Source organism: Bos mutus, chromosome 20 (assembly GCF_027580195.1).
Source record: "Bos mutus isolate GX-2022 chromosome 20, NWIPB_WYAK_1.1, whole genome shotgun sequence".
Taxonomy (NCBI): Eukaryota; Metazoa; Chordata; class Mammalia; order Artiodactyla; family Bovidae; genus Bos; species Bos mutus.
The window spans coordinates 49,352,213-49,496,391 of record NC_091636.1 but is presented as its reverse complement, the minus strand read 5'-3'; positions in this window follow the sequence as shown (position 1 = coordinate 49,496,391).

Genomic DNA, 144,179 nt, shown 5'->3' with positions numbered 1-144,179 from the left:
CAAGAGCAAAAATAAACAAATGGGACCTAATTAAACATAAAAGCTTTTCACAGCAAAGGAAACCATCAACAAAATGAAAAGACAACCTACTGAATGGGAGAAGATATTTTCAAATGACAAGACTAATATAGAGTTAATATCCAAAATATATAAATAGCTTATACAACTCAATATAAAAAAAAAAAAACTCAATTAAAAATAGGAAGAAGAACTGAGTAGACATTTTTCCCAAGAGGAAATGCAGATGGCTGACAAGCACATGAAAAGATGCTCAACGTCACTAATGATCAGGGAAACGCAACTCAGAATCACAAGGAGATATCACCTCACACCTGTTGAAATAGCTATTATCAAAAAGAATATAAACAATGTTAATTGACTTTCAACAGTTATTAGTAGTAATTACCAAAATTCATTTGCAAAGTAAAAAGAAAATATTGAGTCCTGTATTTATCAGTGTTTGCTCTATTATGCTATACTTTTCTTTAGTTTTAAAACATTTAATATTAAAAAGAAGATCAGAATTTGTTATGCCATGCCACTGATTTTGATGGGACATCTTTACATTTAGGATACCTCAGTGAAATTAAATACAATTCTGTTGTAACAGCAGAAAATCACAGACTATCTGTAGGCTTTTTTCCTAGTAAAATTCAAAACCAAATAGGAAGGAAGCAGCATCTAAAATCTTCTTAGAAAAAAATGTAGTTAAATGCATGTGATCATAGCACACTTTCTTAACACAAAGACCATTCTTAAACATGAAAGATTTAAAAACTAAAACACCTATGAATCCTTTATACACAATGCTTTTTTAAGATTTTCACCCTAGAACCATGACCATGTTCACTGTTTCTGAGGTTTCTTTTTGAAAAATATACCCGATTTATTTTATGAAAGGCCTATTTATGTCATGTACTTTATTAAGCACCCTTTACAAATTTTACTCAATTATCTTAATACATATAGCAGGTATTATAATTGCCCACATCTTATACCAGGATCGTATTTGGAGGCTATAGTGAAGAAGTTATCAGGATCACTACCTGGATAATCTCATGGACAGAGGAGCCTGATGGGCTACAGTCTATGGGGTTGCTCAGAGTAGGACATGACTAAGCTCTCACGCATGTACACATCAGGATCACAAAGCTTGTAAGAGGTGGAACCAAGACTTGAACTTAGGAATGGTGTTTTTAAATGCTATGTTCTCTACTACCATGCTGTCTCTCTCATGGATTAAGATAATAGCTTTATATTGTTAGAAAATAACAAATCTTAATTAAGCTAAAGCAATAGAGTATCTACTTAATTTTCCTTTAAAACAACTATGTTTAAAAAAATCAACTGCCTGGTTGTCTAGGGACAAAAATCTACCTTTGTTCAAGAACCTCTTACAGTAGTTAATCAGATTTTCAATGATAAAATCTATTTTTGCTTCAATTCAACACAGCCTTTCTACAGTTTAATCTGTTAACTCTAACTCCCTCTCCAGTGACAGATATCGGGAAACTGGTGTCATCTTTATAAAAATACTTCACAGAAGTGAAAAATATAATCTGAAATTTCATCAGCTCAAGAGAAAGAATGAAGGAAGCCATAGTCGTAACTGGAAATTATTAAGCTGATTTAAGCTCAATATAAGGGGGCTTCTCTGGTGGCTCAGAGGTTAAAGTGTCTGCCCCCAATGTGGGAAACCCAGGTTCAGTCCCTGGGTCAGGAAGATCCCCTGGAGAAGGAAATGGTAACCCACTCCAGTATTCTTGCCTGGAGAATCCCATGGACGGAGAAGCCTGGTAGGCTACAGTCCACAGGGTCGCAAAGAGTCGGACACGACTGAACGACTTCACTTCATTTCAAGCTCAATATAATAGCTCACTGACCTTTCAAACACTTTTATCAAGTGACTATGAAGACAATTTTTTTAATTTAATTTTATTTTAACTTTACAATATTGTATTGGTTTTGCCAAATATCAAAATGAATCCGCCACAGGTATACACGTGTTCCCCATCCTGAACCCTCCTCCCTCCTCCCTCCCCGTACCATCCCTCTGGGTCGTCCCAGTGCTTCGTCCCAAGCATCCAGTATCGTGCATCGAACCTGGACTTGCGACTCGTTTCATACATGATATTATACATGTTTCAGTGCCATTCTCCCAAATCATCCCACCTTCTCCCTCTCCCACAGAGTCCAAAAGACTGTTCTATACATCAGTGAAGACAATTAAAAAAAAAAATCAATTTATTCCTAGTATATGATAGCCATCCCCATACCACAGAGTTTTAGGGAATATATCTGAGTTATATTTGGACAGATATTTATAGCAATAAAGTATCACCCATGAAACAAGTTATTTTCAAGAATAGTAAAAACTACTGGAGACCATCTTGCTCCAGTGATTAGGACATCCAAATGCCACTTTTCACCAAAATAAATCATGACTAGAGGAGACAAAGTTTTAAGGAAAAAAGCCACAAAGAGGTTAAAATTAAGAAATATGGAAGAATGGTTGCCAACGTTTGTGTGACTGTAGCTGGGTTCTTCTGAGGTGGATTATTTCCTAAGATGATGTGAAAAAATACCATAGGAGAATATGATATAAGAAGAATCTTGTGCTGGACTGAGTATAAAGAAAGTGATTATTAAAGAACAGTAGGCATCTTGTATCCTTTTATATCTGTAATAAGCATGCAGCACATAAGTACACAGTGCAAAGAGCCTCTTTATTTTGTTTTAAAATACTGTGCTTATTTTTTTTTCCCCCCACAGAGGTAGTGGGAGGATCTCTGAACAAAGGCAAAGATCATGACCTTGCAAGGAAGCAGGAGATTAAAATTGCCCGCAGTCTGTCATAATGAAGTAAGCTCTGTAGAAAAATAAAAATCAACACTTATTTGAACACTAGACTTAAAAAGCACAAGGTCAACCTCACAGGCGATAATCAGGCTTGATGTACAGTTTTCCAAGTGTACTCTGCTCTACTTCTTTCACCCATTTGAATGAAAAAGCCTTTTCCTTCTGCTTTTAGTGACCTCCCCTGACCCACATTCTGTGAATCCAAATTTTACTCATCCCTTACAACATGGCCTAAGGCTCATTATTCTACTTAAAACAATTTTCTTAGAAATAATTGCACATTTATTTTTCATGTGAATTTTAGGATCTCAATATCATACTGTAGTGCAATAGAAATTAGCCTAATATATAAATATTCCATTAGATGAAGGATATAGCCAGAAGTCCTGAATATAACCTTTCCTGGCTATTAGTAACTTCACACACCATTATTTTATACTTCCTTTTCTCAAGAAGGTTGCCATACCCAAATTAATGTAGTATTTCCCAGGCTTTGCAGATGACTGGTGTGTCTGTGTCTGTGTGCAGATGAGCTACCTATGCTAACCTGGTATTTATGTTTAGGGGGAAAGAGTAAGCATAATATGATGGCAGAAAACAACCACCACAGATAAGATTATTTACCTTCACTTTCAAAGGGAGGTTTAAAACAGAAAATCTTACTTGAAGAGAACAAAATTTTCTCACTAATTGTATTACGTGCTTTGTGCTCAGTCCTGTCCTACTTTTGTGGCCCCACAGACTGTAGCCTGCCAGGCTCCTGTGTCCATGGAATTTTCCAGGCAAAAATATCAATGTGGGTTGATAAGCTCTACTCCAGAAGAATTTCCCGACTCAGGGATCAAACCCATGTCTCTCATGTCTCCTGCGCTGGTGGGCAGACTCTTTACCACTAGTGCCACCTGCTGCTGCTGCTGCTAAGTCGCTTCAGTCGTGTCCAACTCTGTGCGACCCCATAGACGGCAGCCCATCAGGCTCCACCGTCCCTGGGATTCTAGGAAGCCTTAATTGTAACAAGATCTAAAAATGTAAGAAATTCTCTGCATGTTATGTCACTGAACATTACGGGAGGACAACAGAGCATGTGGTTACATAAATTTAAAGAAACTAGTACATGCTGTGCAGAAGGCATCCTTAGAGTAAAATTTTCTAATGGGAGTTCAACACCAACAAATTAATGTTTCTAAATGCATATAGGCTTCAAAGTTTTCAGGAAGCATCATTTTTCAATTTCAGATTAACAGAAAATATGTGAATTGTACTTGGTGAAAGTAAATGTCTTTTCACAGAAAAATAACAGTTTCAAATCACAGACTTACAGGATAAATGGATACAATTCTGAAAGGCTTTTACAAAAAAGAATAAAAAGAATGATGCCCAATGCAAGTTTTGTATAAATATATACTGAGAAAGCATAGTGATGCGGTACATGTGCCTGGTGTGTGTATATTCTCTGTTTTGTTATTTGTCATATATACGTATATACTCATATAGTATATGACTGTATATATACATGTATAGGCATAAATGTGTATATATTATGGATATTGTATATACTATTATATAAAATGTGTGTATACATATGTGTGTGTATGTGTAATGTGTCTATACACTCTCTGTGTATATACAGATTAAGAGACAGAGAACAAATGATAAATGGACCAAAATCCAAAGTAAATCTGTGTATGATATAGTATGCATGTAACTTGCCTATCCAGTATTCTTGCCTGGAGAATCCCAATGGACAGAGGAGCTTGGCAGGCTACAGTCCATGAGGTTGCAAAGGGTCATACACGATTGAGCAACTAAGCACAGCACATGCAACTTGCCTATAGGTATGCATGCTCAGTCACTTCAGTGGTGTATGACTCTTTGTGACACCATGGACTGTAGCCTTCCAGGCTCCTTTGTCTGTAAGATTCTTCTGGCAGGTATATTGGGGTGGGTTGCCATGCCCTCCTCCAGGGAATCTTCCCGACCCAGGGAATGAACCTGTGATTACTGCACTGCAGGTGGGTTCTTTAGCAGACTATAGGTATAGAAAATAAGCAATAATAATGATGCTCAAAATAGCAATAGTAAAGGGCTAAAACAGGAATAATCATAGAAGCACTGAAGATTAAGAAGGAAGAAGTAAAAGGCTTACATGAGGAATTGACATGTAAGCTCAAGCTTGCAATATAGGATAGTCAATAGTAAAGAAAATAATTAGAGAAACCTAAAAAATCCTTAAGGTGAGAGGAAGGTAATCTTTGGAGACTAGAATGGTTAGAAGAATTGGAGTTGAGGGTGGAGATTGACAAGGAAGGAAAAATGGTCAGCAGTTGGGTCTTGTTGGTCCATTTAATCTACTTCAAGGAATCTGATTTTATTTGCTGGGGCTAACCAGACTTTTAACATAGAATTTTCTTGGAAACTCTATTAGTTAAATAATTTGAGGTAATTAAAAATAGATATGTCTGGATCAACAAGAACACTTAAAAGATTGCTGCTGTAATTTAAGATAGGAATATATCATACTTCCCTGGTAGCTCAGCTGCTGAAGAATCCTCCTGCAATGCAGGAGACCTCAGGTAGATCCCTGTGTTGGGAAGATCCCCTGGAGAAGGGAAAGGCAACCCAATCCAGTATTCTGGACTGGAGAATTCCATGTACTATATAGTCTGAGGGGTCACAAAAAGCTTAACACAACTGGGTGATTTTCACGTTCATTTCATATCACACTTTGAACTAGTATACTATTATACTGACACCTGGAATGATGATAACAGGATGGATTCAAAAATAGAATTACTCAGCCATTAAAAAGAATACATTTGAATCAGTTCTAATGAGGTGGATGAAACTGGAGCCTATTATACAGAGTTAAGTAAGCCATAAAGAAAAACACCAATACAGTATGCTGCTGCTGCTAAGTCACTTCAGTCGTGTCCGACTCTGTGTGACCCCATAGACAGCAGCCTACTAGGCTCCCCCGTCCCTGGGATTCTCCAGGCAAGAGCACTGGAGTGAGTTGCCATTTCCTTCTCCAATGCATGAAAGTGAAAAGTGAAAGGGAAGTCGTTCAGTCGTGTCCGACCCTTAGTGACCCCATGGACTGCAGCCTACCAGGCTCCTCCATCCATGGGATTTTCCAGGCAAGAGTACTGGAGTGGGGTGCCATTGCCTTCTCCAATACAGTATACTAACGCATATATATGGAATTTAGAAAGATGGTAACAATAATCCCGTATACGAGACAGCAAAAGAGACTGATGTATAGAACAGTCTTTTGGACTCTGTGGGAGAGGGAGAGGGTGGGATTATTTGGGGGAATGGCATTGAAACATGTATAATATCATATATGAAACGAGTCACCAGTCCAGGTTCGATGCACGATACTGGATGCTTGGGGCTGGTGCACTGGGACGACCCAGAGGGATGGTATGGGGAGGGAGGAGGGAGGAGGGTTCAGGATGGGGAACACGTGTATACCTGTGGTGGATTCATGTAGATATTTGGCAAAACCAATACAATATTGTAAAGTTTAAAAATAAAATAAAATAAATAAATAGAAGTTGAGCCAACTGACATTCAGCATAGAATTCACGAGAAGGAGGATAAGTCAGAGATATGGCAATTGTGTTAGCATTCCACACACTCTGTAAGCTACAATGGATTAGAAACAAAGACCCATATAAGGGCTATTTTTGAGTGGCAGCACACACATGTACCTAAACATCATTCTGGAAAACTCTATCTAAAAATGAAAAAAATCTATGAAATAACACTAACTATCATTTTAATGATATCTTTCCAACAACTAACTTCCAGAGGCAATAGTGCACCATTTGATCCCTAAAAAATATTCCAGCTTGGAAATCTGTACATGAAACAGCCCACTCTGATCTCATCTTCCTTCTTTGCCAACTTTCTCACTCAGTTATTTCCACCACCTCTATTCCCATACTTTACAATTCAAGATCTGGAACCTTCTATATTTTCTATACTTATTTGTACCTTATTGTCTTATCTTGATAGCATCACGTCAGTTTAAATACCGATCTCCCACTTATTCTATGGAGCACGTTCATTAACTTCTCAGCACATTGATTTTCACATTTTCAAATGGTGATCACAATCATACCTCTTTATGAGGGTCATCATAAGGAATAAATAAGTTGAGTCAGTGAGTATTCATGAGTACATGAGTATAGAAAGGAGATCCAACAAGTCCATCCTAAAGAAGATCAGTTTTGAATATTCATTGGAAGGATTGATACTAAAGATGAAACTCCAATATTTTGGCCACCTGATGTGAAGAACTGACATATCTGAAAAAAACCCTGATGATGGGAAAGATCTAAGGCCAGAGGAGAAAGGGATGACAGAGGATGAGATGGTTGGATGGCATCACTGACTCAATGGACAGGAGTTTGAGTAAACTTCTGGAGTTGCTGATGGCAGGGAGGCCTGGTGTGCTGCAGTCCATGGGATCTCAAAGAGTCGGACATGACTGAGTGACTGAACTGAACTGAAATGATGAGTCCTATGCAACTGAAAGCCCTGTTTACAAACCATCTGTGATTTAAAACACTCCTGGTTTGACACTCTGGAAAAGTATGAATTTAACTGAATTATAACTAATCCATATTCTTCAGTACGTTACAAGTTCTTTGTTGAAGTTTTAATAAATGTTTATCTCTGTCCTCATTGGGCCTTGTCTTTTTCTGGCCACACACGCAGTTGATAACTGTTTATTGAATGAATATATTGTCGATTTATAGCTAAGCCCATCCTCCATGGGCTAATTTTTATCCAGCTGACTTGTTCCAAGTCATTGCTGCATATATTATAATATCTAAGCCTTTTAAGAATGCCTGGCATCCCAGTGTGTCTCAGGATTAAACTTAATGATGTCAAGAGAACTTCCGCAGCGGCTTATGTATGTGTCAGTCTCCTTCATTAGACTGTAAATCCCAATATTGAAGAAACTGTATTTTATTCACTTCTGTATGCTTCAGTGCACCTTAGTAGAGTACCTTGAATTTAATAAGCCTTCAATACATATTGAGTTGCACTGAGTTATTTGCTCCTTCAAAATCCAGCTCAGATATCACATCTTAGGCAAGCCTTCCCTGAGTTTTCCATGCAGAACTGATTATTCACTGTGTTATAGTAAGGATTGACTGTGACGGAGAAGCGGTCTTTTGAATATGAAAAGTTTCTACCTACACACAGAAATGAACATATGACCACACTGATGAAACTATAGTTTCCTTTCCATGGAAAGTTGATACACTGATTACTAGAGAACAAGCATTTGACCCAAGTCAGGGGTCTTAGAGACCTTCACAAGAAGATAGGAAAAAAAAAAAAAAAATCAGTCAAGACATTCAAAGAGAGAAAGCCTCATGTCCCTAATTCTTCTACTTCTTACAATCATGTTTTTATTTATGTACACTGTCCAGGACAAATTAAATTTTTTCAAATTAAGCTTTTGAAACTTACAACCAGCAGAGTATAGACCAATATGACTTTCTTATTAATAACTTAAGTATTGTCTTTCTTTTCCTTTCTTTTCATCCTCTCTTTCATTTTTCTTCCTTTCTCATCCTCTTCCTACCTAGTGTGTTTCTTCTTTCTTAAAATGTTAACAAAATACAATTAATCTCTATTTATTATACCTCAAAATCATTTCCTAAATTGACCTACTTATGTCTATGTTCACTGGTCCCTGAATTATACAGCTAGATAGATATACAGATAGGCAAATAACAGATACTATTTTTATGTATTACCCTTTTCCAAAATCTTTTATTAGCTTTTTATTTTGTTCAGAATGAAATCAGAGCCTTTTATTGTGACTTATCTAGCTCCACACAATACAAGATGAGATTCCTGCCTAACTTTACAACCTCATCTACTTCCCCTACCCTTTGTTTAAAAAGTGATTCAGTCACCTGTCTTTCCTTGTTCCTTAATCACAGGGCCCTCACCTCTGCTGTGGATCTTAGCACTATCTTTACTGTTTGATACGCTTTCATGGCTCATGTATGCTCTTATTTATCTTAAATCTCACTTTCTCAGTGATCCCCTCCTTGAATTTCCAACATAAAGGTTTTTTTTCATCTCTCCTGATAGCATCACATGTTTTCATTTTCATTACAGTTCTCATTATCACCTGTTATTTGTTTATTATCTGTCTCTTTTATACTTCATGGGGCAGAAAACTGGTCACTTCTATAAACAAAGCATAATAAAGGGTTCATGACATGTTCTCAATGAATATATATAGACTGGAGTTTTCAAAGTGGGATAAAGCAAAGCCAAAACTGTAAAATTTGTATAAAAATGTACATCTTGTAATTACCATGTTGAAACTGTAATACATTTTTTTTAATTTTCAAAAAAAAATTGTTTTCTGTATAGCTATGATTCCTTTATATTTGCCTACATTTCTAGACTTGTCCCTCAGTTCAGTTCAGTCGCTCAGTCATGTCCGACTCTTTGTGACCCCATGAATCGCAGCACACCAGGCCTCCCTGTCCATCACCAACTCCCGGAGTTGACTCAGACTCACGTCCATCGAGTCAGTGATGCCATCCAGCCATCTCATCCTCTGTCGTCCCCTTCTCCTCCTGCCCCCAGTCCCTCCCAGCATCAGAGTCTTTTCCAATGGTCAACTCTTCACATGAGATGGCCAAAGTACTGGAGTTTCAGCATCCAGTACTTTGCATCATTAGCATCATTCCTTCCAAAGAAATCCCAGGGCTGATCTCCTTCAGTGTGGACTGGTTGGATCTCCTTGCAGTCCAAGGGACTCTCAAGAGTCTTCTCCAACACCACAGTTCAAAAGCATCAATTCTTCGGCGCTCAGCTTTCTTCACAGTCCAACTCTCACATCCATACATGACCACTGGAAAAACCATAGCCTTGACTAGACGGACCTTTGTTGGCAAAGTAATGTCTCTGCCTTTCAATATGCTATCTAGGTTGGTCATAACTTTTCTTCCAAGGAGTAAGCGTCTTTTAATTTCATGGCTGCAGTCACCATCTGCAGTGATTTTGGAGCCCAAAAAATAAAGTCTGGCACTGTTTCCACTGTTTCCCCATCTATTTCCCATGAAGTGATGGGACCAGATGCCATGATCTTCGTTTTCTGAATGTTGAGCTTTAAGCCAACTTTTTCACTCTCCTCTTTCACTTTCATCAAGAGGCTTTTGAGTTCCTTTTCACTTTCTGCCATAAGGGTGGTGTCATCTGCATATCTGAGGTTATTGATATTTCTCCCAGCAATCTTGGTTCCAGCTTGTGCTTCTTCCAGCCCAGCGTTTCTCATGATTTACTCTGCATAGAAGTTAAATAAGCAGGGTGACACTATACAGCCTTGATGTACTCCTTTTCCTATTTGAAACCAGTCTGTTGTTCCATGTCCAGTTCTAACTGTTGCTTCCTGACCTGCATATAGGTTTCTCAAGAGGCAGGTCAGGTGGTCTGGTATTCCTATCTCTTTCAGAATTTTCCACAGTTTATTGTGATCCACACAGTCAAAGGCTTTGGCATAATCAATAAAGCAGAAATAGATGTTTTTCTGGAACTCTCATAAAGCTAATATATTCCTTAAATTTCAAATTTATTCCTATCGCTGTATTCATTATATATGAGTTAATATAACATCTGAAGATACTATATGGGTGTAATGATTTTCCATGTAGTGTGGTGAGGGTGAAAGTGAAGTGTTAGTTACTCAGTTGTGTCTGACTATTCGACACCATGGACTGTAGCCTCTGTCCATGGAAATCTCCAGGCAAGGATACTGGAGCCAGTAGCCATTCCCTCCTTCAAGGGATCTTCTTTACTGTCTGAGCCACCCGGTAAGCCCATTCTGAGGGTGTCTCTGTAATAAATTAACATCTTTGAAAACTTGTTTAAAAAGTGATCAAGACCACAGACTTGAGATTCAGAGACTTAATCAAGCCCACACAGTCTAGAAGTGGAATAGACCTAGGATTAAGTTCTGATTAAGTCCTGATGAATATTTCTATTTCCTTTTTTTCTTGGCCACAATACATCAAAGGCATGTACTCTGCAATTACTCAGAGTGGTCCTGTAGGATTACTCCATGCAACTGGGTACAGAAAGTACTCCTCATGGCTGCATTCCCTTCCTTATACCACCTACCAGCTCACCTGCCAGTGTATACGGACCCTTCCAAATAAACAATGTCTTAGCTTCTCCTTTTCTTTCTATGGAGAAGATCCTAAGTGAAGCTATGGAAATAACTCAGCACAAAAAGCTCTTACAACAATTCACCATCTCCTCTCCACCTAAAACAGACATCCTGTCACATCCACAGAAGTGACTACTATTAATTCTAAGACTTTGGGCAAATCATCTGATTGCACTGAACTGTTACCTAACCTGTAAATCAAAGCTATTAATGTTTAAAACTTCAGTGGTTTAAATATTTTGAAGAAAAATAAGTGCATAAAAACTATGAAAAGTCACTTAAATCTCTATTATGTGTTTCATAAAATTATTACAAAATGGGAAGAAATCTAAGTGCAAAAGCAAGTGACAGTATGTTCACTAGAAAGGTGAGAATGTATTTTGTATTTGTACATTAAAGGTGCATTTGATCATCAGCACCTGTTGCTGATTTTCTCTCTTTGCCTCACTCATTTTAGTTGTGACACCAAATGCTGCATAATATCGACAAGGCTACCAGTGCATCAAAGAAAGCAACGCATTCAGAATTGTCCAAGAAAAGGCTGGAAACCAGAATAGAAAGATCTCTCCACAAACATGTGTGTTTTCACCCTGAATTTTAGAAAATCACCTCATTTAGCAAATGCTTATTAAGCATCTACAACATTTGAAAGTGTATGCTAAGCCTTGAGGAGAAAAAAAATCAACACATGGAGATAACTTCTGGGTAATCTAATGGTTACTTGTTTATATTATTTACAACTTAACTTATAACTAATTCCATTGTTCGTCATTTCCTTGTTGATGTCACATTATTTTGAGCATGATTCTTGCTATAAACGAACTCTTTGATCTGAAAACATAATTTTATATTTTCAACTGTCTATGGATATATATATATATATATAAAGAGAGATGGAGATTATAAATAATAAAAAAACAAAAATTAAACACTGAATATGACTTGAACGATCTCATCTTTTCTTTATGACTGATTAATAATCTAATCACTAGAATTGCTTTTGCTTCTGCCTATAAATTTATTCATAAATTTAATATGCATGAAGAGTTGCTGATTTTATCAGTTAAAAGATCACAACTAACTAAAATAATCTCATAATAACAACAGTATACAAACAATTAGCTTGAAAATTTCTGGATTTTTTCCCTCCCTCTTAAAAATGAATGCTTATATTCATTGTTTTGGGATGAAATGTCCTATAGATATCAATTAGGTCTAATTGGTCTATTGTATCACTTAAAGTTTGTGTTTCCTTGTTAATTTTCTGTTTAGTTGATCTATCCATAGGTGTGAGTGGGGTATTAAAGTCTCCCACTATTATTGTGTTATTGTTAATTTCTCCTTTCATACTTGTTAGCATTTGTCTTACGTAGTGTGGTGCTCCCATGTTGGGTGCATATATATTTATAATTGTTATATCTTCTTCTTGGATTGATCCTTTGATCATTATGTAGTGACCTTCTTTGTCTTTTTTCACAGCCTTTGTTTTAAAGTCTATTTTATCTGATATGAGTATTGCTACTCCTGCTTTCTTTTGGTCTCTATTTGCATGGAAAATCTTTTTCCAGCCCTTCACTTTCAGTCTGTATGTGTCCCCTGTTTTGAGGTGGGTCTCCTGTAGACAACATATGTAAGGGTCTTGTTTTTGTATCCATTCAGCCAGTCTTTGTCTTTTGGTTGGGGCATTCAACCCATTTACGTTTAAGGTAATTACTGATAAGTATGATCCCATTGCCATTTACTTTATTGTTTTGGGTTTGAATTTATACACCATTTTTGTGTTTCCTGTCTAGAGAATATCCTTTAGTATTTGTTGGAGAGCTGGTTTGGTGGTGCAGAATTCTCTCAGCTTTTGCTTGTCTGAGAAGCTTTTGATTTCTCCTTCATACTTGAATGAAATCCTTGCTGGGTACAATAATCTGGGCTGTAGGCTATTTTCTTTCATCATTTTAAGTATGTCTTGCCATTCCCTCCTGGCTTGAAGAGTTTCTATTGAAAGATCAGCTGTTATCCTTATGGGAATTCCCTTGTGTGTTATTTGTTGTTTTTCCTTTGCTGCTTTTAATATTTGTTCTTTGTGTTTGATCTTTGTTAATTTGATTAATATGTGTCTTGGGGTGTTTCGCCTTGGGTTTATCCTGTTTGGGACTCTCTGGGTTTCTTGGACTTGGGTGATTATTTCCTTCCCCAGTTTAGGGAAGTTTTTCTCCACCAAGTCACCTGTGTCTCCTCCCTAACCCCTCTCTACTCTACCCACCTCTGTGAATTTCTGTGTGTTCCAGATGGTGGAGAACACTTAGGGAACTGATTACTGGCTGGATCGGTCTCCCTCCTTTTCATTCCCCCCTTTTATCCTTCTGGCCACCTCTGTCTCCTTCCTCCTTCTTCTCTTCTCTGTATAACTCCATGAACATCTCTGAGTGGTCCAGTTGTGGAGTGCACATAAGGAAGTGACTACTGCTACTACCCCACTCTCTCCACTATTGATTCCACCTCATCTCATTTGGGTCACCTCTAACTCCCTCCTCCCTCTTCTCTTCTCCATGTAACACTGTGAACCCCTCTGAGTGACCCTCACAGTAGAGAAACGTTTCATCTTTAACGTAGATGTTTTATCAATGGTGCTGTATAGAAGGAGAAGTTTTGGAACTACTGTAAAAATAAGACCGATAACTGGAAGCAGGAGGCTTAAGTCCAAACCCTGACTCCAGGGAACTCCTGACTCCAAGTAACATTAATTGACAGGAGCTCATCAAACGCCTCCATACCGACACTGAAACCAAGCACCACACAAGGGCCAACGAGTTCCACGACAAAACATACCAAGCAAATTCTCCAGCAACAAAGGAACACAGCCCTGAGCTTCAAAATACAAGCTGCCCAAAGTCACCCCAATACCATAGACATCTCATAACTCATTACTGGACATTTCATTGCACTTCAGAGAGAAGAAATACAGCTCCACCCATCAGAATACCGGCACAAGCTTCCCTAACCAGGAAACCTTGACAAGCCACCTGTACAAACCCACACACAGTGAGGAAAAGCCACAATAAAGAGAACTCCACAAACTGCCAGAATACAGAAAGGACACCCAAAACTCAGCAATTTAAACAAGATGAAGAGACAGAGGAATACCCAGCAGATAAATGAACAGGATAAATGCCCACCAAACCAAACAAAAGAGGAAGAGATAGGGAATCTACCTGATAAAGAATTCCGAATAATGATAGTGAAATTGATCCAAAATCTTGAAATTAAAATGGAATCACAGGTAAATAGCTTGGAGACAAGGATTGAGAAGATGCAAGAAAGGTTTAACAAGGACCTAGAAGAAATAAAAAAGAGTCAATATATAATGAATAATGCAATAAACGAAATTAAAAACACTCTGGAGGCAACAAATAGTAGAATAACAGAGGCAGAAGATAGGATTAGTGAATTAGAAGATAGAATGGTAGAAATAAATGAATTAGAGAGGATAAAAGAAAAACAAATTAAAAGAAATGAGGACAATCTCAGAGACCTCCAGGACAATATTAAACGCTACAACATTCGAATCATAGGGGTTCCAGAAGAAGAAGACAAAAAGAAAGACCATGAGAAAATACTTGAGGAGATAATAGTGGAAAACTTCCCTAAACTGGGGAAGGAAATAATCACCCAAGTCCAAGAAACCCAGAGAGTCCCAAACAGAATGCTTATATTCATAATTACAGAACATAAATAATTTATTAGGATAAAACTTTCACTGGAAATGACAGTTTTGTATAGTTTGACTTCATATATCCTTTCAAACATCTTTTTCTAATTAAAAAAATTGTATGTGATATAATTAAATGACCAGAATGCCAAGGATTAGACAGTTAAATGTAACATGTAAAAATAAGAATACAAGAACTAGGTATGACTGTGTTTTTAGAAAATGACAGTTATTTATCATTTACTTGGAATTATCAGAAGTCTTTGCAAAATATAGAAACAAAATTGGGGCTACATGCAAATTAGAATTGGAATTAAGTGGACTGAATATACATAACAAACATTCTCTATTAAAATGAAAACACTACAAGATATTTAGCCCAAAGAGTGGTAAATATATTATCATTGTTCCTTAAATTAAAAAGCTAAATGATTGGAAAGATATGCATTACATAATTATATCTACAGAAAGTAATTATGATAGGACCATGTGAATTGTCATGCTGAAAGGTCAACAGAAGGTAAATATTGGCAAATTCATATGCTTTCCATTAAATACCAGTAAATGTTTGGTGAAGGGTAAATTGATGAATAATTGACTAATGGGAGCTATCCAGGAATATCCAGATTGAAAAATCCACTAGATACAGCAGAAAGTTTTATTTTAAAGGAACTGTGGAGCAATACATTGTTTTAAGTGATATACAGAACTAATAGCCAAATATTAGGGAGATACTAAAGTATAGAACCTGAATTATTTGACAATTTTCTTTTGTATGTCATTGAATGAAAATTTCCCATGAAATCAGGACAGAGTTTTAAACAGAGCTTAAGCAGCAGCATTAATGAAAAAACCAAAAACATTTCAAAGGCTTATCATGATTATTTTCTTTGCTCACTTCCATAAATACAAAACAACGTCCATCTTTAGCTCCAATACCTTCAACACACAACTTCTAAAATCATCCTGTGCATCAGTCAAGGTGACAGAAAGAGAAGGAGTATGAAATTGTGCTAAGCCAAGGAGTCACACACATCTAACTCTTACTCCACTGGGTACAACTCAACACATGAACATACTGAATTTTGAGGGAACCTAGGAAACACAGTTTAATGTATGTATAGGTAGAAAATAAAAATGCTTTTAGTAACTAGTAATCACTAATACTGTATTTCCTACTAGTTAGTAATAATCACACACAATTTGCACTAGATTCTCAGCTGTCTATTGTTAGGACTCTAGGCTTAACAGATTGTTAAGCTTTTCTCTAGGCTTTTCTTTGTGTGTGTGTGTGTGTGTGTGGTTTGCAGGGGGCAGGAGATACTTAATAATAATTTACATACAGTAAAATTCACCATTTTTATTGCTCATTTCTATGAGTTGTGATGCACATATACATTCATATATCTACCAATGGTAGATTCAGTTCAATTCAGTCCCTCAGTCGTGTCCGACTCCTTGTGACCCCATGAATCCCAGCATGCCAGGCCTCCCTGTCCATCACCAACTCCTGGAGTTCACTCAGACTCACGTCCATCAAGTCAGTGATGCCATCCAGCCATCACATCCTCTGTTGTTCCCTTCTCCTCCTGCCCCCAATCCCTCCCAGCATCAAAGTCTTTTCCAATGAGTCAATTCTTCGCATGAGGTGGCCAAAGTACTGGAGTTTCAGCTTTAGCATCATTCCTTCCAAAGAAATCCCAGGGCTGATCTCTTTCAGAATGGACTGGTTGGATCTCCTTGCAGTCCAAGGGACTCTCAAGAGTCTTCTCCAACATTACAGTTCAAAAGCATTAATTCTTCGGTGCTCAGCCTTCTTCACCAACATTAGATATATACATAAACCTGAATCACCTCAAAATACTTCCCTGTGCTCCTCTGCAGGGAATTTTCTATCCCTGACTCCTATCAACAACTGATCTGTTTTTTGTTTGTTTGTTTTTTGTCTCTACAGTTTCACTTTTGCAAGCAATTCATAGAAATAAAATCATGTGATACACAGTATTTTGTGTTTATCTTTTTATTTAATATTGATTTATTTATGCATCTGAGGGTGATACTTATATATCTCAATAGTTCACTCTGTGTATTAATATTTAATTGCATGAATCACAGTCTCATTTCCCATGTACCAGTTGAAGGGATTGGGAATCAGAAATAAAGGTATTTTAAAAACCCACACATAGTTCTTGCTTGAACTTGGGTAACCAGTAAGATTCCCAGTTAATATGGTAAGTAAAGTACATGTTCAACTCCACAAGCAACTGCCAAAAGGTTTTCCAACATAATTAATGGCCTTTGCAGGTAATTATTTCAATTAAAAAAAACTAAGTATATATTATTTCTATTTAAAGTAAGCTATTCTTAAATCAACTTGGTAAAATATACAAATGATACAATTCTCTCAAAAATCATCATTTAAAGTTTTTATTATGTTTTCTGATCTTGGAATTTAACTTTCTTTTAAAACATATGAGTTCATTTGTCTTTGATTTCAAAAGTAGTCAATACACATATAAGAAGAAAAAAAAAATATAGTCTAGGCTGCTTGAAAATTTTTTGACAGTTCAATTCCAATTAAGTGCATATAAAATGAGGGTCACAAAGGTAAACCAACATTCATTAAAAAAAATCAGTTACAGGACACATGTTACCATGTCAACGGAGACATTTAACAAACATTTTAGAAGCAAAAAAGGCATTCACAGTAGCACATTATCCCAGCGGGCAAATTCACTAGGGTTGTTAATGGTGTCTCACTAATTGAGGAATAAAGAGCTTCTGTCACATTTATAGCTTATTCTTATGAGTTATAATAAGAGGAAAAAAATCAAACATGTGTATGGAAATGATGGAGAGTGGAGATAAAAGTCCTTTGCATAGTTTTAGGACCCTTTTTCTCTTCCTTTCACTCTTCCTTCCTTCCTTTCAACTAAGTTATGAAAACTGGTAAAATTTCATGACAAATTACCTATCTCTGCTTTAGCCACTTGTCCCTTTGGCTTTTCCTTACAGCTGCCAATCATAACCTTGCCTCAAGGACTTTGTAACAAAAATCCTTTTAGTCTGATTTCTTCCCCAGACAACAACTTGACCTGCATTCTCACTTAAGTCCAGGGCCTTGCTCAAATGTTATCTTGTCAATACAGGTCTTCCAATTATACCAACAGATACAGCAGAACGTCCTTAAAAAATTCAGTCATCTATTTATATCATATTTTACTTCTCAGCACTTGCCCCAGCAAGCATGACTGAATGAGTTTAATTTATTAAGTGTCTTATGCACTTGGCTTTCACATATCATTGAAAATTTTTAGAATTTGCAAATTCATTAACTTGCAATGCAATGAACTACCATTCAAGTTCATGAGTTAAACATTTCCCTATTGTTTATTCTCTTTAAAATCATTTTTGAATCAAAAGATAAATTAAGAATATAATTTGATATACATAATTCCTTGTTGTCATTGTTCAGTTGCTCAGCCATGTCCGACTCTTTGCAACCCCATGAACTGCAGCATGGTAGGCTTCCCTGTACTTCACCATCTACTGGAACTTGCTCAAACTCATGGCCATTGAGTTGCTAATGCCATCCAAGCATCTCACCCTCTGTCATCCCCTTCTCCTCCTGCCTTCAGTCTTTCCCAGCATCAGGATCTTTTTAAAAGAGTCAGTTCTTCTCATCAGGTGGACAAAGATTTTGGAGCTTCGGCATCTGTCCTTCTAATTAATATTCAGGGTTTATTTCCTTTAGGATTGACTGGTATGATCTCCTTGAAGTTCAATGGACTCTCAAGAGTCTTCTCCAACACCACAATTCAAAATCATCAATTATTTGGCACTCAGCCTTCTTTATGGCCCAACTCTCACACCAATACCTGACTACTGGAAAAACCATAGCTTTGGCTATATGGGCCTTTGTTGGAAAAATAATATATCTGCTTTTTATTATGCTGTCTAAGTCTGTCATAGCTTTTCTTCCATGGAGCAAGCATATTTAATTTCATGCCTGCAGTCGCCATCTGCAGTGATTTTGGAGCGCAAGAAAATAAAATCTGTCACTGTTTCCATTGATTCCCCATCTATTTTCCATTAAGTGATGGGATGGGATGTCAGGATGTCATGATCTTAGTTTTTTGAATGTTGAGTTTTAAGCCAACTTTTTCACTCTCTTCTTTCACCTTCATGGAGAGGCTCTTCCTGCTGCTGCTGCTGCTAAGTCACTTCAGTTGTGTCCGACTCTGTCCGACCCCATAGACGGCTGCCCACCACGCTCCCCCATCCCTGGGATTCTTCAGGCAAGAACACTGGAGTGGGTTGCCATTTCCTTCTCCAATGCATGAAAGTGAAAAGTGAAAGTGAAGTCGCTCAGTTGTGTCCAACTCTTATTGACCCCATGGACTGCAGCCCACCAGGCTCCTCTGTCCATGGGATTTTCCAGGCAAAAGTACTGGAGTAGGTTGCCATTGCCTTCTCTAGAGGCTCTTCCTAACCATACACAAAGTAAATTTACACAAAATTATGACTACTCCATAGTTAAAATGTAACTGCATTTTCTGATAGAATATTCTCTTTGCCCAAGGAAGTTAGTGAATGAAAGACTTACATTAATATGTTAATTAAATATATATTTTACTGAGTGTCCATACCATCTACAGGGTACCAGTAGTTACAGCCGAACACAATATTGAACAATATGGTCAAAGTGTAGCCATGCAATTACACAAACAATTATAATACATTTTGAAAGTTGCTAAGGAAATGTTTAAATTGTTATGAAGGAAGATGAAAAAAATGTGACTTAACTTATTAGTCACTGATTACTCACTGAGATCTGATGAGTGAAGGAATGTGAATATCTGCAGGAGGTAGGAAGTACAAGGCCTTGTGTACCAAAATAGAAGTGGTCTCTTTTCCCAAGTGCCACTCAGTTGATCAGGTTGCTTTAAACACAGGATGTCTGTGTGCAGGTATGGAAGCTGTAATCAGGATAGAAAAGCGGGGACTATTGAATGTTATATTGTGTTGAGGGTAATGGAGGTTGAAGTAAGTAATAATATTAGAAATATACCTTTTGGGAAAAAAAATCTACCTTTGTAAGAAAAAATTTTAAGACTAATTTATCAGAGAGGAAGAAACCATTACATGAAATATCAAATTCCACAGATATTTTATTTTTTAACTTGTTCCAAAAATGCAGAAATGAAAAGAATGATATATTTTAAAAATATCATGTGCTCATCAACTACTTGCAAAAGTTATTAGCTTTTTTTTTTCCAAAAAATGATGCAGATGAATTTATTTACAAAACAGAAATAGATTTCCAATATAGAAAAAAAAACTTGGGGAGAGGAGGATAAATTCGGAGTTTGGGATCAACAGATACACACTACCACATATAAAACAGATAAATGACAAGGACCTACTATATAGCACAGGGAACAATATTCAGTGTCTTGTAATAACCCAGAGTCTCAGGTTGGAGCTGAGACTTCAAGTTTCTCTCCTGCTCTGTTGGTTCTCTATTTTCAGAGTCTAAGGATTTCTTGTTACTACCAGGCTGACGACAATCTGACGGTTCTTTGTTAAGCGCATCATCTGGCATAGGTGTTGACCAATTCTGATTCAGAAATAAAATTCTGTCTTTGGCTCCATCATCTGTTTGCTGTTTGGCTTCTTGGGTATTCATTTTCATGATGTATTGTTGCCTTATCTGTTTAGCCAATCTTGTTCCATTTACACCTATTCTGACAGCACTGATTCCCACAAAGGGAAAAAATAAGAAGCAAATCGCAGAAAGATATCATTTGTCTCATGTATCTTTTAGTATACATATACAACCTAATTTTGGGAAACTGATAGTGTCATTGGAATTAAAACATGTATAGGGATCATATCTTTTTGACTTTTCATACTGTTCATGGGCTACTTAAGGCAAGAATACTGAAGTGGTTTGCCATTCCCTTCTCCGATGGGCCACATTTTGTCAGAACTCTCCACTATGACCCATCTGTTTTGGGTGGCCCTACATGGCATGGCTCATAGCTTCATTGAGTTAGACAAGGCTGTGGTCCATGTGATTAGTTTGATTAGTTTTCTGTGATTGTGGTTTTCATTCTGTCTGCCCTCTAATGGATAAGAGGCTTATGCAACCTTCCTGAGGGAAGAGACTGACTTTGGGGGAAGATTTTGACTTTGGGAAAGATTGAAGGCAGGAGGAGAAGGGGACAACAGAGGATGAGATGATTGGATGGCATCATCAACTTGACAGACATGAGTGTGAGCAAGCTCCAGGAGTTAATGATGAACAGGGAAGCCTGTCGTGCTGCAGTCCATGGAGCCGCCACAGATTCGGACACAACTGAGTGACTGAATTGAACTGAACTGAGAGGAATCATGTTGTTTTCATGGATAAACATTTACATGACTCACCCATTCTTTTTCTATAGAAGTGTAGTCTCCCTACACTTTTAATTGCAATTAAAAATTCCATTTAAGGCCCAAAAATGAACATGACACACATTTTCACCCTGTTCAATGATTTATCTGATTTTTCCTAATTTAAACCTGAAAGGAAATATTTAAAATCCATTGATTTGGGGGATACAACTTTTGGAATATGAAACATATTGTCTGATTTTGCAAAATCTATGTCCTTTATAATATGTAAAAAGTACTTTTTCCCCCCAGGTAAAGTATATCCAGGTATCAGATCAGATCAGATCAGATCAGTCGCTCAGTCGTGCCCGATTCTTTGCAACACCATGAATTGCAGCACACCAGCTGTCCATCAACAACTGTCCTCCCTGTCCTCCCTGTCCATCACCAACTCCCAGAGTTCACTTAGACTCACGTCCATCGAGTCAGTGATGCCATCCAGCCATCTAATCCTCTGTGGTTTCCTTCTCCTCCTGCCCCCAACACTTAAGCAAATTGATCTGATCATTATGGATTACATTATATTTTTCAAAATAAAGAAATTTGTTAATGAGTGTGCTCACAATTTCAAGTTGTTACATTACATATCTTAATTCTGTGGAGATGAAACAGCATAATTACAGGTGCCAGAAAAATAGTTGTAAAATTACTGAGTGAAAATTTAAAAATATGAACCAACAGAAAGTGATGAAAACGTTAAAATAGTTCTACCCATCAAATTCTAAATATTCAGGCAAATTATTAATTATTGTAAGATTCAAAGAGTACAACTGCTTTCTAATTATTCATATAAGTTGAGAACGATGGGAACAGTCATAGGTGGCCAGACACTCCATTTATCTAGAACTGCAAGAAGTCTTCTAAAATATATGATCTTTCAGAAATAAATGAATTGGACAGGCCCAAAAAAATTAGTTTCATAAAACAATTGTGTTCCTAATTTTCTTCTAAGAACAAAAAGAACAAAAGCCTTTGTTCCTTTTAAATTTTATTATTTAAAGTCAACTATACCATGTATGTTATCCCTTATGCTCCTCTTCCTTCAATTGTGTATTTACTGAATATAATATACAATAAAATACTTCCTATCATTTACTGCCCTCCTCTGCCAATGAGCTCTGACTCACAGCTGCTGATACTCAGTTGGGTCCCACTCTTTGCGACCTCATGGACTGTAGCCCACTGGGCTCCTCTGTCAGGATTCTCTAGGCAAGAATACTGGAGTGGGTTGCCATTCCCTTCTCCAGGGGATCTTCCCAACCTAGGGATCGAACCCAGGTCTCTGTGCTATAGGCAGATTTTTACTATCTGAGCCACCACAGATCAGTTTTATTAATTTGACTCCTAGCCAAATTTAATTACCATTTTAATATTTTTATCACCATATGATTTGTATTGTCATTATAAAAATTTGCCTAATATATTTTCAGAAACATTCAGCCTCAATGTTTGTAGTTGCCTAATAACTTTAACTGCAAGGAGATCCAACCAGTCCATTCTGAAGATCAGCCCTGGGATTTCTTTGGAAGGAATGATGCTAAAGGTGAAATTCAAGTACTTTGGCCACCTCATGCAAAGAGCCAACTCACTGGAAAAGACTCTGATGCTGGGAGGGATTGGGGGCACGAGGAGAAGGGGACAACAGAGGATGGCTGTTGGCATCATTGACTCGATGGATGTGAGTCTGAGTGAACTCCAGGATTTGGTGATGGACAGGGAGGTCTGGTGTGCTGCAATTCATGGAATTGCAAAGAGTCAGACACGACTGAGCGACTGAACTGAACTGAACTGAATAACTTTAATACCTATAAAAAATATTCTGACAACTGTGAACACTTGTATGGGAGACTTTACTCATGACTGCTGCAATAGGCAATGAGATTACTGCTATATTAGAGAGAAAGAGATTAATTTGAGAGGTTAAATGCTCTAATTTACTTTGGTGTTTTATTTAAAAGACTGCAGCCATAAAATTAAAAGACTCTTGCTCCTTGGAAGGAAAGCTTTGACAAACCTACACAGCATATTAAAAAGCAAAGACATCACTTTGCTGACAAACGACTGTTAGTCAAAGCTATGGTTTTTTCAGTAGTCATGTACAGATGTGAGAGTTGGACCATAAAGATGGCTGAGCACCAAAGAATTGATGTTTTCAAATTGTGGTACTAGAGAAGATCCTTGAGAGTCCCTTGGACTGCAAGATCAAACCAGTCAATCTTAAAGGAGATCAACCTGGAACAATCTTTGGAAGGATTGATGATGGAGATGAAGCTCCACTACTTTGGCCACCTGATGTGAAGAACTGACTCATTGGAAAAGACCCTGATGCAGGGAAAGACTGAAGGCAAAAGGAAAACCAGGTAGCAGAGGATGAGATGGTTAGATAGTATCACTGACATGAGTTTGACAAACTGCGGATCGTGAAGGACTGGGAAGCCTGGTGTGCTAGAGTCCATGGGGTCGCAAAGAGTTGGACATGACTTAGCAACCGAACAATAAGGGACATAAGAAGTCACTGTCTATTTACTACTTTTTTTTCCTGATCATAAGTGATAATTTTCTGAGTTTCTGTCATGTCCAGTATTTTTTGGTTGAAAACTAGACATTGTAAATTACCTGTCAATGACATTGTGACAATTTTTCCCCCTAGGGACTGCTAGATTATTACAATGTGCAGAAGATGATGTTTCTCTTCAGCTAATTTAAACTCTCTTTAGATTTCTCTTTGTGAGGATTTCTCCCACAGCTTTTCAAACTACCAGTAAATTTGGACAGACTTCAAGATATATGGACTGTCTTTCTGCAGTTCTTTTGTTTCTGGGTCCTCCCTATATTTCTCCCCTATATATATATATATCAAGAATCAAAAATACAGCTATATGATATAAGCCAGAAGGCTTCCAACTGCTGAGTTGTGTATGGATTTCTATCTACTTTTTCACCAGATTCCTAGTGGCTTCCCATAACATGCAATACTTAATAATCATCCAGGGATAAGAATCAATAAGAATAGAGTTTATGTTTAGATTTTAAATCTCAAACTATCTGGCTCTCTCAATTCTAAGAGGTTTCTTTTAAATTTCCAGTGACTCAGCTGCTCTAAACTGTATTATTCATCCCTTGAGCTTATAAAACTACGTTTTTTCTATCTGTGGGGAGTCCTGGGAAGATTCTAAACATAACTCACAGTTCTTACCTGATACACTTCAACCTTTTCATGGTAAATTATTTTAAAGTTTTGCCCTCCACTTACTAATTTTCCAAACCTTCCAAATGGGAATACCAGACCACCTGATCTGCCTCTTGAGAAATCTGTATGCAGGTCAGGAAGCAACAGTTAGAACTGGACATGGAACAACAGACTGGTTCCAAATAGGAAAAGGAGTTCATCAAGGCTGTATACTGTCACCCTGTTTATTTAACTTATATGCAGAGTACATGATGAGAAACACTGGACTGGAAGAAACACAAGCTGGAATCAAGGTTGCTGGGAGAAATATCAATAACCTCAGATATGCAGATGACACCACCCTTATGGAAGAAAGTGAAGAGGAACTAAAAAGCCTCTTGATGAAAGTGAAAGAGGGGAGTGAAAAAGTTGGCTTAAAGCTCAACATTCAGAAAACGAAGATCATGGCATCCGGTCCCATCACTTCATGGGAAATAGATGGGGAAACAGTGGAAACAGTGTCAGACTTTATTTTTCTGGGCTCCAAAATCACTACAGATGGTGACTGCAGCCATGAAATTAAAAGACACTTACTCCTTGGAAGGAAAGTTATGACCAACCTAGAAAGCATATTCAAAAGCAGAGACATTACCTTGCCAACAAAGGTCAGTCTAGTCAAGGCTATGGCTTTTCCTGTGGTCATGTATGGATGTGAGAGTTGGACTGTGAAGAAGGCTGAGTGCCGAAGAATTGATGCTTTTGAACTGTGGTGTTGGAGAAGACTCTTGAGAGTCCCTTGGACTGCAAGGAGATCCAGCCAGTCCATTCTGAAGGAGATCAGCCCTGGGGTTTCTTTGGAAGGAATGATGCTAAAGCTGAAACTCCAGTACTTTGACCACCTCATGCGAAGAGTTGACTCATTGGAAAAGACTCTGATGCTGGGAGGGATTGGGGGCAAGAGGAAAAGGGGACGACAGAGGATGAGATGGCTGGATGGCATCACTGACTCGATGGACATGAGTCTGAGTGAACTCCGGGAGTTGGTGATAGACGGGGAGGCCTGGCGTGCTGTGATTCATGGGGTTGCAAAGAGTCAGACACGACTGAGCGACTGATCTGATATATATATATATATATATATATATATATATGTTTTTTTTTTTTTGGGGGTAAATTTTAAGTGTCTTCTGCAGGCTCCCCCAATGGTTCAGCAGGTAAGGAATCCACCTGCAATGCAGGAGACGTGAGTTTCATTTCTTAGCCTCTTTACACCCTATAACCAAAGAATCTCTACCAACATTTACAAATATGCTTGATGGGGTTGATGACTTGATATTAAAATGAGATCCTGTCTTTTAAGACTAACAAGATTATCATTACACCACTGCCAGGCAGATTTTGCAACTAATTTTTCAGAGGTTTAACTTGCTTTACAAAAGGCAACATTCAATGAAAAGGTTACAGAGTTCATACATCCCCAGGAACTTAATCTGCTGAGTATCCCCACAGGCATTCATTCAGTCAATTACTCTCAGTCAAGAGTCACAATGAGTGGACTTCCCACTAGCACCCAGATGCCATGATTATATTTATCTTCTTCACATCTAACCACACAGAATACTTTTTACTTTTCTACTGTTAATTCAAAACTTTTCAAGCTGTGGCATACTAAATGCTTTGGAGAATGGAGAGATGTTAATTGTCCTAAAGCTATTAATATATTTCATGAACTTCTAGTGTTTATTCAAATTAATGTGGTTACATGAGTCACTTTGTCTACTTATCAGCACATAATATCACATATTTCAAAAATAATAATTTTCCTACATTCAAGCAACTAAACATCAATTTAGAAAGTGAAATAAAGATAAAACAATGTCTTTATATTCCAGGACAGAAATTTTACATTAATAAAGGAGATATGATAGTTTATGTAACCGATAAGTAACAACTTTAGTCAGTTCTGACTGAAGTCATTTGGGTAGATTAATGGCATTTTTGGTATTTGTAGTCACACATCTTAACGAAAAGTGGAGAAAGCTCCATTTAAAAATAAGGAAATAGATATCTATTTTGTTACTATCCCAAATGGACATAAACTTTTTTCCAATTACTGTATTTGAAACTCAAAAAGAGATGGAATAAAGCAGTTGGCTGATGTCCTTGGGGCTTAAGGTCTTTATTTAAAATGAAAATCAATAAACTACTGCTCATCTCCTTTCAATTTTAATCCCTTTCATTTTTATTCCTTTAGTTCATAAAACAGCATGGAACTTCAAACCCACATTGTGGTAAATATTAAAAGAGAATGTTTTTAAAAAGCTGTTTGCTTTCAAAATTTTATACATATGATTTCTGCTTTATATAAAGTTCACTGAGTTTCATATCATTAAGTCTAGAATAACAACACCTACAATAATTATTTTTACTTAACTAATAACCCATAATTTTGAACAAACAGTAATACATTAGAAAGTAGTCACTTTATGACTATGTATATACACTGTATGTGGAATTTAAACAAGATAAGTTTTGCTGTTACAATCAGATCCGGTAAAGTAAATTGTCTAGCATCAGCACCAGACAGATGATTTCCACCCATTTCTATATTTCAAAATTTAGTAAATTTAAAGTTAAATTTTAATCCAGAACCTTATATACAAGAGATCCTGAGGAATATATTTTGCAATTCTATGAGAGCCAGTATTCCATATTTTACATGGATCAAATTATACATGTAATTTTCTGCAACTGGGAAACTGGAACTCTCATTACTTATTGGTCTTTTAGATCATTAACAGAAATATCCAATCTCCTGTGTGGAAAAGAGAATTTGTTTTTTATTTTTCAAAGGTACATCATTCCCATTTTTATCATGGCACATTGCCACTCTTATTCTCAGAGGCTTAAGATATTCCAGGAGACATAAGTCTTTTTGGCTTAGTAGAGGAGCTTTTCCTCACTCAACTGTGCAAGATTTAAGTCAGAAGATAATGGTCAACTTTGATGCTCTTTCAAATTTTGTTTTCCACTGCCACACGTTCCTTATTTGCATTTTTTGTGTAGCATCATGACTTCAACTCGTGAAACATGACTTTATTCTATGCAAACCAGATGACCATGAAAAATGAGGAAAAAGAGCAAATAACAATGAGATGATGACTCTAAACTTGGTGTGTATGGAGTCATCATCTCATTGTTATTTGCTCTCTTTCCTCATTTTTCATGGTCATCTAGAACGATTTGAGGACACAGACACCTCTAATATTCATCAAATGTGGAACAAATGTTTTATTTTCTATCATGTTTCATTGTTTAAGGATGATCTGAATGAAGAAAGAGCTATGTAAAATATCTGCTTTGCCACCATGAACTCAGGTATCTTCAAAATTTTTCTTTATGAAACAGCCACTCTGCAAAACTAGTGAATCTGTAACACAGAAGTGGACTATAAATTGGAAGTAATCCATATGCACTTGCAAAATCAGTTGGGTTGTCTTAGTGCTAATCAGAGCTATAACAAAAGAAGGGTACGTTATTTTGAAAAACTTTAACAGTAGAATTTTTAATCAGATAGTATTTAATTATATTTTTGATATATGTCTAAACTGTCAGTTGTGCTTTAATATTTAACATGAACATTTAAATGTGTTTAATTGTTAGAGCTGAGATTTATTTTTTAAATATGCATGTACACACAATATATGATAATATATATATAATTGCCATAAGCTTTAAATTTTTATTACATTTTGTGATATGGTGAACGGGAATTTACAAAAAATAACATTATTTTATAATGAAATAGGAATTTAATACTCTACTGAACAAAATAGGTACAATTAGGCATTTAAATTTCTTAATACCATTATACTGCATGTGAACTTTAGCATCAGCAGTTTCATATTTAAAATTTCATTTTGAGTTGTCCTCACTAGAGATATTAATATCTATTAAATGAATATGTATGAGTTTTATTTTTTTCAGGCTTACAATGGGATAATATTGGGAGCAACTTCCATAAAATCTCTGCATAAGATCTCATTTCCTGGTTCATAAACTAATAAATACATTTCCCCACAATTTCTCTCACAATTTGCTAACAATTCTTTACATTGATTAAAAAAAAATCAAACCAAAGAGTTAAATGGCATTTGAGTTAACTGATGAAGTCATAATATTTTTTTTTTTACTTTTGGACTGTATTCCCCCTTTGTGGCAAAGATTACTTCTCTTAGGATGATTAGGCTCTTGGAACTATTTAGAGTTAAGTAGTAATTATGTAAAAGGACACATTATACATATGTAATTTCCAAAAGAAAATCTGAGAAGTATATCTTAGCTTTTTCATGATATTTTTGAAATATTTGATTCACTAATTCTAATGTCATTTAATTTGAATAATTCTAAATTGTATTACATATGCTCTAATTACTTCATTGAAAATTATTATATTTTTAACTATGCAGGTGCTATCAGTTCAGTTCAGTCACTCAGTCATGTCCGACTCTTTGCAACCCCATGAATCACAGCACGCCAGGCCTCCCTGTCCATCACCAACTCCCGGAGTTTACTCAGACTCAAGTCCATCGAGTCAGTGATGCCATCCAGCCATCTCATCCTCTGGCGTCCCCTTCTCCTCCTGCCTCCAGTCCCTCCCAGCATCAGAGTCTTTTCCAATGAGTCAACTCTTCGCATGAGGTGGCCAAAGTTCTGGAGTTTCAGCTTCAGCATCATTCCCTCCAAAGAAATCCCAGGGCTGATCTCCATAGAGCTCAAAAATGTTCATATTAATATATATCATATACACTAATATAGAAAAGAGGAAGATAATATAAATATCCTTGAGCCAATGAAACCACTCACAGTGTTTAAATCAGCATTCTTTTTCTAAGTAGTCTTTAAGGATTTCATCTGATAATAGAATTTGGAATTGAATTTGAAATCTGGAGTTTGTTATTTTGCAAGTAGTCCATTTACCCCTTCCTAAAACTTTAATCATAGGGTTTAACTCTTAAAGAATTTTGGATTACAAGTATCAAACTCATCTGCAAATCATTTCATTGCTTTATTGTTCCCCTTCATTTAATTAGATTCTCTTGAGTTTAATTAGGTTTAAAGCATAGTGATTATAGAAAGACTATACTGTTTAATGCACAGATTCTCCCAAGTGGTCCTTACAAATTCCCCAACTTTATTTAGTGGATATTCATTCACTTTGCTAATTACTGAAAGAAAATCACTCAAATCATATTCCTTACTGATGGTTGGTTAGTAATATCATCCTATTATAGAAAATAGAGCATTATTGAGCTAAGAAGTTTGTAAAGCTTACAACAGAATTATTCAATGTTTTTATGGAAATGCAGTAATACCCTCCTCACCTTGTACTTATAGACTTGTCCAAGTATAAAATCATTTTCTTTTTAATATACTTTCAGAAAAACAAATTAAATGAATGAAGTAAATATAAATAGCCTAGAAAATTATAATTACTTTATGAAAAATCTACATTTACAGACTGTATATTTTCATATTTCAAATATACAAGAAAAAGTTTAATCTCATGTCTCAATTTTTTTCTTTTATTTTTTCAATTTTTTTCAAATGGAAGTATACTGGAGAAGAGCAATTGGTATGCATATGTTCATTACATACAACTTATAAATTTTGATTTTTGCACAGGCTATTTTTAACCATTCCTCATACATCTAGTTAACTGCTTTGCTTCTTTGGGCTTCTCTTTTCATAAAATCCTGCAATTATATGTCTTAGTATTAAGAAGATTACCTAACTCTTCTGGGACGCATAATTATATCTAAAAAAATAAAGACCCTGATGGTAAATACAATACTATTTAATAAATCATGGAAATTTTATTCACTAATTTATTCTTTGATGACATAATAATAATGTAATATTACTGTAATAATAATAATGTAATAATGATGACATAATGGTAAAGCAATTTTTTCCCCTTCATACAGCTTCTAGCCGCATAAGACACAAAAAATTCTACAAACTAATTCTACGAGCTATGTATAGATAAGAAACAATTTATGGATAAGTGCTATGGAGGAAAATAATGATTACCAATACACAGTAGGCACAGGATGGTCAGGGGAGGACTCTCTGCACAAGTGTCATAGGGACAGAATTTAGGGTAAGCTTTGGAGAAATAAGATGAGCTGTTTGAACAAGTCAGTTCAGTTCAGTCACTCAATTGTGTCTGACCCTTTGCAACTCCATGGATGCAGCATGCCAATTTCCCTGTCCGTCACCAACTATGAAGCTTGCTCACTCATGTCCATCAAGCCAGTGATGCCATCCAACCACCTCATCCTCTGTTGTCCCCTTCTCCTGCTGCCTTCAATCTTTCCCAGCATCAGGGTCATTTCCAATGAGTCAGTTCTTCGCATCAGTTGGCAAAAGTATTGGAGCTTCAGCTTCAGCATCAGTCCTTCCAATGAATATTGAGGACTGATTTCCTTTAGGATTGACTAGTTTGATTACCTTGTATTCAAGGGACTCTCAAGAGTCTTCTCCAACACCACAGTTCAAAAGCATCAATGCTTCGGTGCTAAGCTTTCTTTATAGTTCAACTCTCACATCCATACATGAGTATTGGAAAAACCATTAGTCAGTCAGTCAGTTCAGCCGCTCAGTCATGTCCGACTCTTTGCAACCCCATGAATCACAGCACACCAGGCCTCTCTGTCCATCACTAACTCCCGGAGTTCACTCAGACTCACGTCCATTGAGTCAGTGATGCCATTCAGCCATCTCATCCTCTGTCATCCCCTTCTCCTCCTGACCCCAATCCCTTCCAGCATCAGAGTTTTTTACAATGAAAAACCGTAGCTTTGACTAAATGGACCTTTGCTGGCAAAGGAATACCTCTGCTGTTTAATATGCTATCTAGATTGGTCATAAGCTTTTCTTCCAAGAAGCAAGCGTCTTTTAATTTCATGGCTGCAGTCACTATCTGCAGTGATTTTTGAGGCCCCCCAAAATAAAGTCTGTGACTATTTCTACTCTTTATCCATTTATTTGCCATGAAGTGATGGGACTGAATGCCATGATCTTAGTTTTCTGAATGTTGAGCTTTAAGTCAACTTTTTCACTCTCCTCTTTCACTTTCATCAAGTGGCTTTTTAATTCCTCTTCATTTCTGCCATAAGGGTGGTGTCATCTGCATATCTGAGGTGATTGATATTTCTCCCAGCAATCTTGATTCCAGCTTGTGCTTCTTCCAGCCCAGCGTTTCTCATGATGTACTTTGCATATAAGTTAAATAAACAGGGTGACAATATACAGCCTTGATGTACTCCTTTCTCTATTTGGAACCAGTCTGTTGTTCCATGTCCAGTAACTGTTCCTTTCTGACCTGCATTTCTCAGATTTCTCAGAAGGCAGGTCAGGTGGTTTGGTATTCCCATCTCTTTAAGAATTTTCCACAGTTTGTTGTGATCCATACAATCAAAGGCTGTAGCATAGTTGATAAAACAGATCAGATCAGATCAGTCACTCAGTCGTGTCCAACTCTTTGCGACCCCATGAACTGCAGCACGCCAGGCCTCCCTGTCCATCACCAACTCCCAGAGTTCACTCAGACTCACACCCATTAAGTCAGTGATGCCATCCAGCCATCTCATCCTCTGTGCTCCCCTTGTCCTTCTGCCCCAATCCCTCCCAGCATCAGAGTCTTTTCCAATGAGTCAACTCTTTGCATGAGGTGGCCAAAGTACTGGAGTTTCAGCTTTAGCATCATTCCTTCCAAAGAAATCCCAAGGCTGATCTCCTTCAGAATGGATTGGTTGGATCTCCTTGCAGTACAAGGGACACTCAAGAGTCTTCTCCAACACCACAGTTCAAAAGCATCAATTCTTCGGCGCTCAGCCTTCTTCACAGTCCAACTCTCACATCCATACATGACTACAGGAAAAACCATAGCCTTGACTAGACGAACCTTTGTTGGCAAAGTAATGTCTCTGCTTTGAACATGCTATCTAGGTTGGTCATAATTTTCCTTCCAAGGAGTACACGTCTTTTAATTTCATGGCTGCAGTCACCATCTGCATTGATTTTGGAGCCCAGAAAAATAAAGTCTGACACTGTTTCCACTGTTTCCCCATCTATTTCCCATGAAGTGATGGGACCAGATGCCATGAACTTCGTTTTCTAAATGTTGAGCTTTAAGCCAAATTTTTCACTCTCCTCTTTCACTTTCATCAAGAGGTTTTCAGTTCCTCTTCACTTTCTGACATAAGGGTGGTGTCATCTGCATATCTGAGGTTATTGATATTTCTCCCAGCAATCTTGATTCCATCTTGTGCTTCTTCCAGTCCAGTGTTTCTCATGATGTTCTCTGCATATAAGTTAAATAAACAGGGTGACAATATACAGCCTTGACGAACTCCTTTTCCTATTTGAAACCAGTCTGTTGTTCCATGTCCAGTTCTAACTGTTGCTTCCTGACCTGCATACAGATTTCTCAAGAGGCAGATCAGGTGGTCTGGTATTCCCATCTCTTTTAGAAGTTTCCACAGTTTATTGTGATCCACACATTCAAAGGCTTTGGCATAGTCAATAAAGTGGAAATAGATGTTTTTCTAAACTCTCTTGCTTTTTCCATGCTCCAGCAGATGTTGGCAATTTGATATCTGGTTCCTCTGCCTTTTCCAAAACCAGCTTGAACATCTGGAAGTTCACAGTTCACATATTGCTGAAGCCTGGCTTGGAGAATTTTGAGCATCACTTTACTAGCGTGTGAGATGAGTGCAATTGTGCGGTAGTTTGAGCATTCTTTGGCATTGCCTTTCTTTGGGATTGGAATGAAAACTGACCTTTTCCAGTCCTGTGGCCACTGATGAGTTTTCCAAATTTGCTGGCATATTGAGTGCAGCACTTTCACAGCATCATCTTTCAGGATTTGAAATAGCTCAACTGGAATTCCATCACCTCCACTAGCTTTGTTCTTATTGATGCTTTCTAAGCCCCACTTGACTTCACATTCCAGGATGTCTGGCTTTAGGTCAGTGATCACATCATCGTGATTATCTCGGTCATGAAGATCTTTTTTGTACAGTTCTTCTGTGTATTCTTGCCATCTCTTTTTAATATCTTCTGCTTCTATTAGGTCCTTACCATTTCTGTCCTTTATTGAGCCCATCTTTGCATGAAATGTTCCTTTGGTATCTCTGATTTTCTTGAAGAGATCCCTAGTCTTTCCCATTCTGTTGTTTTTCTCTATTTCTTTGCATTGATCACTGAAGAAGGCTTTCTTATCTCTTCTTGCTATTCTTTGGAACTATGCATTCAGATGTTTATATCTTTCCTTTTCTCCTTTTCTTTTCGTTTCTCTTCTTTTCACAGCTATTTGTAAGGCCTCCCCAGAGAGCCGTTTTGCTTTTTTGCATTTCTTTTCTGTGGGAATGGTCTTGATCCCTGTCTCCTGTACAATGTCACGAACCTCATTCTATAGTTCATCAGGCACTCTATCTATCAGATCTAGGCCCTTAAATCTATTTCTCACTTCCACTGTATAATCATTTGATTGAGGTCATACCTGAATGGTCTAGTGGTTTTCCCTACTTTCTTCAATTTAAGTCTGAATTTGGCAATAAGGAGTTCATGGTCTGAGCCACAGCCCAAGGAGCCATGCCTTCACGGGCACAGGAGGGCCTAGAGGAGCTATCCCACATTGAAGGTCAGGAAGGGTGGCGGTTAGGAGATACCCCTCATCCAAGGTAAGGAACAATAGCTGTGCTTTGCTGGAGCAGCCGTGAAGAGATACCCCACGCCCCAGGTAAGAGAAACCCAAATAAGATGGTAGGTTAGCAAGAGGGCATAAGAAGGCAAACACACTGAAACCATACTCACAGAAAACTAGTCAATCTAATCACACTAGGACCCAGCCTTGTCTAACTCAATGAAACTAAGCCTTGCCCATGGGGCAACCCAAGACAGGTGGGTTATGGTGGAGAGATCTGACAGAATGTGGTTCACTGGAGAAGGGAATGGCAAACCACTTCAGTATTCTTGCCTTGAGAACCCCATGAACAGTATGAAAAGGCAAGATGATAGGATATTGAAAGAGAAACTCCCCAGGTCAGTAGGTGCCCAATATGCTACTGGAGTTCAGTGGAGAAATAATTCCAGAAAGAATGAAGGGATGGAGCCAAAGCAAAAACGATACCCAGCTGTGGATGTGACTGGTGATAGAAGCAAGGTCCGATGCTGTAAAGAGCAATATTACATAGGAACCTGGAATGTCAGGTCCATGAATCAAGGCAAATTGGAAATGGTCAAACAAGAGATGGCAAGAGTGAATGTCGACATTCTAGGAATCAGCAAACTGAAATGGACTAGAATGGGTGAATTTAACTCAGATGACCATTATATCTACTACTGTGGGCAGGAATCCCTCAGAAGAAATGGAGTGGCCATCATGGTCAACAAAAGAGTCTGAAATGCAGTACTTGGATGCAATCTCAAAAACAACAGAATGATCTCTGTTCCTTTCCAAGGCAAACCATTCAATATCACAGTAATCCAAGTCTATGCCCCAACCAGTAATGCTGAAGAAGCTGAAGTTGAACGGTTCTATGAAGACCTACAAGACCTTTTAGAACTAACACCCAAAAAATATGTCCTTTTCATTATAGGGGACTGGAATGCAAAAGTAGGAAGTCAAGAAACACCTGGAATAACAGGCAAATTTGGCCTTGGAGTACAGAATGAAGTAGGGCAAAGACTAATAGAGTTTTGCCAAGAAAATAAAACAGAAATAGATGTTTTTCTGGAACTCTCTTGTTTTTTCCATGATCCAGCGAATGTTGGTAATTTGATCTCTAGTTCCTCTGACTTTTCTAAATCCAGCTGGAATATTTGGAAGATCAAGATTCACATACTGTTGAAGCCTGGCTTGGAGAATTTTGAGCATTACTTTACTAGCGTGTGAGATGAGTACAATTGTGCTGTAGTTTGAGCATTCTTTGGCATTGCCTTTCTTTGGGATTGGAATGAAAACTGACCTTTTCCAGTCCTGTGGCCTCTGCCGAGTTTTCCAAATTTGCTGACATATTGAGTGCAGCACTTTCACAGCATCATCTTTTAGGATTTGAAATAGCTCAACTGGAATTCCATCAGCTCAACTAGCTTTGTTCATAGTGATGGTTGCTAATGGCCACTTGACTTCATATTCTAGGCTGTCTGGACATAGTTGAGTGATCAAACCATCACGATTATCTGGGTCATGAAGATCCTTTTTATATAGTTTTGTGTATTCTCACCACATCTTCTAAATATCTTCTGCTTCTGTTAGGTCCATACTGTTTTTTGTTTTATTGTGTTCATCTTTGCATGAAATGTTCCCTTGTTGTTTCTAATTTTCTTGAAGAGATCTCTAATCTTTTCCATTCTATTGTTTTCCTCTATTTCTTTACATTGATCCCTGAACAAAACTTTCTTATCTCTCCTTGCTATTCTTGAACTCTGTTTTCAAATGGGTGTATCTTTCCTTTTTTCCTTTGCCTTTAGCTTCTCTTCTTTTCATATCTATTTGAAAGGCCTCCTCCGACAACCATTTTGCCTTCTGGCATTTCTTTTTCTTGGGAGGGTTTGGATCTCTGCTTCCTATACAGTGTCATGAAACTCTGTCCATAGTTCTTTAGGCATTCTGTCTATTAGATCTAATCCTCTGAATCTGTTTGTCACTTCAACTGAATAATCATAAGGGATTTGATTTAGGTCACACCCTAATGGTCTAGCGGTTTTCCTTACTTTCTTCAATTTAAGTCTGAATTTTGCAATAAGAAGTTCATGATAAACAAAGGGATATCAAATGCAGAGGTCCTAAAGCACAAGTGGTGTAACCAGTGAGAAACAGTAAGGATTATAAGATTGTAGAGAGAAAGAAGGGGAGAGATGATTGAGGTATACTCAAGGACACAGTAGTTTGGGCTGTAGGGGCTAGGGAAGGAAGGATACTGCAAAGTCTACTGATGATGAGAAAGATTTTGAGCTTTACTATTAATTCAATGAATAGTATTTGAAAATGCTGGTCAGAATGACTGTGATCTGATTTATGTGAAAAGTGTTACTTTGCTTTCTGACAGTAAAGATATCTGAGTGCCTATAATAGTCTGGGGACTGTTCAGGGGTCTAGGAATGCAATCCAGCCAAGGTTGTGATGACATTCATGGTTTCAATCTGAGCAGTGCAGTCTTTGACAAACACTCCACCTGGTACAGAGCTATAAAGGGTTGGAATGTTGGCCACAAATGCCTTGAATTTCCATTCCATTCACACTCAGTCACCTCTCAGGGCTTCCCTTTAACCAAATTTAATTATGAGCCAGAAAGCAGAGGTTTTAGAAGAATGAAACCCATGGGAATAAGCTTTGAAGGGCATCAGATGGAGCAGAGAAGATGGATTGTGGATCTGGAGATGTAAGTAGAGATAATCTGGTACAATGACTGCTAACTATATGCTTCATGAGAATAGAACGATGATATCATTATAAAGCATTATATTCTCAGCTCCAAAGACTATGTATTAAGATAAATAGGTTATGCCAGAAAACTCAAAAATCTGTGTTTGACACTGTACTCTTCCTGTCCTTCTACCAAAACCCCTATTCTTTGAGAAGCAGTGACAGACTTTTCCTGGGCTCCAGAATCACTGCAGATGGTGGCTGCAGCCATGAAATTAAAAGATGCTGCTCCTTGGAAGGAAAGCTATGATAAACCTAGACAGCATGTTAAAAAGCAGAGACATTACTTTGCTGACAAAGGTTCATCTAGTCAAAACTATATTTTTTTCCAGTAGTCATATACGGAAGTTAGACTTGGACCATAAAGAAGGTGGAGTGAAAGAACTGATGCTTTAGAACTGTGGTGTTGGAGAAGACTGTTGAGAGTCCTTTGAACTCCAAGGACATCAATCTAGTCAATCCTAAAGGAAATCAGTCCTGAATATTCATTGGATGGACTGATGCTGAAGCTGAAACTTCAATACTTTGGCCTCCTCATGTGAAGTGCTGACTCACTGGAAAAGACCCTGATGCTGGGAAAGTCTGATGGTAGGAGGTGAATGGCATGACAGAGGATGAGATACTTAGATGGCATCATTGACCTAATGGACATGAGTTTGAGCAAGCTCCAGGAGATGGTGAAGGACAGGGAAGTCTGGCATACTATAGTTCATGGGGTTGCAAAGAGTCAAACACAACTGAGCAACTAAACAATGACAAATAAATATCACTTCTATTTAAAGCTTATCTCACTTTTGTCTCCTTTTTTTCTTCTCCACATCACCCAAGACCTTTTTATGTGGAAAGAGAGTAGATTTTTGTTCCATTTTTAAATATACCTCACACCTCCATTTTATTATGTACCCCTTGGCATGCTACAGGATATTTCTTGAAAGGAAATTTAGTTTGAAGTCTATTTCTGAACCCTTTAAGAAATGAAAAATCTCAATTTTAATATTTGAATTTTCTGTATCTAACACAGTTAACTGAGTAGGGTAGCAGAAACTCAATAAATATCCAGTCAATTATGTGTATATTATTGAAATGAACATATGAAACAGTGAATCTACATAAAATGGTATTTAAAAATCTCAGGACCTTATATATCCATATCCTACTTCTGATTCAGTTTATAACATTCTTTGCTATTTCTTTTAGACATTTTAGCAATCTAGCAAATTCTCAAGAGAATTCAACTTGATTCTTCACCTGAAGGACATTTTTAAATTAAAGTTTTCCTGCTTATTTGATGTTCTTGTCTCTTTGCCCTGGTCCATCCCATGTGACTATAAGGCTGCTTTTAGGGAATGTGGTATGATTGATTGTATTTATTATACATAGCAAGTATCCTCCCACATACATATGCCACTACCTGAGGAAAAGCCAAGTGACTAAAATAGGCTCAAATTTGTTACTCTAAAAAAATCACCATATATAATGGATAAAATTGGAAGTGAAATTATCTATGAAGACAAGGCAAGAAAGATCTTTGACAAGTAATAAATACTAATAAATAAAATAAAAGAAGCATTTAAATTGTAAAATCATTTTGTTCATATTCTAGAATAATGCCACCAAGAGAATTACATGTCACAAATGTTATTAGTATTATCTATTCTCAGATACCAATAAAATCAATTTAGAGAAAACAATCTTTATAATCAACAAAGTCAAATATTTAGTAAGCCACTGGAATTTTCAGTATCCAAATATTTGGGTATGTCAATACTTGAGGTTTTTTACAGCTCAAAGTATTTAGGATGGAAACAAAATAAGGGGCTACAACTAAAAGTAATTGTAACAATTATATAAAGTTTAACATGTAAGAGTCCTGCTAAAATAAAACACCTTTATTATGCATTGTTGAAAAATCTTATTTTCAAGTTTTATACTATAGTCATTGAAAACCTTAGAATGATGATTTCACTGGAAAACTTTAAATAGAATGTCTATAGTATAAACTAAGTAGTCATATCATATCATTGGACCCCAAGACAGATTTGGTTTTGACCAGACACAGTCACAAACCAACTCTGAAACTTGAGTTTTATTTTCTTCACTCACTCCTAAGGGAAGCAAATTAAAAAGGAAAAGCTCATAGTTCCTACCTAGCAGAGTTAGTATTTAGATTAAACATAATATATTTGATTTCTACTGATATGACGGCTGACTAATATTAAGCACAGAAGAAATGTATTTCAAGATAACTAATTTCTTCAGAAGTTGAATTATATTTTGTTAGATTAATATTTTCTCTATTACTTTTAGACATCTTTATAAGTCTGATATTTACATTATTTTTGTTTCCCCTTTCCATTTTCAAATATAAGCCAAACAGTATTAACTTTGTTCATTTGAGTGAACAATCTAGGTTTACATTTAAATAAACAAGGAAGAACTAATCTGACTCCATATTGGATCTGTTTATTTTACTTTAATCTTTGCATTTTGTTGGTTTCGTTACAAGTTAAGAACGTTGCCTATAGCCTGAAATATAAAGGATAGCACATTCTCAAAGCTCTGACATGGCTCTGAAAGCAAAACACTTTTCCATTCATACAGAGATAAAAAGTTGTAGAATGGTTGCATTGGTAATCTGGAATCAAATATTTTCTTGGTGACTGTGGTTAAACAGCAAAATGTCCAGTTAAATAAAGGGGTGGACAGTGATTTTGAAGATAATATGTTTATTTTGTGGAGCATTAATCCAAAGACTGAAAAAGAAATGTCTACAAAAGTATGTGTGTTGGAAAGATTGATGCAAAAAACTTGATTATCTCTAGATTATAGAAATGTGGCCCTGAGCTGCTTAAAAAAAAATCTGCCTGCAATGCAGGGGATCCTGGTTCAATTCCTGTGTCGGGAAGATCCCCTGGAGAAGGGATAGGCTACCCAGTCCAGTATTCTTGGGCTTCCCTGGTGATTCAGATGGTAAAGAATCTGCCTGCAATATGGGAGACCTTGGTTCAAACCCTGGGTTGGGAGGATCCCCCGAAAAAGGGAAAGGCTATCCACTTCAGTATTCTTGCCTAGAGAAGAGCCTGGCAGGCTACAGTCTATGGGGTCCAAAGAGTCAGACACAAATGAACGGCTTTCACTTTCACTTTTTTTCACTATATACATATATAACAAGTGCAAACGGGATACATATGCTCTCATCCAAACTAAATCAGGAATAACTGCAATATCTTCAACCACTTTTTCTAACAGGGAGAAAGGAGAACACACCTCAGTTCAGTCACTCAGTCGTGTCTGACTCTTTGCAACCTCCATCACCACCTCCCAACTTACTCAAACTCATGTCCATTGAGTCGGTGATGCCATCCAACCATCTCATCCTCTGTCATCCCCTTCTTCTCCTGCCTTCAATATTTCCCAGCACCAGCGTCTTTTCCAATGTGTCAGTTCTACGCATCAGGTGGCCCAATTACTGGAGCTTCAGCTTCAGCATCAGTCCTATCAATGAATATTCAGGACTGATTTCCTTTAGGATGGATTGGTTGAATCTCTTGCAGTCCAGGGGCTCTCAAGAGTCTTCTCCAATACCACTGTTCAAAAGCAAAATTCTTCGGTGCTCAGCTTTCTTGGTAGTCCAACTCTCACATTCATACATGACTATTGAAAAAACCATAGCTGTACCTAGACAGACCTTTGTTGGCAAAGTAATGTCTCTGTTTTTTAATATGCTGTCTAGGTTGGTCGTATATTTTCTTCTAAGACGCAAGCATCTTTTAATTTCATGGTTGTAGTCACCATCTGCAGTGATTTTGGAGCCAAAAGTGGTAACATGGGAGATCTGACAAATTTCAAGGCAGCAGGTGATATAAATTGCAATTATATGTGTACAGGCCACCAGGAAGCTGATTAGAGTAATCTTCATGCCATGCCTACACTCAAAAACTAACTGCATGTGTGTAGTAAATACAGCAATAGTACATAAATCGAATATCTACATATTAAGTATTGCTGTTATTATCAAAGGTCCACATAGTCAAAGCTATGTTTTTTCCAGTAGTCATGTAGACGACTACTACATGTAGAATTGGACAATTAAGAAGGCTGAGGGCTGAAGAATTGATGCTTTTGAACTGTGGTGCTGGAGGAGACTCTTTAGAGTCCACTGGACTGCAAGGAGATCAAACTAGTTAATCCTAAAGGATATCAGTCCTGAAAATTCATTGGTAGGACTGATGCTGAAGCTGAAGCTCCAGTACTCTGGCTACCTGACACAAAGATCTGACTCACTGGAAAAGACTCTGATGATGGGAAAGGTTGTAGGGCAAGAGAAGAAGGGGACAACAGAGGATGAGATGGTTGGATGGCATCACCAACTCAATGGACATGAGTTTGAGCAAGCTCTGGGAGATGGCGACGGACAAGGAAGCCTGGTTTATTGCAGTCTATCGGGTCACAAAGAGTGGGACACAAGTGAGCAACTACACAACAATGACATTATTATATACATCACACATCTTTACAATTGTTATGTTTCATAATAATACCAACCTCATTTGTAAGGCTTCAGTATATAATTAACTTTCCCATATTACCTAACACTTGGATGATGAATCATCTTAACCCTAGGAGATTACATAGAACCTATGCCTCAAAGACATACTTCATCACTCCAAGTGAACATAATATTGTTCATACAGAAGGAGAAAATCAATTCTCTTCACTACCTGGGAAAAGCCTGTAAATAATCACCTATATATAGCTTGAGTTCATGAGTCAAAAGGAAAGAGATGAAGTCCTGAGATTTTGTTAAGTTCCCTCATCTTAAAGTTCAAGAATCTAACTAGACTCTACCTTTCTTTAAAAACTCAGAGCATGTATAAATCATTGGAAACTTAAGTATTTACATTTGAACCCTAGTCAGTGGAGTTATAAAAGTGAAAATTATAACACCAGTTTTGGGGTTTTGCTGAATGTAAGTAAACTGTATTTTTAAACTTTATGTATAGAATCATTAGATAAACTAAAATTTTAGCAGGGTTATATAGTACGAATACAAATACTCATGATTTCTCATTCTTGGAAAATATAAATAGGAAAAATTGAGAACTACTGTTTCAGGTAAAGGATCTTGCCCTGTAACTCTGTCTTTAATGATCACGAACTACCATTATAGTAAACAATACATGTGTGTATTTTGACAAGGTTTTTGTACTAGTATGTTGCAGCATGTATAACTGAATCTCTCTTTCATTTTTTAAAAAAATTAATTCAGCATTTTCTTATATGCAGTCATTCCTTCATAAAGTTCATATGCTGCTGGTGCTGCTAAGTCGCTTCAGTTGTGTACGACTCTGTGTGACCCCATAGACGGCAGCCCACCAGGCTCCCCCATCCCTGGGGTTCTCCAGGCAAGAACACTGGAGTGGGTTGCCATTTCCTTCTCCAATGCATGAAAGTGAAAAGTGAAAATGAAGCCGCTCAGTCGTGTCTGACTCTTGGTGACCCCATGGACTGCAGCCTACCAGGTTCCTCTGTCCATGGGATTTTCCAGGCAAGAGTACTGGAGTGGGGTGCCATTGCCTTCTCCGAAAGTTCATATATTCTAATCATAAAATTAATAGATTTAAGTTAAATGGCACAAATGACCAGCAGTGGAAGGCATTAAAACTGTACCTTGATTATGTTTTGTTCTTCTACTTTTTCCCACATGAAAAGAGGCTATTTCTCCACCACTTCACTCTTCATTACTGCCAACTGACTTATTGTATCTAGTAAAAAATGAGCAGAATTGATACGTATCCCTTCCTGGATGAAAGTGTAATAGGCAGTGGCTCTGCTGGCACATTGCTTCCCATCTCATGGAAGCATTGCAGAGATTAAAATATCTTTATTCTGCTTACTTGAGTGACTTTGGTAATCAAAGACATTTCTTCCCATTAACTCCTCCTGCACCAACATTAAGTAGATGTTTAGTATGCTAGAGAACTAAATTTTATTGGTTAACTTAATAGAATTTCAGAGTGATTTGTTAGCACAGTATATCATAATTCATCTTGTCTAAAACAGACATTGGCACCTAGAAGTCAGGTGTTCCCATAACAACAACAATTGGCTAAGAAACTCTTGAAGTCTTGAAGAATGGTGACTGATATAATGCACTGGCTTTATATTTGGTAAAACTGTCACTAGCAATAACTAGGAAAGCAAGTAATGTACTTAATTAACTTGGTAGACCTACAGAATGAGACTAGAAAGGAAATTATTAGTTGGTGTTTGTTTCTGTGCTTGGCAAGATATTACTAGCAAGAGATATGTGCTCAAAATAATTGGGTCATTTGAAACTAGGAAGAATAAGACTAGCAAGGAGGCACACAATTCAGGAGTTATGGACAAGAAAAGGAAAATAATTCTTGCAAAATTCAGTAAAATATAAAACTGAATAATTTTTGGAGAATCATATTCATAAGCAATGATTAAATTAAGAGTATGATTTCCACACACATTAAAATTCCTGTATTAATAATGGTGACACATTCAATTCTTTTATTTGAAAAACATGGTGCATAGAAAAAAGTGATTTTTCCATGGAAGTCTGAAAGACCCAAGTTACCTAAAATTAAGTCACAAGATATAAAGACATAGTACCTAAAAAGACTTAAAATACCTAGAAAATAATTTCAACAAACATCTGTGAGCATGGGCATAGACTCTGAGGACAAATTGGAATCAAATAAGTTGTTGATAAAGTTTCTTAACAAATTCACAGTGACTTTCACAGAAAAATATTAACAGCAAACAATTAATAAATAAATAAAACCAACCAGCCAAACAGATGAAAATCATATGTGAATGTATAATTATTAAAACATCCATGGACACCAAGCACCTAGAAACAGAAAATAGGCTTGATAAATCTGCTCAGAAAATAAGCAGTTCCTATTCTCTCATGCTCATTTCAGATAAGTTTAAGCTGGATAGAAAATAAAGAATTTCTCAGAGGGTAGTGTCAAGAGTATGGAGGGAAAAGACTAGAAAGCCTCCTCCAGATAACAGAATTAAACTTGAAGAGGAACTACCGGTTACAGGTATTTAATACTAAACAATACCTACCCACTAGGATTTCTAGTTTATACAAACCAATGATTGTGATGTGTCCTGGTCCTTTTCTTTTTTGTTTAAATTTTTTTTTTTAATTGTATTTGGAAGCAGGTGGTGCAGATACTTGTCTTTTTTGTTCATGGGTATCCAAATCAAAAAGAGCAACATCAACTCCACATCACAAACAAGAAACTTTATTAAAAAATGGAAAGAAGACTTGAATAAACATTTTTCATCAGAAACAATACAGAGGCCACAGAAAAGATGCTCAATCTCACTAATCACCATCATCATGTGTGCTCAGTCACTCAGTCGTGTCTGAGTCGTTGTGACCCCATGGTCTGAAGCCTGTCAGGCTCCTCTGTGGGATTTCCTAGGCAAGAATATTGGAATGGGTTGCCATTTCCTATTCCAGGGGATCTTCCAGGCCCAGGGATCAAACCTGCGTCCCCATCATTAACAGGCGGATTCTTTACCACTGCACCACATAGAAAGCTCTCATCAATCATCAAGGACATACAAATAATGACCACAATGAGGTATCATCTTACATCTGTGAGAATGGATATTATCTAAAAGACAACAAATAACAGGTGTTGACTAGGATGTAGTGAAAAGGAAATCCTCATGCACTGTTGTTGAGAATGTGAATTGGTGCAGCAACTACGAAAAACAAAATGGAGATTCCTCAAAAAATTAAAAATAGAACTACTACGCAATCCAACAATTCCAAGTCTGTTTATTTATCCAGACAAAAGCAAAACACTAATTATAAAAGATATTTGCACTCCTATGTTCACTGCAGTGTTATTTACAATAGACAAGGTATGGAAGCAAACTAAGCACCGATCAATAGATAAATGGACAGAAAAGATGTGGTATACATACACAAACACACACACACACACACACAGATACTACTCATCCATAAAGAAGAATGAAATCTTGCCATTTTTGACAACATGGAAGACCTAGAGGGTATAACTGTAAATGAAATAAATCATACAGACAAAGACAACTAGTGTGTGATTTTGCTTACAGGCAGAATCTAAAAGACAAACTGAATAAACTAGAAAAAAAAAAGAGTTAAGATACAGAGAACAGGTGGTTGCCAAAGTGAGAGGGATGGGATAGGAAAGAAAGAGATGAGGGAGATTAGCAGGTACAAACTTTCAGTTGCAATTAAATGTGTCATATATGTGAAATATACAGTGTGGAGAATATAATCAATAATTATGTAATACTGTTATATAGTGACAGTAACTAGGCATTGTGGTAATTGTTTAGAAAGGTACATAAATATGGAATACCTATGTTGTGTAAACAGTTACTAGTGCAGTGCTGGTGATCAACTATATTTCAAAAACAAAGCAAACAAACTCATAGGGGAAAAATCAGATTTGTTTTATGAGGGGCAGGGGTAGGGGCAAGGAGAATTAGATAAAGGCAGTTCAATGGTAGAAACTTTCAGTTATAAGATAAATAAGTACTATGGATAATGTTCAACACGATAAATATAATGTGTTATATATGTTATATATGAAAGTTGTTGAGAGTAAATCCTAAGGTTTCTCATCAAAAGGAAAAATTTTATTTTATTTTTAAATAGTGTATATGAGATAATAAATGTTAACTAAACCTATTGTAATAATCATTCCATGATGTATGTAAGTCAAGTAATTATGCTGTATGCCTTAAACTTATATGGTGCTGTATGTAAATTATTGTGTATCTCAATAAAACTGGTACAACAATGAAACTCTCACAAGAAAGAAGAGATACATCAAGACACAACACATTATTTTCCCTGATATAAAAACTATGCATTTTCTGAGTTTGACCACCATAGTGGTTGGAAAGGGCACTCTGGGGCGGAGGGTGTAAGTACACAATATCTTTGCATTATAAATTGAAAAACCATGGGGCTTGATTTGTAAGTGAAGTTTGAGTGGAAATTATATATATATTACTTCTGTCCTGAACCAAAGCCTTTGTCTGTGTGGATCACAATAAACAGTGGAAAATTCTGAAAGAGATGGGAATACCAGACCACCTGACCTGCCTCTTGAGAAATCTGTATGCAGGTCAGGAAGCAACAGTTAGAACTGGACATGGAACAACAGACTGGTTCCAAATAGGAAAAGGAGTATGTCAAGGCTGTATATTGTCACCCTGCTTATTTAACTTATATGCAGAATACATCATGAAAAATGCTGGGCTGGAGGAAGCACAAGCTGGAATCAAGATTGCCAGGAGAAATATCAATAACCTCAGACATGCAGATGATACCACCCTTATGGCAGAAAGTGAAGAGGAACTCAAAAGCCTCTTGATGAAAGTGAAAGAGGAGAGTGAAAAAGTTGGCTTAAAGCTCAACATTGAGAAAACTAAGATCATTGCATCTGGTCTCATCTCTTCATGGCAAATAGATGGGGAAACAGTGGAAACAGTGTCAGACTTTATTTTGGGGGGGCTCCAAAATCACTGTAGATGGTGACTGCAGCCATGAAATTAAAAGATTCTTACTACTTGGAAGAAAAGCTTATGATCAACCTAGATAGCATATTAAAAAGCAGAGACATTACTTTGCCAACAAAGGTCCATCTAGTCAAGGCTATGGTTTTTCCTGTGGTCATGTATGGATGTGAGAGTTGGACTATGAAGAAAGCTGAGCACCGAAGAATTGATGCTTTTGAACTGTGGTGTTGGAGAAGACTCTTGAGAGTCTCTTGGACTGTAAGGAGGTCCAACCAGTCCATTCTGAAGGAAATCAGTCCTGTGTGTTCATTGGAAGGACTGATGCTAAAGCTGAAACTCCAATACTTTGGCCACCTCATGTGAAGAATTGACTCATAGGAAAAGACCCTGATGCTGGGAGAGATGGGGGCAGCAGGAGAAGGGGATGACAGAGGATGAGATGGCTGGATGGCATCACTGACTCGATGGACGTGAGTCTGCGTGAACTCTGGGAGTTGGTGATGGACAGGGAGGCCTGGCCTGCTGAGATTCATGGGGTTGCAGAGTCGGACATGACTGAGGACTGAACTAAACTGAGCTGATCTGAACCTTAGGGCCACTGTCTGACTTGCCCGCTCCTGGTTCTTCTCCATTAGAAAGTGATCATTAAAGCGATCAAGGATGCACTTATCGAGGGCATACTTTCAATTTTTTTTTTTTTTACATTATTTCAAAATAAATTTAGAGTATAATTAACTGTCTTATAAAAGGTCGAGGCAATTTCAGATCCCAGATTCGGTTTCTATGTAAAAAGATTTAACTTTAGGTAGCACGATTTCATGTCTACTTTTAATTCTGAATATTCATGTAACTAGAAACAGCCAGCTACTGAGACAACACACTCACCGTCCATGGACCCACAGCGCCAACTCAGAGGCCACCATGCTGCAGGTACTGGAGTGCGCGACAGCGTGGAGAGAGCCCAGCATTCTGGTCGTCTTCTCCCTCAGGCACCTTCAGGAAGCAGAGCACAAACCCAGCTTGGGGCATCGCTGCCAGTTTGGGAGGAGGGAACCAGAAGGACTCTTGAGTGTAGGTGCGGTCCTTCCAGTGATGCTGGGGCCGCTGCGGGCGGCAAGGCGTCTGAGCTGGAGGCCTCCCCAGTGCCTTAGCAGGTTGCTTGGCAGGCCAGGAGGAGGAGGAGGGATAAAGGAGGCTCATGACTGTGGCAGCTCCTGCTGAAGAAGGTGAGAGCTGCATGAGGTTCCTGGCCTGGCCACCTGGCACGTGGCATTGGCCACGTTCAGCACCTGGTGGGAGCCGACACGGAGCGCATCTGCTGGCAGGTGCGGCCCACGCCAGAGTCCAGGCCACCTGCAGGTGCCAGCTTGCGATGCTCCTCTTGTTCTTCCTGGTGATGGTGCCAGTCCACGGACAACAGCTCCTGCTAGTTGGCTGTGTAGGGCAGCAGTTCTGGAAGCTCTTTGAAGTTCTGGAATTTCTCCCCAGCAGGCAAGTCCCAGCCGCTCTTGTATACTGAGCTTCAGACAGCTGGCCTTGTCTGAACTGCCATTTAACTCTCCAACATGCTAAGTGGGCCTTATTGCTTGGCAGAAGTCCTTGATGGATCGAAGGAGCTGCAGGTTCCTCTCCGGGATGTTCTCGAGGACCAGGTAGGCCTGTGATCCCGATGTCAGCCGGGGGCTTTCGTGGTCTATTTTCATATTACATCCCTTACGTATGTATATTACAGGTACTGTTGCTACTACAGGGTGTAGTACCAATTGCACTGATATACTAATGTCATATATACATATGTATATTACAATATGTTTATGTTCATATTGTAAATATACAAATATATGCATTGTACATAATAATATGAATGCTGCTGCTGCTGCTGCTAAGTCGCTTCAGTTGTGTCCGACTCTGTGCGACCCCATAGACGGCAGACCACTAGGCTCTCCCATCTCTGGGATTCTCCAGGCAAGAGTACTGGAGTAGGTTGCTATTTCCTTCTCCAATGCATGAAAGTGAAAAGTGAAAGTGAAGTCGCTCAGTCATGTCCGACTCTTCGCGACCCCATGGACTGCCGCCTATCAGGCTCCTCTGTCCATGGGATTTTCCAGGCAAGAGTACTGGAGTGGGTTGCCATTGCCTTCTCCAATATATAAATAGTATAGCATAATACATAATTTATATATAATGGGGTCTCAAAGAATGGACACAACTGAGTGACTGAATAACATTAAATGTGTAATTTTATATGTGTGTGTTATGCATATGTATGTAGTTATGTACAACCCAGTATACTGACTTCTTCCATGAGCCAGATAGAAATTCATACTGTACTATAATATAGTATATGGGGTACACTGCTCTGTTGTACTTAATCACTCAGCCATGTCTGACTCTTTGCAACCCCATGGACTATAGCCCACCAGGCTCCTCTGTCTATGGGGATTCTCCTGGCAAGAATACAGGAGTGGGTTGCCATGCCCTCCTCCATGAGATCTTCCTGACCCAGGGTCTGTGCAGTCCATTGATATTACACAATAAGCTTTTTCACTGTTTATTGATTAACAATATATTATTTATTATTTGACTCTGTGCATCAGAGTAACTTTCAGCAAATCTCAAATTCTCTAAGCCTCCAAGTGCCTGATCTAAAATTAAAGAAAATAATACCTGCCCTTCCTGTCTGTATGTGATGATGCATATGAAATATTTTATTTTATTTTTAATTCTATAAAAATAATATTTGTGGTAGAATCATTTATTGAGAAGAATGAGAATGTGTAAAAAGTAAAGTTTTGCAAATGATCACTTAAATTTTAAAGAATTCCAAATTTCAACCATAGTTCTGAAAGAACATTTTCCTAAACTCATAATCTGATTTTATAATATTTCTGTCATAAATTCTCGAAATCTGGGCAATTTGAAAACAAGTCATTTCATATTTTAATTTGACAGAGACTTCTATAATGGAAATAAAAAGAGAATGTTGCAAATAGTTGCATATACAAATATTCAACACATACTTTTAAAAAAGGTAGAATTTAAATCTTTATGTCTAGATACAAAAAGCATATTTAAATGAGTGCATAAATTTGAGTTGTCATTATGTAACAATATTCTAATTATCATGGTATAGTTTTTTTTTTCTTTAACCAGATTTACTGTGCAAGGAATATTTACATGTATATTATAATATTCAGAGTTGTTCCCAGTACTGATACTATAATACTAGCTATTGTGTTGTAATATTATTCTCTGTACATCTGACATTATTGCCTCCCCAGGAATTTCTTTCTTAAATTTTTGCAGAGAGATATTTTCCTAGCTTGATTTATTTTTTACTCAAATATATTCCTTAAGAATTCTTTATGTCAGGTCTAAAGCAACCAGTCATTTTTGTTCTCTAAATTTTAGACCTGCAATTCTAATGTATAGATCTCAAATTATTAATAATTTTCAGAATTAATTTTAAAATATGTATTTATATATTATATGTGCATGTGTTATGCACATGTAATAGAATATTTTGGGTTATATATAGTGATTTTTGTATTGTCAAGAATTCAGAAATAAGAGAAGCAAAATCAGGAAATCACCGAAGTATAATTGTAGTAAAAGTTTATCACGCATATACCAAAACATCAGCTTGACAACTGGGAGCATTCAAACCAATGCATGCATGAGGCTCTGGGATATATTGTTATAAGGTAATTTATATAGTAAGAAGACAGTGACTATTTACTCTTCACAGTGATTGTTTATGATATTAGAATTTTCAGTGATCTGAAGAGTAGTTTATAGGCCAACAGTTTTTAAGCAAGTTTTTAAAAGTCAAGTTCAATTTTAGTCACATGGATAGTTATCAGATATTTGCATATTAATTTAAAAGATTATTTACAATTTGGTAGCACAGGCATTGTGAATTTTTTTTTTTTACTTTGTAAATAGAGTGAGAAAAATAATGAGAGAATATTACATTGTTAGAAAGCATTAACATAGAAATTGTTAATATGATTTTAGAAATTTTAAAGGGATAGAGGATTTATATTAAAGAAAGATCTCATTCTGATTGTTATCTACTGCCTGACTTTTATTCCCTTATAATATGTAGACAGAAATTTAATTTTCTTGGTGACTCTCGTAATTGACTCTCTGGGTTGCAGTAGACTACACCTCTCTAATCAAGGCAGATTACTGTTTTGTGACCTTGAATAGTTTATTTGATTCTCTGTAACTATTTCTCTTGAACTGGAAAATTATCTAAGTAGAACCTCAGTGCCAAACAGATGCTACCTTGGCTTGAATTGTTTGGGATAAATTATAAAATAGTAATTAATAACTAAGAGCCAGTGCCCAGAAATTTTGTAGGCTTATCCATTATGTCTGTACATAAACAAAATCAATTTTCATTAAATATGTTAATTCCAAACAGCATCACTATCAAAGCTTTCACAATGCCTGAGAAGGCAGTATGCCTTTTTTTCCAAATCAAGCACACCATTTTTCATTATTTGTTTTGATTATCTTCAATATGGTCCTTCCTAATTATGTTGAGAACAGGTGCATTTATGTTGCTAAAGAAACCAAAATAACAGTCTGAATATAAACCTTTTATATGCCATGTGGTGCAGTTATTTCATAGAGATACACAGTGGGAAATATTCTACTGATAGAGCCCTTAATGTCACCATAGGCCAAACAGGGCATAAAAATGGGGCAGAAAAATTGTAAATTATGATTTCTAGTAGTATCTTTTAGTTGAATCAATAGATGGCAATATTTTTAGATATTCGAAAAATTTTAAAATAAAACTATGGATTATCTAGGATTTTTTTTCTTGCTCCACATTTTTGCTTTCTCAATAAAAATATATTTTAGCAGTAATACTGTAATTTCAGGATTTAAACATGTTTGGATATTCTGCATAATTAATTGAATTTTCATATTTTAAAAAATAGGATGCATATACAATAAAACAGGTAAATTGAGATTTTGTGACCTTAATAACTGGATTCAGGAATTTTTAAATTATTGGTTTGAATGAAAGTAGTCATTCATCTATCAGGTGTTCATTATCATTATGAATATCATGTAATCATTATAGCAGCTATATAAAATTCTATAATTATTTTTACATGTTAAAAAGGAGGAAATCAAAGCTATCCAAAGCAAAGTAATTTGTCCAAGGTCAAACACTTAGAAAAATAGTTGCAAGAAGTTCAAGTCTGTTTCAAAACAGTAGAGTCTACATTCGACACATACATGTTCTTCAGAGCTGTATAGTATTACATATCACTAAATATTGTATATCATACAGCAAGTAAAGATTCCTGGAGCAGATGTTAATGTTTTTGTAACTGTTATTTTTAATCTCTTAATATGATGGCAGTTATAATTTATTTTATACTGAAAATGCTCAATGTTAAACTTATGCTATAAACTGTAGTAATTATTAGTTAGGATCATTATAGGAAAACATATCCAAGTCCTGAATATGTGAGGACAAGTATTATCAAATAACAGAAAAAAATGAGCACGTGAAACCCCATTTCCCTACTTGTTTCAGTTCTCTCTCCTTCATATAAATAATGTGCCATTCCAGTAACCTAATTAATTTATATTTTATAGTTTATTTCATTTTTTTGTTCAACATGGAATTGTAGTAACTACTGTTTTGTAAAAGCATGTTTATTAGTCAATGAGGTAAGTCTGTATGTTCTTCATGTACCCTAGTTAGCTCAAGTGAATGATTTAGACAACTTATTTAAAAAAATAAAGGTATAGCCATTGTTTACTTTATCTTTGTGAAGTAGTCAAAGTAGGCCAAGGGCAATTAACAGCCTGAATCATTCAGAAGCCCAAATAAAATACTTCATCTAAAAAATTAATATAATGTGTCTATTTGGCTTCAATTTATTAGCTTAATAATTTTTAACTTGAATACATTTTGTTTGTAATCATATAGAATCAATTAGTGTTAGCCCATAATTTATATAATATTACAATTATGCAGTCTTAATACATTTCTAAAACTTTTGAAATAATGACAGATTTTATTGAAATGTAAATATTTACAAATTAACACTTTAAAAAAAACATTTACACTTTTGAAGTTTAGGAATTAGATTTTCAGCAGTCAGCACAGTGTGAAGCATTCATCTAAAATCATAATATCATGGTGAAAAATAATTAGAAGCTTTGAGACATAGGTAATCAAAAGGAAAATGAGATGGTTTAAGACTAGATGATTAACTATGGAATCACTTGCAAATATGAGTTGAGTAGGCTTTATGACACCTTCAAGAAAAGAATCTTCTCTAGGATGATTCTGAATAAGAATATACAGAAGCTGAGAAAATGTAAACAGAGAAGTTGAAGTTTGATCCATACCATTTAAAGAAGAAATCAGCTGTTATTTGAGAAAGAACTGCTGGTAGATTCACATTATAGTGAAACTGGTAGAGAATAAATGGGAATCTGTGGGTCATTAAAAACCACTCTCCTCTAAGCACCTGTTTCTGTGTTTAAATAATCTTTTATTCCTTTATTAATTCAACAATTATTAACTAAACACACACCCTACTTAAGTTTTGCTGCTAAGCACTGGAATAAGTAAGGCAGACCTGATTGCATATTTTATGAAGCTCTTTGTCTGGGAATACAGCCAAGAAAAAAATAATGACGTGTGCTTATGAACTAACTAGTGCAACTCAGTTCAGTTCAGTTCAGTCGCTCAGTCGTGCCCGACTCTTTGCGACCCCGTGAATCGCAGCATGCCAGGCCTCCCTGTCCATCACCAACTTCTGGAGTTCACTCAAATTCACGTCCATCGAGTCGGTGATGCCAGCCAGCCATCTCATCTTCTGTCGTCCCCTTTTCCTCCTGCCCCCAATCAGTCCCAGCATCAGAGTCTTTTCCAGTGAGTCAACTCTTCGCATGAAGTGGCTAAAATACTGGAGTTTCAGCTTTAGCATCATTCCTTCCAAAGAACACCCAGGGCTGATCTCCTTTAGAATGGACTGGTTGGATCTCCTTGCAGTCCAAGGGACTCTCAAGATCTCCAACACCACAGTTCAAAAGCATCAATTCTTCCGTGCTCAGTTTTCTTCACAGTCCAATTCTCACATCCTTACGTCACTGGAGAAACCATAGCCTTGACTAGACAGACCTTTGTTGGCAAAGTAATGTCTCTGCTTTTCAATATGCTATTAAATGTAGTATAAAGCTGAGGGACCATATGATCATATCTACATTAATTTAGGAGTTAAGGAAGCATCCTTAAGAAATTGATGAAAAGCAAAAATCTGAAATATGTATATGAATTGTCAATCAAAGAAAATATATCTCTGGTCATTGAAAGTGCGTGTTCAAGATCCAGAGTGTCCGGAGAGAAGATGTCCATATCGCTGGAATAAAGAGTGTTAACAAGTGAAATGAGAGTAAGGCTGAGAAGTAGGAAGGGCCAAATCACTGAGAGATATGTAGGTGGCTAAGTTACAGTTGAAGGTAACAAATAATGAATATTTTTAAAATTTGATTTTTAAAACTAACTTTTTCTGTCATGTGGACATTGAATTATATTGTGCAAAGTTGACCGCAGGAACAGTACTTAACAGAAAATTTCACCCCATCTCAATGGAGGGGTGCTACCAAGTAGGCATGGTGGATAAAGAAACTTAATTTTTTCCACTGTGTTAATTATGTGCATTCCAAGCATTTTGAACAGTGTTTGGAACATAGTACTTAGTAAATATTTTTTGAACGAATATTTCAAATATTTGAAAGTGAACTAATGAGTGAATGATATAGTTTATTCAGATTGTCAATAGGGGATATGTACACACACACCATTTACGCACTGACATTGTTAAATATGGACATAGAGATGATAGCAAGTTATTATAAATACAGCATGATGAAGAGATGACATGCTAATAAATTTGGTATACGATAATAATTGATATAGTAGGAGTAATTAGTATCCTCTTAGGTCTCTGTTTTTCTGAGATATCCTCTTTCAATGTTTATCTGATGTCTCCTGGAAGAGTTGGAACTATATTTATTTCTTTTCATATTTTTGTTAGATATTTTAAAGTTTTTTAAATTATTTGTTATAATTAATTCTATTTGTCAACATGTCTGGGCCATGGTACCCAGAAATTTGGTCTGACATTTTTCTAGATATTTATGTGAGAGAGTTTTGATGAGATATACATTGAAATATGTGAATTTTAAGTAATGAAAACTACTTTCTATAATGTGAGTGGGCCTCAGTCAATCAATTGAAGGCCTGAATATCACAAAAGGCTGATATTCCTGGTGAAAAGAGGGAATGCTCCAGTAGATTACCCTTGAACTTGAACTGCAACTCTTTCCTGAGTCTACAGCTTGCAGGCCTCCCCCAGCAGATTCTGCACTCAACTAAGACTCCGCAGTTAAAGGAGCTTATTTTTCAGGATGGGGAACACGTGTATACCCGTGGCAGATTCATGTTGATGTATGGCAAAACCAATACAATATTGTAAAGTAATTAACCTCCAATTAAAATAAATAAATTTATATTAAAAATTAAAAAAAAAAAAGTAAATATTTTTTCTGTATATGTGTATAGATGGTCCCTGACTTATGGTTCAACTTGCAGTTTTTCAACTTTATGATGGTGTGAAAGCAATATGTGTTCATTAGAAACCTTACTTCAAATTTTGAATTTTGATCTTTCCCCGGCTAGCAATATGCCATAGGACACTCTTGTGATGCTGGGCTGTGGCAGCAAGGCGCAGCTCCCACTAAACCATGTGATCACTAGGGTAAACAAACAATACACTTAACAACCATCCAGTCCATACATCTATACTATTTTTCAGTTTTAATATAGTATTTAGTACATAACATGAGATAGTCAAACAGTCTGTGATAAAATAGGCTTTGTGTTATAGGATTTTGCCCAATTGTAGGCTAATGTGTTCTGAGTACGTTTAGGCTGTGCTAAGCCCTGATGTTTAGAAGATTAGGTGTATTAAGTACATTTTGGACTCAAGAGAGTTTCGACTTGCAGCAGGTTTATCGGAGTGTAACCCTATCATAAGTTATGGAAAATCTGTATACATATTTTATTGATCTGTTTCATTGTAAAATACTTGCTAATATACCAATATAACCTCAGATACCAGAAGCCCTTATCACTTTAAAATGAGGTCACATTTGTGTATATGTGTATTATTAAAGATAAGAAGGCAAACAGTGTGTGATATATCAATCCTTCCATGCAGCAGATACTCAAAGAATGTTGGAAGGAGAAATGTCAGGATCCTAAAAAGAATTTAAAAAAGTTATTAATAAACACATGGAAGATTTCACTGACATTGGTGTTCAAATTCTGCCCCAGCAAAACTACAGGTGGTTTTTATAGTACAGGTGTACTATTTTTTTTAATAGTATTTCAATTGTATCCAACTCTTTGCAACCCCATGGACTGTAGTCTGCCAATCTCCTATGTCCCTGAAATTCTCTAGGCAAGAATACTGGAATGGTAGCCGTTCCCTTCTCAGAATCTATCAACAGGCTTTGAATATCCTGTCATCATTGATCCCCTACTTGACTCCCTCTCATGGTCGCCTATGGGTGACTTTGTAGGTGAATATATCTAAGGCATTTTATTTCATATACATCACAATCTAAATCTCTTTCTGTGGAGTGGAAGTCATTGAACCATGGTTTACTTATGTTGTACTCTGGTGCATTTTGCTCTAGGAAACTCTGCAATAATTCATATTTTCTTGTTTTGCTTTTTTAAAGCTTCAAAGTGCTGGACAGTGCTTTGCAATAACCTCCATAACTCGACTGTTACACAGAACATCAATCAAAGATTGTACATGTTCACTGCACTTTTGCCTTCACATCTGATCAAACTGTCGGCTATAAATACAAATCAAATGGCAGTAGAAAAATATATTTTTCGGTTGATAAATTTTCAGGGAATTGATGAGCCTTTAAATGTAATTTGTTTATTTCTCCTTCTCCTCCTGCTTCTTCACTTTAATATTTTGTATTTTACATTTTCATATGGCTATCCACTTCATTTTGAATTGGATTTTACTTTGAAATCATATTTTTAAATTGAGCCAAATTAAAAAAAAATAGATTCTCCATGTAGAAAGTTAAGTACTATAATGTAATAGTGAAATGACTTAGCTATACAGAGGTGTTATGATAAAGTGGTATGAAGAATAATTAAAAGAAGCATCTATATCAGTATTCATAAATTTTAATGTGCATGGGAATCACTTTAGATTATTAAAATTTAACTCAAGAGTTTGGGGTTACACCTTAAGTTCTGAATTTCTAACAACCTCTGGATGATACTTGTATGCATGGACCATCTTGTTAGCAGCAAACAGCCACACTGCAGTCATGATCATCCTCAGCATAATATAAAAGACAGGGGTCAAATATGAGCCCTTAAAATCTAAAAGCAGTTTACACTATGACTTCAGAAGACTCTACCATTTGTCAGGCACTCATCCATAAAATTATACATTGTTAATTTATTTGACACTCAAAAGAAGGTGTGAGAGTTGGACACTATTATAAATTCCATTACTAGGTGAAGAAAAAATGGTAGACATATTACACTTCACAGAAGTCCTGGAGTCCCACATTGAGAGTCTATGTCATTTTAAACAATTATATTTTCTTTCTTGTCAGTTTCACATTACTAATTAATTTTGTCATTGTTCTTCAGTTACTAAGTCGTGTCCGACTCTTTGCGACCCCATGGACTGCAGCACGCCAGGCTTCCCTGTCCATCATTATCTCCCAGAGTTTGTTCAAATTCATATCCATTGAGCCAATGATGCCATCTAACCATCTCATCCTCTGTTGCCCCCTTCTCCTCCTGCCTTCACTCTTTCCCAGCATCAAGGTCTTTTCTAATGAGTCGTCTCTTCATGTCAGGTGGCCAAAGTATTGGATCTTCAGCCTCAGCCTCGGTCCTTCCAATGAATATTCAGGGTTGATTTCCTTTAAGATTGACTGGTTTGATCTCCTTGCAGTCCAAGGAACTCGCAAGAGTTTTCTCCAACACCCCAGTTTGAAAGCATCAATTCTTTGGCACTCAGCTTTCTTTATGGTCCAATACTCACATCCATACATGGCTACTGGAAAAACCATAACATTGCTATACAGACCTTTGTCAGCAAAGTGATTTCTCTGCTTTTTAATATGTTGTCTAGATTTCTCACAAAATTAAAACAAAATAAAAAAATACCAAATAATAATTGTGACTTTGGTGAAGATTATAGGGTGTTATAAAATATTGTAAAGATATATAGATTTTTAAATTTATTCGAATTGTATTAGCTGATTCTGAGGGCTTCCCTTGTAGCTCAAATGGTAAAGAATCCACCTGTGATGCAGGAGACCACAGTTCAATTCCTGGGTTGCGAAGATCTCCCTGGAGAAGGGATGGTCTACCCACTTCACTCTTCTTGAAATTCCCTGGCGGCTCAGATGTAAAGTATCTGGCTGCAATGCGGGAGACCTGGGCTCGATTTCTGTATTGGGAAGATCCCCTGAAGGAGGTCATGACAACCCACTCAAGTATTCTTGCCTGGAGAATCCCCAGGGACGGAGGAGACTGGCAGGCTACAGTCTGTGGGGTCGCAAAGAGTTGGACAGGACTGAGTGATTAAGCACAGCATAGCACAGCTGATTCTGAATATGCATTTAACCTGGAGACATGACGTGACATACATCAAATGCTATTTCACTAGTAAAATCCATCAATGATTTGAGATAACACCGTAAAGCTCCAGATCACGCATACAAATGTAATTCTTTTAATGCAATGGGTATTATTTTTAGATCAAATTTAAATCCTACCTTATACTTGATTGCTAGTGATTTTGGAAGAAATAATGTACCTATCGACTGCAGAGAATAGTAGCTTACCAAGAATTCATGTACCCCTAGTCTAACCTCTGCTCTCCAGAGGTATCTTTCCACCTTACTGCAAAGACCATGATGAGAGGACTATGTTCTAATGTGGTGGATTTGGTTGGTTCTATGTGATGATCACAGTTGTACAACCAGAAATGAGTTTACAGCATTATTAACTTTTAGCATTTTTATAGAATTGCATGTTCAGTTCAGTCACTCAGTCATGTCCGACTCTTTGTGACCCCATGGACTGCAGCACACCAGGCTTCCCTGTCCATCACCAACTCCTGGAGTAGCCAAAGTATTGGAGCTTCAGCTTTAGCATCAGTCCTTTCAGTGAATACTCAGGGTTGATTTTCTTTAGGGTTGACTGGTTTGATCTCCTTGCTGTCCAAGGGACTCTCAAGAGTCTTCTCCAGCACCATAGTTTGAAGGCATAAATTCTTTAGCACTCCGCCTTCTTTATTGTCCAGCTTTCACATCTGTCCATAATTACTGGCAAAACCATAGTTTTGACTATATGGACCTCATCAGTAGAGACTCTTTATTTAGTAAATCATCATTTAAGGGCTTACCTAGTTAGGTGAGGCAACCTAGAGTAATTTTGCTTTTGATAAAGTGAATACAAGTAGTAGAGACCTTAAAAAAATCCCCTTTCCACATGACAAGCCTTGTACATAATCAAAAGTATGTATTATATAAGGAGTGTATCTTATTCAGAACAGATGCTGTGACAGAATACTATAATCTTGGTGACTTATAAGTAACAGACTTTTATTTCTCAGGTCTGGAGACTGCAAGTTCAATAGCAGTGCACCAGTGTGGTCAGTTCTGGTGAAAAGTCTATTCTGGGTTACAGACTGCCTATTTCTTATCGTATCTTCACCTGTCAGAGAGCAGAAAGATGAAGGAAATCCTCTTCTGACTCTTTTGAGGGTACAAATCCCACTCATTAGGGCTTCACGCTCATGACCTCATCTAATGCTAAATATCTCCCAAAGGCACCACCTCTTATATCATCACATTAAGGGGTAGGATTTTCATATAAGAATTTGGGGAGACACAGACATTCAGTTTATGTTGCAGAGTTCATTCCAGTAGAGTGGAGTCTAATCTTGGGGGCCACCTTACCATTCTGACTCCCATAGTCCATCTTCTCAACTCAATGTTTTATTCCCTCCCACTTTCAGAATATGTTATTCTCATAAAAGACTTCCAAGACTTTCACTGAATTGGATTATCATCTAAAAGTGCAGAAATATCATCACCTACGTCATCTAAGGACAGGTGCACATTTTCTCCGTTTTGGATAAATCTGAAGGCCCCATAACACTCCCAACATAATTAGTGGGTCAGGTGGGGCTATAACTGCTACTGTAGATATTTGGTTCAAAACGAAAAAGAGTGGAAGGTGAAAAGGTGTCACTGGACCCTAAGAGTCCTGAAATCCAGCAAGGTAAATGGTGGATTTTCCTTGATTAGGTTTCAAGGTCTGAAAATAACCCTCTATGACACTCGACTCTATGTCTGGGATCCTGGTTCTGTCCTCTGAGTCATTGTTCCTTTTTCATGAAAAATATTATGTGTTTGCAGCTGAATGGTTCTCTCATGTTCCTTCCTGCCAAAAAAAAAAAAAAAAAGAATAAAATAATTGTGAGACTGACATCTTGATTTTGTTATCTGCTGTATCCTTTTCCGTCCAAGCTGACAGTAGTTCTCTTGAAAAAGTTTTCTCAAGAACTGTCTGAACCTTGATGGATTTCAAGGGGATTAAATTCATTAGACAAAGGCCACAGCTACAGACATTTTTGAGATAGTATTTTCTGTATATTTGGCTCCTGCTGAGATGGCTGAGAGACAGTGTCCTTCCTAGGGGCCCTCTGGTTTATTTGAGAGGTTTTGAGAGGCACACTTAATCCCTTCAATAGATTCCTTGGGTTGCTTTTTATTCTGACCTTTTGATCTTTGTAAAGTTGTGTGTATGTGTGTGTGTTTTTCTTTGTCTTTGCGGAGTTTTAGCAAAAGGCTGTGTAGTCACATACTTAGCCTATTCTTTGCCATGCTTTCCTTAGCCAATTCCAGATTTTAAGATCTTTTGCCTTTGTGAAAGGCTGAGACTTTTGAAAATCATCCCATCCTTGTTACTTATGTTTAATTGTTCTTCCCTCCATTATTGCTCTTTCCTCACATCTTTCTGTAACCTGCAACCGCTTCAACACTTGACTTGGCAGTCTCCTTTGGTCTATCCAAGTTAATGCCTTACACATTCTCTCTCCATGTAACTACAGGCCAGAATTTTGCTAAGTTTTCTGTTACTACATAACAATGGTCCTATATCCTCTACTCCCTCAATAGCATGCTCCTGGATTCCTTCTGAGTCTTTAGTATCCTCAGTATGCAGGTTTCTACTAACACTATGTCAAATTGATTTTTGCTTTCTCCATCATGCTCGCTCATGTTCTGTCAGAGCCCATTACCCAGTTTGAAAGCATCTCCCACATTTAAGGTATTACAGAACCATACTACTACTTATACCAGCATTAATGATATTTTCTATTTTTGTGTAACAAATTAAACCAGGTATCTTCCTAATAAAATATCTATTTTTATCTCACAGTTTTATGTGTAAGAGGCAAGGCATATTTAGAGGATCCATCTCTTTAGGTACACATAGGGCAGCAATCAAAGTTGACCAGGTTATATTTCCATTTGGGTCTAAGGATCCTTTTTCAAGTTTAATCAGATTGTGGGCCAAATTTAGTTTCTTGCCATGTGTTTGAGGCCCTTAAATCTGGGAAGGTACCTTTTTCTGTTTAAAAAAAAAAAATTTTTTTTGAGGACAAAATTGCCTTTCTAATAATTCTGTCTGTTTGACAGGGCTTAGCCAGCTAGATGAGACCTGTTTAAATTCTTCCTTTTTAGTAATTCAGCATCAAGTTATCAGGGACCTTGCTAATACCTTTAAAATGTCTCTCCTACTTTGCTACATAAGAGAGCATAATCATGGGAATACTGTAGATTGTGTTCAAAGTACCCATGATCACAGGTCTCATCCAACTCAGGAAAAGTGATTATACAGAGGGTGAAAATCTTGGGGGCCATTTTGGAATTCTGCCCACTACATCAGCTAAACCATTCTATGTCCTCTCAAAGTTCCCAGAACCCTTAACATATGTGATCCATGGGGACTATTTGGATATATTATGACTCTGCTTTTTTGTGTGATAATTTTCCATGTGTCTTTCAGTTCAGTTCAGTTCACTCACTCAGTCGTGTCCGACTCCTTGCGACCCCATGAATCGCAGCACGCCAGGCCTCCCTGTCCATCACCAACTCCCGGAGTTCACTCAGACTCACGTCCATCGAGTCAGTGATGCCATCCACCCATCTCATCCTCTGTCGTCCCCTTCTCCTTCTGCCCCCAATCAGTCCCAGCATCAGAGTCTTTTCCAATGAATCAGCTCTTCGCATGAGGTGGCCAAAGTACTGGAATTTCAGCTTTAGTATCATTCCTTCCAAAGAAACCCCAGGACTGATCTCCTTCAGAATAGACCGGTTGGATCTTCTTGCAGTCCAAGGGACTCTCAAGAGTCTTCTCTAACGCCACAGTTCAAAAGCATCAATTCTTCAGTGCTCAGCCTTCTTCACAGTCCAACTCTCACATCCATACATGACCACAGTAAAAACCATAGCCTTGACTAGATGAACCTTTGTTGGCAAAGTAATGTCTCTGCTTTTCAATATGCTATCTAGGTGGTCATAACTTTCCTTCCAAGGAGTAAGCGTCTTTTAATTTCATGGCTGCAATCACCATCTGCAGTGATTTTGGAACCCAAAAAATAAAGTCTGACACTTTTTCCACTGTTTCCCCATGTATTTGCCATGAAGTGATAGGACTGGATGCCGTGATATTCGTTTTCTGAATGTTGAGCTTTAAGCCAACTTTTTCACTCTCCACTTTCACTTTCATCAAGAGGTTTTTTTAGTTCCGCTTCACTTTCTGCCATAAAGGTGATGTCATCTGCACATCTGAGGTTATTGCAAGTTAGTTAATACTCTTGATTCTCAGGTTCTTAATCTATCAGTTGAAGATAATACAGACCCTCAACTCTAGAGAATAAGAAATGCTGTAGTTTCTTTGTCATTATAGGATGTTTTAAAACTCATGATGATGGCTCCAATAAAAATGCTCCCATATCTTCACTAAAACAATGCTGATAATATTAACTGTTCATAATAGACCCAAAATGGAAATGAGGCAAATGTCTATCAACAAAAGAGTAGATGAATACAATGTGGTATATTCACATTCAATGTCATGGTGTGATGGGATGAGAATAAATGAGCTAGAACTAAACTGAAAAATATAGAAGGATTTATTGCAGGAAAAACCAAGCATTGGTGTGTAAAAACAGTAGATTACATTAGTGTAAAGTTCAAAAACAAGCTAAGCTAATTTAGAGTGTTCAAAATCAGTCTAACACAAGAGAGGAGTAATAATGTTTGGGAGGGAAATTCACTGGTGTGGTTAGATGGTCTATTTCTTGATTTGTGAATTTTTAATATGAATTATCTCAGGTAATGAAAACTGATTAGACTGTATATTTTTAGATTATTTTTTTCTGCTCTATGTAATTTATATTTCAACAAAAAGTCCAAGAATGTATAAAATAAATAATAACCACAGTAATGTATGTGGAGGTAAAACATCCTCAAATGTATTTAAAAAATAATATCATTCCTGTGAAGAAAAGGTTTGTGATAACATGTTCTCTGTACATGCAATGCTGTGACTATTAAATAATTTTACAAATGAAATCAGATTATAGAGAATTTAGAATTACCCATCAACTCCTACCTATTGGAACATAAGCACATTTTCTGAGATAATTTTTTTACGTTTATTTGCCACAGATCTGGTAGAAGAGGTAGTTCTCCCTGAGGAATTTTGTGTTGTCACTTTGATTTTAATACAGAGTTTTGGGTTTATTATGGTAGAACTTCTATATGCTCTATAGCATATCAGTATATTTTAGTGGGTTTAGCATAGTTTTCTGCACATATAATTTTAAGTTACAAAATGTAAATAATTATGTAAAATGTATAACCTTACAGTTTATTTTAAACACTGTATTTACACAGAACCCAGTAAATTATGGCATATCATATTTAAACGAAAAATTATCATCCTAATATATCTGTGAATGCCATCAACTTATGTTGAATCAGTAGATATCAAGAACATGAATAGACAATTTGAATATTAATTGCAATGTATGGGCTTCTGATGTGGTGTCTATGGTAAAGAACCCACTTGCTAATGCAGGAGATATAAAAGACATGCATTCAATCTCTGGGTCAAGAAGATTCCCATGGTGGAGGACATGGCAAACCCCTCGAGTATTCTTGCCTGGGTAATCCCATGGACAGAAGAGCCTGGTAGTCCATGGAGTCAAAAAGAGCTGGACACATCTGAATTGATTTAACATGCACACCTTAGAATGACATTAATTTTGACATGAAATCTACATGGCACATTTAATTCTGAGAAATATAAATTGGCATAACATTTTCCTTATTTTGTGTATTATCAACTACTGGTGATATATTTCATAATTTCTATGATGATAGTTTTATGTATTAAGATTAATAAATGTAAGATAGTTTAAACCTCTGAAGTCAGAAGTCTTTAATAGTTAACATATTCTCATTCTGTTCTTGTTGGTTCTGTCTTAGACATTGTGTCTTTTCATTTTATATGTGCTCCCTGGATGATTCAGTGTGGCTTCCTTGATAGCTCAGTTGGTAAAGAATCTGCCTGCAATGCAAGAGACCGTGGTTGGATTCCAGGGTCCAGAAGATCCGCCAGAGAATGGATAGGCTACCCACTCCAGTATTCTTGGTCTTCCCTTGTGGTTCAACTGGTAAAGAATCTGCCTGCAATACAGGAGACCTGGGTTCAGCCCCTAGGTGGGAAGATCCCCTGGAAAAGAGAAAGTCTATCCACTCCAGTATTCTGGCCTAGAGAATTCCATGGACTGTATATGTATAGTCCATGGGTCACGAAGAGTTGAATATGACTGAGCGACTTTCGCTTTACTTTGGTGATTCAATTCATTGCTGTGTTCTACAAAATTTGTATCTATTCTTCTGGAAATTTAGTATTATTTTTTAAATTTTAGAGCACTACAGTGCTAATGACCTACAATAGACTACCTGGATGGTCACAGATACTTAGATGCAGCATATACGGAACTAACTATCTCTAGCTGTGCCACACACTTTTACTGCTTTTTTTTTTTTTTTTTGAATCTTGAATGATGTAAATAGCTTCTGTGTATTTGTAACAGATTTAATTACTGCATTAACTTAATTCAACACACTTAAACTGATTCAACATATTGGATTGATATTTTCTTTATCAGTTGAGTTCAGTTCAGTTGCTCAGTTGTGTCCAGCTCTTTGCGACCCCATGGACTGCAGCACTCCTGGCCTCCCAGTCCATCACCAACTCCTGGAGTTTACTCAGACTCATGTCTATTAAGTTGGTGATGCCATCCAACCATCTCATTCTCTGTCATCCCTTTCTCCCACTTTCAATCTTTCCCAGCAGTGGGGTCTTTTCACATGAGTCAGCTCTTTGCATCAGGTGGCCAAAGTATTGGACTTTTAGCTTCAGCATCAGTCCTTCCAATGAATATTCAGGACAAATTTCCTTTAGGATGGACTGGTTGGATCTCCTGGCAGTCAAAGGGATTCTCAAGAGTCTTCTCCAACACAGTTCAAAAGCATCTTTTTCAGCTCTCAGCTTTCTTTATAGTCCAACTCTCATATCCATACATGACTACTAGAAAAAACATAGCCTTGTCTAGACGGACCTTTGTTGGCAAAGTAATGTCTCTGCTTTTGAATATCCTATCTAGATTGGTCATAACTTTCCTTCCGAGGAGTAAGTGTCTTTTAATTTCATGGCTGTAATCACCATCTGCAGTGATTTTGGAGCCCAAAAATATAAAATCTGTCACTGTTTCCATTGCTTGCTCATCTATTTGCCATGAAGTGATGGGACTGGATGTCATGATCTTAGTTTTCTGAATGTTGAGCTTTAAGCCAATTTTTTCACTCTCTTCTTTCACTTTCATCAAAAGGCACTTTAGTTTTTCTTCAGTTTCTGCAATAAGGGTGGTGTCATCTCCATATCTGAGGTTATTGATATTTCTCCCGGCAATCTTGATTCCAGCTTGTGCTTCTTCCAGCCCAGCGTTTCTCATGATGTACTCTGCATATAAGTTAAATAAACAGGGTGACACTATACAGCCTTGATGTACTCCTTTTCCTATTTGGAACCAGTCTGTTGCTCCATGTCCAGTTCTAACTGTTGCTTCATGACCTGCATATAGGTTTCTCAAGAGGCAGATCAGGTGGTCTGGTATTTCCATCTCTTTCAGAATTTTCCACAGTTTATTGTGATCCACACAGTCAAAAGCTTTGGCATAATCAATAAAGCAGAAATAGATGTTTTTCTGGAACTCTCTTGCTTTTTTGATGATCCATCAGATGTTGACAATTTGATCTCTGGTTCCTCTGCCTTTTCTAAAACCAGCTTTAACATCTGGAATTTCATGGTTCACATATTGCTGAAGCCTGGCTTGGAGAATTTTGAGCATTACTTTACTAGCGTGTGAGGTGAATGCCATTTTCTTCATAAAAGTTCTCTAATTCACCCAATTTTCACTATTCTGATGATCATTTCTCTATTTGATGCCAGCATCTAACTCATGTATTGAAGCCACACTCAATTTATTCTCCTGAATGTTATTTTTTATATTTTCAAATATGTTACTAGTGTATTTCAAAGATGTTTTAAAAAATGATTTGATCCCCCCACACACACACATACTGTTTAGAGCTTTCCATATCTCTCAAATTTACTTATAATAAAGTGGAAACTCTTTATCAAGGGACACGGATACCGTACTCCACTTGGCTCCTGACTAGCAACAATCCTCACTTCTTACCCCTTCTTCTTTATAGAAACATTCCTCAAACTATAGGAGATTTCCATTTCTGTAAGTGTCCCATGCTCTTTGTTTTTCTCTGACTCTTTATAAACAGTGTTTATCTTAGTAAATATTAGTGCCTGCCTAATTCCTACTCAGTTTTAAAATCTCAGGTTAGAAACTGGTGCATCACTAATTTCTAACTGCTGTATCAGAAAATTCTAAAATTTTATTCAGAGCACCATATAATTATTCTGTTGCACTTTTCACCCTCTGTCAAGGGGAACTGTTGTATGGTTTAAATATTTAGGTTGAGTGAATAAATGAATAAGCAAATGGTGCTTTACAGACATACCCAGGTATAATTTAGACTTTCTTCCTTGCATAATATTGGGAAAAAGAAGTTTAAGTATATATTTAAAAATATGCCCCCATGGAATGCAGCACACTGGGCTTCCCTGTCCATCACCAACTCCTGGAGCTTGCTCAAACTCATGTCCATAGAGTTGTTGATGCCATCCAACCATCTCATTCTCTGGCATCCCCTTCTCCTCCTGCCCTCATCTTTCCCAGCATCAGGGTCTTTTCCAGTGAGTCAGTTCTTCACATCAGGTGGCCAAAGTATTGGAGTTTCAGCTTCAGCATTCATCATTTTAATGAATATTTAGGACTGATTCCTTTAGGATAGGCTGGTTTTATCTCCTTGCAGTCCAAGGAACTCGCAAGAATCTTCTCCAACGCCACACTTCAAAAGCATTGATTCTTTGATGCTCAACTTTCTTTATGGTCCCACTCTCACATCCTTACATGACTACTGGAAAAGCTGTAGCTTTGACTAGACAGACCTTTGTTGGTAAAGCAATGTCTCTGCTTTTTTAATGTGCTATCTATGTTGGTCATAACTTTTCTTTCAAGGAGCAAGCATCTTTTAATTTCATGGCTAGAGTCACCGTCTGCAGTGATTTTGGAATCCAAAAAAAAATAGTTTCCATTGTTTCCCCATCTTGATGAGAATAACAACTCAGAAAATGACTTAAGAACATTTAGCAGTTCCTGATGAGCTGTTGTTTCACTTTAGAAATTAACAAGATTTCTGAAGATCTATAAATATGGGTCTTCTTAAGTTTCTTCTTAAATGGGGTTCCTTTTCAGTGTTATCAGAACAAGTTCTGATAACCTAGCCAAGTTGACACATAAACTAATCAGCATGAGGTTATTGTGAAAATTACATATAAAAAGTATGCAAAATCCTTTGAAAATTATAATAATTATAGTGAAGGATAGAGAAGCCTAGGGCTTCCCTGGTAGCTCAGATGGTAAAGAATCCAGCTGCAATGCAGGAGACCTGGTTTTGATTGCTGGATTGGGAAAATCCACTGGAGAAGGGAACATCTACCACCCACTCCAGTAGTCTGACCTAGAGAATTCCAGGGACTGTATAGTCCATGGGGTCACAAAGGTCTGGATACGACTGAGTGGCTTTCACTTTCACAGAGAAGCCTGGCATGCTCCAATTCATAGGTTGCAAAGAGTCAGACATGAGTTAGTGACTGAACAACAGGTTTGTTGCACCTTTCCTTACAAGGAAGCCATTAAATTTTTTTTTAAGTTAATCATTTTTATAAAGATATTTTTACAAACTGTAACTATTTAAAATAGCAGTTGGAGGCAAGACTAGTATTTTGATGTTCAGTTACAAGACTTCATGTGCAACATTTAGGCTAAGTCATGAAATTTGGGCTTGCCAGGTGGGGGAGACATTTTTAAATGCAAAGTTAAAGGATACAGATAATACTTTGTTAAGAACCAATTTTTAGTAGTTTTATTAAAGTTTTAGGAAAACTACCTTTATGCATATATTTTATAGTATTTGCTCCACAGTTTTTGTACATAAGTGACCATCTCCCCAAAGGAACTGTGTGTTCAAAAATGCAGGTATCAGTGGCTGCCTTTTTTGTTTTTAAAGATTAGATAGGACTGTGAAGAAAACTATCAGTACATATTTGTTGAATTAAAAATACTGAACTAATTATCCTTCAGTTAGAAAATAAATAAATTAAAAAAAAAGAATTAGGGGACATATGTCCCCTAACTCTCACACACACAATATTTGGCATTGCCTCATATTTACAATGTCATTATTTTAAACTATATTTGAAACACATACAACCTTTATTATGCATCTAATCTGTATCGTGTTATGCTACAAGAGAGACTATATAATCAAAAATTACCAAGATTGCACTTAAATAGGGCATATATGTTCATAATATACTTTTTAAGATCTAATTACATTTCTAGAACATACTCTTTCTGAGGTCTTTGTTGGGCTCCACAAACTCTGTCTGAGTCTAGCATTAAAATTTCTCTTTAACTGTGTTAACATCACTCCTAATTTATTCTCCAGAGCTGAAGAGGTCCCTTACCACTTGTCTGTTTTAGTGTTTAATTGCTTCACAGACTCCCAAATTGAATTCTGTAGCAAATTACTTTGCTCTCCTGGTGAAAGAGTGAGATTTTCAGCATGATTTACACAAAAATGAAAATCTTGACATGAAGAGAACACTATGCTAATAAGTCAAAAAGCAGGGGTTCCTCTATCCTTTTACTTGATTGGAGGCTAATAGTGAATTTGTTAATCTTACAGAATTTTATCAGTAGTTTTGCAGTTTTATTCCAAGGAGTTAATGACTGAAAGTCTGTAGGCCACCCCAATTCAGCATTTCCAAGACTATACTCTCTTACCTGAGATACATTGCTGCTACTGCTAAGTCACTTAAGTCGTGTCTGACTCTGTGTGACTCCATAGACGTCAGCCCACCAGGCTCCGCCGTCCCTGGGATTCTCCAGGCAAGAACACTGGAGTGGGTTGCCATTTCCTTCTCCAATGCATGAAAGTGAAAAGTGAAAATCAAGTCGCTCAGTCATGTCTGACCCTCAGCGACCCCATGGACTACAGCCTACCAGGCTCCTCTGTTCATGGGATTTTCCAGGCAGGAGTACTGGAGTGGGGTGCCATTGAGATACATTATGAGTGATTAAATCTGTACCATGAACTTCCTGTTTATAATCCTCTAAACCCAAACTTGTTTTCACAGTTTTTTTTTTTTTTTCCCCCAAGATATTTAAACTAACCAATAAACATGCATTGCACTATGTTTAACTTCTATTTAATAGTGTAACTTCTGAAGTTTGGGGTATCTTTACGTTATCAAATTAACAAAATTGACAAAAGTTTCAAAATAAAATGGTATTAATTTTGTATATAATAAAAGCCTCTGAATTCTAATTGCAAGGGCTCTCAAGTAATACTTGTTACACTCGGAAGATACTCAATTGAAGAATTTAAACTCATATTTAATATCCTTTTTTGCTTCTTGGTCTGAAACAGTCCTAAAATTTCACAGAACAAAGACACTCTAAGTTGGTTCCTGATTATCATGACTAATTAGAAGTGCACTTAATGTTACTAACCTAGAGCTGTATTTGCAAATCGGTTTTCAAGAATAACTTCTAACACTAAGATGGGCTTTCTTTTACCCTCTGGCAAGCGAGACCTGCCATCTACTGGGCAAGAGCCAACTAACTTAAAGTTTGGTTAGAGTGAGAGGAGTCTAACTGAATGATCTTTTAAATAAAACTTTCACATAAAAAATGCTGGTGCAATTTTAATCAGTAAAGCTCCACATGGAAAGAGAACATTGACTAATTTGTATGTATTGTACAGATAATTTTATAAATCAACACCTTATCACTGAATCTTTGTCCTTTCCAATTCAGCTCATTTTAATTCAGAATACAAAATTTTATATTTCAGAAATTTTAGGATAATGAACTCAATATAAAAAAAAAAGATTGACTTGCAATTCTGTTAATTCTCTATGCCAGTTAAAAGTAAAGCCATAAGAAAAATGTTCTATTGTTTGCACTGTCCTATACTATAGTTGTGGAGGAGGTGATGGCACCCCACTCCAGTACTCTTGCCTGGAAAATCCCATGGATGGAGCAGCCTGGTAGGCTGCAGTCCATGGGGTCGCTAAAAGTTGGACACGACTGAGCGACTTCACTTTCACTTTTCACTTTCATGCATTGGAGAAGGAAATGGCAACCCACTCCAATGTTCTTGCCTGAAGAATCCCAGGGACGGGGGAGCCTGGTGGGCCGCCGTCTATGGGGTCGCACAGAGTGCGACACACGACTGAAGTGACTTAGCAGCATACTATAGTTGATGGCCACATGTGGCTGTTGGGCATTTGGAATGTACGTAGTCTGACTGGAAGTGAATTTTTAATTTTTTAAATTTTATTTAATTTTAAGTAAATTAAAATTCAGTAGGCTTATGTAGATTATGACCATTGTATCTGTAGAAGGACAGAGCTCTGTAGTATTTATTTATGGTAAATTATATAAAATAACGTTTCATGGTTTCTTTCACAGTGACCTCCAAAATTTGAACTTATCTGTAAGGACTTAGGTCTTGCCAGGTGGTTCAGTGGGTAAAGAATCTGCCTGCAATGCAGAAAATATGGGTTTAACCCATGGGTCAGGAAGATCCTCTGGAGGAGAACATAGCAACCTACTATAGTATACTTTACTGGAGAATTCCATGGATAGGACAATCTCAAAGTGTCCATAGGGTCACAAAGAGTCCTATATGACTGGAAAACCTAAGCGTGTGTGTAAGGATTTAAGTTACTTATTTCTGTTAAAAAAAAAAAAAAAGTTAAGGAAAAAGAAGCAAAAGCTATGTTAATGTCAGAAACACATCATCATTGGAATTTGTATTGAGATATTAAAAAATATTTTCTGATGTTTTTCTGTGTATAATGTAATAACTTTAAATGTTATTTAAAGTTCAGTTCACTTCCGTTGCTGAGTCACATCTGACTCTTTCTGACCCAATGGACTGCAGCACGCCTGGCTTCCCTGTCCATCACCAATTGCCAAAGCTTGCTCAAACCCATTTCCATTGAGTGGGTGATACCATCCAACCATCTCATCCTCTGTCGTTCCTTTCTCCTCCTGCTTTCAATCTTTCCCAGCATCAGGGTCTTTTCCAATGAGTCAGTTCTTTGCATCAGGTGGACAAAGTATTGGCACTTCAGTTTCAGCATCAGTCCTTCCAATGAATATTCAGGACTGATTTCCTTTTGGATAGACTGGTTGGATCTCCTTGCTGTCCAAGGGACTCTCAAGAGTCTTCTCCAACACCACAATTCAAAAGCATCAATTCTTTGGCACTCAGCCTTCTTTATGGTCCCACTCTCACTTTATGGTCCATCCTTCATCTACCAGAGTTTGCTTAAACTCATGTCCATTGAGTTGGTGATGCCGTCTAAGAACAAAAATAATAATCGACACTATTGAATTCTTCACAGAATATTTAAAAAAATAGCAATAGAGAACCTAATATATCGAAGTCTATAAATGAAAGGTAAATTACTACAAAAGTAATATCAAATATTTATATTAATTCTTGGAAAATTAGAAAGCAGAATTTAAGATATGTATCAAAAGTATTGGTTCCAACCTGGGAAAGGTGTACGACAAGACTGTATATTTAAGACTGTCACCCTGCTTATTTAACTTATTTGCAGAGTACATCATGCGAAGTGCTGGGCTGGATGAAGCAGAAACTGGAAACAACATTGCTGGGACAAATATTAATAACCTCAGATATGCAGATGACACCACCCTTATGGCATAAAGTCATGAAGAACTAAAGGGCCTCTTGATGAAAGTAAAAGAGGAAAGTGAAAAAGCTGGCTTAAAGCTCAACATTCAAAAAAAACAAAGATCATGGCATCCATAATCTATTTGCCATCACTTCATGGCAAAATATGGTGAAACAATGGAAAGAATGACAGAACTTCTAGGGCTCCATATTCACTGCATATGGTGACTGCACCCATGAAATTAAAAGACACTTTCTTCTTGGAAGAAAAGTTATGATAAAACTAGACAGCATATTGAAAAGCAGAGACATTGCTTTGCCAACAAAGATCCGTATAGTCAAAAGTGTGGTTTTTCCAGTGGTCATGGATGGATGTGAGAATTGGATCATAAAGAAAGCTGAGTGCCAAAGAATTGATGCTTTTGAACTGTGGTGTTGGAGAAGACTGTTGAGAGTCCCTTGGACTACACAGAGATCAAACCAGTCAGTCCTAAAGAAAATCAGTCCTGAATATTCATTGGAAGGACTGATGCTGAAACTGAAGCTCCAATACTTTGGCCACCTAATGTGAAAAACTGACTCATTAGAAAAGACCCTGAGACTGGGAAAGATTGAAGGCAGGAGGAGAAGGGAACAACAGAGGATGAGATGGTTGGATGGCATCACTGATTCGATGGACATGAGTTTAAACAAACTCCGGGAGCCCATGGTGATGGACAAGGAGGCCTGATGTGCTGCAGTCCTTTGGGTCGCAAATAATCGGACATGGCTGAGTGACAAAAAGAACTGAACTGATGAAAATTATTCAAATTTTTATACAGAAATTCACACACACACAAATCACCTTGGTCACAGAAGTTTCTTTAAAGATCCATATCTTGTGCTCTCATTATTATAAAGTTCTAAATGTATAAAAAGAGAGTCTTAACATCTCTAAGAGGAAGTGTAAAATCCTGCTTACAAATATATTTGCAAAAAAAGAAAAACATAGTGGAGAGTACTTTTAATATGAAAATTAATTCATCAATCATTATTAAATCATCTTCATGTAAATATTTTCCAATAACATAAAAGAGCTAATTATGAGAAATTATATCAACAAAATTTTCCATATTAAGAGAAAACTCTCAATCATGAAATATTTTCAAAACCTGTGTCTGTGTATGTTTTCTATACCCTGGATTTGCATGTGAAAACTTGTAAAATAATTTTAGGCCTGTGATAATTGCATTTTCCTTCAGAAGAGAAGGAAAGTCCAGTGAAGTTTTTTATTATAATAATGATGCATTGCTAAGTGAGGCAGTGGCACCCCACTCCAGTACTCTTGCCTGGCAAATCCCATGGACAGAGGAGCCTGGTAGGCTGCAGTCCATGGGGTCGCTAAGAGTTGGGCACAACTAAGCGACCTCACTTTCACTTTTCACTTTCATGCATTGGAGAAGGAAATGGCAACCAACTCCAGTATTCTTGCCTGGAGAATCCCAGGGACAGAGGAGCCTGTTGGGCTGCCGTCTATGGGGTTGCACAGAGTCCAACACGACTGAAGCGACTTAGCAGCAGAAGCAGCAGCTAAGTAATTAGCTTTGGGGTTGGTAACTTTTTTATCTTAATTACATATACATTGTTTCGAAGGATAAGTTAAATTTCTTTGTAGTCTCATTAGAAGATTATAAGGTAGAAACATGTTGTTAAAAACTATGTATGACGGAATCAGTTTGGTGTCCACACAAGACATGAAAGAAGCTAGTGTCTGAATTTCAGCACCTGGACCCTACTTTAATCTGAAAAAAACTGACTTAAAATGTTGGGCACACATATCTGATTTATATGTTTATTATTTATGGTTGCATTTATATAATATAGATAGCATCACCAACTCAAAGGACATGAATTTGAGCAAACTCCCCAGAGAGAGTGGAGGACCAAGGTGCCTGGCCTGCTACAGTCCATGGGATTGCAAAGAGTCAGACACAACTTAGTGACTGAACAACAACACAACGACAGCACCATATCTATATAAATCAAGGAAGTTCTTGTAAAATAGATAAATTAGCATTGAAACGTGTATAATATCATATATGAAACGAGTCACCAGTCCAGGTTCGATGCACGATACTGGATGCTTGGGGCTGGTGCACTGGGACGACCCAGAGGGATGGTACGGGGAGGGAGGAGGGAAGAGGTTTCAGGATGCGAAACACGTGTATACCTGTGGCGGATTCATGTTGATATATGGCAAAACCAATACAATATTGTAAAGTTAAAAAATAAAATAAAAATAAATACATAAAATACATTGTAAATATTCAAAAAAATTTGTTTTAAATATATAAAAACATAAGACATAATACCTGATATACTACTAAAAATTTTCTTAGATTTGAAAGTCAGTTAATTTGTGTCTGATTTTCCTAAGATCTTAAAAAATGGAAAATCCTGTCTGTACCTCTTCCCTAATTCCCACAGTGTGATTTGTGGAGCATTTTTGTCAGTATTTCCAGTTATGCTGAGAAGCAGATTACTTGAATCAAGATAAGACATACTTTTTTTGATTCTCAGAGACTAAGGCCCCCAAATCTCCATTTTTTAATTGATACTTAACTGCTTTGAACATATATAAAAGTAGAATTCATGAAATTATTACTTTTTAGGAAAGTAACCTTTGCAAAGTATTCAGCGTGTCCCTTTTCACATGTTTATCTTGCTTCATAAACACTCATTATTTAGGGATGGTAACTCAAAGAATGGGATTTTTTTTTCTTTTCTTTAAAAATGAGCGTATGATTCTGAGAAAAGGTAAATTCTGAAGTATATTTTATCCCATAACATCTGTAAATAAATTTGTTTCTTATTTGACATTAATAAAAGCAATATAAGATAAGCCTTATAGAAATAAACTTCAGTGATTTTCTTTTCCTAAAAAAGATAAGTTAAAGAAAATTATAAACTTAGAGATAATCTTTTTCAGCAAGTTAGTGTTGACTGTGACATAGAGAAAATATCCCAAATAATTCAGTTAACATTTTTAAAAGGTAGGATAAAATGCATTAAAGTAGTATACCTAGAGTTTTGCAACATAAAATACCAAAATGATAAGTATTTTATGTAACATTTAAAATTGTATTTAATTACCTTTTAAGAATCCCTTGAAATTAAAAAGAAAGGTGTCTGGACAGTGTTAAGCTACATTACACAGATCATTTGAATGGGTATTGTCTCCAGTTTTATGGAGTTTCATGAAACAACTGGGTTGCTTTTTTATATGTATGATACTAGTCATGGAGAAGGAAATGGCAATCCGCTCCTGGAAAATCCCATGGACAGAGGAACCTGGTGGGCTACATACAGTCCACGCAGTCACAGGAGTCAGACATGACTTAGCGAATAAACCACCATCACCACCATACTAGTCATCCAGAGTTTTATACTCACTATCGTGGAAAATTCCACTGGCTTTCTTATTAATGAAACAAAGCTACATTTTACACTTTTATTTTACATAATTTGAAAAACATGAGAAAAAAAATCATTTTTGGAACTGTTTTGTTATGAACAGGTTAAGATGAAAAGTTTATAAATTTCATTGTTGTACATATGCACAAGTGATGCAATAAATAACCAAAGAAAAGGAAGCACTTATAATGTGATTACAACAAACATAATACAAAGAAGACTAGATTTATGTTTTATCTACAGGTATGGATTTCTGTCAACAAAATCACTGCAAAGGAAATTATATTTCTCTGTTGATATTTTTATTACAGTACAAATGTGTCATTAATAGCTGTGTTATCTTGTTCTAAGTAGTTAACTTCTAAGAATTCAATTTTCCTCAGTTGTGTTACTGAGTGGATTATTTTTAAAAAGTCCTATAATATTCCTTACATCCTACATATATGTGGATTTAATAAACATAAGAAAAAGTGTAGAACTTAAAAAATTCATCATTGCACCAAAATTGTTAAAAATGCAAACAAGTAAAAAACTCTAGCTTATATTAAAATTTTAGGCTTTAGTTAAAATTAAAAGGGCTACTTAGGTGACCTAGAATTCTCTGAAGGATAGGAGAGCAAAGCTAAAAACGAACTTGAAGAAATAATGATTGAAATGTTTCCACATTTGGCAAGTGACAAACGAATTTGGCAAAATTCAAGAAGCTGAGAAAATACAAACAGGATAAACCCAAAGAAAATCATAACAAGAAACATCAAGTTGGAGAAACAAGACCAAAAAAAAAAAAAAATCTTAAAAAGCTTGAGAGAGAAATAGCCTTTTATCTGTAGAGGAAAAATAACTTAAATAACAATACATCTATCATCAGAAAATTTAGACCAGAAGGAAGTGGCAAACATTTTTCAAATGCTGAAAATGAAGAACTTCTACCCCATAATTCTATAGCTAGTAAAATAATCTTTAGGAATAAAAGGGAAAATGGAGATGTTCTCAGATGAAGGAAACAAAGAAAAGTTGTCACTAGTTTTAAAAGAAAATGTCTTATTAGAATATTAGAAAATATAGTAAAAAGAGTAAAATTTATAAATAAATGTTTATTCTTGAGTCTTCTAAATTATGTTTGATGATCAGAGTAAAAATTATAACAATGTCTAAAGTAATTCTCTATGTTTATATAGAAAATATTTGAGACAAGTTTACCATAAGTGAGAACAGGTGAAGGGACTTCAATTGAGGTAAATTCTTATATTTTATTTAAATTAGTAAAATCTATTACCAGTATAATATGATAAATTATTCATATACAGTGCAATACTTAGAGCAGCTTCTTTATTTTTTTTAGAATATTAGATGATATTTTTTTCCTTTTTCCTTTTTTTTTCTTATTTTTTAACTTTACAATATTGTATTGGTTTTACAGCTTCTTAAAACCCTATTCAAAAACATAGGTGTTTCAAAATGGAATTATTAACAATGCTTATGTAAGCCACAATGCTTATGTAAGGCAGGAGAGTAAAAACCGAAGAGTAGAAACAGGAAAACAGAAAAAAAGTCGAGTATGATCTAATAAATGGTGAAATTGCCCACATTCATGGAATGGGAGACTCAACATAGTAAAAAAAATGTGTATTATTTCCAAGTGGTTTAACAATTTTAATGTATGAGGAAGTAGAAAAATTTGATCCTCATACATTGTTGGTGAGAATGTAAAATTAGACTGTCACCCTGAAAGGCATTTTTGTAGTTTCTTAAAAAAAAAAGACACTAAACTAAATATACACTTAACATATAGTTTAGTATTTGGATTTCTGATTGTTTGCCATGTAGAAATGAAAAAAATGCTTAGAGAAAAATTGTAAACTATATTAATTGATAGTAGTCATTTTATTTATAATAGCCAAAACCTAAAAAAACAAAACAAAACAAAACAAAATTCTCTATAGTGTGAATAATTGAACACGATACAGATGAAACCACCCTTATGGCAAAAAGTGAAGAGGAACTAAAAAGCCTCTTGATGAAAGTCAAAGAGGAGAGTGAAAAAGTTGGCTGAAAGCTCAACATTCAGAAAATGAAGATCCTGGCATCTGGTCCCATCACTTCATGGCAAATAGATGGCGAAACAGTGGAAACAGTGTCAGACTTTATTTTTCTGGGCTCCAAAAGCACTGCATATGGTGATGCAGCCATGAAATTAAAAGACGCTTACTCCTTGGAAGGAAAATTATGACCAACCTAGATAGCATAGTGAAAAGCAGAGACATTACTTTGCCAACAAAGGTTCGTCTAGTCAAGGCTATGGTTTTTCCAGTGGTCATGTATGGATGTGAGAGTTGGACTGTGAAGAAAGCTGAGCGCTGAAGAATTGATGCTTTTGAACTATGGTGTTGCAGAAGACTCTTGAGAGTCCCTTGGACTGCGAGGAGATCCAACCAGTCCCTTCTGAAGGAGATCAGCCCTGTGATTTCTTTGGAAGGAATGATGCTAAAGCTGAAACTCCAGTACTTTGGCCACCTCATGGGAAGTGTTGACTCTTGGAAAAGACTCTGATGCTGTGAGGGATTGGGGGCAAGAGGAGAAGGGGATGACAGAGAATGAGATGGCTGGATGGCATCACTGACTCGATGGACTTGAGTTTGAGTGAACTCTGGGAGATGGTGATGGACAGGGAGGCCTGGCGTGCTGCAATTCATGGGGTCTCAAAGAGTCGGACACAACTGAGTGACTGAATTGAATTGAATATTCCATTGTGTATATGTACCACAGCTTTCTTGTCCATTCGTCTGCTGATGGACATCTAGGTTGCTTCCATGTCCTGGCTATAAAAACATTGCTGCAATAAACACTGTGGTAAACATCTCTCTTGATTCTTGTTTCTTCAGTGTGTATGCCCAGTAGTTGGATTTCTGGGTCGTATGGCAGTTCTATTTCCAGTTTTTTAAAGAATCTCCACACTTTTCTCCATAGTGGCTGTACTAGGTTGCACTCCCACCAGCAATGTAAGAGTGTTCCCCTTTCTCTGAACCCTCTCCAACATTTATTCTTTGTAGAGTTTCTTTTTTTTTTTTTTTGCAGTCTTTAAAAATATAAATTTATTTATTTTAATTGGAGGCTAATTACTTTACAATATTGTATTGGATTTGCCATATGTCAACATGAATCCACCATGGGTGTACACGTGTTCCCCATCCTGAACCCCCTCCCACCTCCCTCCCCATACCATCCCTCTGGGTCATCCCAGTGCACCAGCCTGGAGCATCCTATACCATGCATCGACACCTGGACTGGTGATTCATATATGATATTATACATGTTTCAACGACATTCTCTCAAATCATCCCACGCTCACCCTCTCCCACAGAGTCTCAAAGACTGTTCTATACATCTGTGTCTCTTTTGCTATCTCACATACAGGGTTATCGTTACCATCTTTCTAAATTCCATATATACACGTTAGTATACTGTATTGGTGTTTTTCTTTCTGGCTTTCTTCATTCTGTATAATAGGCTCCAGTTTCATCCACCTCATTAGAACTGATTCAAATGTATTCCTTTTAATGGCTGAGTAATACTCCATTGTGTATATGTACCACAGCTTTCTTATCCATTCGTCTGCTGATGGACATCTAGGTTGCTTCCATGTCCTGGCTATTATAAACAGTGCTCTGATGAACATTGGAGTACACGTGTCTCTTTCCCTTCTGGTTTCCTTGGAGTGTATGCCCAGCAGTGGGATTGCTGGATCATAAGGCAGTTCTATTTCCAGTTTTTTAAGGAATCTCCACACTGTTCTCCATAGTGGCTATACGAGTTTGCATTCCCACCAACAGTGTAAGAGGGTTCCCTTTTCTCCACACCCTCTCCAGCATTTTTTGCTTGTATACTTTTGTTTTTTTTTTGTTTGTTTGTTTTGTTTTTTTGTTTTTTTTTTTTTTTTTTTTTTTTTTTTTTTTATTCTTCCAATTTTATTTTATTTTTAAACTTTACGTAATTGTATTAGTTTTGCCAAATATCAAAATGAATCCGCCACAGGTATACATGTGTTCCCCATCCCGAACCCTCCTCCCTCCTCCCTCCCCATACCATCCCTCTGGGCCGTCCCAGTGCACCAGCCCCAAGCTTTTGGATCGCAGCCATTCTGACTAGCGTGCAATGGTACCTCATTGTGGTTTTGATTTGCATTTCTCTGATAACGAGTGATGTTGAGCATCTTTTCACATGTTTGTTAGCCATCTGTATGTCTTCTTTGGAGGAATGTCTGTTTAGTCCTTTGGCCCATTTTTTGATTGGGTGGTTTATTTTTCTGGAATTGAGCTGTAGGAGTTGCTTGTATATTTTTGAGATTAATTATTTGTCAGTTGCTTCATTTGCTATTATTTTCTCCCATTCTGAATGCTGTCTTTTCACCTTGCTTAGAGTTTCCTTTGTTGTGCAGAAGCTTTTAATTTTAATTAGGTCCCATTTGTTTATTTTTGCTTTTATTTCCAGTATTCTGGGAGGTGGGTCATAGAGGATCCTGCTGTGATGTATGTCGGAAAGTGTTTTGCCTATGTTCTCCTCTAGGAGTTTTATAGTTTCTGGTCTTACGTTTAGATCTTTAATCCATTTTGAGTTTATTTTTGTGTATGGTGTTAGAAATTGTTCTAGTTTCATTCTTTTACAAGTGCTTGACCAGTATTCCCAGCACCACTTGTTAAAGAGATTGCCTTTTCTCCACTGTATATTCTTGCCTCCTTTGTCAAAGATAAGGTGTCCATAGGTGTGTGGATTTATATCCAGGCTTTCTATTTTGTTCCATTCATCTATACTTCTGTCTTTGTACCAGTACCATACTGTCTTGATGACTGTGGCTTTGTAGTAGAGCCTGAAGTCAGGCAGGTTGATTCCTCCAGTTCCATTCTTTCTCAAGGTTGCTTTTGGTATTCGAGGATTTTTGTATTTCCATACAAATTGTGAAATTATTCGTTCTAGTTCTGTGAAAAATATCACTGGTAGCTTGATAGGGATTGCCTTGAATCTATAGATTGCTTTGGGTAGTATACTCATTTTCACTATATTGATTCTTCCAATCCATGAATACGGTATATTTCTCCATCTATTAGTGTCCTCTTTGTAGACTTTTTGATAGCAGCCATTCTGATGGGTGTGAGATGGTAGCTCATTGTGGTTTTGATTTGCATTTCTTTGATAATGAGTGATGCTGAGAATCTTTTCATGTGTTTGTTAGCCATCTGTATGTCTTCTTTGGAGAAATGTCTGTTTAGATCTTTGGCCCAATTTTTGATTGGGTCATTTATTTTTCTGGTATTGAGCTGCATGAGCTACTTGTAGATTTTTGAGATTAACTCTTTGTCAGTTGCTTCATTTGCTATTATTTTATCCCATTCTGAATGCTGTCTTTTCACCTTGCTTATAGTTTCCTTTGTTGTGCAAACACTTTTACATTTAATTAGATCTCATTTGTTTATTTTTTTTTATTTTTCTGCTTTTATTTCCATTACTCTGGGAGGTGAGTCATAGAGGATCCTGCTGTGATTTATGTTAGAGAGTCTTTTGTGCAGCACTCTTAAAAGGACAAAATTGTAGATATGAAATAGAGATTGGTGGTGACCAGGATTTAGGAATGGTGGAGGGTGGGATGGGTATGGTTTTAAAAGAGTAGAAAGGAGATTTGTAATAATTGAATAGGTACTGAACAGATATTTTGACTGTAGTGAGGGTTCTAGAATCTACACATAAGATAAAATGTGTACACACACATCAGTATTCAATTCCTGTTTTGACATTTGTAGTTTTTCTAAGACCTTATGTAAATAGCTATGCAAAATGTAACCACTGGAAGAAATTGGATTGTATAGAAGTACTTTCTTTTCTTACATATGTAGCATACTAGGAACCTGTAATTATGTAAAAGTAAAAAAAAAAATCATGTATTTAGTACTGTTGTCTCACGACTTTAAGCATTATGAAATATAGCAGATGGAATATGTTAATTTTTCAATCATCTTATTTCTGATGTAGAATGAGTGACTGTAACATAGTATTTGCTCAATAAATGATCAATTACATAAGTGAAATATTAAAACATGGTCTATTGAGCTACTATGTGGGAAAAACTGTATAGTAGATCAAAAAAGAATGAGTATACTGACAGAATGGAGATAAATGTGGACAAATATTTTCATGTGCTGTGCTTAGTCGCTTAGTTGTGTCCGACTCTTGTGACCCAGTGGACTGTAGCCCACCAGGCTCCTCTGTCCATGGGTATTCTCCAGGCAAGAATACTGGTGTGGGTTGCCATATCCTCCTCCAGGGGATCTTTCTAACCCAGGGTCAAACCCGGGTTCCAATATTGCAAGCAGTTTCTTTACCATGAGTCACCAGGGAAACCCCTGGTAAAATTTTCATAGAAATTTGCAAAATAAATTAGTCTTAAAAGATTAAGTGATCACAGTCTTTGCAAGTTATAGAGAAGGCACTGTGCACTATAAGGAGAAGGCATCTTAAGGAACTAAGTTTAAGTCAGATGACAATCTTGAGGGAAAGAAATGTATTATGAAAAATGAATTTGGATTTGGAGGATTTACAATGCTTTATTTCAGTAGAAAAAGCAAGAAAAAGTGAAGGAAGGGAAGAAGGAATGTAAAAAAGATGGAAGGAAGGAGGAAGAAAAGGACGATAGGGAGAAATAGAGGGGAAGGAGGGAGGAAGATAGGAAGGAAGAGACAGAAAAAGAGAGAGGAATGGAGAATGGTTTTTAACTGATAGAAAATAAATCCAAGTTAATCGAATAAGAAAACTAATATAAAAATGATACTTTAACAAGATATATATGGTGGGCTGCCATCCATGGCATCGCTAAGAGTCAGGCATGACTGAGCGACTTCACTTTCACTATTTACTTTCATGCATTGGAGAAGGAAATGGCAACCCACTCCAGTGTTCTTGCCTGGAGAATACCAGGGACGGGGGAGCCTGGTGGGCGGCCGTCTCTGGGGTCACACAGAGTCGGACACAACTGAAGCATCTTAACAGCAGCAGCAGATAATTAGAAGATTGTTAGAATAATCTGGGAGGGAGGTTGAGGTACCTGCACTGTAAAGGGAAAATGATGAAACTAACAGTTTTCCCAAACATGGTAATGAAAAAGATTCATAGCTAGAAGTTTTAAAGCACTGCATGACCACCAGATACTTAGCATAAATTTTGGAATTACAAGAGAATATATATTTCCTGAATCTAAAGCTTAATTCCATTTGCACGATTTATTTTAACTAAAATGTTTAATGATATTCAATAGCAAAAAATCAAACAGTTCCATTAAATAATGGGTAGTGAAACTGAATGGGCATTTTTCTAAAGACAGCCATGAGAATGGTTGACAGGTATATGAAAAGGTGTTCAGTATCACTAGTCCTCAGGGAAATACAAACCAAAACCAGATGAGCTATTCAGTTCAGTTCAGTTCAATTGCTCAGTCGTGTCCAACTCTTTGCGATGAACTATTACCTCACACCTATTGGGATATCTGTTCTTAAAAAACAAGAGATAACAAAGGTTGACAAGGAAGTGGAGATAAGGGAACCCTTGTGTACTGTTGGTGGGAATGTATATTGGTGCAGCCAGTATGGAAAACAGTGTGTCAGTCAGTCGGTCAGTTTAGTCACTCAGTCCTGTCCGACTATTTGTGACCCCATAAATTGCAGCAAGCCAGGCCTCCCTGTCCATCACCAACTCCCGAAGTTCACTCAAACTCATGTCCATCGAGTCAGTGATGCCATCCAGCCATCTCATCCTCTGTCGTCCCCTTTTCCTCCTGCCCCCAATCCCTCCCAGCATCAGAGTCTTTTCCAATGAGTCAACTCTTCGCATGATGTGCCCAAATTACTGGAGTTTCAGCTTTAGCATCATTCCTTCCAAAGAAATCACAGGGCTGATCTCCTTCAGAAGGGACTGGTTGGATCTCACCACAGTCCAAGGGACTCTCAAGAGTCTTCTGCAACACCATAGTTCAAAAGCATCAATTCTTTGGTGCTCAGCTTTCTTCACAGTCCAACTCACACATCCATACATGACCACTGGAAAAACCATAGACTTGACTAGACGGACCTTTGTTGGCAAAGTAACGTCTCTGCTTTTGAATATGCTATCTAGGTTGGTCAAAATTTCCTTCCAAGGAGTAAGCGTGTTTTAATTTCATGGCTGCAGTCACCATCTGCAGTGACCTTGGAGCCCAGAAAAATAAAGTCTGACACTGTTTCCACTGTTTCCCCATCTATTTCCCAGAAGTGATGGGACCAGATTCCATGATCTTCGTTTTCTGAATGTTGAGCTTTAAGCCAACTTTTTCACTCTCCTCTTTCATTTTCATCAACTGACTTTTTAGTTCCTCTTCACTTTCTGCCATAAGGGTGGTGTCATCTGCATATCTGACGTTATTGATCTTTCTCCTGCCAATCTTGATCCTAGCTTGTGCTTCTTCCAGCCCAATGCAAAACAGTATGAATGTTCCTCAAAAAATTAAAAACAGAAGTGCCATATTATCCATAAATTTTATTCTATATCCAAAAGAAATTAAAACAGATTATCAAAAAGATGTATGCATTGCCATGTTTATTGCTACACTGTTCCATATAGCCAAGAATTGGAAAGAACCTAAGTCCCTAAGACAATGGATGAGTGGTTAAATAAGATATGATTATATACCATAAAATATAGAAAATTCTGCCATTTGCAGTGAAATAAATGGATCTTGAGAATATTATGCTAAATGATGAAGGTGAGAATATCGGGAGATATTGTTTAAAGGAAGAAACTTGCAAAGAGTAGTTAAATAAGTCTTGGAGATCTAATACACTGCATAATGATTATAGGCTGCATTATAAATTTCAGAGTTGTTAAAGAGACTATGTCTTAAATTGTTTTCTCTACAGAAAATAATTATGTGACATAACAGAGGCATTAGATAAAGCTGTGGTGGCAATTATGTTGTGCTATACAAATGTATCAATTCAAAATAATTTATAGCTTAAACTTGTAAATTGTTATATGTTAATTATATCTCAAAAAGTAAAAACAAAGAAACAAAAAACTACAACAAAAAAAACCCTGAAAATTTCCTTTTAAATGTTTTTAGTAAGAAATCTGGTAAAAAAAAAAAAAACATGTGTGCATATTTACTGTTACTCTGAGATGCCACACAGATAGTGAATAGTTCTTACGCCTTGAGAGGTGGATAACTGGATTTTTTGTTGTGGATCCTGTGACTTTTACTGATAGACCTGAGGAGTGGCTATTATCCCATAAGAAAAATAAAATGTTTCTTCCCATGTCCCTTTGGGTTTGATCAATTTGAAAAGATAAAAAGAAACACTCAAGTTTTTCAAGACCACGTACCAAGTATCAGAAAAAAATACAAAATGTGATTAGAAATATGAATTTCCAGAAAACAGATTAATTTAGAGAAAGTTGTTTTCTCCAAGAGTGTGGAATTAATTACATAAGCAGTGGCCTTCAATTCTTAAAATACATATGGATAGTTATAAAGATAGCTATTGATTAGAACAAATTCTGCCATAAAATCCATTGAAAAACAGGCATACAGTGTTCTGGAATTTAATGAAGGTTTACTTGAAAAAGAATCACCTATTATTATTTGGTCTAAATGACAACCTTCTTGAATTCTTTCATTCTTTAAGAAGTGGGCTAAAATTTATCCTGGGTTATGAATTATATGTCTTTATTGGCACATTCCTACAAAATATAGAGTGGTTTTACTGGAAATTTTTCATTTTTAATAGGCTTTTGAATAAGTTTTCTAATTCTATTATCAAAACAATAAAGCTTCTAAATCATTGAAATTACATGAATTATCAATTAATAATGAATATGATACCAACAAAAGGCTTCTGTACAGGCAGGAGTGCCAAGAGCACATCAACAGATTTGCATCTTAGTTTTTACAAATTTAACACAAATATGCAAAATACTGATTATATACTATTACATATCATTTATATATAACATATATGATATATAGTACAAGCTTTTGTTGTTTAGTGGCTAATTTGTGTCCAACTCTGAGACCCCACAGGACGGTAGCCCTTCAGGCTCCTCTGTCCAAGTAATTTCCCAGGCAAGAATAATGGAGTGGGTTGCCATTTCCTTCTCCAAAATATACGTCTTTGTAGAATATAAAATATATTTATATTATACAGTAATATTTTTTCTAATTATTCAATTTCACTTTTAGGAAATGTCAATATATTGCCTAATTACATCAAAACTTAAAACCAAAAATAAAGACACAGATTTTAATACTTAATTTAATCCTGAAAATGATGCTTTGAAAATATTAATGCTTTTTAGTTTCACATAAATATATAAGAGCCTTTTAAACCATCAGTTCAGTTCAGTCACTCAGTCATGTCCGACTTTTTGTGACCCCATGAATAGCAGCACTCCGGGCCTCCCTGTCTATCACCAGCTCCCGGAGTTCACTCAGACACACGTCCATCACTCACGTCCATTGAGTCAGTGATGCCATCCAGCCATCTCATCCTCTGTCATCCCCTTCTCCTCCTGCCCCCTATCCCTCCCAGCATCAGAGTCTTTTCCAATGAGTCAGCTCTTCGCATGAGGTGGCCAAAGTACTGGAGTTTCAGCTTTAGCATCATTCCTTTCCAAAGAAATCCCAGGGCTGATCTCCTTCAGAATGGACTGGTTGGATCTCACCACAGTCCAAGGGACTCTCAAGAGTCTCCTGCAACACCATAGTTCAAAAGCATCAATTCTTCGCATTCATCTTTCTTCACAGTCCAACTCTCACATCCATACATGACCACTGGAAAAACCATAGCCTTGACTAGACGGACCTTTGTTGGCGAAGTAATGTCTCTGCTTTTGAATATGCTATCTAGGTTGGTCATAACTTTCCTTCCAAGGAGTAAGCATCTTTTAATTTCATGGCTGCAGTCACCATCTGCAGTGATTTTGGAGCCCAAAAAATAAAGTCTGGCACTGTTTCCACTGTTTCCCCATCTATTTCCCATGAAGTGATGGGACCAGATGCCATGATCTTTGTTTTCTGAATGTTGAGCTTTAAGCCAACTTTTTCACTCTCCACTTTCACTTTCAAGAGGCTTTTTCATTCCTCTTCACTTTCTGCCATAAGGGTGGTGTCATCTGCATATCTGAGGTTATTGATATTTCTCCCAGCAATCTTGATTCCAGCTTGTGCTTCTTCCAGCCCAGCATTTCTCATGATGTAATCTGCATAGAAGTTAAATAAGCAGGGTGACAATATGTAGCCTTGACAGACTCCTTTTCCTATTTGGAACCAGTCTGTTGTTCCATGTCAAGTTCTAACCATTGCTTCATGACCTGGATACAAGTTTCTCAAGAGGCAGGTCAGGTGTTCTGCTACTCCCATCTCTTTCAGAATTTTCCACAGTTTATTGTGATCCACACAGTCAAAGGCTTTGGCATAGTCAATAAAGCAGAAATTGATGTTTTTCTGGAACTCTCTTGCTTTTTCCATGTTCCAGCCGATGTTGGCAATTTGATCTCTGGTTCCTCTGCCGTTTCTAAAACCAGATGCTTGAACATCAGGAAGTTCAACCAGATACTTGAACATCTGGAAGTTCACGGTTCACATATTGCTGAAGCCTGGCTTGGAGAATTTTGAGCATTACTTTACTAGCGTGTGAGATGAGTGCAATTGTGTGGTCATTTGAGCATTCTTTGGCATTGTCTTTCTTTGGGATTGGAATGAAAACTGACCTTTTCCAGTCCTGTGGCCACTGCTGGGTTTTCCAAATTTGCTGGCATATTGAGTGCAGCACTTTCACAGCATCATCTTTCAGGATTTGAAATAGCTCAACTGGAATGCCATCACCTCCACTAGCTTTATTCGTAGTGATGCTTTCTAAGACCCACTTGACTTCACATTCCAGGATATCTGGCTCTAGGTGAGTGATCATACCATCGTGATTATCTTGGTCGTGAAGATCTTTTTTTGTACAGTTCTTCTGTGTATTCCTGCCACCTCTTTTAATATCTACTGCTTCTCTTTGTAGACAGACCATTTCTCATCCTTTATCGAGCCCATCTTTCCATGAAATGTTCCCTTGGTATGTCTAATTTTCTTGAAGAGATCTCTAGTCTTTCCCATTCTGTTGTTTTTTTCTATTTCTTTGCATTGATTGCTGAAGAGGGCTTTCTTATCTCTTCTTGCTATTCTTTGAAACTCTGCATTCAGATGCTTATATCTTTCCTTTTCTCCTTTGCTTTTCGCTTTTCTTCTTTTCACAGCTATCTATAAGGCCTCCTCAGACAGCCATTTTGCCTTTTTGCATTTCTTTTCCATGGGAATGTCTTTATCCCTGTTTCCTGTACAATGTCATGAACCTCCATCCATAGTTCATCAGGCACTCTGTCTATCAAATCTAGTCCCTTAAATCTATTTCTCACTTCCACTGTATAATCATAAGGGATTTGATTTAGGTCATACCTGAATGGTCTAGTGGTTTTCCCTACTTTCTTCAATTTTTTCTTTAAACCATCAGTACTCCAAATTACAGGGCATAAGAAAATATGTGGATATTTTTGTATGTATGTGGAAGAAAGTGAGTTCATTTTTTTAATTCATGAATGAATTCATAATTGAAACATTATGAGACTCCAAAGGGCGTTTAATAAATTATCTAGTTTCACCTAGTTGTCTAAAAACTTAATGAACTTTCCCAAGGTTAGAAATTTATTTCTTTCTTTAAAAGATCATTTCCATGTAATTTAAATTACTCTTTAAAATGATGTTAGTAATTCTCCATTTTAATTAAAATTATTGATCAAAATCTTTATATTGCAGTGATATTAATGCTACAGGGGACATAATATCCATTTTCTTTTCTTTTGCATATAACGCTAATGCTAAAACTTCAATATAATACCTCCAGTTTATAGTCTTTCTAAAATTCAGTTAGTGAAAACTTATTTGAGAAATTTCAATACAATTTGTCATATTTATAATACCATCAGCCATACTGTTTTTTTGTTTCAAAATATTTCTTATGTCTAAATTCTTAGGAAACTGAAAAACATACCTATAAAACAAATGTAATTGGTTTTTCAAGGCACACAGTTCTTAGAAAACCATCAAATACTCCAGTTGGGTGCTAAATAACATTCTGATAGCTCATAATTTCTCTACCTGATTCCATATGTTTGGATTTGCATATAATACTATTTCTGGGAAATTACAGAATACAGAGTGAACTGACATGTAAAAGGCAAATATTGTGACTTAAAAGATCTCCAATAAGTTAAAATTTTCACTTACTTGACTTATGAACTTTTTCAGAATCTAAATCACTGGTCTGTATTTTAGAATCTGTAAATCTTAGAAGTTAAAAACGATTTGCAATCATTTGAAAGGGAAGTTAAATTATGCCTTTTTAAATAAAATTTATTTATCTATTTACTTTTGCCTCCTGTGGGTCCTTGTTGCTGTGCACAGGCGTTCTATAGTTGTGGCAAGTAAGGGCTACTCTGTCATTGCAGTGTGCAGGCTTCTCATTTCAGTGGCTGCTCGTGTTGCAGAGCACCAGCTCTTCAGTAGTTGCAACGTACATGTTCAGTACTTGCGGCACATGAGCCCTCAAGCATGAGGGCTTCAGTAGTTGTAATGCAAGGGCTTAGTTGTCCTGCAGTACATGAAATCTTCCTAGACCAGGGATCAAACTCATGTGACCTGCATTGGCAAGTGGATTCTTAACCACTGGACCGCCAGAGAAGTCCAAAATTACATCTTTTTAAAAAAGGAGTCAATTTTACCTAGGTTTATAAAGTTCCTGTAATGTAAAAGACCTTCATGTTTTTCTAATTTCATTAGTGATCTCAGTGCTGACTTTCGAAAGCACTTTCACTAAGGTTTCCTTGATCCATAAAGATTTAATTGCTCCATATGCTGCATATTCAGTGTTAACTGTAGTGTAATCAGTAGTTTGCATTTTTCTGATTACCATATTTCTTTGGGAATATTTCATTAATGTTTTAAAACTGTTGAAAACTGTTTTTTAATTTATAATGATTTCCTTTATTATTATTTTTTATTATTTCATGGTCAACACTACCCAGTGTCACCATATATTATTACTGCCAACCTCATGGAGCATTTAACTTAAATGTTTCTTTAAAAGCTTTATTTGCTTAAATCCAGTGAATTCCATTTAGATTTTTCTAACTAAACTAAAATAACAAAAGGATCCTTAAGAGTATAACATCTCACTGACATGATTGTTCACCCTCTTTAATGAGAGAATTAACATTATACTGCTAGTAAGGCAAATTTAACTGTCACTGTATTTGCAGTACCCAATGAGGCTTATGACTCTAGGTTTACATGTAATGCAGACTATCATATTGTAAAAATATTCTGGCATGGATTATATTACATTTATGTTAACCCCAAGGAGATTTACCCCAAAGGATTTCTGTGCATAACTAGAGGTCATAAAAATGGACTTTAAAAGATTTTATGGTTTGGCTCACTAGGATGGTCCCTCAACTCACCAGTGCTTAATTAGCTATTGAGGATGTGAACAGTACAGCCTGCCAAAAACTGAGACAAACACCAAGAGCCCAAGATCTGTTGAGAGGACCAATTGGCCATTTGATGATAAGTGAATCACACTAAACCCTTTCTACTGAGGAAGGAGTATGGTTGGTTTTCACCATCATTGATGCATGCTGTGAGTTTGACTTTGCAATCAAAGAGGCTCAGCCAGCTCCACTTTTTGAAGACTTAGATAGTTTTTGATCCATTGACAGTGTGTGCATGCATGCTAGGTCATTCAGTCATGTCTGATTCTTTGTGACCCGAGGGATTGCAGCCCACCAATCTCCTCTGTCCATGGAATTTTCTAGGCAAGAATTCTGGAGTGGATTACCATTTCCTCCTCCAGGGGATCTTCCAGACCCAGAGATCAAACCTGCTTTCCTGCATCTCCTACATTGGTAGGCAAATTCTTTACTAGTGGGCCACCTGATACATTGGCAGAAGATTTCAAAAAGTGTCATATTCAGAGAACTAACCTTATAGCAGAACAATTTGGAAAGCATGCATATAACCATTATACCCATTGTTCACATCATATGTCACACCACCCATAAGCTGCCAGTATTCCAGAATGACAGAGTGACTTTTGAAGACATAGCTGATGGAATGACTTGGAGATAAGGTTCTCTGAGAATGGGGCTGTAGCCATTAAGATGCAATGTAAATGAGACTTTGTCTCCTGTTCACTTCAGTTCAGTCACTCAGTCACGTCTGACTCTTTGCAACCCCATGGACTGCAGCACACCAGGCTTCCCTGCCCATCAACAACTCCCAGAGCTTGCTCAAACTCATGTCCATTGATTCAGTGATGCCATCAAACCATCTCATCCTCTGTTGTCCCCTTCTCCTCCTGCCTTCAATTTTTCACCAACATCAGAGTCATTTCCAGTGAGTCAGTTCTTCTCATCAGGTGGCCAAAGATTTGGAGCTTCAGCTTCAGCATCAATCCTCCCAATGAATATTCAGGACTGATATCCTTTAGAATTGACTGATTTGATCTCCTTGTAGTCCAAGGGACTCTCAAGTGTCTTCTTCAACACCACAGTTCAAAACCATCAATGCTTTGATGCTCAGCTTTCTTTATGGTCCAACTCTTACTTGTCTCCTATAGGCAGTATGTTGCAGTCTGGGAAAGAAAGAGTGGAACTAGGAATGGCTTCTTTTGCCATAACTCTAAGTAACTCACTTAGGAACATGAACATTGTTTCCACACAAATTGCAGCTCTGTAAATCTATAGGTTCTGGTTTCCAGAATGGTAAATGCTTACTTAAGGAGCTTTAGTGTTAAATTTTGAAGACACTTACTGCACTGACATTGTTAACCTCTTGAGCCAAAAGAAAAACTACAAAAGAAAGGCTTATTATCTCTTATGCTTATCTATCGCTGTATAAATATTTGCCTCACAACTTCACAACATATAATAAAATGCGTACTGTGGTCATGAATCCTGTGGGTCATTAGTCTGGATAAGGAATAGTGGGGATACCTATCTCTGTACTTCTCTCTCCTTCCTGAAACCAGGATTCTCAACAGGAAGACCGAAAGTCTCAGACCAGAATTCTTTGAAAGATTGTTCTCTTTCATGTCTGGTGATGGATGTAGGCTGAAGTCTGGGGTTCTCAGGTTTTCTATCATAGTAAGATTCCGTAGTGTACTGTTTAGACACCCTAAAGGGTGGAGGCACTCATTTCTCCAGCTTGTGGGGCTAAAGACTCTCAGCTGAATCTTTCTCTGGCTTTTCAAGTAAAAAGACCTCCTTCACTCAAGAGCACGGCTCCTCTCCAGTTGCATCTTGGACACAATGACTAGGTAACATTGAATGTATATGGTTCTTCCCATTTGCATCAGATTGGGAAAACAGAGGCAGAGATCCCTTTTGTGATGGCTTTGCTATTCAACTTTTCTCTGCACATGGCCCTGCTTCTCTGACATTTCCAAGATATGTTAGGCAGAGTACCACAATATTTCTCCTGCATGTAAACCTCATTGTCTATTTTCTGTGGGAGCTGAAGTTTGATCTATCATGTAATACAAAGACATAAGACATTTGATAAAATTAAATAAGTCAATTGTGTAAAAATGCTATTAATATTGATATTTAATAAGGCTTACGAAAGAAAGCTTGTCTTAAAATTCTATAAGCAGTATGATCACAAAAAAATAAAGTGTGAAGTCATTTGCCAGAGAGTGTTTGTTATGCAAATATATGGAAATTTATGACATTGCATACAAATTCTTGATAGATTACTCATCACTCATCAACAAAGGGAATGAGCCTAAGAGATAGTTTTAAAAAGAAGCTTTTGCCATTATGAGTATCCACGCTTTCCTATTTGCTAGATTTTTAAAATATGGCAACATGTTTTTCATTTTTAAAATAAAGGGAAGAAGAAAGAATCAACAGTTAATAGCCATTTGATGATGTAATCTGTCCTAAGTCAAGAAAAGCTTTCATTTTGCTTTAGTTTTCATGTGTGATATATATTTGTCCTTAGTAACATCTACTGCAGTTACAAAGTAGGAAGGAATATTATCCCTTTCCTCATAGAGAATTGTTGTTATTGTTGTTCAGTCACGAAGTCATATCTGACTCTTTACAACCCCAGGGACTGCAGCACTTCAGGCTCCCCTGTCTTTCACTATCTCCCAGAGGTTGCTCAAACTCATGTCTATTGAGTCAGTGATGCCATCAAACCATCTCATCCTCTCCCCCACATGTCCTTATGCCCTCAATCTTTCCCAGCATCAGAGTCTTTTGCAATGAGTTGGCTCTTCACATCAGGTGGCCAAAGTATGGGAGCTTCAGCATCAGTTCTTCCAATAAATATTCAGGGTTGATTTCCTTTAGTTTTGACTGTCTCCAGAGATGCTAGGGTAAAGAACCCGCCTACCAATGCAGGAGAGAGATGTGAGTTCCATTTCCCGGTTGGAAAGATCACCTGGAAGAGAGCATGGCTACTATTCCAATATTCTTGCCTGGAGAAGCTGATGAACAGAGGAGCCTGGGAGGCTGTGGTCCATAGAGTCGCAGAATGTTGGACATGACTAAAGAGACTTAGCACTCACTCATAGAGAATGCAGTCAATTATATCTTCAGCAGAAAGTCATTTAAAAATATTATTGTAGTGATTTAGACAAAAGTGTGCATCATTTATTGTACATAAGTCTTTGGATTTTAATATCTGCCACATAATCTATACCAAGCTTTTCAACTTGCTTTCTGAAGATTATTGTGATAGAAATAAGTTCAAATGATTATGTCAATAGAAAAAATGTTACTTTCAAGCAAGAATTACTGCATCAAGTTATTAATAAATGGAGATGGCAGTAACAAACCATTTCTCCACATCTTCTTTGCACTATTGTTCTACAATTTAAAAACTGAGTTCTTCCTCTCTCACACACACACCTGTGAGTACTTTCTATCTCTCTCTCACACACACACCTTTATTTACTATTTTTAGATTTTATGTGCTCTTCCAGAACTACTAATGAGAGTTGATTATATGTAACTTAATAGGATGTTATTCTCAATGTAAAGTGTTCAGTATTCGTAATCACTACCTTCTCTGCCTCAATGTGCAATACCCTGATTTTATAGCCTGTGTCACAGTTAGGAAAATGACAGGTGGTACCGTGCTCTCTGCTCCACTTGAATAACTAATCTGCATAAGCACAGTAAGAAAGCTCATTATCCAACAACATATGTGGACACATCCTTTCAGGGTGCCATATGTTTCTAAGGCACATATAAAATAATTATCACAGCTAGCCCCAGATCAAGTCGTGTGTGTTTCATTGAGCTCTAGCTAGGAGGCTAATTATGCCATCATCTCTCCATGATGGTATAATCTTTTTATGTTCCTTTTCTCTCAGATCACTCTGCTCTCGTTATCACTGGTAGTTTTATTTTCTACCAGTAGTCTCTTCTCTTTGTCCCTGGCTGTGGAGAATTGAACTACATTGTAATTAGCTTTAAACCGGTGGTCCCCAACCTTTTGGGCACCAGGGACCGGTTTCATGCAAGAGAATTTTGCAATAGACTGCAGGTGAGAGGTATGGTTTCAGGATGACTCAAGCACATTAGATATGTTATATACTTTATTATTATTACAGCAGCTCCACCTCCGGTGGTCAGGCATTAATCCCAGAGGTTGAGGACCCCTGCTTTAATCTATAACATTAATTTATTGCTGTCTTAGTTATTTTTATTGGAAATCTTATCTTTTTATACCTTGTTTATAGAATTTCTTCTTTTCCTAATTTTCTTTGAGTAATATTCTTTTTATTGGTTTTCACCAACCTCATTTGTTTTAAAAATCTATAAATATAACCAAGGTTTATTTGAATTATGGGTTTTAAAATTTTATTAGACAAACAAAGTAATTTTGTTTTTAAATGAAAAAAGACAAAGAGGATCCTAGTGTAGCAAGAACATAAAATCTAGTAGAATTTATCCCAAAACTCCAAGTATAAATTTCTCCTGGATTTGCATTTGAATTCAGTTCAAGAATTTAAGCATTTCAATTGCCAACCAAACTCTGGTCATCTAGGACCAAACTACCTTATTCATAATTCTGAAACTGCCAGAAGACTTCCTTTATGTTACATGCAGAGAGATCCTTTTAATCAAATTTATCTTCAACTCACAAAGTCTGCTATATGCAGTATGAAAATATGACTGCTCCCAAAAGAGTTTACACAGCTTCAACCAGTCCATTCTGAAGGAGATCAGCCCTGGGATTTCTTTGGAAGGAATGATGCTAGAGCTGAAACTCCAGTACTTTGGCCACCTCATGCGAAGAGTTGACTCATTGGAAAAGACTCTGATGCTGGGAGGGATTAGGGGCAGGAGGAAAAGCGGATGACAGAGGATGAGATGGCTGGATGGCATCACTGATTTGACAGACGTGAGTCTGGGTGAACTCCAGGAGTTGGTGATGGACAGGGAGGCTTGGCGTGCTGCGATTCATGGGGTCGCAAAGAGTCGGGCACGACTGAGCGACTGATCTGATCTGATCTGACCCCAGTGTTAGTGGATTTTCTTATTTTCACAAAAAAACAAGAATTTCTAATTTGTCCTAAGCATAGTTGTGCTACAGCTTGCTCTTATTCCCAGGTAAAAACTTCTGGTACTTGAATTAAAGAAATAAATGATTGGATAGAAATATCCTTTTTAATACCTGTTGATTTCTGATAGTTTTATGTCAAGAAGTAAAAAATCTCTAAGTGTGCTTTCAATAAGCAGAACATTTATTATAATTCTGATAATCAGTATTGATTTGGGCATATAATTTTTTTTAACTAATTGAAAGCAACTAATTAGCATACAGTGGAAAATTATGAAAGACATGGGAATACCAGACCACCTGAGCTTCCTCTTGAGAAACCTATGCAGGTCACGAAGCAACAGTTCGAACTGGACATGGAAAAACAGACTGGTTCCAAATAGGAAAAGGAGTACGTCAAGGCCCTGCTTATTTAACTTATATGCAGAGTACATCATGAGAAACACTGGACTGGAGGAAGCACAAGCTGGAATCAAGATTGCCGGGAGAAATATCAATAACCTCAGATATGCAGATGACACCACCCTTATGACAGAGTGAAGAAAAACTAAAGAACCCCTTGATGAAAGTGAAAGAGGAGAGTGAAAAAGTTGTCTTAAAGCTCAACATTCAGAAAACTAAGACCATGGCATCTGGTCCCATCACTTCATGGGAAATAGATGGGGAAACAGTGGAAACAATGGCTGACTTTATTTTTTTGGGCTCCAAAATCACTGCAGATGGTGATTGCAGTGATGAAATCAAAAGGTGCTTACTCCTTGGAAGGAAAGTTATTACCAACCTAGACAGCATTATTAAGAAGCAGAGATATTACTTTGCCATCAAAGGTCCGTCTAGTCAAGGCTATGGTTTTTCCAGTGGTCATGTATGGATGTGAGAGTTGGATTATAAAGAAAGCTGAGCACCGAATTGATGTTTTTGAACTGTGGTGTTCGAGAAGACTCTTGAGAGTCCCTTGGACTGCAAGGAGATCCAACCAGTCCATCCTAAAGGAAATCAGTCCTGGGTGTTCATTGGAAGGACTGATGCTGAGGCTGAAGCTCCAATACTTTGGCTACCTGATGCAAAGAGCTAACTGATTTGAAAAGACCCTGATGCTGGGAAATATTGAGGACAGGAAGAGCAGGGGATGACAAAGGATGAGATGATTGGATGGCATCACCAACTCAATGGACATGAGTTTGGGTAGGCTCCAGAAGTTGGTGATGGACAGGGAGACCTGGCATGCTGCAGTTCATGGGATTACAGAGTCAGACGTGACTGAGTGACTGAACTGAACTGAACTGAATTAGCAGAACTCCTTTTTATTGCTATTTAAATCTCAGTGTCAGGAGATCACCAGGAATACATTGTAATCAAACAGCTTTAGCTGTCTTGACTTGCTTATGAAAATGAGAAAAGCACTACCAGCACTATGGATTATCTCAAAGAGATGTAATTAACATTCATAAAGGCTTCAGTGACTGGAGTTAGTCATATGGTAGTCTTGGCAGGGATTGATCAGAATGTGCAAACTAAGGAGTTATTGGAAAGTTTAGTAGTTTTCTACTTAAAACACATAAGTCCATGTGGAATTAGAGTTTGGTTTGATCTTATGTTGGAATATATGGATCTGAATGAGTGAGTGTTGAGTCAAGTGTATCATGATTTTGTATGGCACAGTTTATCATTTTAATGTGTAACTGAGCAACAATCTATTTGTGAAAATTTGATTGCGAATCTTAGTACTGCTTCCGTGAAGCAGTATGATTATTTTTCAGCACCCTTCCTCTTCCAGTTAAATTTCATCTTAAAGTAAAGGATTATACTATATCTTTTATGGGCATGGATAATGTTAATCTGAACCATACCACTCATCAGAATATTGTTCAAAGAATATTATCTGTTGCTAAACAAAAATAGCTTTTCAGATTTCTTGCTGCAGGTTGATGTGAAAACGGTTGTCCTATAGCATGTAAGTCTCCAATAATCACATTTTGACAAATTCAACAAATAGCAAATTAACTTCAGATTTTATTTTTTTATTTTATTTTTTTTTAGTTTGAAACGTGCTCCGTATATCATTTAATTTATTTGGATATTCTTACATAACCAGGAGTTACTATGCCTTAGTTTGGATATGCATGCTCCAATTCTTTAATGTCTGAGAAAAGGACCCAGTTGTCAAGGATAAGAGAATATCAGGAGCATATTTTGGCTAAAGAACATACGAGAGTACTAACAATCAGACCTTGCACTAGCTGTGAGGAAAGACAATAACAAAAAGAACAAAGAACAAAAGCAATGAAAAGAAAAGTATGACAATCAGTCGTATCCATTATCTATGTGCTTTTATTTCTGTGATCCAATTATCTTGGGCAGAAACAACCACATGTATGCATATGTATGCATTTTTATGTATGCATTTAATACGCAATTTTTTAATTAAAAATCTTTGGTAACATTAACTTCCTAACAAAAAAGTTAACATCTTAATCAGTACTATCTGTGTAAATTTTTCTTTAATCCAATTAAATATGCCTCTATTTCAAGTATGTTGTCACTATTATAAGTCAGTCATTAGTAATGCTATACATGTACATAATTAGTTGAGATAAAATCCCAAAAGTAGAACCTGAGAATCGTAGGAAGATATATTTGACAGCATTTAATAAATAATCACAAAAGTGATATTCAGAAAGGTTATTCCAATTTACACTCCCACCAGCGATATTTACACAAACTGTCACAAACTGCAAGTGTTGTTAATTAATCTTTGCTGATATGTTAGGAGAAATTCTTTGTTTTCATTTTAATTTCATCGTATAGTTAATTTTTAGGAGACTGAAGTTATATTATCATCTTAATTTATATCACCAGTATACAGAGTTTTATACTCTGGATTCTATTTCATGTAATTTTGTTATGAGAATTTTAGCATTGCGTTAATTTTCAAAAACTGTACAATGTTAATAACATTCATTTTGAGAGAAGTTATTTCTGTATGTTCCCAATTTGACATTTGTTTGTATTTGACAGTTGAGTATTTCTTTTTATTCCTGTATGGAAAACAAATTTTAAAATATTGACATTTATTATTTTTCTTAAAAGTTATTGATAATGGATTACTTTTAGAAAAGGCCTCGTCTCTAAGAATCTAGTTATTCACCTATTTTTATAATGTACAATAATATATCATCATGTAATTTTAAAGATCCATATTTTCTACAGTGAAAAAGATTACTAAGCAGTAAATAGAATTATATGCTACATATATATAGAAATAAAATTGTAGAATAACTAAATAGAAATAAAATTGAAAAAAAAATTATTCAGTGGAAGAATAAACATCAGTAGTGACCATTTCTGGTTTCTAGATCAATATTGATTTTTTTATCTTTACAGTTTTACATTTAATACATTGTTATAAAAGTGTTATTTAAAAACAACAAAATTGTAATATCATTATTATAACATGATGACAGACTTTAAGACATATGAAGTCCCTTTACTGTATCAGGTATTATTTCAGGAAATAAAAGTGTAGTGGCAAATTTTAATGGCAAACTTCCTATAATATGTATTTATATTGTATAGAGAAAATGATCAGAAATATGTGCTATAGAAAGTAAAACATTAAATATCTGGTTAGGATAAATTTTTCAAATGTGGTGACTTGAAAGGACTTTCTGAAAGTTGACATTTAAGTTCAGGTTTGAGTGAGGTAATGGTCCCCTTGTGGAAGATTTGCAAAGCCCTTTCCATTTTATGTAAACAAAATCTAATATTGTATTTATGATACAATACCAAATATCAAAATCAAATTGATAAAATGATTTCAATGTTTGTTTCTTTGTGTGATAGGAAATCTACATGGTAGTCAATCAAAAAATAAATAAAAATTAAAACTTCTGCCCCACATATATAAAGTTAGCATTAATAATGTACATTTTACTTAACTTTAATTAAAACTTCTGCCCCACATATCCAAAGTTAGCATTAATAATGTACATTTTTATTTAACTTTAACTATGGCTCTACTGCATTAGTTAATAATATCACAAGGCAAGATATGGTTTCTGGTACATAACTTTCTGATAGGTACTGAATTGTGTTCCCCTAAATTTCATACATTGAAGTCCTAATTGCCAAAGTGACTGTTTTTGAAGATAAGGTCTGTAAGGATGTAATTAAGGTTGAATGAGGTTATGATAGTGAGGCCCTGGCCCATATAGCTGGTATTCTCATAACTAGATGAGAAGAATCAAGAGTGGGCACCACAGAGAAAGGCACACTGGACACAGCAAGAAGGCAGCAGCCATCTGCAAGCCAAGAAGAGAGGTCTCACCAGAACCAACTGCCAACACTTCATCTTGGAATTTTGGACTCCAGATTTGAAAAATAATTTCTGTTGTTGAAGAAGCCACCCAATCTGTATTATACTGATATGGCACCCCACGCAGTCTTATACAAAGTGTCTTTTTCTTTTTTTTAATTGCCTTACATTATATTAACTATAGTCATATAAGTGTTAAGTTCAACGGTTCCTTGCTTTTCATTTTCATCAATATTAATTCCTGCAAAGATTAATTCACCATTCCTTTCTTGGTACAATTTTATAAAGACAGTATTTTAATGTATTGTACCTTTAAACTTATTTTGTATAAACTTATAAAGTATCTTTCTCATCTTGTGGACAGAGCCAGAAAGAGGGGAAATGTAATAAACCTCTTTATTTTTTCAGAAGACTGCAAAAATTTGCTCAGAAATTTTAGAGTATTTATTAAAAATAAATGATTTTTTTTTAAACTTAGTTCTACTATATTAAGCAACAAGCTTTATTTTCATATCCTTTGCATTTTTTGAGACTTACCTTATGGCCCATAAACCAATGAATACATCTCATGTGTGTATGTAGAATATGGCTGTTTGTGTTTGGGTGCAATATTGTATATATGTTTATTGGGCTAAGTTCTTTCATTGCTTATTCAGATATTTCACATGCTTTCTAATGTTGTTGTTTGCTTGTCTTATTAGCGATATATGCACATTTAAATCTCCCACTGTGTTTTTTATGTTGCACATTGATTTCTTTTTCTGGGGCTTCCCCACTGGCAAATGTAGGAGACCCAAGAGATATGAGATCAATCCCGGATCAGGAAGATACCCTGGAGAAGGAAATGGCAAACCAGTCCAGTATTCCTGCCTGGAAAATCACATAAACAGAGGACCCTTGTAGGCTACAGTCCCATGGGGTCATGAAGAGTTGGACATAACTGAGCGACTAAGCAACATTGTGATTCCTTTTTCTAGTTCCCATACATTTTGCTTCAGTATTTAAGTCTATATTATTATGTACACATACATTTAGAACTGTTAAATCTTCTTGGTTGACAGAATGCTTTATCAATTTGAAATATCCATTAATCTTTAACAACAATCCATGTGTTGTGGTCTGTAGTCTATACTGCAGTGACAACTTCTTTCTCTAGGTCTGTCAGTGACTTATGAACCACTGTGTGTGCGTTAGTCACTCAGTTTTGTCCAACCCCATGGGTCGTAGCCCACCAGACTCTTCTGTCCATGGAATTCTCCAGGCCAGAATACTGGACTGGGTAGCCTTTCCCTTCTCAAGGAGATCTTCCCAACCCAGGGATTGAACCCAGGTCTCCCTCATTGCAGGTGGATTCTTTCAGCTGAGCCACCAGGGAAGCCCTATAAAAATATATAGATTAAACATTTATAAGGGTTTCATAAAATCTGTATAAAATAATTTACCTTTGGCATCTATTAATTCATGGAAAATACTGTTTTAATTTTTACCCTTATTAATTTCCTTCTTTCATATCACTATTGTTTTGTATTTATTGACATAAAACATATACACATGTGATACATAAACACATGTGATACATATACATGTTAAGTGTCCCTTTCATGGATCATAGCCTTTTCATGACCAAGGGGCTTGTGTAATTCAATGAACCTATGAGCCATGCCATGCAGTCACCCAAGATGGACAGGTCATAGTGAAAAAATCTGACAAAAAGTAGTCCACTGGAGAAGAAAATGGCAACTCACTCCTGTATTCTTGCTGCAAGAACCTCACAAACAGTATGAAAAGGTAAAAAGATACACCACCAGAAGATGAACCCCCCGGGTCAGAAGGATCCCAGTATGGTACTGGAGAAGAGTGGAGGGCAATTATTAATAGCTCCAGAAAGAATGAAGTGGCTGGGCCAAAGTGGAAAAGACACACAGTTGTAGATGTCTCTGCTGGTAAAAGTAAAGTCCAGTGCTGTAAAGATTACTATTGCATCAGTTCAGTTCAGTAACTCAGTCGTGTCCAACTCTTTGTGACCCCATGAATCACAGCACACCAGGCCTCCCTTTCCATCACCAACTCCCAGAGTTCACCCAAACTCACATGGATCGATTCGGTGATGCCACCCAGCCATCTCATACTCTGTCGTCCCCTTCTCTTCCTGCCCCCAATCCCTCCCAGTATCAGAGTCTTTTCCAATGAGTCAACTCTTCACATGAGGTGGCCAAAGTATTGGAGTTTCAGCCTCAGCATCAGTCCTTCCAATGAACACCCAGCACTGGTCCCATTTAGGATGGATGGGTTGTATCTCCTTGCAGTACAAGGGACTTACAAGAGTCTTCTCCAGCAACACAATTCAAAAGCATCAATTCTTCAGTGCTCAGCTTTCTTCACAGTCCAACTCTCACATCCATACATGACCACAGGAAAAACCATAACCTTGACTAGACGGACCTTTGTTGCCAAAATAATATCTCTGCTATCTAAGTTGGTTATAACTTTCCTTCCAAGGAGTAACAGTCTTTTAATTTCATGGCTGCAATCACCATCTGCAGTGATTTTGGAGCCCAAAAAATAAAGTCTGACACTCTTTCCACTGTGTCCCCATCTATTTGCCATGAAGTGATGGGACCAGATGCCATGATCTTAGTTTTCTGAATGTTGAGCTTTAAGACAACTTTTTCACTCTCCTCTTTTACTTTCATCAAGAGGTTTTTTAGTTCCTCTTCACTTTCTGCCATAAGGGTGGTGTCATCTGCATATCTGAGGTTATTGATATTTTTCCCGGGAATCTTGATTCCAGCTTGTGCTTCTTACAGCCCAGTGTTTCTCATGATGTACTCTGCATACAAATTAAATAAGCAGAGTGACAATATATAGCCTTGATGCACTCCTTTTCCTATTTGGAACTAGTTTGTTGTTCCATTTCCAGTTCTGACTGTTGCTTCCTGACCTGCATATAGGTTTCTCAAGAGGCAGGTCAGGTGGCCTGGTATTCCCATCTCTTTCAGTACTTTTACTTTATTGTGATCCACACAGTCAAAGGCTTTGGCATAGTCAATAAAGCTGAAGTAGATGCTTTTCTGGAACTTTCTCGCTTTTTCAATGATCCAGCAGATGTTGGCAATTTGATCTCTGGTTCCTCTGCCTTTTCTAAAACCAGCTTGAACACCTGGAAGTTCACATTTCACATATTGCTGAAGCCTGGCTTTGAGAATCTTGAGCATTACTTTACTAGTGTGTGAGATGAGTACAATTGTGCAGTAGTTTAAGCATTCTTTGGCATTGCCTTTCTTTGTGATTGGAATGAAAACTGACATTTACAGTACTGTGGCCACTGCTGAGTTTTCCAAATGTGCTGGCATATTGAGTGCAGCACTTTCACAGCATCATCATTCAGAATTTGAAATAGCTTAACTGGAATTCCATCACCTCCACTAGCTTTGTTCATAGTGATGGTTTCTAAGCCCCACCTGACTTCACATTCCAGGTTGTCTGGCTCTAGATCAGTGATCATACCATCGTGCTTGTCTTGGTTGTGAAGCTTTTTTTTGTACAGTTCTTCTGTGTATTCTTGCCATCTCTTCTTAATATATTCTGCTTCTGTTAGGTCCATACAATTTCTGTCCTTTATCGAGCCCATCTTTGCATGAAATGCTCCCTTGGTATCTCTAATTTTTTTTTAGAGTTTTATATGCTGTTTTATTTATTTTAATTAGAGGCTAATTACTTTACAATATTATATTGGTTTTGCCATACATCAACATGAATCCGCCACAGGTGTACACGTGTTCCCAATCCTGAACCCCTCTCCCACTTCCTCCCCATACCATCTCTCTGGGTCATCCCAGTGCCCCAGCCCCAAGAGGTCTCTAATCTTTCTCATTCTGTTGTTTTCCTCTATTTCTTTGCATTGATCTCTGAGGAAGGCTTTCTTATCTCTCCTTGCTATTCTTCTGAACTCTGCATTCAGATGCTTGTATCTCTCCTTTTCTCCTTTGCTTTTTGCTTCTCTTCTTTTCACAGCTATTTGTAAGGCCTCCTCCCACAGCAATTTTGCTTTTTTGCATGTCAAATCCCTTACAATTATACAATTGTACAATGGAGGTGACAAATAGATTCAGGGAATTAGATCTGGTAGACAGAGTGTCTGAAGAACTATGGACTCAGGTTCACTACCTTGTATAGGAGGCAGAGACCAAAATTGTCCCAAAGAAAAGGAAATGCAAGAAAGTAAAGTGAAGTCTTTGCAAATAGCTGAGAAAAGAAGATAAGCAAAAAGCAAGGGAGAAAGGGAAAGATATACCCAACTGAATGCAGAGTTCCAGAGGGTAGCCAGGAGAGATAAGGCCTTCTTAAATGAACAATGCAAAGAAATAAGGGAAAACAATAGATTGAGAAAGACTAGAGAGCTCTTCAAGAAAATTAGAGATATGAATGGAACGTTTCATGCAAGGATGGGCAAGATAAATGACAGAAACAATAAGAACCTAACAGAAGGAGACAAGATTAAGAACAGGTGGCAAGAGTACACAGAAGCACTGTACAAAATAGGTTTTAATGACCCAGATAGCCACAGTGGTGTCACTCAACTACAGCCAGGCATTCTGGAGTGTGGAGTCAAGTGGGCCTTAGGAACCATTACTATGGGTAAAGCTAGTGGAGGTGATGGATTTCCACTGAGCTATTTAAATCTGGTGCTGTTAAAAATGTCAGCAAATTTGGAAAACTCAGCAGTGGCCACAGGACAGGAAAAGATCAGTTTTCAATCCGATCCCAAAGAAGGGCAATGCCAAACAATGTTCAAACAACTGTACATTTGTGCTCATTTCACATGCTAGCAAGGTTCTGCTCAGAATTCTCCAAGCTAGGCTTCAGCTGTATGTGATCAGAGGATTTCCATGTGTACAAGCTGGATTTAGAAAAGGCAGAGAAACCAGATCTCAAATTGCCAACATTCGTTAGATCACAGAGAAATGAAGAGAATTCCAAAACATCTACTTCTGCTTCACTGACTATGCTAAAGTCTTGGACTATATGGACCACAACAAGCTGTGGAAAATTCTTTAAGAGATGGGAATACCATACCACCTTACCTGCCTCCTGAGAAACCTGTATGCAGGTCAAGAAGCAACAGTTAGAACCGGACATTGAATAAAAGTCTGATTCATAATTGGGAAAGAAGTATATCAAGGCTGTATATTGTCACTCTGCTTATTTGATTTATATGCAGAGTACATCATGAGAAATGCCTTGCTGAATGAAGCTCAAGCTGGAATCAAGATTGCTGGGAGAAATATGTAACCTTAGATGTGCAGATGACACTGCCCTTGTGAAAGAAAGTTAAGAGGAACTAGAGATCCTCTTGATTAAGGTAGAAGAGGAGAGTGAAAAAGCTGGCTTAAAACTCAATATTCAAATAATGAAGATAATTGCATCTAGTCCCATCACTTCAGATAGATGGGGAAACAATGGAAGCAGTGACAGACTTTAATTTCTTGGGCTCCAAAATCACTGGGAAGGGTGATTGCAGCTGTGAAATTAGATGCGTGCTTCTTTGAATAAAAGCTATGACAAAACAAGACAGCATATTAAAAAGAAAAGGTATCGCTTTGCTGACAGGGGTCCATCTTGTCAAAGCTCTGGTTTTTCTAGTAGTTATGTACAGATATGAGAGCTAGACCTTGAAGAAGGCTGAGTGTTGAAGAATTGATGCTTTTGAACTGTGGTGCTGGATAAGACTCTTGAGAGTCCCTGGAAAAGCAAGGAGATCAAACCAGTCAATCCTAAAGGAGATCAGTCCTGAATATTCATTGGTAGGACTGATGCTGAAGCAGAAGCTCCAATATTTTGGCCATCTGAAGTGAAGAGCTGACTCATTAGAAAAGACCCTAATGCTGGGAAAGACTGCGTGAAGGAGGAGAAAGGGGCAACAGAGGACGAGATGGTTGGATTGCATCATCCATTCAATGGACAGGAGTTTGGGCATCTCTGGGAGATACTGAAGGACTGGGCAGCTTGGCATGCTATATTCATGGGGTCACAAAGAGTCGGACACAAATAAGGGACTGAGCAACAACTAAAAAAACATAGCTTTGATAATATGGAGGACACTGTGAACCAATTATCTACTGCTACTTAACACCTTACACAGACACAGCATTTAAAATAACACATCTTTGTTATCTCCAGTTTTCTAAGGTCAGAAATTTATACATAATTTCACTGTGTCTACTACTTAGTGACAGATTTCCTCTTCTTGGGCTCCAAAATCACTGCAGATGTTGACTGAAACCATGAAATCAGAAGATTACTGATTTCAGTTACTTCTTGGCAGGAAAGGGATGAAAAACCTAGACAGAATGTTGAAAAGCAGAGACCTTACTCAGCCAACAAAGATCTGTATTGTCAAGGCTGTTGTCTTCCCACTGGTCACATACAGTTGCGAGAGCTGGACCGTAAAGAAGGCAGAACGCCAAAGAATTGATACCTTCAAACTGTGCTGCTGGAGATGACTACTAAAATTCCCTTGGACAGCAAGGAGATCAAATCAAGTCAATCTTAGAGGAGATCAACCCTGAATACTCATTGGAAGGACTGATGCCAAAGCTGAAGCTCCAGTATTTTGGTCATGATGCCACCAGACAAATCATTGGAAAAATCCCTGATGCTGGGAAAGATTGAGGGCAAAAGGAGAAGAGAGCATCAGAGAATGAGATGGTTGGATGGCATCACCAATGCAATGAACATGAACTTAGGCAAACTGTGGGAGATAGGGAGGGACAGGAAGGCCTGGAGTGTTGAAGTCCGAGGGATCACAAAGAGTTGGACATGACTGGTTACTGAACAACAGCTGCTAGTGTCTCCCCAGGCTGTAATCTAGGTACCTGTCAGGGATGGTGTATCTTTTGAGCTCCTGGATCCTCTTCCAAGCTCAGATAGTTGTTGTAGCATTAATTTCTGTAAGTCTGTAGAACAGTGTTGTCTGATTCCTCAAGAACATTAGGAGAGAAAGTCTCTGAACCTGTAGGACTGCAGTCCCTCTTTTAAGTTTTCACTTGACTAAATTAAACCCATTCAGGATAATCTCTCTACTTAGTAGTAAGTTGAAGTCAACTCTGTTGACACAAATTACTTCTGAAGAATCATGTTACCTTTTCCTGTTTCTGTTTACTAGAAGAAAGTCACAGTATCTATCCACATTGAAGCAAGGAAATTGTAAAATGGCATGACCTAAATACAGGCTTCCCAGAAGGCGCTAGGAGAAGGAAATGGCAACCCATTCCAGTACTCTTGCCTAGAGAATTCTGTGGACAGAGGAACCTGGTGGGCTGCTGTTCATGTGGTCACACAGAGTCGGACACCACTGAAGCGACTTAGCAGCAGCAGCAGCAGCAGATGGCGCTAGTTGTAAAGAAAGAAAAGAAAGAACGTGAAGTCGCTCAGTTGTGTCCGACTCTTTGCGACCCCGTGGACTGTAGCCCACCAGACTCCTCCGTCCATGGGATTCTCCAGGCAAGAATACTGGAGTGGGATGCCATTTCCTTCTCCAGGGGATCTTCCCGACCCAGGGATCGAACCCAGTTCTCCCGCAATGCGGGCAGACACTTTAACCTCTGAGCCACCAAGGAAGCCCAGGAAGTTATAAAGAACCCACCTGCTAATTCAGGAGTTGTAAAAGATGTGGGTTTGATACTTAGTTGGCAAGATCCACTGAAGTAGGGCATGGCAGCCCACTCCAATGTTCTTGCCTGGAGAATCCCATGGACAGAAGAGCCTGGCGGGCTACAGTCCATAGGCTCGCAGAGTTGGACATGACTCAAACGACTTAGCACACATGCACCTAGATATCCAAATTAGGTTAATTTCAACCTATTTTGTTTCCATGGGCTTACCTTGTGGCACAGTAGTAAAGAATCTGCCTGCCAACGCAGGAAACGCAGGTTCGATCCCTGGGTCAGGGAGATCCTCTGGAGAAGGAAATGGTAATCTATTTCAATATTCTTGCCTGGGAAATCCCATGAATAGAGGAGTCTGGCAGCCTATAGGCCATGAGGTCTCAAAAGAGTGAAATGTGATGTAGTAAGACTAAACAACAACTTTGTTTCCATTCTTTTTCAAGTCCAGACCAAACTGGTATTTGATGCAACTTTCCTCCTTCTTCATCACAGGATTATTCTGCAATGCACATGTCACCTCCCTTTACTTTCATCGTTTTTTATGTCCAGGTGGGGCCCCAACCCTTAGTGCCAAATTGCTGGAATATCTGAGGAACATATGGGAACTTCTTTCTTTATAGTTTTCTGGACCAAACTTGACCTTTTTACCCTTGATGGCTTCTGTCATCATGCTTGCATGCTTCTCCACAGAACAATTGCTATTAAATGTGGTCCCTAAAGCTAGTTTTAGTTCAGCATTCCACATTGTTCACCTTCAATTTAGTTCAGTTCAGTTGCTCAGTTGTGTACAACTCTTTGCAACCCTATGAAGTGCAGCATGCCAGGCTTCCCTGTCCACCACCAACTCCCAGAGCTTGCTCAAACTCATGTCAGTCAAGTTGGTGATGCCATCCAGCAATGGCATGGTTGCCCCTTCTCCTTCTGCCTTCAATCTTTCCCAGCATCAGGGTCCTTTCCAATGAGTCAGTTCTTTGCATCAGGTGGCCAAAGTATTGGAGCTTTGCTTCAGTATCAGTCCTTCCAATGAGTATTCAGGACTGGTTTCCTTTAGGATGGACTGGCTGGATCTCCTTGATGTCCAAGGGACTCTCAAGTGTCTTCTCCAACACCACAGTTCAAAAGCATCAATTCTTCGGCATTCAGCTTTCTTTATGGTCCAACTCTCACATCCATACAAAACTACTGGAAAAAAAAACATAGCTTTGATTAGATGTCAGCAAAGTAATGTCTCTGCTTTTTAATAGGCTGTGTAGGTTGGCTTTGCTGATAGCTCAGTTGGTAAATAATCCGCCTGCAATGCAGGAGACCCCTGTTCAATTCGTGACTTAGGAAGATCCACTAGAGAAGGGATAGTCTACCCACTCCAGTATTCTGGCCTAGAGAATTCCATGGACTGTATAGTCCATGGGGTCGCAAAGAGTTGCACAGGACTGAGCAACTTTCACTTTCTCTTTCTTGGTTAGTCATAGCTTTTCTTTTAAGGAGGAAGTGTCTTTTAAATTCCTGGCTGCAGTTACCAACTGCAGCGATTTTGGAACCCCAAAAAATAGTCTCTCCTTGTTTCCATTGTTCCTCCATCTATTTGTCATGAAGTGATGGGACCAGATGACATGATCTTCATTTTTTTTAATGTTGAGTTTTAAGCCAACTTTTTCACTCTCCTCTTTCACTTTCATCAAGAGGCTCTTTAGTTCTTCTTTGCTTTCTGCCATAAGGGTGGTGTCATCTGCATATCTGAGAGTATTGATATTTCTTCTGGCAATCTTGATTCCAGTTTGTGCTTCATCCAGCCTTACATTTCACATGATGTGTTCTGCATGTAAGTTAAATAAGCAGGGTGACAATATTCAGCCTTATCATACTCCTTTCCCAATTTGGAACGAGTCCTTTGTTCTATGTCCACTTCTAACTGTTGCCTTTTGACCTGCGTACAGATTTCTCAGGAGGCAGGCAAGGTGGTCTGGTATTCCCACCTCTTCAAGAAATTTTCCACAGTTTATTGTGATCCACACAGTCAAAGGCTTTGGTGTAGTCAATAAAGCAGAAGTCAATATTTATCTGGAATTCTTTCGCTTTTTCTATGACGCAACAGATGTTGGCAATTTGAGATATGGTTCATCTGCCTTTTCTAAATCCAGAATATCTGGAAGTTCTCAGTTCATGTACTGTTGAAGCTTTGCTTGGAGAATTTTGAACATTACTTTGCTAGTGTGTGAGATGAGTACAATTGTGCACTAGTTTGAACATTCTTTGGCATTGCCTTTCTTTGGGATTGGAATGAAAACTGATCCTTTCCAGTCCTGCGGTCATGGCTGAGATGTCCACCTTACCAACAGAAAATCCACATAGTGTTGACAAACAGATGCCAGTACAGCCCAGCACACCGCACTTTTGTCTTTTCTCTTTAACCTGACAATTCTCCAGAGTTTGCTAGAGTTCTCATAGTGCCATAGGTTTATATCAGTGAGTCTGTTGCCCAGTTCCATACTAAAAGGGTAATGGGATTTCAGTCTGATTGCAGTTGATCTAATTTTTGTGTGTGATTCTCTTTGGACTCTACCATGATGAGCAAGGAAGAGACATATTTCTCAACATAAATACAGCAATATCATGTCCAAAATTCCTATACAGATAGAAAAGAAGGAATGTCATGAAAATACAATGTCAATCAAAATAGACTGCTAAATGACTATGAGGCATTTTAATAAACATTGAGGGAAGTTCTTGGGATTCAGTGGATTTTTTTTTTTTTAACATAGAGCATGAGTTTTCAGTGTATCTTTAACTGCGGGTTCCAAACCAATACCAGGACCAAAGCACTTCTTACTAAATTTCCTTTTACAAGTATTTGTATGAAACCAATCTAAAAGCTGAATCACCAATACTTTGGCCACTTGATGTGAAGAGCTGACTCAATGGAAAAGACCCTGATGCTGGGAAAGATTGAAGGTGGGAAGAGAAGGGGACAACAGAGGATGAGATGTTGGATGACATCACCAACTTGATGGACATGAGTTTGAGTAAGCTCCGGGAGTTGGTGATGGACAGGGAAGCCTGGTGTGCTGCAGTCCATGGGGTAACGAAGAGTTGGACAAGACTGAGTGACTGAACTGAATCTAAAAGGTTGATAAATTTCACTAGGAAAATATATGCATATTATTTTAAAGAATGACACATTTCTTTTTAAAGAATGACAAGTGCAAAGTATCATCATAATCTTCTCATATGAACCTTCCTCAAATTTTAGGGTTTCACACCTTCATAATCAATGCTTATGTTAAACACTGTAGTCATGGCATACCTGTACATTCATTTTTCACTATATTGAGGCCATATTTTAACCTTTGGGTTTGCTTTTTAGAAAAATCAGTCCTGTGGCTATAGTAGATAAGATTTTCTCTTCAGGCAGTCAATAACTTTCTTGTCTCTAATGTAGGTTTGACCTGAGAATTAGCCATGACCTGATGAATTTCTTTCTCTAAGTTGCTTAGTGTTCCTAGAAGTACCCCTTCCCCAACTCCTTGATTCTTCTTATTTTCACCAATATGTTTCCTTCTTCCAGGACCTACTTGATAAATAAAACTTTACTTTCAGTGAGCACTTGGTTACAGGTGTCTAGAAATGATTGTGTAAGTAGTTGCTTTCCCACTGTGACATCGACTTCCAATGTCCCTGTTAAACACTTGTCATAGAGGCATTAGCACTGTTAAGCCAAATCAGTGTACCTCTTATAATCTAATAGTTTTTATTTTGTCTGAAATTATTTCTGGTATCAATAACTTTTTAAGTCAGGGCCAAATCAAGAAAATAGTATGACTTTGTTTCTATGTCTGGTGGTGGGACTGAAGATGCAAAGTGGATAAGAGCACAAATAGGAACTTGTAGGCATCTATTTGTTATCCCTCATGCAAAGTGGAAGAAAGATAAGCTGAAAGCCTGTCACACCAATGAGTTTCTCTTTTGGCTCATCTAACCAATGACTTTCTGAGCCTAGTGAATGCTGCTTACTTCTCTCTAAACTGTATTCAATTCTCTGTCTCTGCCTCTGCCTCTCTCTCTCACCCTCCGTCTTTTAAATTTTAAGTGGGAAACATGAAGGGAAGGAAATTTCTGAGAGAGGAGTTTCAGATTATCCAAATTGAGATAGTGTAAAAATATGACAGTTAAACAAAATTTATAACAACAATGTTTGTAAATATTCAATAATATCCTCATATATTAGTAATTAATCACACCAGATTATAAGGACATGCAAATTTTCCTGGTTTCTATGATGTCTGCATATTTTGGTTACTGATTCCTAAAGAACAGGATGCATAGTTGTTCAGCTTGGGATTGGGTGATGCATAGGCAAATGAGACTTAAACTTGAGATCAGATTGAAATAGGAAATTCTATAAGAAAATATGTATGAACAAAAATAATCTTGTTAATATGATGAGGTCAACTACAGGCATAAGAAGAACTTATGGTTTAGAATATTTACCTAATAAAAGACAGAAAAAAGCTGAACTGTGGGCTTAGCTTAGCAGTTCTAATATATTTGCATTTTGAAGAAATGCTGACATCTAATCAGAAACTTTGAGGATTATTATGTTTAGCAAAAATATGTTTACATAACATATAGTCTTCTTTTTTATAACTAAAATTTTTGCATGAAACTTATCGTTGTATCTGTATCTTTAATCTTTTGGTCAATTATAAAATAAATTTCATGGCAAAGAATTATGTCAAAGTCACTTTTCATTTTGTATTGGTTGAGAAATAAAGATTTAAATGTTTCCCAGGAAATCGTTTCTTATTTTAAGTTGATTTTTTTTCTGAATCATTCTATACTGCATTCTGTGACAGTATAATTAGTTTCAATTCCTAAAGAAATATCTTAAATAAAGAAGTGTAGAATATTCATTGGAAGGACTTTTGCTAAAGCTGAAGCTCCGATATTTTGGCCACTTTTTGTGAAGAGCAGATTCACTGGAAAACACCCTGAGGCTGGGGAAAGATTGAGAGGATAAAACGGTTGGATGGCATCACTGACTCAATGGACATGAGTTTGAGCAAACTCAGGGAGATAGTGAAGAACAGGGAAGCCTAGCATGCTGCAATTCACTTAGTCCCTGAGAGTTGGACACAACTTGGCAACTGAACAATAGAGTTAATTGCCTCTCTGTGGAGTGGGGAGGGATTGACATTGTCTTTCAAATAACTGTATGGCCTATAGGAAGCAAATCAAATTTATAAAATAAGTGCCTCTAATCAAAAATTTCTAAATGTACTCTACTAGAAAAAAATATATTTTATCAAATTATTCTTACTTAATGTTATATATTTTTAAAAAGCTTAGGACGTTCCAAAATAAAGTAGTTATTATTATAGTCATAATCCTTTTGTAATCCGTTAAGGTTGTATGAATATAGGACTCTTAGATCTGATATTTTCAGGACCTAGTAGTAAAATAAAATTATAATGGATTTGTATTTTCTTAGGTATGTCCCATTCTGGATTTTTCATCCCGGCCCATATGGCTTCTGGTTTTTCAAAAATTGGCTTTTATTTTTCTAACTAGAACACTGGTTGGCACATTTGAAATGCTCAATTAATATTTGATGAATTAATGAATTAACAAATGAGTGAATGACTACTATTGTCTATAACATCTCATTAAGTTTTAAAATGCTGAAATCTATAGAACTATTGCCAAGCAAGAGCCTTTTATTATCTAGTCTTAAAATAAAATCTTGTGGTCTTATTTTGTTTTTGTTTCATCCTTATAAATTTTCTATCCATAGTTATCTTTAGATCCTGGGATTTATTTCTTACATGGACTTATAAGTAACTCTACTTGTTAAATAGATAATAATGTACCTATGACAAATTAATTTTTTCTTGACCTTTTGTTAACAACAATGTCATGCTGGAAAAGGAATTTAAAAATTGCCCAACTCAATCCTATCATATTTCTGTGATTTTTGTCATCTGAGCTATCTAATGTTTGAAGTTCTGTATTTCTTCTATTTAAACATGCATTTCAGTGTGCAATGTACTTTTGACACAAAGCTGCTGGTTAATACACAAATGTTAATATAATAGATTTAATAATTTGAATATTACCATACTTAAACATCAATCAGCCTTGTGCGACTTATGAACTTTTCAATCTATAATTCAGTAAATTCTCTTCAAAGAATGCAATAGCAAAGTTGTCACACATGCAGAGGACAAAGTGCAGTGACCTTTACCCCTATATTATAATCTTGCCCCTGTATTTTAATAAGTAATAAACACTTTCTCCTTATATCAAAAAATCAAGACCCATTGCAAAGTTTCAGTTTCTGTATACTCTGAATTCCTGATTAGCATAAAAACCTGTTAGTTGCTGTTTGTAATTTCATGGACTGTAGCCCACCAGGCTCTTCTGCCTATGGAATTCTCCAGGCAAGAATTCTGGAATGTGTTGCCATTCCCTTCTCCAGGGGATCTTTCTGACCTAGGGATTGAACAGAGCTCCTGTACTGCAGGTAGGCTCTTTACCATCTGAGCCACCAGGGAAGTCCTAGTTAGCATACTTTTCTATAATTTGAGTGTGTTCCACACCCTTAGGGTTACAGTACCTGTGCAATTTCCGATTTCAAAATGAGCAGCTAGTATCACTAAGTCATTAATTGCCCTTCTGTGATATAGTCATCCATTGTAAAGAACAGTATAGTTTTATATGCATTCCAACATTTTAAGGCTTTGTTGATCATTTAAATGCTCATTCATTTTCTTAGTCAAAGGAATTTTATGATAAGCAACATAATTTTACTGCTACTGGTTCAATGAATTATCTATCATACCATTTGATAAAAATATTATTTTACTTTATGTGTGTTATTCTCTCTTTCTTTACCAAACTAAAAAGCAGGGAATTATATCTTCTTTGGGAAGAGATATACAAAGCCAATCTGACTCAGGTTTTTTAAATACTGAAACTGATTCAGTTTAGTTCAGTTGCTCAATCGTGTCCAACTCTGCAACCCCATGGACTGCAATCCGTCAGGACTCCTTGTCCATCACCAACTCCAGAGTTTACTCAAACTCATGTCCATTGAATCAGTGATGCCATCCAAACATCTCATCCTTTGTCATCCCCTTCTCCTCCCGCCTTCAATCTTTCCCAGCATCAGGGTTTTTTCAAATGAGCCAGTTCTTCACAACAGGTGGTCAAAATATTGGAGCTTCAGATTCAGCATCAGTCCTTCCAGTGAATATTCAGGACTGATTTCCTTTAGGATGGACTGGTTGGATATCCTTGTAGTCCAAGGGACTCTCAAGAGTCTTACCAACACCACAGTTCAAAAGCATCAATTCTTCAGTGCTCAGCTTTCTTTATAGTCCAACTCTCATTCCATACGTGACTATTGGAAAAACCATAGCCTTGACAAGACGGACCTTTGTTGGTAAAGTATGTCTCTTCTTTTTTTTTTTTCTAATTTTATTTTATTTTTAAGCTTTACATAATTGTATTAGTTTTGCCAAATATCAAAATGAATCCACCACAGGTATACATGTGTTCCCCATACTGAACCCTCCTCCCTCCTCCCTCCCCATACCATCCCTCTGGGTCATCCCAGTGCACTAGCCCCAAGCATCCAGTATCGTGCATCGAACCTGGACTGGCAACTCGTTTCTTACATGATATTTTACATGTTTCAACGCCATTCTCCCAAATCTTCCCACCCTCTCCCTCTCCCACAGAGTCCATAAGACTGTTCTATACATCAGTGTCTCTTTTGCTGTCTCGTACACCGGGTTATTGTTATTAGGCTGTGTAGATTGGTCATAACTTTTCTTCCAAGGATGAATCATCTTTTAATTTCATGGCTGCAGTCACCATCTCCAATGATTTTTGAGCCCCAAAAAATAAAATCTGTCACTGTTTCCCCATCTACTTGCAATGAAATGATGGGACCAGATGCCATGATCTTAGTTTTCTGAATGTTGAGCTTTAAGCCAACTTTTTTGCTCTCCTCTTTCACTTTCATCAAGAGGCTCTTTAGTTCGTTTTCACTTTCTGCCATAAGGGTGGTGTTATCTGCATATCTGAGGTTTTTGATATTTCTCCTGCAGTCTTGATTCCAGCTTGTGCTTCATCCAGTCCAGCATTTCTCAGGACGTACTCTGCATAGAAGTTAAATAAGCAGGGTGACAATATACAGCCTTGACGTACTCCTTTTCCTATTTGGAACCAGTCTGTTGTTCCATGTCCAGTTCTAACTGTTGCTTCCTGACCTGCATACAGATTTCTCAGGAGGCAGATCAGGTGGTCCGGTATTTCCATCTCTTGAATTTTCCACAGTTTGTTGTGATCCACACAGTCAAAGGATTTGGCATAGTCTTTCTGGAACTCTCACTTTTTCGTTGATCCAACGGATGTTGGCAATTTGATCTCTGGTTCCTCTGCCTTTTTAAATCCAGCTTGAACATCTGGAAGTTTACGGTTCACATACTGTTGAATCCTGGCTTGAAGAATTTTGAGCATTACTTTACTAGCATGTGAGATAAGTGCAATTGTGCGGTAGTTTGAGCATTCTTTGGTATTGCCTTTCTTTGGGATTGGAATGAAAACTGACCTTTTCCAGTCCTGTGGCCACTGCTGAGTCTTCCAAATTTGCTGGCATATTGAGTGCAGCTGAAACTGATTAGTGATTTTTTAAAAATCCTTTATGCTTGCTATAAGTTAAGTAAATCTTCTTGTAGTTTACATTGTACATGTGGTTGGATATTATATGGAAATTAGTAAGATCAAAGACTGTTCCTCCCAGTTCAAGAATTTAACAGTTATTTTTATTTATCCCTTATTAATCTGCATAATGCTTAATCTACTTCATTGAGAAAAATGAGGATAGAATTCACATGGGAAGCATTAAATATGTGACATTTATTTTTTGTAATTAAGGCATTTATGAAATAAATATCTAAATTTTATTAACACTAACTGATGTAACTATAATCCATCTTATATATGATATATATATACGTATATATACATACACCCCATGTACATATATATATATACACACACATTACCACATATGCATATGTATTACCCCATAGATACTATGGGTTTATAGTGCATATCAATCCCATTTATATGTTTACAATCAATAAATACTTTTTAGTTGACTAATTTGTGCCAGGGACTATTTTAGATGCTAAGGGAATGGCAACCCACTCCAGTGTTCTTTCCTGGAGAATCCCATGGACAGAGGGGGCTAGCAGGCTACAGTCCATGGGGTCACAGAGTCAGACACAACTGAGTGACTATCACACACACAAGAACACTGCAGTGTATTAGTTATCTTTTGCTGTTCTAACAAATTACCAAAAGGTTGGTGCCTTAAAATAAGACGGAAATAGTCATCTTACAGGGTTTGGGGGTTATAAGTCCGAAGTGGTTTCACTGGTGTAAAATCAAGGAGCCTCCTGGAAACTTTCATAGAGAGTCCATACCCTTTCCTTTTCCAGCTTCTAAAGTTGATCCTGAAGCTGAAACTCCTATACTTTGGCCACATGATGTGAAGAACTGTCTCATTGGAAAAGACCCTGATGCTGGGAAAGATTGAAAGCAGGAGCAGAAGGGGATGACAGAGGATGAGATGGTTGGATGGCCTTGCCGATGTGACAAACATGAGTTTGAGTAGGCTCCAGGCGTTGGTGATGGACAGGGAAGCCTGGTGTGCTGCAGTCCAGTCGTAACTTATTAGCCTTTCTTTTTATCTAGATAAGCATTTAATGTTAATGTTTTGCCCCATCAGTACATAATTTGATAGTATGTTATCATTTCATTGAGATCAAACAGTTGTTTAATTGTTCTTTGAACCGTAAAATAGTGGTTTGTTTGTATTTGCAATTTCTGATTGTTGGCATATTTTAAACACTCTATATTACAGTAAAAATGTATAACTATTTTTTATTTCTACATGAATAATTCTGTGGCATTAAGGTTCAATATATTCAAAATGTTGTCCAGCCACTATCATTATCTATTTCTGGAACTTTTTCATCAACCCAACAGATTTCTGTAACTATTAAATAATTCTTCCTCATTCCCTGACCCCAAGACTATGGTAGCTTTCATTATAGTTTCTATCTCTATGAATTTGCCTAGTCTAGGTATCTAATGTAATTGAAATCATACAATATTTGTCTTTTTGTGTCTGACTTATTTCTCATAGCATAATGTTTTTAATGTTTAAAAAATTAAACTAAGCTAAAATAACCCTGATTTGTTACGCTACCATATATAAAATATATTAAGCTGTACCTTTGCTTTGCACATGCCATTTTTTGCATGTAATTCCTGTGTGCTCGTGACAAATGTAGTTTTTCCAATATGATGTTAGATCAAAATTATAACTGTGCCTTTCAAATGTTCTATTACATTTTGGCCTTCAGAAAAACAAATGTAGCACGTGCACTGTTACAAAGCTATAAAGAATAAATCGAACCACTTCATGACATCAAGAAGAGTAAGGAAGAAAAAGGAAGGAAGGATTCACTATGATAATCAAGCTGCCTTTCATTTTTCAGGGACTCTTCTCAGATTAGTCTCTCCAGACCTTTATATTTTAATTGGATGTGTCTTAATAACTGCACGCATGTGTACACACACACACACTTTAGATAGTATAAAGCTCATCACTACCTTTATCCCAAATCATACATATGTAATCTATGTCTATAGATAAGTATGTAAAGACATATAAATATGTATTGATACTTGTCTCATGAAAATCACTTCTTTTTTTGATCTATTTTCAAATATAAATTGGAATTCTAATACTCTAGTCACAATTGACTATGTGATTGAATATCTTTGTATCTTTTTAAATACACAAGCTTACTAACTGAGTGTTGAGAAAAACTAGGAGTTCTGTTTGGGTGTATTTGAAATAGCCCTGCAGTTAATTTTTTTTTTTTCAGTTAAATTTTGATTCTAGTGCTTCTTACCTTTATGACATTGAAGGAATTTATTACTGTGGTAGGCAGAATAATATTCTATCAAATGTGCCATTGCATTACCTCCCAGAAATGGTAATGTGTTATATAGCATAAATGATATTCAGATGCAATTAAAGTCATGGACCTTAAAATAGGGAGCTTATCCTGCATTATCTAACTGGGCCCATCTAATGAAATTAGCCCTTAAATGCAGAGAATTTTCTCTGGCAAGAGAAATGTGGCAGAAGGTGAGTCAGGGATTGAAAGTATGAAGACTCAAAGCACCATGGCTGGCTCTGGGATATAGAATCCCATGTGCAGGCTCTGGCCAAAAAACCTCTAGGAATTAAGGGTGTCTGCCAGTTGACAGGCAAAAGGAAATGGAATCTCAGTCCTGTGACTAAAAGGATCTGGATTCTGCCAACAGCTTGAATGAACTTGGAAGCAGAATCTTCCCAGAGTCTCCTGAGAAGAGTCCAGTTGGCTGACACCTTGTGTTTGGCTTTGTGAAATCTAGAGCACAGCAACAGCGGAGCCAACTAGAACTTCTGACCTATAAAACTGTGCAATACTAAGTTTGTATTGTTTTAAACCACTTAGTTTGTGGTTATTTGTTACAGCAGCAGGAGAAAATGAATGCCAGTATCCTCTTCAACTCAAGTACCAGTCCCTAAAAGGCAGTAGAAAGTGATATTATGTTACAAGTGTTTGTATGTCTTTGGTATACAGAATGATTGATAAATTATACTTGTCATACATTTAAAAAATTTTTATTTGATTTTTTTATTAAAGATTTAAATGTAGATTATACAAACCACTTTTTCCCCTTTGTATGCATGTATGGGTGTTTAAGATTTTTATCACATTTAATTGTTCTATGGAAAAATCTACTATCTGATAACTGAATATTTTCATTGATGTATCCAAATCTAATATGGTGATATGTCACAGTGGAAAGTTCCTGAAATGAATGGCACCAATGGTGAGGATGACATTCATGGCCTAATTGCAGGAAACAGAAATACACGGTTTTGAAGACAAACAAAAATGCTGTAAAATATTACATATTTCATTAAAATAGTTTACACTAACTTATATTCACCCAAGTTTTTACTCTTGCAAAATGCTTAAGAATGTTCTTAAATACTAATTAAATAATGAGTTTGCCACAGTTTAAAAAAAAAAAAGCTTCTTTGGAAACTGCTTGACTTCTGATATTTAGAATGTACTCTTGTTAATAAAATATAATTTATACTTTCCTTATGACTTTAAAATAGATATAAAATGTATACTCAGTTTAAAATTATGATTGAATAACTCTGTGTTTCTGCAGAAAATGTGCCAGAAGATAGATCACATGGCTTATAATAGATTTTCAGTGATCCCTGTGATTCAATTTTATTTTCGCTGATGGATTTGTTTTTAAAGCAAGAATAAACATGGTTTTCATTTTTAATAGATAATTCTATTTCTTCTTTGGAACTTAAACTGATTTGAGAATGTTATAGCAAGCACATCAGAAACAGTATTGTATATGATAATGCCTTTCAGTCATATAATGGTTTTATCAGTTCGATTCAGTTCAGTCGCTCAGCCATGTCCTACTCTTTGCAACCCCATGAACCGCAGCATGCTAGGCCTCCCTGTCCATCACCAATTCCCAGAGTCCACCCAAACCCATGTCCATTGAGTCGGTGATGCCATACAACCATCTCATCCTCTGTCGTTCCCTTCTCCTCCTGCCCTCAATCTTTCCCAGCGTCAGGGTCTTTTCAATGAGTCAGCTCTTTGCATCAGGTGGCCAAAGTACTGAAGTTCAGCTTCAACATCAGTCCTACCAATGAACACCCAGGACTGATCTCCTTTAGGATGGACTGGTTGGATCTACTTGCAATCCAAGGGACTCTCAAGAGTCTTCTCCAATACTACAGTTCAAAACATCAATTCTTTGGCGCTCAGCTTTCTTTATAGTCCAACTCTCACATCCATACACAAATTTATTATTAATTAAAGAATATTATATACTATTTGATAGTATTATATTTTCAATTTTGTTACTGAATAGGTATATTAATGAAGAAATATTTGTCTGAGACTTTCCATTAGTCTCCCACTTTCAAAATAACATATAACATTCTTAAACATTATCAACTTTATTTTACCATTTCAAAAAAAATCATTTGTTAAACATTTTCATGAAAATATTTTGATACAAATTTTCAGTAATGTAACTTCTAAAATCAATAATATAGTCTTGAACATGAGCCTAGAGGAAAATGTTCATAGAAATCTGCCTGTAGCGTATGCTTAAGAATGAGCAGCAATCTTTGTAGGTTATTGACCTTCCATTCCAGCTTGCTTCACCCATGCATTCAACATTCTTAAACCTCTTATGATGGGTTGTTGAATTATTGAGGATCTGGAGGCATATGCATCTGTTTTAATAATTCACTGCATCTTTGCTAAAGTTGTACTAGCAATTATAAAGATAAGTTGATGATTGAAGATAATCAATGAAGTAAATTACACACACATGCATACATACTGTTTACATGAAAATTGTATTCAAAAAGAAAGTTAAGTAATCTATTGTTTAAATATTTTGAGTACTCAATTGATAATGCATCTTCTGCCTTTTCATAAGGAAAGTCTTAGATATATAAGAATCGAATACTGAGTACAAAATACGGATGTGAAAATCTAAATTAAGGTATTAAAATTCACATAGAGTAATCAGTTCTGACAGTATAAGTGAGAAAATAAGAAGATAGATCAAACAGACCATCAGATCAGATCAGATCAGTTGCTCAGTCGTGTCCGACTCTTTGCGACCCCGTGAATCGCAACAAAGCTAGTGGAGGTGATAGAATTCCAGTTGAGCTATTCCAAATCCTGAAAGATGATGCTGTGAAAGTGCTGCACTCAATATGCCAGCAAATTTGGAAAACTCAGCAGTGGCCACAGGACTGGAAAAGGTCAGTTTTTCATTCCAATCCCAAAGAAAGGCAATGCCAAAGAATGCTCAAACTACCACACAATTGCACTCATCTCACATGCTAGTAAAGTAATGCTTAAAATTCTCCAAGCCAGGCTTCAGCAATATGCCAACCATGAACTTCCTGATGTTCAAGCTGGTTTTAGAAAAGGCAGAGGAACCACAGATCAAATTGCCAACATATGCTGGATCATGGAAAAAGCAAGAGAGTTCCAGAAAAATTTACATTTCTGCTTTATTGACTATGCCAAAGCCTTTGACTGTGTGGATCACAATAAACTGTGGAAAATTCTGAAAGAGATGGGAATACCAGATCACCTGATCTGCCTCTTGAGAAATTGTATGCAGGTCAGGAAGCAACAGTTAGAACTGGACATGGAACAACAGACTGGTTCCAAATAGGAAGAGGAGTTCGTCAAGGCTGTATATTGTCACCCTGTTTATTTAACTTATATGCAGAATACATCATGAGAAACACTGGACTGGAAGAAACACAAGCTGGAATCAAGATTGCCGGGAGAAATATCAATCACCTCAGATATGCAGATGACACCACCCTTATGGCAGAAAGCGAAGAGGAACTCAAAATCCTCTTGATGAAAGTGAAAGAGGAGAGTGAAAAAGTTGGCTTAAAGCTCAACATTCAGAAAACGAAGATCATGGCATCCAGTCCCATCACTTCATGGGAAATACAAGGGGAAACAGTGGATACAGTGTCAGACTTTATTTTTCTGGGCTGCAAAATCACTGCAGATGGTGACCGCAGCCATGAAATTAAAGGACACTTACTTCTTGGAAGGAAAGTTATGACCAACCCAGATAGCATATTCAAAAGCAGAGACATTACTTTGCCAACAAAACTGAAACTCCAGTACTTTGGCCACCTCATGCGAAGAGTTGACTCATTGGAAAAGACTTTGTTGCTGGGAGGGATTGGGGGCAAGCGGCGACAGAGGATGAGATGGCTGGATGGCATCACTGACTTGGTAGACGTGAGTCTCAGTGAACTCCGGGAGTTGGTGATGGACAGGGAGGCCTGGCATAGGAAGAAAAAATAGAATGTTTGACAAATTTATTATTTTAATAACATATTTTGAATGAAATATTAAGACCAATTTTTATATTTTTAATATAAAGCAAACATTTTTTTTTTGTTGGGTTTTGTGTTTTGGTTTGGAGTTTTTGTTTGTTTGTTCTGGGGAAAAGGCAGATAGTACTTATTTTAGGCTTTGCTGATGATATGACCTCTGTCTTCACTATTCAATTACAGTTCTGCTGTTTAAACACAAAATGATCCATAGAAAATCAATCAATGCGTAGTCATGACTCTGTTTCAGTAAAGCTTTATTTGTGGCTCAGCTGGTAAAGAATCTTCCTGCAAAGCAGAAGACCTGGGTTCAATCCCTGGATTGGGAAGATCCCTTGGAGAAGGGAAAGGCTACCCATGCCAGTATTCTGGCCTGGAGAATTCCAAAGACGGTCCATGGGATTGCAAAGCGTCAGACGTGACTGAGCAACTTGCACTTCCACTTCCACTAAAACCTAGGCCTGTGGTATTTGGATGTATACTTTGTTAATTGTGATCTACAGCAGCTGTTCTTAGTGTATTGTCTTCAGGTCAGCACCATCCATAACACCTAGGAACCTGATAGGAATGGAAACTTTTACACTCTTCCCCAGATCTACTGAGGCAGATATTTTAGAGGAAATGCTTAACAATGTCTGTCATGTAAACTCCAGGTGATTCTGTGCAGGTTAAAGTCTGAGAACCACTAATCTTGAATATGGGTTTCAACCAAAAAAAGGTTGACTGAAGAAATATCAGAAAAATGATAGTTAATGAGATTTGGGATATATTTAATGTATATTTGTACTAAAGCAAAAGTAGATATGAGGATAGACTCTGCAATGATTCTAGGCACAGAGTGGGCTTCCTTGGGGGAGGGAAAGGAGAACCAACTACACTGCACCTTCCACTCACAGAAGGAAAAAGTGATCTGCCATTAGACCAGAAACTTTCTATGATACGAGGTAGAGACTGCAGTACTAGGGACAGGGCAGGAAGCTCCCTGTGCTCTGACCACCACACTGAGGAGGGAGAAGGTGTTTCCTGTTGGAAAAGTACAAGAATGCTAAGAGTGTCCCAGTCTGAGACTCAGTCTGCCTCATTGGAGGAGGACTGTGGGGTGAGACATACTCTGTTGGAAAGGTGTGCAGGACCTGTTATCTGAAATCTGATGGTAAGGAGAGATTCTCTGGCATTCCATACCTCATACTCACAATGTGACTGTAAAATCAACCGCCAGAGTAATTTCAAGACTTTTGTACATGATGGTAAATTAAAGAAAAAAAAAAAAAAAAACCAAAGGGGCACACCCAGCACAACTATAGAAAAATTGTCTCAGTTCTCCCATGAATAGGATGCCAAAAGAATGGGCATGCTTACTTTTGAGTATAGATATTATTTACCTTAGCCTTTCCTGCTGCTGCTAAGTCACTTCAGTTGTGTCCGACTCTGTGCGACCCCAGAGATAGCAGCCCACCAGGCTCCCCTATCCCCGGGATTCTCCAGGCAAGAACACTGGAGTGGGTTGCCATTTCCTTCTCCAATGCATGAAAGTAAAAAGTGAAAGTGAAGTCGCTCAGTCATGTCCAACTCCTGGAGACCCCATGACTGCAGCCTACCAGGCTCCTCTGTCCATGGGATTTTCCAGGCAAGAGTACTGGAGTGGGATGCCATTGCCTTCTCCGTAGCCTCTACTATTCTGTTACACACAATGTCTGACATTAATATATATAACAAAAATCATAAAACAATGTTAATAGATATAATAGAAAAGTAGATATGTTTGTACAGTTGGAAAAAACAGCAGAGAAAATGGAAATTATGTGAAAGGGAAAAGTATGTCTGGGGCTTTTCCTTTCATATAGACCAAATAAATTTCTAATGTAGTTGCAATTTACATTTTCAGCAGAATGTCTGAGTTTCAGTTGTTTCACATTCTTGTAATAGTTGACATTATCATTGCTCTTGTTGCTTCGTTGCTAAGTTGTGTCCCATTCTTTTGTGATCTCATGGACTGTAGCCTGCCATGCTCTTCTGTCCATGGGATTTTCCAGCAAGAATACTGAAGTGGGTTGCTATTTCCTTCTCCAGGCAATCTTCCCAACCCAGGGGTCGAACCCACGTCTCCTGCATTGGCAGGTGGATCCTTTACCACTGAGCCACATGGGAATAAAAGTCGCTCAGTTGTGTCCAATGTTCGACTCTCTGCGACTGCATGGACTGTAGCACACCAGGTTTCCCTGTCCATCACCGACTCCCAAAGCTTGCTCAAACTCATGTCCATCGAGTTGGAAGAAGATATAGTAGAAAATTAAAGTAGTTCTTGGCAGTTTTAAATTTAAAGTTTAAATTTTAAGTCATGATTTCTGGTTACACCTACTTGCTGGCTAGAAAAAAAAAATTTAAACAACTGTGTAATAGGCCTTACAATATGGTACAGGTTATGGCTATGTGTTATGGCTGCTGGAGGTATTATCGACTATTAGTAAAATCTCCTACAGAGATATTGATAATTAAATTAAGAAAGCTGCAGGGAACAACTTTAATTCAGCAGGGAAAAAAAAACAACGCAGAGTTCCCCGGTGGCCAAGACGGTAAAGCGTCTGCCTACAATGCGGGAGACCCGGGCTTGATCCCTGGGTCGAGAAGATCCCCTGGAGAAAGAAATGGCAACCCACTCCAGTACTCTTGACTGGAAAATTCTATGGATGGAGGAGCCTGGTAAGCTACAGTTCACAGGGTCACAAAGAGTCAGATACAACTGAGCAACTTCACTTTCTTTCTTCTGTTCTCTCTAGTCTCCAAACATATCTGTCTCAGTCAGACTAACTTATTAAATTTAATGATGCAAATCTGATTATGGCCAGAAAAAAGCAGTAAAGATAGTTTTTGTGTTTTAATTTATTAATAGAAATAAAGAATCCTAACTATAATGCTGTGACAAAGAAGCCCACAGATAACTATTTCTTCACTCTTCTCCAGTAGCATATTGGGCATCTACTAACCTGGGTAGTTCATCTTTCAGTGTCATATCTTTTTGCCTTTTCATGCTGTTCATGGGGTTATTCAGAATAATGTAAATATCATTTCAAGGATTTTTGCATCTGTGTTTGAGGAGTATTGGATTGTCTTAATCTACTTCTGCAATTTTTTTGGTCTGGCTTTGGTTTTAAGATAATTCTAGCCCATACAGTTATTTATAAAGTGTTAATTTATCAATTATTTTCGAAAGAATTTGTGTAGAAACATTTTTATTTCCTCCTTAAATGTTTGAAACAAATAAAAGAAAATAATAAATCCTTTGTGTCAGATAGAATAGTAGTCCTCTTAATCCTCAGAAGCTGTGAATATGTATATTACATGGCAAAGGAATTTTGAAGGTATGATTAAGGATGTGGACCTTGAATTAGAGAGATTTCCTCAGTTATCCAATTAGGCCCAATCTAATTATGAATCCTTAAATGCAGAAATCCAGAGAGTTTTTCCTAGTCTGTGGTTACAGAAGAAATTGATGACAGAGAGAAGAAAGGTCATAGAGGTGGCAAATTGCTAACTTTTAAGATGGAGGAAGAGGACATGAAACACTGTAGATTCAGAGATCTTCTAGAAGCTGTAAAAAGCAAAATAACAGATTGTTCTCTAGAGGTACCAGATAGCATTGCAGCCATTCTGTATATTTCTTGCCCTTCAAATATAAGGAATAATTTCTCATGTCTGTAGTTAAAATGGTATCCCATGATAAAGGCTAGAAAATAAGATTAGACCCAGAATTTTCCAGACCAACAACCATTGGTAGAAGAAACAGAAGTAGAATAACAAAATTCTCAAGGAAGGGACCTAGTACATAAATGGATAGATCAGAATGAATAGCTGGTTCAGTTGTAAGAGGTCACCTTGGAATTTCAGGTTTATTTATTCTTATAGTTCTATTGTACCTTATTGATTTACATGGTCAAAACTAAAGCACCCATAATATGTCACTCCTGCAGCTTGCAAGAGGAAGGAAATAGTAAATAGAGGGCAACCAGCTTCCTTCTATTGACATACTGAACAAAAGCTGCCTGTCTCATTTCTGTATCCCAGTGACCAGAACACTGCCGTATAAATACTGTTGTTGGATTTAAGTTGGACAAATGCTGTGGAGCCATGCACTCATTTGAAATTTGTGGATCCTATTACTAAAAGCAAGGCATCAGTCAAGAAAATAGGAATCCATTAAAAGTACCTGCTTCAGTATGCTCAAGTTTCTATACATGTGATTGTCCATCAGTCTTAAGAGAACTTCTTAGTAGTCACCAAATGGAGCCCACCATGCAGGTTTTTGGGGAAATCACTGTACTTTGGAGCCAGTAAGAGATGGCTTTTCATTTTCTGGTGATCTATACATAAAAAACACATTTTCTGATTCATCCAATATAAACTGGTGAAGAATGAGCAAGATAACTGCAAAGGAGGAGGGTGGAGTGTGGAATGCATACTGCAGTCAGTATTTTCTGGCAGTTATTAATGTCTGTTGGTGGTAATTGTGAGAAATTTCCATGATTATCCATCTGGCAACCCTAGTTCTAGCCTGTAGATATTCTCTTTTTCATTATCCTCAGTGGAACCTGACTTTTCCCTAATGAAGAATCTTTCTAGCCAGTTACCCTCTGGCCCCATCTAAAGTGGGCACTGCAGTTTATGGACCGAAGTGACTTCTCAGCTTTACATTTCCCTGGGTGTAGGGATCCCCTTAAAGGCTTTGGTTTATCTGCTTCCCATGATTTCAATAGTCGCAGAACACATCTGGTCACAAATCTTGAGAGGCCAGCTGAAACAGCAGGCTTGGCGTGAGTTGGGAAGAGAACTACGATTAATCTCTTCTTTGCAGCTGAACTGGCTCCCTGCTTCTGGCACTTAACTGGCTCTAGAAAAAGACACCAAATGACAATCCTATCTCCTGCTGCTTGGGCTTCAGAAGCCTTTGGCTTTACACTTCTGAGGCCCAACATTATCGAAATTCCAATCAATTTAAATTGTAGGCCATATGCATAGAAATTTTCCTGGAGCAGAGCTCAGTTCCCTTCCATCTCTGATTGCAAATTAACTGATTGTTCCCTGAATCAATCCCACTCTTATATCTGCCAGAAGCATTAAGAAGCACAGATAATTTTAGGTTTTTAAATTACTGTAAGTTCAATAAGCACATGCTCTGTGTTCTACATATGCTCCATGTCCACATATGGGGGACAGTTTTACCACCTGTATTGCCAATATAATGATAAACTATTTATCCTGACTTAAATATTGCCAGCATACCAACTGATAAGCCAATGCCATATACTATAATTTTTGCTTTTTTGGTTAGGAGAGCAACGTGCTTTCAAGTATCAAATTTGTGTATTCATGGAGTATAAGTGATGCCTCTGTAACAGAGTTCCTACAAAAAAAATAATATTTTTTTCCTTATGTTCTATTGCAGGGGACATTTGATGGTCCAGAGAGGATAGAAAACTCTGTTCCACGAGGACATTAAAGATCTTGGTGTATCTGTCTTGTAAAACTCCCCCTTAGGTGATAACTTAGTCTGCTCTGCCAAATATGTCACTATTTCTTCTTGCACCAAGTAGGATAAAGATATTGAAGGCCAGTCCTCTTTTTAAGGAGGTGACATATAATTTGTGCATATCATTGCCTCACAAACCCAGTGGCCATTGTCAGTCATAAAACCATACCTATTTACAAACCAAGCTAAGAAATATGCTTGCAAGAACTCTGTAGTTCTATTATAATAAGGAAGAAGACTCTTGTGGAAAAATTAGCAGTCTCTACCATATATCAAAACTAACAGAATTACAAATTTTTACTGTGTTCTGGGAACTGTGTTAAATCAACATCTACTGTTTATGATTTGACTGATAAACTGAATAGTACATTAGAATGTTCTTGTGAGAAATGTCTATGTGGCAAATATAAATAACCCAAATATATAATGTGTGAAACTGTTGTGCCAAGGACCAAAAAAAAAATGGATTGTGTGTATTAATAACTTCTTTCTAAAATGTTAATTTACTGCTATGTTAATATGATCTTGAATTAGGCATTCTACTTGTTCAGCTTAGTTATTTGCTCGGTCGTGTCCTACTCTTTGTGACCCCATAGACTGCAGCACGCCAGGCCTCCCTGTCCATCATCACTCTAGGAGCCTACACAAACTCATGTCCATTGAATTGGTGATGCTTTCCAACCATCTCATCCTCTGTCATCTCCTTCTCCTCCTGTCCTCAATCTTTCCCAGCATCAGGGTCTTTTCAAATGAGTCAGCTCTTCCCATCAAGTGGCTAAAGTATTGCCATTTCAGCTCCTGCATTAGTCCTTCCAATGAATATTCAGGACTGATTTCTTTTAGGATTTATTAGTTTGATCTGTTTGCAGTCCAAGGGATTCTCAGATTTCTTTATAGTCCAACTCTCACATCCATACATGACTATTGGACAAACCAGAGCTTTGACTAGACAGACCTTTGCTGACAAAGTAATGCCTTACATGACTACTAGAGAAACTGTAGCTTTGACTAGATGGACCTTTGTTGGCAAAGTAATATCTCTGTTTTTTAATATGCTGTGTAGGTTGGTTATAGCTTTTTTTCCAAGGAGTAAGCATCTTTTAATTTCATGACTGCAGTCACCATCTTTAGTGATTTTGGAGACCCCCCAAAATAAAGTCTTTCACTATTTCCATTGTTACCCCATCTATTTGCCATGAAGTGATGGGACCAGATGTCTTGATCTTAGTGTTTTGAATGTTGAGTTTTAAGTGACCTTTTTCACTCTCTTTCACTTTCATCAAGAGGCTCTTTAGTTCTTTGCTTTCTGCCATAAGGGTGGTATCATCTGCATAGCTGAGGTTATTGATATTTCTCCCAGCCATCTTGATTCCACCTTGTGCTTCATCCAGCCTGGCATTTCACATGACACTCTGCATATGAGTTAAATAAGCAGAGTGACAATATACAACCTTGATGTACTCCTTTTCCAATTTGGAACCAGTCTATTGTTCTATTAAGGTTCTAACCGTTGCTTCCTGACCTGCATACAGATTTCTCAGGAGGCAGGTTAGGTGGTTTGGTATTCCCATCTCTTTCAGAATTTTCCACCATTTGTTGTGATTCACACAGTCAAAAGCTTTCATGTAGGCAATAAAGCAGAAATATATGTGTTTTTTTGTTTTGTTTTGTTTTCTGGAACTTGCCTCCCTCTTTGATGATCCAATGGATGTGGGCAATTTGATCTTTTCTAAATCCAGCTTGAACATCTAGAAGTTCACTGTTCACATACTGTTGAAGCCTGGCTTGGAGAATTTTGAGCCATACTTTGCTAGTGTGTGAGTGCAACTGTGCGGTGGTTTGAACATTTTTGGCATTGCCGAAAGAAATTTGGGATTGGAATGAAAACTGACCTTTTCCAGTCCTGTGGCCACTGCTGAGTTTTCCAAATTTGTTGGCATATTGAGTGCAGCACTTTCACAGCATCATTTTTTAGGATATGAAATAGTTCAACCGGAATTTCATCACTTCCACTAGCTTTGTTTGTCGTGATGCTTCCTAAGGCCCACTTGACTTCACATTCCAGGATGTCTGGCTCTAGGTGAATGATCACACCATCATGGTTGTCTGGGTCTTGAAGATCTTTTTTTGTATAGTTCTAAGTATTCTTGCCACCTCTTCTTAATATCTTAAGCTGATGTTAGATTCATACCATTTCTGTCCTTTATTATTCCCATCTTTGCATGAAACATTCTCTTGGTATCTCTAATTCTTTTGAAGAGACTTCTGTTCTTTCCCATTCTATTTTTTTCCTCTATTTATTTGCATTGATCACTGAGTAAGGCTTTCTTCTCTCTCCTTGCTCTTCTTTGAAACTCTGCATTCAAATGGGTATATCTTTTCTCCTTTGCCTTTTGCTTCTCTTCTTTTCTCAGCTATTTGTAAGGCCTCATCAGACAACCATTTTGCCTTTTTTGCATTTCTTTTTCTTGGGGTTGGGCTTGATCACTGCCTCCTCTACAATGTCATGAACCTCCACCATAGTTCTTCAGGCACTCTATCAGATCTGATCCCTTGAATCTATTTGTCTCTTCCAGTGTTTAATTGTAAAGGGTTTGATTAAGGTCATAGCTGAATGGTCTAGTAGTTTTCTCTACTTTCTTCAACTTAAGTCTGAATTTTAAAATATGGAGTTCATGGTCTGAGCCACAGTCATCTCCCAGTCTTGTTTTTGCTGATTGTGTAGAGATTCTCCATCTTTGACTGAAAAGAATATAATCAGTTTGATTTAAGTATTGACCACTGGTGATGTCCACATGTAGAATAGTCTCTTGTGTTGTTGGAAGATGGTATTTGCTATGACCAGTAAGTTCTCTTTCAGCCTTTGCCCTGCTACATTCTGTACCCCAAGGCCAAACTTGCCTGTTACTCCAGGTATCTCTTGACTTCCTACTTTTGTTTTCCAGTCCCCTATGGTGCAAAGGATATCTTTTTGGGGTGTTAATTTTAGAAGGTCTTGTAGGTCTTCATAGAACTGTTCAGCTTCAGCTTCTTCAGCATTAGTGGTTGGGGGATAAAGTTGCATTACTGTGATGTTGAATGGTTGCCTTTGAAAGAACAGAGATCATTCTATCATTTTTGAGATTGCCACGAAGTACTGCATTTCGAACTCTTTTGTTAACTATGATGGCTACTCCATTTCTTTTAAGGGATTCTTGCCCATAGTAGTATATACAATGGTCATCTGAGTAAAATTTGCCCATTCCAGTACATTTTAGTTCACTGATTCCTAAAATGTCGATGTTCACTCTTGCCATCTCCTGTTTGACCACTTCCAATTTACCTTGATTTGTGGACCTAACATTCCAGGTTCCTAGCCAATATCATTCTTACAGCATCTGACTTTACTTTCATCACCAGTCACATCCATAACTGGACCTTGTTTTTGCTTCGACTCTGTCTCTTCATTCTTCTGGAGTTATTTCTCCACTCTTCTCCAGTGGCATATTGGACACCTATCAACCTGGGGAGTTCATCTTTCAGGTCATATATTTTTGCCTTTTCATACTTTTCATGGGGTTCTCAAGGCAAGACTACTAAAGTGGTTTATCAATCCCTTCTCCAGTGGACAAGGTTTTGTCATTACTCTCCACCATGTCGCATCCATCTTGGGTTACCCTACATGCTCATCGTTCATTTAGTTAGATAAGGCTGTGGTCCATATGATCAGTCTGGTTAGTATTCTGTGATTGTGGTTTTTATTCTGCCTGCCCTCTGAAGGATAATGATTCAAGTCTTATGGATGCTTCCTGATGGTAGAGACTGACTGTGGGGGAAACTGGGTCTTGTTCTGATGGGTGGGGCTCAAGTCAAACAACAGGGAGGGAACACCAACTCCAGCCTTCAACAAATATTAAAGATTTACTGAGCATGGCCCTGCCGATCAGAACAAACTAGCAATACAATGCATAAAATAGATAAGCAACAAGAATATATTGTATAGCACAGGAAATTTTATCCATTATCATGTGATAACTTATAATGGGTTATAATCGACAAAAATACTGATTCACTATGTTGTATACCTGAAACTAACAAAATATTGCAAATCAACTATATTTCAATTAAAAAAAACAGAGTGGTGCCTATATGATTAGGTTAAGAGGGAAAGATAAACTCTTTATCCCAGACCTTTGATAATAGAATAACTTTATCTTATATTTAATTGCTGTAATTTAAATGTTTTTATAGTGGACTTATATCATCAAATGAATTACTTTAAGGTATAATATTTGCTTCTAAAATATCATTGTTTTTATTCAGTGTTATGACTACATTTGTAGACATCATTTATAGTTAGCATTTTTCACTTACCTGTTTGAAGACTTCTTTCTCATCCTCCTCTTTTCTTTAACATTTTGTCCATTAGTGCTGTAATTCATTTTCAGGATGGTTTTCAGCAAAATACATATTTGACTTTTTTTTTTAATGTGAAAATACTATTTTGTCTTAGCAATAGGTAGCAATTTGACTGGTATTATTAAATTATTTTTTATATGTGAAAATACTGTTTTGTCTTCCAATAGGTAGCAATTTGGTATTATTAAATTATTTATGGTTTCTGTTGAAACTATGCTTCATTTAATTTTTAATTGGAGCGTTGAGATTTGCAGAAAAGAGTAAAGTCAATAAATTTTTGTTCCTTGGAGGAAAATAATTTTCTTCTTTATTTTATATTTTACTAAAAAAGAAAGATGATTTGTAATGTAACTAAATGAGTTAAATCTTTGTATAATTGAGAAATGATTAATTTCACTATTGCTTCTATTACTTTTTTTGTTTCAGTTTCAAAAGCCTTCCATTTCTGAGTTATATTTAATCTTCTGACAATATCTTCTTACATCCATATCACTTTCTAATGTACTTTTGTGTTCTTAAAAATATTTACACAGAATATGTCCTACATAGTATCAGTTTTTTGCACTATCAATGATGTCCTTTACATACTGAAGAGAAAACTTGTTTTATCTGAGTTTTGCTATGCCATATTAGAAAAACTCCTCTCCACACCTGAAGATAGAATAAGGGCAGACTAGATTGACTATTTTCCAACCTGTGGGTTTGAATCTGGGGCGTACAGACAAGGCTTCCCTGGTGGCTTCTTGGGTATAGAACGCACCTGCAATGTAGGAGGCATAGGAGACACAGGTTCAGTCCCTGGTATGGGAAGATCCCCTGGAGGAGGACATAGCAACCCACTCTAGTATTCTTGCCTGGAGAATCCCATGGAGAGAGGAGTCTAACAAGCTACAATCCATAGTGTTGCACAGAGTGGGACAAGATTGAAGTGACTTAGCATGCAGCAGCATGCACACACAACACTGCCCAAAATAAAAGGGAAGTGGTAAAAGCAAGTAAATATAAATTATTGTAGAACTGTATTATAAATGTACAAATCAGGAAGTTGTGCTTATCATATTTATATGGAAACAAAAAATTTTAAATTTTGGACTTAATTATAATTATATAAAATAAATATGATCGTGATTATTTTCATGCTGGAAGAGAATTATATTCCAAGGCTATTTAAGCATAGTAAATAAATTCACGGTGTCTGTGGCAATTATCCAGATAGAAAATTCAGTCAGCTATACTAGATATGATATATATTTTCAGTTCAAGTCATATTCATAAGTAAATTTTTCCAAACATTGCCAAAGAAACAGTCTGTATAATATCCACTCTGTGCATGTTTCACAAATGACCTGCATTTTTTCTAGATAAATTCTGTCTTCCTCCTAATATAATCAAAATTTTTTGCTCTGGTACCTCCTAATATAATCAAAATTGTTCGCTCTGGTATTGTGTTAGACTTATTTTTGTATTCTGCCCCAGGCCCAAATTCACATATTGAAATCCTAAACTACAGTGTGGTAATATTTTAAAGAAGGATCTCTAAAGAAGTAATTAAGATTTAGTAAGGATATAAGAGTGGGACCCTCATCCCAACAGAATTTGTGTTTCTTTGTGTGTTAGTCACTCAGTTGTGTCCGACTCTTTGTGACATGAACTCTAGCCCACCAGGCTCCTCTGTACACGGGATTCTCCAGCCAAGAATACTGGAGTAGGTTGCCATTCCCTTCTCCAGGGGATCTTCCCAACCCAGGGACTGAACACGTTTCTCCTGCATTGCAGGAAGATTCTTTACCGTGTAAGCCACCAGGGAGCCACCTGTGTCCCTATAAGAGATATCAAAGAGTTCATTCTCTCACTGTACCTGCGTGCACCAAGGAAAAGCCACGTGGGCAGACTAGCAAGGATCAGTCATATGTAAGCTAGGAAGAAAACTCTTATTATAAACCAACTATGCTGTTACCCCGGAGAAGGCAATGGCAACCCACTCCAGTACTCTTGCCTGGAAAATCCCATGGATGGAGGAGCCTGGAAGGCTGTAGTCCATGGGGTCACTAAGAGTTGGGCATGACTGAGCAACTTCACTTTCATTTTTCACTTTCATGCATTGGAGAAGGAAATGGCAGCCCACTCCTGTATTCTTGCCTGGAGAATCCCAGGGACAGAGGAGCCAGGTGGGCTGCCGTCTATGGGGTCACACAGAGTCGGACACGACTGACGAACTTAGCAGCAGCAGCAGCAGCATGCTGTTACCCTGATCTCTAATAACTGTGAGATAATATATTTCTGTTGTTCAAGCAACTCAGTCTGTGGTATTTTGTTATGGCAACTTAAGATGACTAAGATAGGCATTTATTATATTCTGTCAAAAAAAATCATCTAAGTTATTTGATATTAACAGCATGGGTTTCTTTAACAAATACATGAAGAAACAGTATGAAATTATGCAAACATTAGTGAAGTTCTTAAATTTAGATGTGAAGAGAAAAAAACACAAACATCTTTCAGTGCTGTCTGCAGTATTCCACTGTAAATCACAATAAATCCATAGTGCTGCTAATAAATCGTCTTTAAATACCCAAATGATTACTATTCTTATAAATAATTCACATGTTAAAATAGTTTTCTACACTATTTGCATATGTCCATAAAACACTTATGAGAAAGATTTGAAGATAACATTTGCTTATGTGTAAGATATTTCAAGCATGGCTATGCATATTTCACTGAATACCTTTGCCAGTACATCTGCAAGGTGATGTAAAAGTTCTAGGAAAATTACATTCTCATTTATTTTGTTAAAAAGTAAATGATAGGCTCAAAATGGAGTCACTTGTGCTAAGCTCCAGGTCAGCAAACCAAGACTTCATTCCTAACCAAACTGAAGTTATAATCCCCCCTAGGAATGTTGGTCTGGAATTTTCTGGTCAACACCAGTGAGGTAATCTGCCACAAAAGCCCTTTCTACACTGAAAAGATGATGAAGTTCCCTACTTTCTCCTTTGCCCCTCCCCACTCCTGCCTCTAAAAGTCTTATATTTAAATTTAAAGTTCATTGGAGTTCCTCTACTAGCTAGTTAGCATGTGCCTGATTCATTAATCACTGTGTGACTGTAGCCCACCAGGCTCCTTGGTCTATGGAATTCTCCAGGCAAGAATACTGGACTGGGTAGCTGTTCCCTGCTCCAAGGGATCTTCCCAACCGAGGGATTGAACCCAGGTCTCCTAAGTTGCAGGTGGATTCTTTATCACTAGCATCACCTGGGAAATCATGAATCATTAAATAAAGCCAGCTTAATTTTCAAATTTACTCAGTTGAATTTTGCTTTTTTAAAAAATAATTGAATATATATAGAGTTGGCTGACAAGTTTGTTATATTATGGAAAATGGACTTTCACCCGAATGAACTTTTTGGCCAACCCAATAATTACTTATTCTCTGAGCACCAATTTCCAGTATGTGTGTGTAAGGAGGAGGAGTTGAAGAACACCTCTTCTTTCCTGGCAAGGATGCCTCCAATGGAAAGCCACGGGTTCTTTTTCTACTCTAGCACTTTTTTTTTCCTTTATTTTTTATCTTCTTTTTTTAAAAAAATATAAATTTATTTATTTTAATTGGAAGCTAATTACTTTGCAATATTGTATTGGTTTTGCCATACATCAACATGAATCTGCCACGGGTGCACACATGTTCCCCATCCTGGACCCTGCTCCCGCCTCCCTCCCCATACCATCCCTCTGGGTCATCCCAGTGTACCAGCCCCGAGCATCCTGTATCATGCATCAAACCTGGACTGGCAATTTGTTTCACATATGATATTATATATGTTTCATTGCCATTCTCCCAAATCATCCCACCCTCACCCTCTCCCATAGAGTCCAAAAAACTGTTATATACATCTGTGTCTCTTTTGCTGTCTCATATACAGGGTTATCATTATCATCTTTCTAAATTCCATATATATGTGTTAGTATACTGCATTAGTGTTTTTCTTTCTGGCTTACTTCACTCTGTATAATAGGCTCCAGTTTCATTGACCAATAGGTGGATGAAACTGATTCAAATGTATTCTTTTTAATGGCTGAGTAATACTTCATTGTGTATATGTACCACAGCTTTCTTATCCATTCGTCTGCTGATGGACACCTAGGTTGCTTCCATGTCCTGGCTTACTATAGCTTTTCTGACTTCCTTTTCCCACTCTGTAAAACTGTTCCTCCCTTGCCCGGGAGGGACTTGCTCACTTTAATTGCAGATCCAGAATTACAATTCTCTGCTAATCCAAATAAGGGACTTGCTCACTGTAATTGCAGATCCAGAATTACAATTCTCTGCTGATCCAAATAATCCCATATTTGTTGGAGAAATATCTAACCATCCATTTATTTCAGATCAAATCCGCACATACATCCCAACAATTTTCAGGACACCAACTGGGTGTCCTACAATTCAATGCAATTCTGACACTGTCTACCCTGAGGTACAGATTCCAGGGTTTGAGGGCCTGTGATACCAGACACCTCACCTTCATTTCAGACAACAGTGAGCCTGTATTTGAATATTAGTTGCTCAGTCATGTCTGACTCTTTGTGATAGTATGGACTCTAGCTCGCCAGACTCCTCTGTCCATGAGATTTCCCAGGCAAGAATGCCAGAGTGGGTTGCCATTCCCTTCTCCGGGGGATCTTCCTGACTCCTGGAATTCAATGATGGAATCCAAGTCTCCCTCATTGAAGGCAGATTCTTTACTGTCTCAGCCACCAGGGAAGCCTGGGATATCACATTTTACTGACTAGATACCAGTTAATTATTAAAGGGTATAACTCAGGAACAGCCAGAAGAAAGAAATGAATAGGGCAAGGTATGGGAAAAGGATTCAGAGCTTCCATGCCTTCTTCAAGCACACCACCCTCTCCAAATCTCCATGTGTTCACCTAGTCAGAAACTCTCCTAACCCAATTGTTTTGAGGATTATGGAGGCTTCATTACATAGGCATGACTGATTATATCATGGGCCATTGGAAATCTATTCAAACTCCAGTCCCTTTCCTCTCTTCTGAGGGGGAATGGGAAGGTGGTACAGATAGTTCCTGTTCTTTAATGACATAATTGGTTTACCTGGTAACCAGCCCCCAACCTGAGTTTATGTAACAAAAGACAACTTTGTTGCTCTCTCACTTTAGAAATTCCCAAGAGATTTGGGAGCCCTATGCCAGAAAGGGAATACACACCAAATATCTAGTTCTTATAAATCACAATATTGAAATAGTCATCTTGAAAAACCAGAAATTAAAAAAAAAATTGCTTCAAGAAACTCTGTACATTTCATGAATTTAAAGAATGTTAATCAAGATTAGTTTTGAAATAATCACATAATATTCAAGTATCTGTGATTAAGCTTCTAATGGCTACATATAGGACAATGCCAAAAACTAGTTTTATGACTAGTGATATTCTCTATGTTAGCTTTAAAATAAATGGAATCTTGAATTCCAATCAATTCCTCTATTTGATAATATAATATGAATCTGATTATTAAATCATATTTGCACCTTTGTAAACTTCCAAAAATAATCACAATAATTTTAGTTTGCGCCGTTTTATTTTTCTGCTAGGATATAATGAAGTCAAGGTGATAGGAAACTGTTGTCTATACTGCTTGATATTTCTTCTTCCGCTGCATCCTCCAGTGTAAAAATATTTATTTCTGACTTTATACATATTGAAATTCAGGGTTTGATAATATAGAATATTAGTCTTCCAACTGTAAAACAAGAGCAGTGATAGTATCATTGTCCTGTTTTATGAGGTAATAATTTAATTCCAACTAAATGAAAATAAAGGCAAGATAATAAAACTAAGGATAAATGCTCAGAAAGGTAATCATATCTATTATTTTACCCTCCTTATTACCCTTATTCTTTTCTGTAAAGAAATTTTAAAGAAACAGGGTTTGATGAGAACAAAGAGGGTGCATGCATTATTTGTAAATATAATTAGTAAGTATCTCCAGTGACAAAAGGGTCATTCCTTGACTTCCAGAGAAACTTCTGTATCTCCAGGGTCTTTAAGGCCAATTGCAAGTGCCTCTTTTGTCCTTTAGCCTGAATCTTTTCCTCAATTCCAAAGAAATGCCTGATGAGCAGAGGTTATGGAGAAGAATAAATTTACATTCTATTCTCAGTTTAATAAACTCAGCAATTCTAGTCACAGCATCTCTGTTTGTAGGTTATCCTTAGTTTTTAGAATAAAATATAACCATTGCTTCTCTGAGCTAGTCTTATGACAGGTATAGTGATTAAAGAACAATATTGTATTCTTGGAACTCTTGGATAAAATATTGGGGGGATAAAAAAGCACGCTTATGTTTCTCGGGCGTGTGGGAATGGAAATAGAGTTTATGAAAATAAATATTATTTACTATATTAAAATGCAATAAGTGCTATAGTTAAATATAAAGCAGAGGGCAGAATAAAAATTCCTGGGGATAAATTTTCATTTCATATAGGTTTTACAGGGAAGGCTTCACATTTGATTCATGAGCAGGTGCAGTGTATCCCTTCTCTAGCTTTTAACTCCTTTTTACACATCTACCCTTTATGTACTGACTTCTATTCTTTCAAAAATCAAATATTATGGAAACCATAGAAGCGTTCCCTTTAATATTGTCAACTCTAATGCCTTTACCTGCTCTTATACACTCACTTGGAAAACCTTTGACTCTAATTAAATAAACAACTCATTTGTTACTCTTTTGCTAGAATCTATTTAGCTGAAATTGGCTGGAGAAAGCACACACACAAACCAGTGTTGACTGGTGTTGTGGTAAATAGATGACTATGGCCACAAGAGAGCTCTTAATTCTGCTTAGCAAATACACTAAAATTCTAAATTATTTATTTGAAGATATCTCTGTAATACCTATGTGCAAAAGAAAATACTAAAAAGGAAAACAGAAAGTATCTGTATCAGTACTTGTATGTCCTGTTAACATCCCAATGTTGTACCCTCCCCACTTTGAGACAAACAGTGGGGTATTATTCAGCCTTAGAAAAGAAGGGAATGCTGTCATATGAGAAACATGTGTGAAACTGGAGGAAACTATGCTAAGTAAAATCGACTTGTCACAGAAGGACAAATACTGCTACTCCACTTATCTGAGGCCTATAAAGTAAATCAGGCTTCCCTGGTGGCTTGGAATGCAGGAGACTTGGGTTGGACCCCTGGACTGGGAAGATGCCCTGGAGGAGGGCATGGCAACCCACTCCAGTATTCTGCCTGGAGAGTCCCCATGGACAGAGGATCCTGGCAGGCTACAGTCCATGGGGTTACAAAGAGTCAGACACGACTGAGCGACTAAGCACACAACGCATAAAGTAACTCAAATTCTTGGAAGCAGGGATTAGAATTGTGATTTCCAGGTACTGAGGGCAGGGAGTAAATGAGGAGCTGCTGTTCAGTGGGCATAACATTTTGGTAATGCTAGATATACGGGTTCTAGAGATCTGCTGTCCAACAGTGTGCCTATAGTTGACAGTACTGTGTAATGTACGCAAAAATTGATTAAGGGGGTAGGTTTTGGATTGGCTTGCCAAATGACCAGAAATAAAACCTCCCCCAGTCCAATGGTTTTAGTGCATTCCAGCTTTACATTTTCTGTTTGAACATCCCGTGAACCCTGGCTCTCTTTAGAGCTAAACCTAGTTCAAAACCCACAAATTTAGGAAAATGTTGGGTAAGAGTTTTGTGTTAATTATTCACTAAACATTCTTATTAATAACAATGTTAGTTATGTAATCTGTATAAGGTGCCTGCTTACTCTGTATTTTCTAGATTTTTGACTTCCCATTAGAATGATAAATCTGTTTTCTGTTGATAATGACTATTTCATGTTAATTAACAAAGATGAGAATATCTATTTTTCAATAATATCTTGAGTTTTTAAAGTTTTTCTATAGTGTATTCATAGGGCTTCCCTGATAGCTCAGTTGGTAAAGAATCCACCTGAAATGCAGGAAACCCCGATTCAATTCCTGGGTTGGGAGGATCCGCTGGAGAAGGGATAGGCTACCTACTCCAGTATTCTTGGACTTCCCTTTTGGCTCAGCTGGTAAAGAATCCACTGCAATGAGGGAGACCAGGGTTCGATCCCTGTGTTGGGAAGATCCCTTAGAGAAGGGAATGGCTACTGAGTCCAGTATTCTGGCCTGGAGAATTCCATGGACTGTATAGTCCTTGGGGTCGCAAAGAGTCAAACATGACTGAGCGACTATCATTGTCATAGTGTATTCAGAAACTGATATTCAGGTACATACATAATTGTTAGGTAACTGGATACAATATTTGGAATGTCTAATAACTGCATTGTCTTCATGTTGTATCTCCAAAACTCAAACTTTTTACTTCTGAGCTATTATTTAAACATTTTATTAATAGGAATCATTTTTGTATAATTTTGAATTTTAAAATTAAAAGATGATTACATTATTCATATAACTATTTGCATTTTGAAGGAAGTTTCTTATATAATCAATAGATTTTATCCTTCTGATATTATTTTGCAAGTGAAATAAGAATCCAGAAGGCAGGGGATGTCCTTCTCATTTATAACTATGACACTATTCAATAGAAAGCATATGTCAAATCTTCAGTCTCCTTGTTAGGGAGGAGACAATAAATCACACTAGAATGCTAAATATGCAATTTTGATAAACTAAGTAGGATTAATCCCTACTTAGGAAATATTGTGTGTTTACACATTTAGCAGGGCATTTGAGCTGTTAAGAAAGTTTCATTTATCATATCATACTTCATTTTTCAACTTTAAAACTTTTTGAGTTAAATTACTAAAAATACTCCAAATAATAATGAAGAATGAAGACGATATTACAAATGGATCATAAGATAAATTTTGAGCATATGTCTAGGTGTAATCAGCCTTAGACCTACAAGTCTTTCTTATGCAGATAAGGAGATAAAGGACTCCAGTAATTCACTCAATTAAGTTCAACTCTTTGGAAATGATATATAGCTTAAGTGCTCAAAATCTTGATCAAAGTTTATGGACATAAGTAGATAAAAACTGCCTTAACTGGATTAACAGTTGACACTGGGAGAGGAGCAACCTTGTTAAACACTAAAGATTTGAGAAACATAAACTAATGCCCAGGCAAGATAGGAGAACAGTGATAAATATTTCTGAGGAATATGAAGCAAATTGTGAATCTTCTATTGGGAACACTGTTTATGAATCTTGAGCTGATTGGGTATGTATTTTCTCCTCTACCTGTTTTTGTGAAGTATCCAGATTCCTTCTCCTTAAATATATTTTATGCCTTTTCTTATTGGTTAAAATAAGAAAGCATTAGATTTGAGACTCCAAGCACAGACTTTGACACCAGAGAGCCTGAGGTTGTTCACTAGCTGTTTTCTTGGGCAAGTTCTTTGAGTTTTCTGCACTTAAATTCCCCCTTTTGTAAAACAGATCTAACCAAAGTGCCTAATTTATAGTATTTTGTGAGGATATTCAGGCTTCCCTGGTAACTCAGTTGGTAAAGAATCTGCCTGAAATGCAGGAGACCCAGGTTTGATTCCTGGGTCAGGAAGATCCAAGCTTTTATTTAAACTTAATGTAATCATTTGGGATGAAAGTTGTATATTTGAAAAACATTGTTATGTCTCTTCAATAATTTTAACACCTATTCAATATGAAATTGTTCTTCATTTTTACTGATATGAAAATATGCTACATAGACCACAAATCCGAGCTACCCCAGGAAAGCTGGACAATATCCCCCAGGGATATTGCTTTCAGAGGCAGTAGACATGGTCTTTAGTTTGTGGTTCCATCAGAACATAGCCTGACACTGTGTCCCATGAGTCCAGAAATTAGAAAGCATGTGAACTAGGATAGCAGTCAGTATTTTGTCACTGTATGCTGCCTATAGCCAAGGAACTTTTCATCTCTGGGACACTTATTTCAAGAGTGTCTTAGACAAACGACTCCTGGAATGAACAGATGGGTTCTTGTTCCAGGAGCCAAGGAGAATAATACATAGTCCAAGAAATATGGCCACTAGTGGTCTCATAGCTGGTTTGATTCCAGACATCAGTCTTGTATTTTTGTAGCTGTTATCCCTTTTAACATTCTCCAAACAAACTCCCAGAGTTATAACCCTGCCAAGATAGGCTGCAAAATGGGGTTTTTCATTAGTTTTAAATTCCTGATATTAATACATTAAATGGATTGTTAACACATTAAGTGGATTCAAATTCATTTAATTTATTTACAAGGTCAAGACATTGAAATGCTACAGTTGCTCAAAGAGAAAAAGTGAAGGTATTACATCATTTAATTTCATCTGTTTAAATTTTTAAAAGACGTTAAAAAGACATATTTGAAATATTTTATTATGTAAAAATTATACAGTTGTTCAGTCAGTCACTCGGTCATGTCTGACTCTTTGAGACCCCGTGGACTGCAGCACTCCAGGCTTCCCTGTCCGTGACCAACTCCTGGAGCTTGCTGAAACTCAGGTCCGCCAAGTCGGTGACGCCATCCAACCATTTAATTCTCTGTTCTCTACTTCTCCTCTTGCCTTCAATCTTTCCCAGAGTCTTTTTCAATGAGTCAGTTCTTCGCATCAGGTGGCTAAATTATTGGAGCTTCAGCTTCAGCATGAGTCCTTCCAATGAATATTCAGCACTGATTTCCTTTAGGATTGATTGGTTTGATCTCTTTGAAGTCCAAGTGACTCTCGAAAGTCTTCACCAACAGCACAGTTCAAAAGCATAAATTCTTTGGTCTTCAGCCTTCTTTACAGTCCAGTTTTCGTATCCATACATGACTACTGGAAAAACCATAGCTTTGACTATGTGGACCATTGTTGGCAAAGTAATGTCTCTGCTTTTTAATATGCTGTCTAGGTTGGTCATAGCCTTTCCTGGCTGTGACCATGGCTCTAGTCACCATCTGCAGTGAATTTGGAGCCCCCCAAAATAAAGTCTGTCACTATTTCCATTGTTTCCATCTACTTGCCATGAAGCAATGGGACTGGATGTAGTTTTTTGAATGTTGAGTTTTACACCAGCTTTTTCACTCTCCTCTTTCACTTTTATCAGGAGGCTCTTGAGTTCCTCTTTGCTTTCTGCCATAAAGGTGGTATCATCTGCATATCTGAGGTTATTGATATTTCTCCCTGAAATCTTGATTCCAACTTGTGATTCATCCAGCTGAGCATCTCACATGATGTACTCTGAATATAAGTTAAAGAAGCAGTGTGACAATATACAGCCTTGACGTACTTCTTTCCCAATTTAGAACCTGTCCATTGTTCCATGTCTGGTTCTAAGTGTTGCTTCTTAACCTGCATACAGTTGTGCCTATATCTAAAATTTGAAGAGAACATTATTAAAGTTTATCATCAAAACTACATGAGGTAATTTTCGTGTTAATGCTGATATAAAAAATGTTTATTAATTAAAGCAAACTGTTTTAAAACTAGTAATAATTCATTAACATCTACTTATAGTTAATATTTAATATACCCTTATCATCTTGTATTTTATTTATTTTTGTGTATTTTCTTTTTCTTTTTTTATTGAAGTATATTGTTTGTACAGGCTTGTAAATTTCTGCTCTATAGCAAAATGAATCAGCCATACTTATACATATATTCCCTCTGTTTTTTGATTTCCTTCCAGTTTAGGTGACTACAAAGCATTGAGTAGAGTCCCCTCTCCTATACAGTAGATTATCATTAATTATCTGTTTTATACACTGTAGTGTGTGTACGTCAATCCTAATCTCCCCATTCATCCAACTCCCCCACCTTTCCCTTTTTGTATCCATACATTTGTTCTCTAGTGCATTTTATTTTTTATTGTAATATATATTGCATGCAAGTAAATTTTACCAAACTACATGTGGACGCTCTCAAGTCCCCAAAATTATTTCCAATATACCCCCACCGTAATGTATAACTTTCTGTACATCCCAGAACATTAAATAGGTGGGAA